At 40.8% G+C, this 144,179-nt stretch overlaps 1 protein-coding gene across 1 annotated transcript; it reads left to right on the forward strand.

The window, feature by feature from the left end:
* The first annotated feature begins 1,601 nt into the window (after positions 1 to 1,601).
* On the forward strand, positions 1,602 to 109,600 carry CPLX1 (complexin 1). Its single transcript, XM_033084974.1, has 4 exons — positions 1,602 to 1,878; positions 2,678 to 2,780; positions 66,063 to 66,238; positions 104,831 to 109,600. The coding sequence occupies exons 2-4, from the start codon at positions 2,750 to 2,752 to the stop codon at positions 105,026 to 105,028; spliced, it is 405 nt and encodes a 134-aa protein (XP_032940865.1). The 5' UTR covers positions 1,602 to 1,878; positions 2,678 to 2,749; the 3' UTR covers positions 105,029 to 109,600.
* The last annotated feature ends 34,579 nt before the right edge of the window (positions 109,601 to 144,179 follow it).

The following is a 144,179-nucleotide window of genomic DNA, read 5'->3' on the forward strand; positions in this document are numbered from 1 at the left end:
ACCCAAACTGTAAACCTTGCTCCAAGTCATATAGGCACTTGGGGAGTCTCAACATAGATCTAGAAATACTGTGTTGATAGCACAGAGGCCTGGGCACACAGCTCTAGCAGGCTCCTAGGTTCATTGCTTGAGCACAGCTAACACACTCCTAAGTTATGTATAAAAAAGCATAAAAAATATCTTATGAATGGTAATTTCTGGGGGTGAGTTAAGGTTTAAAACAAGAGGGTTTTCCACCCCATCATGGAATTTTTTTTTCCTTTCTGAAACTTGTTAGCAAAAATCAGCACATGCTTACCCAGGTGAGTTTCTTAGACTAACATTAGTGTCGACTGCAAAAGTGGTTTTCTAGGAGCCTGTAGAATAGAACTGAGAGGAAGAGGGATCTAAAAAGTCGGATCATTTCAGGATGATAGGAAATTAAAACATGTCATAAAGGGCACTATCCAAATGCCTTTGAAACACTGACAGGCATGGAGTGCCGAAGCAGACCCGGATGGCAGACACTGCCCCGACTGCAGAAACACGCACTCCCGCATCTGCAGCTGGCGTCTTTGCAGACTGCGGAGCCCCCATGGTCGGCATCGCTGCCCCGGGAGGAACTTGCCGGTCATGCCTGCTGGATCTGCCTGCCTTACCGCCGGTGCCAGGTGCGGCCCGGGCGTCCTTCCTGACCTTCAGACGACGTCGCCCACAGGCCGTGCCAGCATCTCCCCGGGAAGCGCCGCAGCTCCCCATCCCCGGGCTCCCACTGTTGCCGGCAGCATTCCGCTCTAGCCCCCTCCTTCCTCTGAGACCCATATAGGTTACTTTGGGGGTTGCTGTCCCACCTCTCCCGTTGGCGACAAAAGGGCGGATCAGCAGAACTCGTCTCCTCCCCACCCAGCCCTAAGCCGGCTGTCGGCATCCTAAAGGTGGGCGCCGGTGCTCTGGAGTGGATATCGCTCTGCTTTGCCGCGTGGCGCTCGCACCGTACACATCTCCTTCCTTCTCACCTTCAGATGCCGTCCCGAGTCCGGGCTGGACAGCGGATCGCTGCGCTCGCGTCCTTCAGCGGCAATCGCAGGGAGACGACTTTTTCCTTTTCCCCCATCCCGCCCCCCACCCCCCGCCCCCCACCTGGACAGCGAGAGCGCAGAGACGAGCAGCCGGCGATTCTTCTCCGGCCGCAGTTAATCCGAGGCGAAGCAAGAGGGAGGAGAAGACTCTGCTCCCTCCTTATCTTCTTCCTTGCCTCTCCAACTCATTCCAGGACCTAGGGAATGAGAGGGGATCTCCGGGAAGGACTCAGAGCAGAGGATGCAGAACGCTCTCCCACACCCTCCCCGTTTTGCAGGAAGCCGTGGTTGCAGAGATTTCCCCTGGCACACACATTGACTCCCGAGGAGAGGCAAGGAAGCGATTGCAAAATGCAACGGCGGGCTGAGAGCCGCCTCTCCTTGCCCCCACGGCAGAGCACAAGGACACCTGGCTGCCGGAGACAGCTGGGGCTGGGCTGGGGGACACGCATGCAGGGACTCGCACCCCTCGGGGGGCTCGGGGAGAGCTGCCGGCCTGCTCGGCGAGAACCGAGGGGCGAGGGCGGCGCAGGGAAGGGGCGGGGGAGCCGGAGGCAGGGGGAGGGAGAGAGTCCAGCTCCCGCAACGAGGGGAGGAGGAAGGAGGGACCGTGTCGGTGGGATGGTCCGGAAATGCTGTGATAAAAAGAGGGGCGCGGGGGAAAAGTAGGGAGAAGCTCTGGACTCGTTCCTTCTCCCCCACTCCGCACCCGCAACTTCCCCGGCAACCCTCGGGCACTCGAGAGAGGAGAGGAGCCAGCACCTGCCTCGGGCACCTGCCCGGCCCGGCCCGGCTCGCACAGCGCCCGCCGCCCAGCGAGGTACCGGCACCGGGGCGGGCGGGCCGGGCCGAGCCGGGAAGGGCAGCGAGGAGAGGCGGGCTGCGGGCACACAGGGACGGGGACAGCTCTGTCCCTCCAGGTGCTGGCCCGGCTGTGACCCGGTGCCGAAGCGGGGCGGAGGGTGGGATGCAGTAGCCGGAGCTGTGCTGCACCTGGGGCCGGCCGGTCTCAACCTTGAGCCGTCCCGGCTTACCCTGAGGAGGTGCAGCCCTCGCTGGTATTGCGCTGGGGGCTTCCCGAGGGGTTCTAGTGGGGGACTTTCCATCCCGCCACCCGGACCGCATCCGCATCCTGATCGCCCAGCATCCCTCGCTTGTTCTCCCGTGCGCTCGCAGAGCGCTTCACCTTCAAATGCCCCCTCGGCGGTCCCGGGCGGAGCTGTCACCTCGGAGCAAACCCTCTGAAAACGGAGAGGGCGAGAAGCAGGCGGGGAAACGAGAAAGTTCAAAGGTTTAACCCCTTCCTACCCGTCTGCAGAAGACAAGCCGAGAAAGGGCACCGCATTGCTCCTCCGCACTTGCTCCGGGGCACTTACCCGGTGTGGGAGAGCCACCGTGGACCCCCGACTCCTCCCAGCCGCTGACCGCTCGCCTGCATGCAGCTCTGCTCCTCGGGTGCCTTGTCGTGAAAAGCAGGGTCTGAGGGGATGGAGGGCTGGAAACTTGTCTGCACTCAGAAAAGGGGAGCAAGGCTGTGGGGAGAGAGCTGAGAAAGACCAAGCATTAGCCTTTTCTTCTCTTAGAGACACTATCCCTCTTTTGATTGTGCCTCTTTGCAGGCTGCCTTCCAAGGATTCCCGGTCTCTGTGCATGTGAGGTGTGAAGGTGGGCAGGACCCCAAAGAACAAATCATGGATTTTGTTATGAAACAAGCTCTAGGAGGTAAGTGTGATTGTCAAACAAGGGGCCTTGAATCCCTTCTCCCCTTTGCACCCAGAAAGAGAGGGGACGATCTACCATGGTAGGGTCTGCACCTCTAACAGCTTATTGAGGACTTGGAAGAGCATGCCTGTCACTGATTCATGATTACTCCAGAGTGGAGTGTTTGAAGAGTCTGAGCAGGAGAGGGCAGCAACAAGCAGAGACCAAACCCCTGTGTCAGGGAACAGACCTCCACACACAAGGTGTGCTGGCCCTGGATTATACCTAATAGACACCCTACCAACTGGATGTATATCCTGCTGTGCAGTGTGCGGGTCTTGATCTGCTTTATGCCATGCCACTAAGACAGGTATGATAGAGGACAACAACTGGTTTAGGAAGAGTGGCATTTTGTCTATGTGTGTAAGCCCTCTTTTGTCTTTGCCCCAGAGATTGGCCAAATCCTGAGCAAAAAATGACCAGTGCATAAATTCTTGTCCCTGCTATTTTGAGAGTTATTTTTAGTAAGAACACTGCCACAATAAGGATGGAAATGATAATAAAGTATTCCTACACACTTTACCTGGATTTGAGTCCAATCTTCTATCTTATATTAGCTTATGTGTGTGAGGAATTCCTTCAACCTAATGGTGTGAAATAGAAAAAGTAGGGATATGTGTAGGAGAAATTGAAAACATTGAACAAATATTTGGGAATAACTTCTGGCACAGTTATTTTGTAGGCTGCTTGACCTGCCCATTTGTCTAAGCAATGGTCTATGCATCCCTGAGGTGATGTTGGATGCTGTTGGGAACTGAAATACTGGCCTCAGAGGAAGTTGATCGTTCTCTCTTGTACTCTATCTCTCTTGTACTCTATCTCATTTTTTCTTTGAAGAAACTATAGAATCATGGGGCTGTATAAATGTTTAATGTGTGGTGATATTGATGTCATATACAACTCCAACATTTACTGCAGGACTCTATCCCATGGCAAGGAAACAACGTTTTCATCTCTGAAAGTGGTGTGTGTTTTTCACCAGAGGAACAAAACTACCACAGTTATGAATGGAGAAAGCAACCCAAGTTTTAGTTAGGGTATTTTGAATAGTGAGATCAAACTGGAGAAGAAAGGGACTAATTTGGTTGCATGAAATAGCAAGGTATGAAAGCATCTACGTGAGAAAGTAATGGTTTGTGTGGTAGCAGTGCAATGTTTCATTGCACTCTTCAGTGCCTGTTTAGAAGGAGAATTAGTGTTAAGATGTGCAGGCTTTGCATTGTTTGCTGTAGTGCAAGGTTGCTTTCATAGAAATGGACTAATGTACCTGCAAACTGGTGATACAGCCACTACAGCTGGAGATCCGTGAATCCAGTGAAGGAAATAACTGCTTAGAGACTGCAGTTGAAGGCGGGGGGAGCAGGGCTGCAGCAAAGGAATAACATCTATGATGCCTGCTTTTTTCCTGCAGCTTGGTGACTTAACATGAGTTGGAAGCAGTGTCTGCCTGTACTTAACAACATCCACCCTGGGCAAACCTTCATTCTAACATGGTGTTGCATGCCAAGGTCAGGATTTGTAGGATAATAGGACTTTTTGAGAAAGTAAATTCAAAAAGCATCTTTTTGTGAAGTCTGAGGTCCTGATGTCTGTCAAGATGCTGTCCAGGGCACCAGCTCTTCTGCCAGATGACTTAATGTGTCTGGAACTTACTCACTCAATAAAGCAGAAGTCTCTGCAGAGTGGTAAAATCCAGGAAATGCTAACTCATTAAGCAGAGTCCTATTTTTAAATTACAAATAGTTTCAACAAGATAAAACAAGACTTCCCTGTGCAAATACAATGTGGAAAATAAAGGTGGTTTTGAACACTGGTTTCTCCCTGGAGTTAAAGCCCAAGCTGATGCAAATCATACAAACCGGCCAGACTGGCACAGCAAACCAAGGTTATAGTTTGCTTCCTTAGTTTTGGGACCAGAACACTTTCTGTCTGCCAGTTCTGATATCCAAGGAAGATTTACTTAAGAGTTGGACTCAATGGTCCTTTTGGGTTCCTTCCAACCCAGAGTAATCTGTGAATTGTGTCCACAAGGATGGTCAAACTGAGAAAAGCATCAAACCTCTAGTGACTGATGGGCTTGCTTTGGGTAGGGTGGATTTCATGGCTTTTTGATTTTAGTTTTGATGCCTTAATTTTTAGCTTTCATATTTTTGAGATTCTGTACTGCATTAGCATATAACTCTGAACTTCATATAAAGTGTTAGCAAGTCCTCTTCACAGTTTAGTTGGACAAAATAACCCTTTTCCAGCCTGGAAATCATGAACATCATTGCAGCTTCAGGGCCAAAAAGTATAAACAGCAGTGGATTGAGGAGAACAAACAGGGAGGATGGGGCTTCATAACCTGAAACTGTAATTGGACAATTAACCCCAATATGTAAATGGACCAAAACTTATAAAAGTGTGAAAACTCGTGACTGGTCATCCATTTTGGGCCACGGCTGGGCTTTTGCACTGCCCAAGGTGTATAATTTGAAGACCTTTTAATAAATATCTGCTTTATTCCTTTAACACTGTCTAGCCTCTGTTCCAGGAAGCCTCTTTAGGCATCAGCTTAATATGGCTTTTTCCACAACACCTCTGAATTAATTTTTCTGTTTGATAGGATTTTTTGAATGGTGCAAAAGTTCTTATTCCATTCTCATAATCTCTTATGACACTCCTGGCAAAAAAGAAAAAAAGACTGCAATTTCGTCATTGAGGTCCCCTCTAATTTACACAGAATCAGACCTGCTATAGATTCTGCTTGCAGAGCACCTCCAGCTAAGGTAGCTTAACCCTTCAACTATCTCAGATAGTGAAAATTCACAAAGGCTGAGGGCCAGTTGGGTGTCCTTGACAGAGCATAATGGGTATGTCATTTTCATAATGGGTATGTCATTTTCTCTTCCCAGCATACAGCTGCAAAATGGAGCTTAGGCCAGAGCTTATGATAGCTAAGAGCCTGGATTTGAAAACTGTTTGCAGGTGATTGATTTTGACCTTTCCCTACCAGAAAGGAAGTATGTGAAGCATGTTTGGAACCAGGTTTTGTCATGGACAGTGGCTAAATAAGGTACTGATAGAAAAACATCATCTTCCTACTCCTCACTCACCTTACTGAGAAAGAAAAGGTCTCACTCTCTGCTAATTAGCAGTAACACCAACCTCAGCAGAGTACTTCTGTGGGAGTTTTGCCGTTGCTTTTGAAACAAACTTTGAAAATATCAGCCTTGTCTCTAATGGCACAGAATGATCAGATTTGCTTTTCATTGGAGTTTTGCCTATAGGGGAAGAAGGCAACGAGGTGTTTTGAAGGTAGGTGAGCTAAGTTAGCAAGTTAGCAACTGAGGAAAGGCAATTATGTGATTTCAAGTTGCTTTGTTTGAAGGTCTGACAAGGGTATTTAGGTTTTGTGAAATCAGTTTGATAGGTTATTGTATTGCTGAAGTAGAATGTGTCCTTTCCCTGGCTTGTTGTTAAAGAGGGTATGCAGAAGTCTGCTGTTTCTGTGCAGTGGAAGGTCATCCTCTGCTGTCCTGCCAGCCCTGGGATTTTGTTGCTGTGTTGGCAGATGAATTTCTGCCTGGAGGTTCACCAGCTTGAAATGTGTCTTTTTAAATCCTTGGCCTCTTCAAAATCCTTGACCCTTTCATTAGCAATGGGTACTGTGGTCCAGGAAAAACAGAAAAACGAGACAGTAGGTTATTTGGTTGAAGCTTTTTTTTTTTTTTTTTGTGCTTCTCAGACCTTTCAGCACCCTATATGGAAGTAACACTATTTATTGTCTTACAGTGACAGAAGGCATGGAGAATCATGATACTTATTAGCTGTGTAAAACAAGGATGATGTAGCAAGCACCTACAGGCTTGAAATTGCTGTTTCTTCTTGCACAGTAGTAACAGCAAGGGATTATTTTGTACCTCTGACCCTGCTACATCACAGATGTAGGCAGAGGTGTATATATCCAGAGTGATTGGTCACTTTGCTGTTCCTGTGACAGTTCTTTAAATAAAGACAATCAGAGTAATTTCATGACTATGTTGTACATTAGAAGTGCTCTTTTCCAAGCCAGGTCAGAGCTAGGCTACTGTTATCATGACCAGTGTGTGATTCCCCAGGAGGTAGCAGGAACTGGAGGATCTGGAATGGGTTTTGAAGGAGTTTAGCTGTATTGCTTTCTTCACTGTGCCTTGCTTATTTCTTCCTAAGTTTGTATGAAAGCAAATTGTGCATGAGCGTCTGACTCCCATGTTATACTATACTGTATCACTTCCTTTGTCACTGCTTGCTTGGACAAATAGGGAAACTGGTTTGAAATAGAAGACAATGAATTTAATGAAGCTCTTCTGGGTGTCATTCTATAATTGGGTGATTGAGGGCCAAGGTCTGAGACATTTTCTTATGAAAAAGAAATGAGGAAACCTGTCAAAGTGAGGAGAATTTACTGGAATGTTGCATCATGATGTGTTTGAAGAGAGAGATTTCCTACTGCAGAAAGCAACATTCTACAGAGAGAATATTGTGAAATTGTGGTATACAGAACACACAGTAACTCTAAATATGCTACACAAAGCCCTTTTAATATGTCACTTTTATTGCCATGAATAGGAGAAATGGAGAAAACTGGGTGGTAAAAGATTGGGATGTCTACCTTAAATATTGACTTCTTTTAATGTCAGTCTGTGGATAAATTATGCAAATCCTTTCACATGTAACATTGCACATGAATGCTACTGTCTAAATTACTACTTCATGCATCCACCACCCCTTGAATTCATAGTGAAGTGCAACCCCACTAGGAGGAAGAGTACATCTGAGTTTCTGGATAGATATTCACTATGATTTACTGATTTATTAGCAACAGTTTAGAGTGAGGACTGCTGCTTCCCGTCTTCTGTCAAGAGTCAGTGGATACTCGTTTTGGTTCAGAAGGATTCTTAAAATACCACAGAGACAAGAAATGCAACCTGATTGCCATCTGGAACATGCCAGCAGGAGGGCACTTCTTACTTCATGTCCCTTACTAGCAACTTTGATTCAGCTGGGTATATCACAAAACACAGTCCAGAGGGAGTCCCCTTGTTCTTGAAGGAAGACAGAGATCCAAACTCTCACGAAGATAATGGGATTTAAGTCACTGTGTGACTTAAGCTCTGAAAGAGCAGCTCCTGTACTAAGCTTACATTTGGGAAGCTGTGAGGGTGTGTGAATGCCAGATAAGCTTGAATGAAAACCACACTAGTGTTTAATTTCTTAGCAGTGACCTTCCATATGTTGAACTACTTCATTTGCCCCAATTTAGTAACTTTGAAGTGAAGATTAAGTCCTTGATTTTTCCTGCAGAAGTTAGCAAGATTAAGTCAAAGGCAATGCAGACCTGTTCAGGGTGGAGTACGCTGTGAAATACACACGGGAGTTTCTGTTTTCTCCTTCTCCAACTCCCTGTCCTCTTTCTCACATTTCCAGTTCTCTGCTGAGCCTCTGTGCTGCACTGGTATCTCATTCATCAACTAGGCTGTGCTCCACTGCTTATGTTAATGTATGAAGAGCTGGAGCAGGACAGAAACTGTAATGCAGAACTGCAAGTTGTACTGCCAACAGATAGGGCTGGTATTGACTTCTGGGTGATCCTTGAAACATTTAATACATGAGGTCTTTCATTTTGCAGTCAGGTGCATCCAAATCACAAAGACTGGAGAATCTGGCAAGAGACATGAGATCTCAAGCCCACTGTAGCATGTGATAGGTGTTGGGGTGCCACTTACTTTTATTCTCAGATAGCTTCCACCTATGTTGTGTATAATTCTGGGCCCCACAAATTCAAAATGTTTTTAAGGGTGTTGAATGCATTCAGGAGGGCAAAAGAGCTGGTGAAAGAGCTGGTAGGAATGTCTTCTAAGGAGTGGCTAAGGACCTGTTTCTTCTGTTTTGGAGAAAAGGAGGCAGAGGGGTCAACTTGTTGCTCTCTACAGCTTTTTGAAGAGGGGAAGTGGATATGGAGGTGTTGGTCCCTTCTTCCTGGGATCCAGTGGCAGGAGACAGAGGTAGGTGGCATGTCTGTTGCATACATTTTTCATGATGAGTGGTATTAAAAGTGGGGTTTTTTTCCCCCTAATGTATACTGGTGGCAAAGAGATTGTCTTCAAGAAATTAAGTTGCAAGATGTCTTCCAAGGAAGCAAATGGTTGCTGTTGAGATGATACCAGTGAAACAACTACAGCTGATTTATTGCATCCATGATGCAAACCAGGAGATGAAAAACTGACCAAGTCTGTTTTCCCTGTGCCTTTCTGGAGAAAACTTCCTTTTTAGTTTGCTTGACTCTTTTGTCTTGTTGCTGTTAAATCACAAAAGCTCTCCCTTGTGTCTGCTGGGATCTTACTTATGTTTATATCTTACTTGCAAGCAGGCACTGCGAGCAGTGTGCTCACTGAAGTATCCTTGGAGGAAATGTGCAACCTTCAGCTGATTTTAGAGGTAGGCCACAAAGAGCTGAACTAAGATTTGTGCTGCAGCCATCTGCTTGCCAAAGGCCTGCTTGGAGTGGAGTGACATGGATAAGCAGGAAGTTTTCTCTCCCAGAGAGTGAGAAATAACAATATTTCACATGTATTAAGTAGTCTAGGATTGATTCACGGCAGGAAAAAAAGATTATTTTCCTTGGGTTTTCTGTCCACTTTTCATTTTAATATCTGTTGCTGCATACCTGAATCTTTCTGACTTTTTTTTTTTTTTAATCTTTCATAATTGAAGTAAACTAGTGGGTTCTTGCCAGCTGCATGGTTTTGGCACAAATAGGATTTGTCGGTACTGAAATTTTAGCTTGTGTTGCATAGGAAATGCTATCTGCAGCAGTGGATTTGGAGCTGGGCAGGAGCCTAATGGATGATGTATTACAGTTATTGAGATCTTCCTGGTGAAATGGAATACTCTAAATATAAGCTGCTGGCTTGCCTTTGTGTTGGCTGGTAAGGAGAGGGGAGTTCAGGATGCAGTTCAGCTGTTAGCACGGAGACCTCACTTGCTCATATGCTGCCAAAAGCACAGACGTTGGAGACGACTGATGTATATAATGGCTGATGTAGGTGGGAAGGCTTTCTTCTCTGCCTAGAAGGGTAAGGTTTGAATTCATAAAGCTATGAAATCAAATCTGTGAAGGCTACCTGGGTTTAGAAGTCTTGCTGAGTTAAGTCAAGGCTATATGGTCTCTATTTGTCAGCACTGCAGTAAGTGTAGAGCTCCAGAAGCTCTAAGTAACCTCTGCAAACACTTTCCACTAAGAGAAGACAGGTATCCTGCCTTTACAGAAGGGGGAATGTCTCTTTCGTCCTGGGGCTCCCCTCAAAGGAAACAGCACAAAAATCCACCCTAGCAACAAGATGGCATCACAGGAAATTTCATGTGGCTACTACATGCAAATGAGAAGTCTTCCAGCAGTGTTTGAAGTCTGCCAAATTGTTGAGGAGGCCTGGAAGAGGAATGACAATAAACAGGGCAGGCTGGCAGAAAGAAAGGGACAGATCTCTCGGGTGTTGCTATTGGCTTGTCTCATGTCAGAGGGCTGCATGCAAAAGGCTTGTATGGTCCTCTATTTGATGGCCAAGGTCCCTTCTCTGAACTTTATCTGATAGTGTTCAAACAAGAGAGGGAATAGACACTGATTCAGAGACTCAGAGACAGGTACAAATTCTCCAGGGTGAGAATTCATAGTTTTTCAGGCCATTGGAGAGTGGATATGTTGAATGAAGTGGTAGCTATGATGTTAGTCCCTCAAAGCTGCAGAGTTCCTATGCCCACTTCAAATAACTGTAAAGACCTGCAGCAACTTCTGAGGCTCTTCCAATTTTTCTGTCTCTCCTCTTTCAGTAGCGGAGCAGAAAGTGCTCTTCCTTAGCCTTGGATGCTCTTCTTTGAAGTGAGCCTGCACCTCTGCACTTCCTTTGTATTTTCATTCCTGAAATCAAGGCAACACAGAACCTTAAACATTTGCTAACGTACTGCTTTGACCGCTTTGCTGGTTGCCATCATACTTTCTCACGTACAGTCTGATTGTGAGAGCTTGGATAGTCAGTTATGTTTCTCTCAGGTTAGTTTTTGGGACTGGAGCACATGTGTCAGGATGTAGAACATTGCTGAGAAGGCTGAAACTTTCAGCTGATTGCTGAGCAGATGCTCATGTGGTTTGCTAAAGGGTAACAGCTGCAGTTACAGGCATGGCAAAGGCGACTTGTGATCCATCACTGGTACAAATCAAAGTGCATGTTAGAAACAAAATACTTCAAACAAATTGTGTCTCTCTACTATGGACAAACTGGTGACCACCCTGTGCAATTTGAGGATTGTTTGCTTTTTTTCCCCCTCTCGCCTGTATTTTCAAACAAGATGCTTTTGAGTTGGGTGGATGCTGTCACTGCAGAAGTACATTAATACAAACAAAAATTTTAAACTGCTGACTTCGTGCATCTTTTTGCAATTTGAATTTGTCATTACCTACAAGAATGAATCTGTTTAGTAGCTACTTACATTTTTGCATCACGATTTGTCTCGTGGCTTATTTGCAGTGCTACTGACCTTGAAGAGATGTCAAACATACAACAACATCAACATAAATTTGGGATTCAAATGGCTGAGAATTACCTTCTATGGAAAATAACAAAATAAATAAATAAAAAAAGTGGGGAATGGTGGAGCTGTTTTCATAACTTCAGCCTCCTGAGAGAATTAGAGCAATGAAGTGAAAGGCAGACAATAATTAAAGGGAAAAGGATAGGAAAGAAACGAGTGTCAATGCCTACATTGACAAGTAATTGAGTTGCCATGTCTCTGTATCCCTGGATCTATCTCATTTTTTTGTTTTTGCTGGCAAATTCAGATTTGACCACCAGGAAAGAAGTTTGAACCTTTTGTTGAAGGAACTGAGTGAAAGATGGTTGTTTCATTTGCTGGCCTTGTTGGTGGGAGAACCCTGGGTGTCCCTGCGAAGGTCACTTCATCTCTATGTTAAATGGGGTCCTTCTCAATCTCCTTGCATAGAAAGCATTACAGGACACCATTATCCCAAGAGAGGCAGACTCAACTAGACTAAAATCCTGACTTCATTAGAAACAGATGAGTATTTCAATTTTGATTTGTGGGGTTTTGTTTGTTTGTTTGTTTGTTTGTTTGATTTCTGTATACTTCAATCACTTTTCCTGGCAACTGCAACTTTTTCCTGTGTATTTTCCTTTAAATATCAGCAGTTTCTGTTCCGTGTCACCCAGGCTGCAAAATGACAAGATTAAAAGGTGCATGAAAAGAAATTTATAATTACATGGAAATAGATTAAAATGCTGAGAAAAAAGGTTAAGCAGGGACACCACTACTCTCTCTAAATACATGAGAGAGGTGAACACTGCAGTGAAGGAAGAGCTACTTAAAAGTGAGGGACAATATTGGTAAAAGAATAATGTGAATAAATTGACCATGAGCATCCTTGAGTCAGTAATTATTGTCGCTTGACTTGTGGTAGAGGAGAGAGGTGCTCTCTCTGGGGAATCCTGCTGCTGCTGCAGCAAGCAGGAAAAAATGGAAACTGAGTCTTGGGTGCATTTGAAATAATTGTATATTAATAATGCTCAGAGAGGTAGGGCCAGTGAAGCAGGAATTAATTATTGGTCCTGAGTACCTCAAGAGAGAGTTTGTCTCTGAGTCTTCACTTGTAAGAGTGTCCATAATAACAGAATTTCCCTAAGAAGTGGTTTCGTTTGTACACTAAATTTTGATTTTTTTTCCAATATGTGATAACGTCTGGTGGTGTCCAGAACGCAAACCTAGCTTAATGGGAACCAGCATTGTGTTCCTCTGGGCAAGTTGGTTACAGAGCTGTGGCAAATTTTCCCTTTTCTGAAAACATTTTAGCTCCTTTGTATTTGTATGACAGAAGAGGTTTGCCAGCTATATTATGTCCATGCTCATGGATGGTTTAAAATCAACTTTTGGATTCAGATTAAAAGTGATTTTATTTCAAAGGACTTGGTGTATTTACCAGGTAATTTCTAGAATAGATGGGTATACTAGATATCTTTTCAGCTGTGCTGTTTTGGCCCAGGTAAGGAATTTGAGTTTCGTGTAACAAGCATAGCTTGAAATTCCCTCCATGGTGACTTTTACCTGCAATTTACATGGAAACAGCTGTTTTCAATGCATTTGGTAACTTTGTGGTTTTCAGCTTCAGTTGAAACAAAAGTAATTTAAGCAGTAGGTGTTTCTCTGGGACCTCTTCCTGATTTTGAGCAATTGTCTGAAAAGAAGATGCTCCATCTTCCTCAGAACCAATATTTACTATTTTCTTTATTGTTAAACTCAGATGCACTCCACAGTTTATGCGCCTGCTGTTTTCCATCTCAATACTCTGGATTCAGGCCCACACTACAGTATGACTTGGATCATAAGTCATTCCTATCTAGGCAGTGATTTCTAGGCCCAGCACTCAGAGAAAGACTCGTGTTTTATATACAGGACTGAATCTCTTGGGCTCAAATGTCTCTTGTAGCCTTGCGAGGCTCCTTCCCCTGATAAAAGCTATCCCCAGCTGATAACTTTTCAAGTCTCTTTAAAACTGCCTGACTAATTCAGGACTGCCTACCCAAACAAAACCTTCAGCAAGGGCACACAGGTTGAGTGGTAGAACACCAGATCACTGCTATGGCAAGATGCTGGCACCTGAAAGAGGATGAATGTGCTGTCCTTTCTTCTGATTGTGCATCTTATTACATCTCCAATGAACGCTGCGCAAAGCAGAGATCCCACTGCAATTCACATCTCTCTGAACACCATGTCAAGGTGTTTAACACCTTTTTTGGTCATGTGGCCTGAGAGCCCCTGTTGAGGACACAATGACTTGCCTCATGGCCGAGATGCTTGATTGGGACTTCTGGTTTTGTGTTTTGAATGTCATCTGGTAGACCTTTTCAGGTAGTACTCCTTTTGCCTGGCACTCAGCACCTCTCCTCCAAAACAGTGGCACGTGCTCCTGCTATGCTGGCAGATGCAATAACAATTGCTTAAAACTGGTGGGCAAAATGCATCCTCTTGACCACTACACAAACAAAAGTGTTCTGTTTCCACACAGGAAAGTAAAGTCAAAGTGCAAAGTTTTGGCTTTGCTTCACATAGTGAATCCTCTCCCTGGGTTAAATGTAGATTGTGTCAGTTTCAATGCTGTTTTTATTCACTATTGTGAAATGGCTTCCCTGAGTTAACAACACACATTAATTTTTTCTCTGTTATAGGCATTCTGTCTAACTGTTGGTTCGTATGTAGTTTTTTGTCTATTTTTTATTTAGGGATCACTTTAGTGTACATATTGGTTTGTAATGTACAAGATCCTTCTATACTAAGGTCTTTTTTATGTGCTCAAAAAACTAGTTCTAACTAAAAGCCAGTAGAAGTAATCTAGCACAACAGGGATGATCTCTCTTTTCCAGGGTGACCAGGGAAACTCAGCACTCTATTCTGCCAAACAAGGTCCTGAACACTCACAGGCAATTCTTTGATACAGCATAATGTAATTTAGAAATTTCAGCCTTTCTTGACAGAGATCTGTCAGCAGCTGGAGACCAGCAATTTTATTAATTTCTTGCAGATGCAAATAAAATAATCAAAGGAGGTTTCTTCCTCTTCTTAAAAACTCACAAAAATCCCCTCAAAATCTCATTGCTTGGAATATTCCTTGTTTTCACGGAGTCTGAAAAGGAAAAGTCAGCTCTATCACCATGTGCATGACAGAGGTATTTATGGCCTATTATTGGGAATGATCTGGCTAACCTAGGGATGGTATTAGTTACATAAGATCTCAAACATACCTCAAGTTCAGCATGGATGCTGTGGAGTGAAGCAATTATCTATTTTGCTGTCTTCAGAACAGAGTGACCTAGATTCTCTCATCTTTTTTTTTCCCTTTTTCTTTTTTTTTCCCCTCCGTTTTTCCTCACAGGGTGGCCCACTTAGTTGATTAAACTGCAACTCAATTATAACTGGTTATGTTACAGTTGGGAATAAGGCAGATGTAAAGAGAGTGGAGCTGATAAAGTAATTTATTTTTTGCCTTACTGGTTAACTGGAAATTATGAGTAGGATTAAGTGACAAACATTTGGTTTAGTAGTTTTTGGGTGACAGATATTTCACAGTAGCTTTGACTGGCAGTACGGAATGCAAAACTGATTCAATTAAAAGGTGTGCATTTCACGGCAGAAAAAAAAGGTAATAGTCTAGTATATTAATTATTTGAAATAAACTTTAAATATAAAAGAAGCCAAAAGTCAGCAAATGTAAGGGCAGCATAGTTCATATTTTGTCTGAAATGAATACATAAAACACATTGACACTTGTGCATTATATATAACTTCTATGTAGCGCAAATTCTCTGATAAGTCATTAGAGGCATTAGGAGGGTAAATAAGTCATCCAGGTAGCAGGAGGTGACCAAACTCTCATTCTGCAATCTTTGGTAACAAAATTGCCCTTTAGGTTAATGACAGCCAGGTAGCATGTGGTCCATGCTAAAAACACTATAGTTAATGAAAATTAACATTAGTTTAGTGTTGTATAAACTTCCTCATCTATTCTGTCCCCTCACTTAAGGGCCAGGGAACAAACCAAAACCAAATCTGTTCAGTTCAGGACAACCTGGAAAGCAAAATTGCTCTTCCCATGAAGTTTAAAGAGTGAAAGGATCCAATAAGAACCCATAAGCCCTGAAGACATGTGCAATCTATTGCATTTCTAGGCAGATATCTCTGGGGAGATATGTGCCACAGGGATGAAGTTGTGGTTGGAACCTGGCATCACATTTGTGTTGGGACTCCAAGTGCCAGGAAGACTGCCTTCTGTCTCTTTGGGCTGGATGCTGAGCATGGCTTGTTGCTGTGTTACGGCATCACTGCTGCCACCCGTACATTCAAGCATGATGACTTAACCAGGTGAAAAAAAAAGCAATGGGAATTCTGTGCTTACTTCTGTCTCTGACAGTGGGGAATGCTGATTCTGTAAATACATTTCTTGATGGCACAGCAGGGGAAGCCAACCCGTTCCTCTTCTGAAAATCCCATTACCCAATTTCAGCTGCTGCTGCTCACTTACCACTTCAGTTTTTGAAAGCTGACTCAGAGCTGGAAAGTCTGTTCTCTGCAGTGTGAGGTGGCTGCTTTCCTTACCTGCCTTGATTCCCATTTGGCTCCAGCAAAACAGGAAAGAAATCTATGACAAAAATCTTCTTTTCATATCTTGGACCAGAAGAATTTTCTCAGGGATCAGAGAAGAGCTAGACAACTACCTTTGGAAATCCTCCTCCTTGCATTTGTGCTGAACTTCCCTATCAGGAAGGAATGGGCTGGTAAGGAAGCAGTAAGCAGATATTCTGGGAGACAGTGTGCAAGGCAGATGACCAAGTTCATTGGTCATGACAAGGGCCAGATCTGCTCCAAGTACAGCTCACTTAGAGCAAAAGAGAAAGATCGCACTTCTCCACCTTCAAATATTTTATAAGAATGAAGTGCTGTTCATTTCTGTAAGGAAATTTTTGTCCGTTGAGAATGATTAATCAGAGATACCAGAGAATATAATACATAGTCGTGTAATTTGAAGACCTTGAAGGTTCTAGAAGGCCTTGATTTAAAGATGACTGACATCATGAGGAAGGCGACACCTAATTTTAAATGGTCTGAGTGCCAATTGAAATTTAAAAGTATCTGAGACGCATTATTTCAGATTCTTTTCTGTGCCTCTTCCTGCTTGTGTTTTTATAGTGACTTCAGTGGTTAATTTTCTTTCTTCTCAATAGCTGACAGGCACAGTCAAGGACCTTGGCTTGTCTTTCAGTCTCCTTCTTTTCTTCATGCCAAGAACTCTCTTGTCAGAATGTTACCTCTCTGATTTACTTTCGTGCTAAGATAGCACTACAACCACTTAACAGGAGAGCTTAGGAACTGAACCTTGAGATGTATCCACCGGGACCAGACTATCCTCATCTAAAATGTGGTGCCTAACAGAAGGATCTAATTGGCATTACTTGTCTCAGCTGCTTCAGGACTGCTGCAGTGTCCTGAGAAAGCATAGAGGAGATTTGTTTATTTAATCATGCCCAGGATCAAGGATGCCTTACATATTCCATATAAGAAAGATGGGCAGGCCTTAGACCTGAGCAGGCTTTCTTTCCTGTTTTCCCCAGCACACAATCTCCAATCTAGCTTCTCTCTGAAGGCACTGGGTGATTCATGCCCATGTTTTCACCCTTCACAGAGCTGTAAATCACCCTTGTCTACCTCCATGGCACTGTTGGGCATCCCTTTCTCATGTACTCCATAGGAGCAGACACCCTTTAATGGTGCAGCTGGTGGGTGGTAACAGCATGAATCTACTGACATTTTGCTAATGCTATTTGTTACAGCTACAGTTTCTGTCTGTGCTTCATAGAAATTCTGGGGACTGTTCTTACCAGTGATCTATCAGGACTGTCACAATGATGGAAGGAGCGAAGTAGAACCATAACTCTTGTTTGAGGGCTCAGCTCTCCACTTATCCACCAATAAACCTGTTAACTTTTATTGGACTGCTGCAACATTTTTCCTGCAACCACGTGTCTAAGTTCTGATGCTTGCCACTATTTAGAGCCAGGTTTTTGCTGAGCCCAGCAGTGGGGACAAAGGCAGAGAAATTATAGCCATGAATTTGCACAGCTCACCAGTTTGGATTACAGGGCTAATATTCACATGGTGCTGCTGAAAGAGCTGTTGCAAGCGCCAATGGAGCATATGTATAGGGGTTAATGTGCCATGATTATATCACTGACAGTCTCTGAGTAGTTAAATTCAGTTCAGGGGCTCAAGCGGAGAGACCTAAGGTTCCCTATGTTCTGTAAAATGCTCCCTGTTCATGTTTGCTAACCTTTTAATTAGACAACCAAATAGACTAAGTCATAAGAGGTAACTGTCTTGAAATGCAAAATGCTCAGTAGAGCTTTATTTTAACAAGGTTCCTATTCCCAGTCTCTTTAACTACAAAGCCCTTAAAAGGGAGTCAGCTCATGAATCAGTCTTCATTAAGACATGTATTAAAACTGGCAGTAATTGCCCACTAAAAAATAAGAAATTAGTTGTGAACAGGATTTGTTGGGAATTTTTTCTTCTCATTTAAATCCAGTCCCATGCCCTCAAAAACAAAACAAGCAGTGCACCTGGGAAAGTGAAAGGAGAGATGAGTACTGTCACAGTTTGTCTGCTCCTTGAAGAAGCTGGCCTGACCTTGCAGCCTTGTTGCTTAAGGATAGAGAACAAAATGCTACTCAGAAACCTGGCTGACTTTGGCTGACTCTGGTCAGAAACACATACCAGTATGGTAAATGGGACGGATTTTCTCTTATTTTCTGGCCCATAGGATAATTTTTCACAGGTGATATGGGAAGTCCTGTCTGTTTTCCAGAGTATTCTGGGCCTCCGAAGGACATTGGGGAAGAGAAGGCATGAAGGAGAGCTTTCTTCTCTGTGCCCACCATCACCTCAGCCTACTATCAGAAGCAGCTCTCATTCCTGACATTTTGTAGACCTCTGGTCTTAGATGGCAGTCAACTGTTAGACATTTTTTCAGTGCTGCCAGTGTATTGTCAACAGGCCTCTAGATTACGAGAAGCTCAATCTGGTTTATACCAGAGGACAGAACGTGTGCATGAACCCAACCTTAGTTTCTTCTGAAATTGTGCCTGTAGCAACAGATGTGTGAGAGGAAAGCAGCTGGACTGGCAGTGGTGCTGTCACTGCTTTTTGGGGCAAGGCCTTCAGTGTTCCAGTTCAGTGTCATGGCACAAGTAGGCTGGACTACAGCTGTCGTGGTCTGTGTGAAAAAATGGTTCCACTGCTGTGTGATCTATGCAGGTAAGCATAAGCACAGATACATGGGTCTACTAAAAACCAGTTAGCCACACAATATCAAGGATGCAGAGACTTGGAGTCATTTTGGTGAAAGGATGTATTTGTCATGAACAGCTATTTGTTATCTCAATTTCAGTTTGATTAACTTGTCCATTTAGCATTCCAGCTGAAGATCTTGACCAAGCTCATGACAGAACTCAAATGGATAGACCAGTTTGATATTGGTAACAAGTATAATTTTAAATAGAGACTAGTGTTTCATCATTTAACATCCAAAAAATGTGTCTTCTCCAAGCAGCTCTCTGGGGAACATTTACAGCTTCTTCCTGTAAGTAAGCATGTGTTCCTTCTCTGGCCCAAAATGTGATAATGAAGTGATTAAAAGGACCTATGATAGTTCTTTGCTAGGATAGGATGAAATACAGCATTGGCATATATTCTGGCCACTAATGAAAACAGCAGGTGAAAGGTTATAAGGTCATTTAAACATTTCCAGCAGAACATAATAGCTCAGAAATGGAAGGATTTTCTGCATGATATACTCACACTATGTCAGGATGAGGAAGAGCTGTATTTAGTAGCTCTTTAAACTCCAGTATAAGCTATTTTCTGGCACACTGCATTGATTTTCCTCTCATCATGATCTCATAATAATTGTAGGGGCAGGGCAAAATGTAATCTCATGTATTCCATGACAGTAATTTAGATATCTGTCCTCATCTTTTCAGTGAAATTGCCACTGAGTTCCTTGCAGGAAGTGCTCATGTGCTTCTGCACTTGAATACTCCTCTTTTAGTTGGTAGTAGGTTTTGAACTTTGTCTGCTTCATTCCATTATTTGAGAAGACTTATAATGCTAATTTTGCTCTGTGTGGCAGCCCTTTTTTGCTTGCCTTCATCCAGATACAGACCTGTGGAAAGGCCACTGTGCTTGAAAGCTGCTCTGGTTTTTTCCATGGTAATGCAAAGTATTCTGTCTCCTAAGAAGCCTTGCATCTGTTGCTTTCTTACATCATCTTGTTTTCACTCTACAGTGGGATAAGCGTCCATGTTGTCATTCAAACCATTAATTAAAATGAAGGACAGACCTAGCAGAATATTCTACCAGCAGCACATTCTTCCAACCTGACAGCAAATCAATTGTGCATCAGCTTCCATACAAACGTTTTCCAGAATCCTTGTTGTGGTAGTTTCTACAAACATACTGATGGCTACAGCTACCACTGTTAACTGGGGAATTTTGAGGTTCCCTCAAAGAAGCAATATTTACTGACCTTTTAAGGAACCTATGAGAGTAAGGCTTCCCTTCAGGTGATAGGAGAGAACATCAGCAATGTTTCTGTATGCCTGCTGGATGCCGACATTGGCTGAGATTGCTCCTATCAGGATTATCTTCTTGGCAGAAGGTCACAACTACAGACCTAATTTACCTTGACATGGAATGTTTGCAAAAAGAAAAGGATCTGTAGTTGCTTTCAAATCTGCTAAACAGCAGCCACAACTTCAATGGTTCATTGAAATGCTTTACTCTTTTCATTCCTTTGCTTGCTCCTGTGGAAGCTTGGTAGGGTTGTGGAATTAGGAGAGGTAACTGTGGAACTAAGGAAGGTCTTGAGTAGTGTGAGGACATATCCTAACAACAGAATATGGTGTCTGAGACGTCTTGTGTTGTTCTTTGCCTCAGAGCTGTTGGTATCCTTGAACTGAGGCATGCCCCAAATCTTCTAGAATTTAGATAGGAATTCATCTATGAGTTTTGGGATTGGTGTTTCCCTCTAACCAGGAGACCAAGTTGTTATTGGTGTTATGTCTTCTAAAGTATTGGATTCTTTATAAGTGCAAGGAACAACTAATTTCTTATTAGCAGTGTGCTATTACCTCTCTCCATATGCTTTTCAGTATGCTTTGTGATTTGGTGGATATTGGTCTTTTTGTAACAAACTAAAACCTATGAGTATGGGAGTCCTCTCAAAGGAGTACTCTGTTCATATCAGAGCAGGAAGTATCTGAGCCTTAATTCAATATGCAAGAAGCAGTTTGCATGTTGGTACGTATTTCAGGGATGTTGCTTTGTATTCTGATTGAAAGAAAGACATAACTAGCATGAGCCATTTTTGTGTGCTGTGGCTCCCTTGTCAGGAACAACAAGAGGCTGATCTTAAAACAGGACCAATATAGTGAGGATGAGAGGTGAGGATACAGGGGAAAATAGCTGAGATTTCCATGTTCATAAGAAAAGAAGTAGGATTCACAGGAACTGAAAAAAAGAGTACAGTGGCATATGCTAGGAGTAGGTCCCTTGAGTAATTGCCTGAAGCTACTGTGAATAAGATCTGTCCGTCTTTCTGGCTATCCATGGCTGTTGCATTTCTCTTGAACAGGAGTAACTGGAGTAAACTTACTAGTGACACATGAATTTTGAATACCAGTCAAACAACACTTCAAGTTTTCAGCCTGAAGAGGCAGACAGTGCTTCTTAATTCTGTCTTCCATTCTGTAAGGGAAGAAATCTAAACCCATGGTGATCTTCAGGTGTGCTAATTTAGGACCATGTTTGAGATTTCTTCTAGCAGCACTGACATTTAATAATTTTTCCATGCCAGCTATTAGGAGGAGGTGTGATTTCCCAGTGATTGTGGCCGCTTGTGTGTAGGTTGCCTGCAAGGTGGTGGGATGAGTTCTTTCTGCACTAGGAAACAGTGTGCTGATTTCACAAAAGCAGATAACCTGGCCTGTTCTTTTTAAATTTCCTAACTGGAAATTTCTTGGTGGTGTTTGCAAAAGGAAGAAACAGAATGGAAGTGACTCAAGGATTAAATCAGATTGTCCCGTTTGTGGTTGAGGGATGACACTCAACAGAAAAGTTTACCTCAAGAGAATTCAGATGTTTCTCTCTTTTTCATTATGTTTGAAACCAGGACTTTGTTTTAGTATTTAAGCAAAAACCATGTATTAAAAAAAGTGCATTAAAAAAGTGCTTAAAAATATATTCCTCATCTCTTGATCTCTTTAAATCACTAGCTGTTCACCTTGCCATAGACATAAAAGGGGTGAAAAAATCATCAGCTTTTAACTGTTGCATTGGTTCCTGCTTTAACAGTATAAGGTTTCACCCAATGTTAAAGCATGACTTTCTTACAGCTGAAAAATTGGGATGTTTAGCATAAGAAGATGTAGATAAATGGGATTGCTCTGATCCCAGCTAATGATTTGTGGCTTTAATCTTGAAAAAAATAAATATATATATCTATAAATAATGGCCAGTAAAGTAAAAAGAATGAGCTAAATTAAGTATATGTGTTACTTCTTTGCTAGTTTGGGGCTCTGTTGTTTTCTGTACATTGTGAGGAAAGCAAAACTTGTCAAATCTATATTTTCTCCTTCTTTGTTCTCTTGGCCTAGACTGTGATCTCTGCATGGCAGGAAACTGAAAAAGTGTGCAGAGCTATTGACAGCTGGCCAGAACGCTGGTGAGAACCGTGAAGTGTTGACACTTCTGAGGTGATCCAGGCTACAGTTATCAGTTGCTAGCTCACTTTATAAGACAGTCCCTAGGCCTTGTTTCATGCAGCCACTGGAATTTATTCTTGGCAGCAGAAAACTTTGTTCACCCCTCATTTTAAACACTTGGTGTTTGGCCCATTTGAAGGGTGTGAAGTCACACATTTTTCCAGCCATGCTTCTGGGTCATGTCCCATCTTTCTTTGCATCAGTTCTCTGTCTCCAGTATTGCTTCAGATGCAGCTGTAATTCTGGACTCTTTTGCATAGCAGATTTTAAATTGTGATAAGCAGCTGCAAGTTGGAATTGAGGCTTAGGGGCTCATTAGCTCACAGAGACACTTATGTTTTCATTTGCATTTTGAGGGAGCTCATGGTACCCTATAATTACAATGTCTGAAGGCTGCCCATCCTCCTGGGACTGAGTAGCCACTGCTTTTCTGCTCATTTGATAAGTAGCAGCAGAACGAACCATTGGTTAGAAAGAAGCTAGATTTCTTACACTGGAGATGTCATGTAGAGAAGCTCCCACAGAGAAGAAACTTGTCTTGGGCAGCCGTTCATTTTGGTATGGTTTTAGCGTAGGCACACAGGTGAGCATAGGACACAGTTCCCAGCTATGAAGTTGAGAGAAGGCCCAACTCTCATGTGGAAACTTAGAGTACTGAAGAAGAAAATAGGTGTGTCAGCAGGCAGCCTCCACAATCTAGTTGGAAAGGATTGAAAGTAATAAAGCGGAGGGTATTTAAAAATATACCAATATTTTTACTGATAACAAATGATCAGGAAGGCAATCCCAGGAAGGACATATACTTGATCAAACTCTGATTATTATAGTCTGAACCAGTCCTAAGTTTTATGCAACAAGGACACATGTCTAAAAACAGTTTTTTTCTGAGGATGAGCTACAATTTTGACTTTCTCTGTGCATGTAGGTTACCCATCCCGCACTTCTTCTGACATGTACCAAAATAGATTGCAGGTCTCTAATCACCAGGGCATATTCTCCATTGATATGACTTCACAGAGATGTGGTTAGTTCACAAAAGGTAAGAACTCAGCTTTTACATATATCTCTCAAAAGCAGCAGCTTCTGTGTCTCCCTTATACGTACTTACTTATTGGTGATGCAAGCTGACTAATCTATGTGGGAGAGGAGTACTGCAGTATACACATATCTGAAAATGATGAAAGGTTGCAAATGGTTTGAATCTGCACTGTACTCTAGGTTATAAATGTAAAGACAGAATAAATTACACAGGAATAGAATTTCTGCCTTGCAGTGAGTGGGAGCAATTTTTGGTATTTGGCATAGCAGGCCTATAGGAAAGCATTTGTTATAAATAGATGCAGGATGAACACAGAGGGGATCCTGATAGAAAGTGAAAAAGTGCTGAGCAAGAAAGATACCACCTTGTGGCACTCAGTGCTGCTCAATATGCAGCGGGATTGGACTGGCTCATTGAAAGCAGCACAGTTCCAATCATGTAGCCTGAAATTCTTCACTTCAAATCCAGTTAGGATAAGCACTGGTCAGACAAATATTAATACAGAAAATTCTGTTTCTGTGCGCTAGCTCCTATTAGTTCCTAGGAGTTGCTTTGCACCTATGATCCCAGAAATTCCCTCAAGATTTATTTCCTATTGTACTCCCTCATGCTGTAAGTTTAATCTTTCCTTTTGAACAGTGGGCACACCAGAAGAACTGTGTGCAATCTGTTTCACTATGGTCAGTTCAAAGGCACATTAGAAGGCAGGGCTCTGTCAAATCAAATGTAAGGACTGTCTAGCCCAGTGTTGCCTCCAGCAGTGGATGTCTTGGAAAGACAGCAACTGTGTGAGTTTTGAGCAGGGTGCTGTTCAGCCAGCAGTAGCTGTGGCTTTTGTGTGTGTTACCTCCCTACACACCTGATAGTCATAAGGCTTCTTTATTTGGGTGCAAGGGAGTGTTTATGTAAAAAATTAATTAGATATGATATTTGAAGAAGGGCAGAAATTTCATGTTCATCAATTTTCTAAAACTGGATGTCCACCCCCAAACCCGCAGTTTGTATTGAACTGTATTTGTCATCCAAAACTATGTTCTGTGGTTTTATAAGCTGTCCAAAGTAAGAGTAGAGCTTAAAAGGCTGTAAATGTCATTGTGTGCAGCACTCTGTGCCTTCCACTTTTGTAGGTCCCAATCAGATACTTTGAATAGGAAGCCTGGCTGATGTGTGATTTAGGATGAATAAAGAATTTTGACATATATTCTCTCTTGTGATAATGATGGGTGAGAGCTATTAGCATAAAATTGCTATAAATCATGCTCATTGTAAAGATAAGGGTCTTGATTGCAGTCAGCACTGAAATCTCTAGCTCATTTCCTGTAAATCATTCACTTCAAAGGTAGAATTGAAAGATCTTGTGCTAGGCAGGCGTTATTGGGGAATTTGCAACTCATTGGCTGTCCATTTGTGCAATTAGGATACATAATATTTAGAAAATCTTACCAAAAAGCTGTTGCCTAGCTGTCATTTAGATGCTAGCTTTGGCTGTCCTTTTCTGCAAAGAGGTAGGCAGATTTCTGCCTACGTCCTGCACCACTGAGGTTAATGTGTAGGTTTTTTAAAGTTCTGAAAAGGCTGAGCAGAGAAACATAGACCTTTATGATCCTATGTGTGGTGTGGGCAGCTCACACTGTTTGTTTCACCAGTCTCACATCATCTGCTCACTGTAGGGCCTTTTTACTGTTCTGGGATCCAATACTCCAGAAACTGTATCAAACCAATGGTCTGCTATATTTCAGCATCCTGTGTCCAGTACTGGCCAAAGGAATGCTTTTTATGAAAATGGAAGTACAAGGCAAAATAATAGCTTCCCCTAGTATTTTCCCATCCCTCTCTTTCTCTACTTTTAGCCAAGTGGCTTTCTGAATATAGGTAGTTTCTCTGTATTCAATGATCCTCAGCGGAATTATCTGCCATGAATTTTTCCAGCCTATCCTTAAAACTTTGGAACTTTCTTCTAGTGTCCTCAACACTACATGCAGGTCTTCCATCAGGCTGCTGGATGGTGACTGAAGATCCATTACTGCCTGAGGCCTCCTCATCCCTTCACTTGATCTTTCAGCTGATTTTCTGGAATTTAGATTGAAATGGGTAATTGCAGTGAGATCTGCTGCAACCCCACACCTAAAGGAATTCTTCTGAGGTGTGTGATTCCCAGGGCCCATTTCAAGTGTTCAAGAAGTTTTTATTGGAGATGGTTGCATAATCAAAAGTGGAAATCGCATTCTCAATGGTGAAATTCCCGATGTCTCCTGGTACTTTAAGAGGACTTGTGAAAGGCAGAGGGTACACCACTGTGCCATTGAAGCAGACTCACAAAGACTCTTGAAAACCACTTGTAGGAAATGGGAGTCTTGAAAGCAGTAGCTTTGATCCTGAGCAGTAATTTAATCTGATCAATCAAGAGCACACCCTCTGTACTGTCTTATTGCTATACAACACTTGCTTAGCCTTCATAAATTAATGGAATTTGTCTACTTGCCATAAACCTTCCTATTTCTGCAAAGCTGTCTCTAAATGTTCACTGGATCAGTTAAAGAGCCATAGGAAATGCTCTCTTGCTTAAATAAATAGTTATTTTTATGATGTAAGAAAAAAGAAGCAGGATGAGTTCTGAACGCTCCATCTGCATTTATCTGCTGGCAATGTGAAGAATGAACAACAGCAACCCAGGTATTAAAGTGATACTACTAAAAAAACAGTGATACTGCTATTTTTGCAGCAAAATAACAATGTATTTGGAATAATTATGTTGTGGCTCACTTGTTTGTTTTTTCCCCAATTTACTCAGGTATGATGACTTGATTTTGTACAAATTGATGAGATAGGAACCCAGGTCACTGTCCCACATATTTGATTAGAAGAAAAGTTCTTACAGAAAAGCAACAAAGAAAACAGATTAGCCTTCTCTATCTTTCTTGCTTTCAGATGTATGAGACAGCTCCCTCTTGGTAATTTCAAAATATTATTGCTATTGTTATTATTATTGTTGTTTTTACTTAATTTTTAAGCTACTCTGAAAAAAAATATTTATAGAAGAGCAGAAACTGGGCAGTTGCACCTTTCCTCTTACTGTTTCTGTGAGAGCCACCTGTTTGAAATAAATTTAAATTAACAAATCTAAAGATAGATGCTTAGAAATATCTGAACCTCTGCTCTTAGAAAAATGGGATGGTATAAAACAACTGCCCATCTTTTCCGGCATAGTTTTTCCATAACTGTCTCTGCCATTTGTAAAAACCAGACAGATGACTATACATAAATACCATGTTGGTGGCCATGAGACCTAAGAACTTCCAAGAGAATTTCCAGTTGGTTAAATCATGACTTAAGCCCTTTAACACTTTCATGGGCTGGGAATTCAGACCTCCTCTATTATCCAGAATATTATGTCAGAATAAAGATCATCTTTGGAATATGTCAAGTCTTGGTTCTTTTTTTGCCTGAGATGGCAGTAAGAATTCTTCCGAGATTAAATTGAAAATTGTCTACAAGTATAATGCACAAATGCTTTTGTTGCTGTTTTTAATTTTTGTTTTGTGGGGATTTTTGTCTTTGTTTTGTTTTATTTTTTTTCCCCAAGAGTCTTGTATTTTTTGCAGGTTGCAGAACTGGTTTGCTTGTCTTGCATTCCTTCAGCAAAAGTAATTTTGCCTTGCAACAATTTTGCCTTATACCTAGTCATGGTATATTGGAAAGGGTTTACCAGGATGGTAGTCACCCAACTAGTGAAAAACAAATATTTCAGTGCAAATTGATTTCAAGGAGTTAAAATTGCCAGTTGATTCCATGGAATTAAATTTGCCATTTCCTCATGTTCCATGAAGAATTTGCACAGCAAAACTTAGTTCAAGATATTAGCATGCTTCTGTGGTGTAAGAATTGATGTTTTTTGCCTGCAAAACAGCCACAGTCTGTAGTCCACAATTGTCTTTGTCAAACTGTTGGAGGTAAACTCTGGTGGCTGTGCCTTTCAATTTGGTATTCTCCTCCAAAGAAAATCCCACTAGTGACACAATGTTCTGCGGGCCACAATGTCCTGTGTCACAGTGAAAAATTAATTTCTGTGGGAAAAACATACAGATGTGGCTTCTGGTTCTTTAGAAGCAGAGAAGTTCCTGATTTTTCCTTGATATTTTGCCTGTGGATACAAGTTCTAGCAGATGAAATTACTGGCAGCATTATTTTACCTATTACCCTTGTCTGAATAGTTTCGTACGAGAACTGTGAGTTTCTTTTTCTGAACATGGTGCTGATCACATCTGATACAATGCCTTGATTGGATAAAAGGAGTCAGTTTACAGTTCAATTACCAGAGTGCAAGGGAAAGAAAACACCATTTAGATTTGATATTCAGCAGGAGTGAGCATGATCATGAGGAGGATAAGGAATTTTGGGAAACATAAGTATCCAGCTTTTAATGGCTTCCTTGTATACCAGTTATTCTCATCTACAGCTTTTCATGTGTCATCCTGAAGAAAATTTTGCACGTGCAGATAATTGATATTTAGACATTCAGCTTGCTCATAATTCACTGTGCTGAGAGAAAAATATACTGCAGGAAATATTGCTGTTTGTTGTGCTTTTTACTTTTTCATGGTAACTGATCTAAGTCCTAAAGTGCACCTGAAACTGGGAAAACAACTTAAAGAATGGATGCCTTGGAAGCTTTTTTTGTTATTGCAGGCACAAACTGTTGAACAAAGCAAACAGCAAACTGTTATTTGTGGTTCAACCAACAACCTAGAATTTCCTTAGCACTCAGAAAAAAGCTTTATGAATCTTTCTTTGTCCTTCATTTGCTCTTGCCTTTTCAGCTGTGAGCACAGTTGTCATCTGGGCCATGTGCTGTGTTCGTTTTGTGAGCTGAGGTGTCGCAGCAGTGACAGCAGACTCCCTTGCTGCACCAAGCAGACAAGGAGAAGATGATTGCATTTTAGAGCTCAGTTTTTTTCTCCATACCATCACAATATCTTGTAGTGAGGCAGATTCCTGAATGAGCTGTCTATAATACATAGAGGCAGATCTGTATGACAAAATTTGTTATGACTGCCAGAGAATGTGAATTAATGAAGTCTTCAAGCAGTTCTTTCCATCTAAGAAAAGCAGGCTGGTCTGTCTTGGACCAAACTCTGACAGATAGTGGATGCTGGTTTGGATCTGTCCTATCCTTTTATCACAGAAGCACGGAATATCAGGAACTGAAAGAGACCTCTTGAGATCTTCAACCTCCTTGCTTAAGCAGGGTCAGATTATACTACCCATGACTTACACAGACAGGCTTGAAACATCTCCATATTTATTACTGAAGGGAGAGATGACTGTTCTCCATGTACCATCTCCATGTGATGGCAAATTTTATACTGATTAAGGAGGGGGAGGGGAGAAGTGGGCAGAATTCAGACACCTGGTAGAAAAAAATCTCTGTGTCTTCTTGGGGGTGGGCTGGGATAGATTTTCTTCCTCTGGAGAAATTAAGGTTTTTAAAAAATCCATCACACAAAATGATGCAGAAACAGCTTCCTAGTCATGGTAGGAAAATGAAATTTTTTGTTTATTTGGGATTTTTCCAGCCCTATTTCCCAAGGTTGTTTTTTCCTGATAAAATTCTACTGAGTTATTGCTTTAATGAGGAGCAAAGATTTCTCATTTTACGTTGCGATAAATTATTACAGTATTAATTAGAACTTGCACAGCCAATTTCTTTTTTTCAGAGGTTTTAAAAAAAATGTTAATTACTTCATTAGTAATAATTAACTTGTTCTTTGGGAACTGACAATTTTTTTTCCAGTTGTTTGTTTGTCATTGATTTTTTTTCCCCTTCAGGTACATTTATTTTTCTCACTGTACAGTTTGGATAATGCATTTTCACCTGGTCTGTTCAAGTTATACCTAATTTCCCCCCCACCAGCCCCTTTGTTTCTGATAAGATGGGTTATGATGCAAAAAGGACCATGAATCTATGATGAGATCCCTGTTAAAATGAGGAATGACTTCCAAATATGTCATTAAGAGCCTTGTGAGTAGGAATTCTCTCACTCTGATTGTAAAGCTAGCCTGATGCATTGGGTGTTGCATGGTTTTTGCCATCTTTAAACATGTTTAAGAAGTGTTTTAGGGCTTTCATTTTTTTTCCTCTGGTAGACAGCTGTTCTTCTGGAATGGCCGCAGCATTCTGTAGTTTGATTTTGCATGTCATCCACAAGATTTTTGAGGGCCCAGTATTCAGGTCCTTTTCCAGGGTTAATCAGTAAAGTTTGGGAAGTCATCATGATATGAAATCAAGAATCCAGCTTGGCTCCTTACTACAGTTGTTTCTGTGGCAATGAGTGAGGTCAGCACCAGGTGCGTGGCTGGCTGATTCTGAGGAGAGTGAGAATATTTCCTGGCTCCATTTCTGGGTAGATTTCACATTGTCTTACTCCTAGACAGGAAGGTAATAATTCCTTAATAAGGTAGCATAGTTCCTTGATGTTCTGAGGAAGTATGTGCTGGGGGAAGTAAAACTGTTCAAAACAAGGCCTCTGTGTATCACAGAAATACTGTTCAGTGATGTCATGGTAAGTTTGGAAGATACTTGTTACCTAAACAGCAGAAGATAAGGAAAGATTGATGAACTGAAATGAGCACCCACCAGGACAGAGATGATGACCTTTACTATCCCAAGAGGCTTTGATCAGAAGAGTGCTCTGCATTTCTTTAGCCACCAATGCTGACCATACAGTTGGGCAGTATAGGAAAGAACAAAGAAAATGAGGAGTGGGAACAAAGAGGGTCTGAAAACTAGCTGTGATACTGTTAGACAGCTGGTGCTCATGGCCTGCTCCATTTTATCTGTGCATAACTGGAAAACAGGGCTGAAATTGTTCTTATCTCTCTGACAGTGGGAAAGCAGGAAGAAGAATGGTGTGGCATAGTTTATGCCACAGGGTGGTGTCATATTAATAATCTTCCAAGGAAGCAAGTTAAATGTCAGGGAAGATCCAAACCTAATCAAACAAATCAAAACATCATACCAAAAGATGTAAAAGGTAATATAATTGTTGTTTTTTTCTGAGGAGGTAAAAATGTCCTTCCTATCCAGCCTTGGCAAGAGAGGTCTTTCAGAGAAAGACAAAGCTACAACTATTCCAGATATTTTTAGTGAATATAAACTGGGTTTTGACTGCTTCAGGATTCCTCTGGAAAGTAATGCTTTTACAGTAAGTAATCACTTAAAGACGTAGAAAAAAGCCTGTAGATAAATTAACCATCTGGTTTATGAATATCTTGCTAAGAAACTGATTGAAATATTATTATTTTTGCAGGGATTTGCTGTATTTTGGTAACTAGGACCCTTGCCACAGGGGTGTTCTTTAAACATCTGGATATACAGAAATCTTATTATTAGATTGCAAAGTTTTCCTTGCTAGTCTTACTGCTCTCTTTCTCATTTAAAGTGGAAAAGGGGGAAAATCTGCTAGTTTGAATTAAGTCAGGTTTTTCCATAGTGGTAAAGACTGAAATCAAAGTAGGAGGATAATGAGAAAAGCACTTCAACGGTTCACAGCCTAACCAGGGAATTAACTGGTCTTGATCAAATCTTCAGGCTTGGTCATTAGGTTTACTGAATCATAGCCTTCATGCCCCAGATAAATTTAAGGAGTATGCCAGACTATAATTTCTTTTTCCAAACTTGAAAGAGAAGCTAGGTTTCATCCAAAACTCAGGTTCCCAGCCTGCATGATCAGGGAAATAATAATTTTACCAGTCATAAAACTTGCAGAGTTCATCTTCCTCGTGGCTGATATATTTTGTCACAAAACCTAAGAGACAACTGACTGGCAAAATAACAGGACTGGATTTGCCATTGTGCCTAATGCTGTGCTCCTTTCTTCCTGGTCACTTTCAGAGGCACAGAATACAGCTTGGGAGGATAAATTTTTCAACTGCTACAAAATAGGTTTTACTCACAAATCCTCTGAAGACCTGGGCTGAAGCTGCCTGTTGGTGGGAAACAGAAGATCTGACTAATATGTGCTTGTTTGCTGGTGAAGATCAACACAAGCCAATAGAAAGATGACCACTTGAGAACACTGTTGTGCTTGAGTGTAGGAGGTTCTGGGGAAGAGAAATGCCTCATTTGAGAGGGTTGTGTGACCTCTGTTACATGGAGGCAGATAAAGTGTCACGTATGTTGCCCAGATAATAAGCTAGAGAGAGGCCTGGCAGCCACTTGCACGTTAGAACAGTGCTGGAATCTCTTGTTGTCTGCACTAATGAACAAATGAGTTTCTACAACATTGTTATCCTGCCTTCCACTTGTGTGTGTTTCTTTATATACATATATATATATCTGTCCTTCTTTAGGTCAAATCTGGGAGGAAACCTCCAAATGGGGTCCGAAAAATATTTCCTTTAGGAAAAGTGGAAAAACCTGTTTATTTGACAAAGTATTCACAAGCATAAAAATGAATAATATTAAACTGCAAAACCTCTTGCTGTTCTGAGGAGATGGTAAATTCATAAAGTCCTTACTGAGGAGTGTAACTCAGTTCACTCAGTCCCTTATCAGTCCCTCCAGCACTAGAAAAATGCCATGTCTTGGGCCCTGGTGGGCTATAGGTGTGAGCCCCCGGTGTTTCTGGGTTTTCAGTCCAGAGCAGGGCCGATCAGTTCCAAGAAAAAGAAAAGCCAGTCTGGGTAACTTCTCTGCCTCAGCTAGATAAAAAAAACTAACTAAAAAGCAAACAAGAGCTCTCTCCCACTGTCCATGCTGCAGACAACACAGTCAGTGAGAAGGAACAGTGAGTGCAGTTTCTGCAGACAAACCATGCGATTCTTTTCTCCCCCTTCACTCTCAGAACCTGTCTTAGAGGTGCAGAACTTAATATCCAGCATAAATAGAATAGATGGTTGGGGATCAAGCATCATAAAGGCATCCTAGGGCAATAGAGCAGCAATTTACAAGTCCCTATCAATCTCCTGTGCTGGGAAACTTGCAGAAAGCGCTGGTTGCAACTTCCAGTGATGGTGCTGGCTCACCTCTTGGTTTCTGCAATGAGCCACAAGAGCATAAAGTCAAATAGAGTATGTGTCATAACTGGGTCACTTTATCCTTTTTTGAGCAGTTTTTTGCGGGGTAGAAGTGTACCTGTATTCATTTATGCTCATAGTGGTATGGGCACTGCTCTGCTCACCCCCTTGTCCAGTCTAGCTGCAGTCTAGAGTCCAGATGACCTCTGCCAATGCTGAGGGCTGAAATTACTAATACATTCCCACAATTTTCTACCCTTTTGGAAAATACAAGAAATCTTTCTGATTTTGAAAGGAGATGTGCTGAGTGAGAACAGAGCTATTATGGATCTACTTGTTTGGCAACTGAGGGAACACCCATGATCATGCTACAAAACTCTAGTGCAAAGCTCAGCTCTTAACAACTTTTCAATCAGCACATTCTAAAGACATGCATTTTCTGAAAAGCTTTATTGTTTTCCTCTGGATCAAACATCCCATCTACTATTGATAGTTTTATACAGCTTTATCTCCATTCTGGCCCTGCATCTATCTAGAGTTTCAAAGCTAGGATGTAAATCCCAGGTGTTTAGAAGACTAAGTGGTGCAAGAATGGGTAAGGCCATTGTGCTGACTGACACCTTAAGCCTTGTATAGGATCACAAGAGTGGTCCACTCATCTTACTGGGTGTATAAGTTTATGAGGCATTGACATAAGCCCAGCTGGAAGACTGGATGCTGTAACTTGGACCTCAGACAGTCTCTTTGTTAAACCTTTGTTTTAACCTTTGCGTTCTCCTCTGCTTGTTGTGGCAGAATGAGAGTTTCAGACAAAGCTGGTTAGAGAAGCCCTCCCACTGAGTTACAAGGTGCAGGAAGGACTGCCTTGCTTTTTAAACTCCTTCTCAGGGAGGAGTCTACGTATGGCTGGATCCATTCTTAGCCCCAGATTTTGTGTATGCTTTATGTCTAATTTTATGGGTGTAATTGAATCTTTATACAACTTTGTCTTGCACGTTTAAGGGTGGCAAATCAGGCATATTGATATAAATATAAGTCATTTATTATGGTACGGATTAAATAAAGAGATCTTAATCAGAGTTACTTAATACACAGCATAGGTAGCTGTAACTACTAGTATAGTATAGTGCACTATTTTTGAAACAATATTGAAACAATTATATAAAAGCAATTATATTGAAGCAACTATGTTAAAATTAGCAAAATTTTGTGTACACAAAATGTTTTGGGTATGTTAAAAAACTCTACCAGAAAGTGGGACTGGGATGATTGACTGTCAGTCAGATGTCTCCAGGCCAACTGTGTCAGCTCAGCTTTAGGTAAGTCATCAGAAGTATCACTTGTTTGTTGCTTTGTCAGGTCCTTTGCCTGCTCTGCCACAGCTTCACCTCACTATCAGGATGTTTAACTTTGGGATTGATGACACATGGACTTCACTATTATTCAACACCAAAAGCAGTATGACACCCCCTTCTTCACTCACCAGTGCTGAAGGCTGTTCTGTCATTATTTATGTGGCAAAGTCTGTATAGCCTTCTGTCATACCCTTGGAAGGTGCAAATAAAGGAGAAATGAGACTAGCAGTAGGAAAATATGTGGACATGAATGACTTGAGATAAAAAGCTGCTCTGCTTAGGCAGGACTCCCTCCACTCTGTGAACCCTGATTGCTGGTGACTGAATTCAAGAAGCCAGAGCGTTGCTTTGGCCACATCCCTTGTCAGCAGACCTCCTGTACTGCACGACCTGAGATGAAACTTTGCCTGGGTTATACCTGGCTGCAAAGAAGACTTTGCAGAAGACTGAATGCCATAAGGATGGGAGTTGGGGCTGGCTTGATCAATTCTTCCCACGTCCTTTGCAGAGTTTCCGGATGGCTCCTTATACAGAGCCCAAATCCTCATATAAAGTTTGACCATATCTGTGTTGGAAATGATTTGCTTACCTCTACAAAAGCTTGTCCTGCTTTGTGGCAGAAAGAAGACACACATGAGGGGTGGAAGGTAGGAAATTTGTCTGTTACTGCCTCCCTAGAACTTTTAAAGCTTAGTACTTTCTTGGACTCCCACCTAAGCAGTGGAAGAAATAGCTTCAATATGATGGAAGACCTGAAGTGAATTATAAGAGTTTTCTTCTTCATAATCACTCTGAAGCAATGTGGGATTGACTTCTTGTTCAGACATTCTTCCTTGGAAACCATGGAAGAAAATGTAGTATTTCTACTCAGTAAAGTTCCAGGGAATGAGATTTTGGTAATGAGCAGAATCATTCTTTTGTGGACCATGAAATGATGAGAGCTTTTGATAACCCACAGAGACACAGACCATATTTTCATGAAGTAAACCTTCAGTAAATTTCAGACAAAGACATGTGTAAGAGTTTTCTGGGTTTTTTAAGGTTAGTTCTTCAGTTTCTGGTATGATATTTGGTTTTTGAGCTCATGCCTAGTAGGTTTATGCTACAACAGGAAAAAACCCCTAAAAAACAATTGCAAGGCATGCTGCTATTTGCTAAGGATTTCTTCTTTTTATTTAAACTGAATGAAGTCAGATAAATAAATTTTCCTTTCCCTTCCAGGGTGCACTGAATCTTAAAATGGGAAGAAAATATGACTATTCTGCTAATATTTAAACATAAAATTGAAGTCAGGTAGACTTCATATTATTGGACTAGTACTACTTAATGCAAAGATAGAAAAAAAAGGCTGCAAAAAAGCCAGGATCTTAGAGAACATGTGGGAAGTTTTCTTGCAGGGCTGAGCCATTTTATCAGTTCCCAAGCCAGTCTTATCTCTGAGGCATTAAGTAGTTAAGTGGTTAACTGAATCGATGAGCCACATGATGCAGTTCATCATGTGTTGCTATTTATTATGTTTCAGGGAAGGCAGAATGTCTTATGTCACCATGAAACCAGGTCTGACAGAAATAGGAGGGAAAGCTGAAAAGAAAGACTCTTTCTCAGAGCTTCTCTTTGAAGTCCTTACTTTATCTACAAAGCATAAAGCGAATAAAAGGACAGAGGCAGAGCTGGGGAGTGCACTGGATGATAGCAGTTTCTTGAATATGACAGACAGCTGTCTGGGATAAAAACAAGTAACGTCACTAAATTTTGGGGGGGGGAACAAGGGTGGGACACAACAGTAGCAACACAGTGCTGCAAAGGAAAGGTGATGAGCTTGGAAATAAACCAAGATGAAGAGTCAACCATTCTGTTGAAATTTCAAAACGGAACTTCATAGTGCTTTTCTAAAGGGAGTCAAAGATGTGTCAGTGCCAATAAGCATGATAGAAAGTGGTCAGATAAAAACATCTCTAGGCATTATTGAGGATTTTGCTATGATTCTAAATTTTAGTCAGAGATGTTAGGGGTGTGGATACTGGAGAATACCAGACATCTGGATGAGGAAGAGGTTTTGCCCTCCAGTTATTTTGGGTGAGCAAGCATTGTCTCTAAGCTTTTATGATTCTTGTGCTTTCACTTAGAGAATAATTTTGAAATGAGAGATTGTGGTATTCCTTTGCTTGGAGATTTCCAAAACATGAATGGGCAAGACTCTGGACAGCCTGATTTAAGCTAGCCTTGCTTTGAGAAGGCTTTTGTTAAAGGTCCCCAGAAATCCCTTCCAGCTTGAAGTGTTCTGTGATTTAGCCAGTCACAGGAGAGTGTTCTGGACTTTTTACTGTGTATTTTGTGCTAGATGTCATACTAGTAAGGCCCTGGTTTTCCCCAAGAATATCTTCCTCGATTAAAAAAAAAAGAAAAAAAGAAAGAATCACAGGGATTGCAGAGGTTATGAAACTGCCGAATTGCAGTAGGGGAACACCCAAAGGCAGGCATCTTGTCTCACATTGCCACTGAATAGGAATATTTAACACAGAAAAAAGAGACAGGGTACAGGGCAGTTCACTGTACAAGCTGTACCTTTGTCCTTGGTGGAAAGCTGATCTTAACAGGTAAGGCAGGCAGAGAAATAGAATATAGATCTGGATTTATGTTTTCAGAAGCATCCATTTCTCAAAAGACAGCAGAAAGTCAAGGGACTGCAGAGGTTTATCAGTATCAAACTGAAAAATTTTGATGGTCTTATATATCAGAGCTGTATGCTTGACTTAGAAACTGGAGGTATCAGTCATTAACTGAGCTTTTCAAAAGCCCCAGTGTCATTAAAAAGTTCTGGGCATGATGAGATTTTCTGCTAATGTCTTCTGTACTGAGCGTGAAATCTCAGGCTCTGTTCTTGAGATGTGTGAAGTAAAACAAGTGAGCTGGGACATGGATGAGAAATAGTGCAATTAAAATCAGTTTTGGGAGCTCATCAAGACCTTTTTGCTGCCTGTATGACTCTGCCTGTGCATGCTGCATAGTCTCTAGAGCTTCCAAATGTTCAACATGATGGTCTGTATCCACAGCCGAAAGATGCTACACTAATGCCTGAAGTGCTTCAGACCTTAATCTTTCAGCTTGTGATCCAGACCTGAATTTACCAGCCCATCCCGTGCACTATGGGGATAAGAATTGAAGGACAGATCAGAAATGACAATCAGAAATGAGCAGATGCATGTGAGGCGTGGTCCTAGGATTCTGTCCAAACCCTTGTTACCAAAATCCTGCTTTGGTGTCAGATGTGTTTCAGTAGCCCACTTCCCTATAGTTTCTTGTCAATAATTGAAAGAAAAAGGAGGAGAGGAAGAGAAGGAAGGTAAAAGTTGATAGACCAAGCCAAAAAGGTCTGGCACAGCCTCAATTTATATTTGTAGTTGTTTAGGAATGGTATCCCCCAATTTAATCCCCGCCTCCCTGAGACTCCAAACTCACATGCTGCTTGCTCACTTCCCCTCCCTTTCTCTTCTGCCCAAGGATTTGGAGGCCCAAAAGCCAAAGATTAGGGCTGAGCTAAGGGCAATTTACTGGGAAAGCAATGAGATAAAAAATCAAACAGAAATATCAGCAACAATACTAATAATGAAAGTGTACAAAGAGAGGGTGCAAAATGCTCACTAAACCCGGGACAACGGTGGACAGACCCTATGCCAATCACAATTTATTTCCTGTCAAGAAAGAGACATCTTTCTTCTTGGAAGAGAGTCTCTTTTCTGTGCACCTGGCAGTGGTGAAAGGTATTACCAAATAGTGTTTGTGTCTTGGCCATGCCACACAGCTCCAGGTTGCATTCCCTCACAGGTACTTTGAAAAATTAATCCTGTATTTTGCTGAAACCAGGACAACATTTTGCGTCAGTTCTGCATCCTTTATTTTCATCTGTCCCTGTGGTCATTCTTCATTCAGTGTTAAATCTTGTTCTTCTGTTGTTCAGTGTAATATGATGGCCCTTATCTACTGCTTAAGATCACCCAAAAAAACTTTTGTTGATTTATTGTCAAAGATCAGATTGTAGAACCAGGGTCTGGAAAGGTCTTAGTCTTTCCTCTCTTGGGGGCAATCTTTTAATTTTTGATTCAATCAGATGAATTTATGATAAAGCATTTCTGTAGAACAGATTTGGCAGTCTTTTGTTTCCAGGTGATCATAGGCTTGCGTTCATAAGAACAGAGACCTACAGATTCTTTTTCTTCTAGCATCTGCTGTAGTTTAGAATTGTTTTACTTTCTCTTCTGGACATTTAGACCTGGGTTTGGCAGCTCCTCTGATACTTCCAGTATATCTTAGCATTCAGTTGACTCTGTCTGTAAGCAAATTCTTCAAATTACTAAAAAGAAATGCAATTAAAGGCATCTTTTCTTACGATATAGTTGAACATTCTTTTTTCAAACACAATTTATCTGCAATATTTGTGTGTCTGAACATTCCTGTTCCAGAATCAGTTGGAGTTCAGGATATCTTAATTTATTTTTAAAGATTTTCTGCTTGACACTTTCTCTTTATGTGCAAGAAGATTTGGGTGCAATATACCATGTGGCAAGTTGCATTTTGTTGACCATACTAGCAAATAATTCTTACCAGTGGTTACAGGAAGAACTGTTTGTGGCTGCTATCAGAATTAGTTGCATGAAAACATGATTCAGTAAAAGATTTTGACACTGCAGGGCTTTTTTGTGTGTATGTTTTGTTTTCTTTGATAAAAGCGTCTCTTCTTAGCAGTGGAAATGAGATAATATGTGTGCATTTTAGAGTGATGCCTAGGCAAACAACTATTTACATGCTAGTAAAATGGTAAAAACAGTAATTCAAAACAGTTCAGCAAATACTTTATCTTGGAAGAGATAAAATACTTCACTTGGTGTCAGATTCACATTTCTTTCCTGATCACTGTTCACCCTTACTTTTTAAAATGGTATGTATGTGCTCTAAATATTGAGCAAAAGCTTCCGATGGAACAATATTTTTCTGGCAATAAATTAGAGGGAATTATGTGGATATATAAGAAAAATGAAGCAAGCTAGCACAGAAAGGAAAACTCAACTCAGACACAAAGGGAGGCATGAAGAATTACCAAGTGGGCACATAGTTACACCTAGTTTCTTCAATGACACCTAAGCTTGGAGTGTTCTGCACAAGAAGGGATATATTTGGAGGTACTTTTACTAGAGCAAATGGTACAATCGCAATGCATAAAACTGATGAAACATTTCCCTCCTAAGATGAAGAGTGCTTTTGCAATATCTCAAGATTGCTGCCCAGGGAAATCTGAAAAAGTAAGATTGTGTTTTCATGTTATGTTATTTGAATAATATGGGAAGTCCAGAACAAAACAGGTATTACTTCCACAGTGAAATGTTGAAAGGGAAAGAGGATGACCCAACTTCATCTGTATGTTGGAAAGATCAAGAAAATGTCTGACAAAAGGAAGGTAAGTGCATACTTCAGCACGTGTGATTTAATCAATGCCAGTCAACATACATTTTCTTAAAATTGCATCATGTCATACTAAGCCATATCCATCTGGAATGGAATGGCATGCAAGACAGAGTTGCAATATTGTTGCAAACCAGTTACCTTAGGTTCTTGAACACAAAAAGGTAGGCACTGCATGCTATTACTCAATATATTATGATATAAAATATTATTGCATACACTAGGATATATTCTGAAAGTGTAAAGCTGAAACCTTGGTCTGTCTCAGAATGTCCTTTCAGACAGAAGGCATGAGTTTGCCTACTGTTAGGTGACTGGCAAGGGAAGGGCTGGTGAGACTATGCTGAATAGACAAAAGTAGATGCAAATCCCCGTGCTGCTGTTTGTTCAGCTGGTCTCATGACCCCGTGAAGTGCCACAAAAAATCTGCATTATTTGGATGGCACACTGATGCCAGGTACTAAGTAATGGCATAATGGCTTTCAGTGAGAATTAAGGCTGCTGGTATACAGATTTGCCAAGTCTGCCCATATTATCTGCAATATTCTTTCCAGGTGTATGATGCCCAAGTGCTTTTCAGCCAGTGTTTTCAATAAGTGAATTAGCCAGGAAAGGTTTTGTGGTTTTCTAGGATGCTGCAAGTGCAAAGATAGGTAATCTGGGAGAGGTGCACAGTGAGGTTTGTAACAGAAGGTTTAGATTCCATGTTCCATATCGACATGTTCATCTTGTTGTTGGTGAAGTGAACTGATTGCCCAGCCTGTGAAAGAAGGGGAACTTGGACTTTACCTCCCAATGGCTCCTTGGAGATTTGGGAGAAGCAGCAAAATTATCCCTTTCTAGTGATGGGGTAGGATTGGCTGTGTACTCTTACAACTTAAACAGCCCAAACTGTCAAGCGTTCTTCCCAAGGGTAGAATGTATTCAAGGGCCTGCCTGTGTTTTGTGGTGGAAACAACTGAGTTCTATATTCAAGTTTAAGCTGTGAAAACACAAGCCTCATTTAAAGTGAAACTACTTTCAGCATGGTCAGAATAGAACAGCAGATAAGCATTCCTCAACCTCTCTTAGCTTCTTATTCACCTCTGTGCAACATTAGAATGAAAATGTGTTCTTGACCAGTATGACAGTAAATATTAGCAGCTTTCTGTGCTTCGGGCTAGCAGTAAGATGGGAAAGTCCATGAAAATGTGTAAGGAGAGGTCTTCTTTCCTTGCTTGTCCTTTATCCTCCATGACAGTCTGATGTTAGACTCAGACGAGACATTTTCAAGGCAGTGAAAGAAGTACTCAAGAAAGGCTAGAAATATTGATAGCAGCAAGGGGCTCTGTGAAAGAGGCTTTGCTTTACATATTGTAAGCTACAGTCCAGTTAGTGGTAGATTAGGCTGTACCAGCCCTCTACAGTTTGTTGACTGATGCCTTGGATTCAGCCTGAAACCCAGAAACAGGATTGTATTTAGAGTTATGGTAACAGTTAGTTTAGAGTTATAAATGTTGGCAAGTTCATTGCATGGATTTTTGAGCTTAATATGTAAGCTGCTGTACCAATATATTGTTTTTAGAAATATCAGATTAATAGTCAGAGTAGATTTCTCCAATGGCTGCATACAAATCTTACATTACCTAGGCTGTAAATAAAACTCTTGTCAAGTCTCTCTTAGACCTTGCTCGTGTTTTATATTACAGACAAGAAAAATGACAGAGGGAGAAAAAGCAAGCTGACATTGCAGGGAGATCAGCAGAAAACCTGATGGAGCTTGTCAGCTAAATGTAATGTTTTAGAACTGATGATTACTTAAAAAAAAAACAAACAAAAAACAAAAAACCCCCAAACAAACAAACAAACAAACAAACACCCCCCCCCCCCCAAAAAAAAAAAAAAAACAAAAACAACAACCAAACGAAAAAACCCAAAAAATAAACCAAAGAAACACCCCAAAACCAACCTGGGCAAATCAGATAAAATCCCTTCATTTCACAGCTTCAGTGAGAAGGAAGTTTGTGATTGTTCCTGAATTTGTTAAGAACAGCTATGTGACAAATAGAGTCTGTATGTCAAGCCCAGAAGATGTTCAAGGCTTTGTGTGTGTTGCCAGCAGCAAATGTGAGGGAACATAAGAACACTGCTGATCTGCTTGAAAGTAGGAAGACATTGTAGAGAGTTCTGGGCAGTACTGAGGCCATTTGTATGAGCATCCTGCGCTTGGGTCACAACAACCCCAGGGAGCAACACAGGCTGGGGCTGAAATGTGACCCAGCTGAAAAGGACGTGGGGTTGCTGATTGACAGCTGGCTAAACATGAGCGATCTAATGCCCAGGTGGCCATAAAGGGCCAATGGCATCCTGGCCTCTATCAGCAATAGTGTGGCCAGCAGGACCAGGGCAGGGATTGTTCCCCTGTACTTGGCACTGGTGAGGCCACACCTTGAGTTCTGTGTCCAGTTGTGAGACTCTCTCTACAGAAGGACATTGAGGTGCTGGAGCCTGTCCAGAGAAGAGTCATGGAGCTGATGAAGGGTCTGGAGCACAAGTCTGATCGGGAGTGGCTGAGGGAGCTGGGATCATTTAGCCTGGAGAAGAGGAGGCTCAGAGGTGACCTTGTCTCTCTACAGGTGCTGGAAAGGAGGTTTTAGCCGGCTGGGTGTTGGTCTCTTCTCCCAGGCAACAAGGGACAGGAATAAAGGAAATGGCCTCAAGTTGTTCCAGAGAAGGTTTAGCTTGGACATGAGGAAAACTTTTCCAAGCAGAAGGGTTTTCAAGCATTGCATTAGACCAGTGAAATGATGAAGTCAACATCCCTAGAGGTACTTGAAAGACATGTGTATGTGGCATTCAGGGACATGGCTGGTGGTGGACTTCACAGTGTTAGGTTAGTAGTTGGAGTTGTTGATCTTAAAGGTCTTTTCCAACCTAAATTATTCTATGATTCTAAGAAAAAATTTATGAATGTACTGGAGAGGGTCCAGAGAAGGATAACAAAGAGGACCAAAGGACAGAGGAACCTGTTATATGAGGAGCAGCTGAGAGGGCCAGGTTTGTTAATTCTTGAGAAAAGAAGGTTTAGGGAAGACCTTAACACCACATTCCAGCATTTAAAGCATGGCTACAAAGACGATGAAGACTCCCTTTCTACAATGAATCACGTGGAAAAGATAATGAAGGGTACAAGATACTGGTGAAATTCCAATTGGCCATGGGAAGAAAATTTTTCAGAATGAGAGAAAGCAACAATTGCAGTAATTTCCCCAGGACAGTGGTGCATACTCTAGCATTGGTGACTTTTAAGAGTCATCTGGATGGGCTGTTGGCCTATCTTGTCTAGCCTATGCTTATGTCAAGAAAGTTTTGGACCAAATGATATTTGAAGTTACTTTCAACCCGGTGTTCTATGTTCTGTGAAAAGCAAAACACAGAAGAGTACAGGGTATGTATGCTGTGGTAACCTAGACACAAGTTAAAAGAAATTCTTTCTCTAAGTTCTGCGTTATGTGCTAATTTGAAGGTTATCTTCTCCTCTCATGAGTAGTCAGGGGACCTGTGTAGGGATAATTGCTCCCAAGGCAGGAGGCACTGAGGTCTCCAAAGGATTAAAGGAGAAGTTCAATACTAGCAAATACCAAACTCAAAAATTGTGTCAGGAGTTACCATTTTTGTTTCATCTCAGAATCTATTCAGCTGATAAAACTTGTAAGCACTAGGCTTCCTGTTATAAAGAAATCTGTGATTTTATTAGTGCTCACAGATGCAATGGGTTCCACTGTGTGCTGAAGTCATTAAATATCCCTTCACTGTTTTTATTACAACTTTTGCTTCAGCATGAGTCAGGCTTTCTTGAGCCTGAATACTCACTCTGGCCTGAATAGGTTAACAAGCTGCACTACTTCTTCTAGAGATTGTCCCAGTACATCCCATGAATCTAGGTCTTTCTGATGTCTGTTTCCTTAAACAAAGGCCCTCTGTGAGAGACTGTCTCTAGAAACCCTAGCACTGTACCGAAAGATTTAAATGTTTTGTTTGTGATATTTCTACTCTGGAGCACACTACATGTTTTCTCCTTGATTAGGCTGACAGGGAGAAGAACAAAGCTAGTTGTGAAAACTCTTTGCTTGATAGTCCTTAATGATCTAGGTGGTGCTGGAAAAGATATACTGCCAGGAATGGTCTGTGGTGCTACCGACACTGAGACTGGAAGCTCCATTGTGGAGCAGTCTTATGGAGTAATTTGACATCCTTTTGTGGCTGTTAGTGGTGTTTGTGGTACTTGGGTCAGCAGGAAGTCGCTATCTCTAGCAACAGTAACTGCTTTTGAGAATAGTCACTTAATACTAAGCTGGAGTCTCTCATTATTGTAGCCCAGACTATACAATGGGTAACTCAGAGTCTATTATTAGGCAACTGTAATTTGTATAGTCCTAGTACTCTTGTACTAGGCAGTGTGGTCTCAAATAAAAATTGCTAGATGAATATGAAAATATACCAGTGTAATTACCTAATTATATATTGACATGCTGATATTGTGACTGCATTCAAAGACACAGTCAGACTTTGTATCAAAGTGCCTTATACTGTTTTAACCTGGTCTTTTCCTGGCCTGGAATAAATTAACAGTAGATTGGAAGCACCTTTATATTAGCGTGTACTTCATAGCAAAACTTCTTGTACAGCTGAATGTGTTGAAGGGTCAGAGAAGTGTAATTCATCTTCTTCATTGACTCTGGAGGCCCCACAGACCAATCAAATTGGCCAGTTCAGTTTCATAGTCACCCTGGATCACAGCCACATGGTGGGAATTGAAGACTTTAGGAAGATAATTTCTGGTAGGACTAAGAAGTGACAGGAATTAATGCCTGAAAATAATGAATTCTAGCAATATGTATATGGTCTGTACATAGCAAAGTGGATTGCTTTTTGAAAAGAGCTTAATTGCTACAGGATTCTTGGAGTTTTTGAAAAATGGTCTGGTTTTATGCTTAGCCTCATCTGCTATGAAGCAAATAGTGCAAAAAGTGCTTCCAAGGATGTTGGCGTCCCAGTACACTAATTCCTTCTGCCCCAAGTTACTATCCACAGAATCACAGAATGTTTAAGTTTGGAAGGTACCTTAAAGATCCTCTAGTTCCAGCTCCCTGCCATGTGCACGGACACCATTCACTAAGTCAAGGTGTTTAGGACCCCATTCAACCTGAACTGGAACATGGCCAGAGGTGGAGCATTCACATCTTCTCACTGGTAACCTGTTCCAGTGCTTTACTGCCCCCCAGTAAAGAATTTCTTCCTAGCATCTAGTCTAAAGCTGTCCTATGTCAGTTTAAAATTTTCAGTTTAATTGCCCCTTATCTGCCCATATAAAATGTTCCTCTCCCTACTTTTTTATGAGCCCCCTAAAGGTACTGAAAGGCTGTAATGAGGTCTCTTTGGCCTCAGCTTCTTCTCTAGGTCTCTTGGTCTGTCTTCATAGGAGATGTGCTCCATCCCTCTGATCATCTTTGTGACCTTTCTCTGGACACACTTCAACAGGTCCATGTCTTGTGTTGAAGAGCTCAGACTTAGACACAGTACTCCAGGTGGGTCTTCATGAGGGAAAAGTAGAGAGGGAAAATCATCTCCCTTGACCATCTAGTCACACTACTTTTGATGCATCCCAGGATGCAGATGGCTTTTTGAGCTATGCGGGCACACTAGTATCTCATGTCCAGCTTCTCATGCATGAGAAACCCCAGGGGTTCTCCAACAGGGCTGCTCTCGGTGAGTGAGTTCATCTCCCAGTCTGCATTTACATCTGGGATTGCTGATGCAGCTGCAGCACCTGGCAGTTGGACTTGTTGAACTTCATGAAGTTCGTAGGCCCAATTCTCAAGTTTGTCCAGGTCCCTCTGGATGGCATCCCATCATTCTGTTGTGTCAGCTGCACTGCTCAGATTTGTGCCATCTCCAGACCTGCTGGGGATGCACTCAGTCCCACTGTCTGTGTCATTGATGAGGGTACTGAAGAGCATTGGTCCCAACAGAGAGCCCTGACAAACATCACTTGTCACCAGCTTCCACCTGGATATAGAGCCACAACTGTCTGGTTACACCCATCCAGCCAATTCCTTATCCACTGAATAGTCCATCTATTAAATTGATGTCTGTCCAGTTTGGAGATAAGGATGTGATGTGGACTGTACCGATGTCCTTACAGAAGTCTAAGTAGGTGACATCTGTCAGACTTGTCTTCTAGACCATTGCCATCACTCCGTCATAGAAGGCCACCAGATTGGTCAGGCACAATTTGCCTACAGTAGAGGTATGTCAGCTGTCTCAGGTTACTTTTGTGTCTTTTATATGTCTTAGTATATGTGCAAGGAGGATCTGCTCTATGATCTTCTCTGGCACAGAGATGATGCTCACCCATCTGTAGTTCCCTGGATTTTCCTGTCTCCCCTTTTCAAAAATGGGAGATGTATTCCTTTTTCCAGTAGTCAGGGACTTAACCTGACCAACATGACTTGTCAGATTTGAGGTATAATGGCCTGGCACCATCAACCAGTTTCCTCTTGTATGCCATCAAGTTCTATAGACTTGTGGCTATATGTTTTCATCAAGTGATCCTGAACCTGCTCTTCACTTACAGTGGGAGGGGCTTCCCTCCCCCCACTCACTCTGAGGATCAGGGATCTGAGAGAAGGGGGCAGCCTGACTACATATGAAGACTGAGGGAACCCATTGATTACCTCAGACTTCTCCTTATCAGCTGTCACCAGTTCACCCTTCTTGTGTATCAGTGGCAGTACACTCTCCTTGGCCTTTCTTTTCTGACCTGTATACTTATCCCTTATCAAGTTCTCTTCCAGTATTGCCTTGGCTTTCCTGAACCCATTTCTACACATTCAAACAGTATCCATTTACTCTCCTCATGTCATCTGTCCCTTCTTCCACCATTTGTACATTTCCTTCCTACTCCTCAGTTTGAGGAGAAAGTCCTTGCTCAGCCATGCCAGCTTCCAGCCTGCCATGCTCAGTTTCCTGCACACAGAAATAAAGAACTCTTGTGCTCTAAGAAAAGTGCCTTTAAAAAATTGCCAGCTCTAATCAACTCCTCTGTCCTGAAGGAGTTTCCCAGGCAATCTCACCCACTAACCCTTTAAACACCTGGAAGTTCACTCTTCTGAATTTTAGGGTCCGGAGTTCCTTGAGATCCTGAACTCAACCAGGGTGTGCCTGCTGGCTGGTTCCAGCCATGACTCTTTAATGAGCCCCTCTGCAGTGCTGAGCACCAGGCCCAGGAATGCCACACCTCTGGCTGGCTTGTCTGGCACCTGGAAGTTGTTCTCTACCTACTCCAGGAGTCTCCTGACTTCCTTGCAGCCAGCTGAACTGCTTTTGCAGCAGAGGTCCAGGTGGTTGAAATCTTCCATCAGGATGAGAGCTTGCAAGCATGATGCTTTCTGTATCTAAAGAAAGAAGGCATTTTTGGGATGCTCCCACTAATCAGGTGGCCTGTAGTAGATCCCAGTCTTAAGGAGAGCCCTGGAGAGATTTACACAGGGATATTTGGGATTACAGTGCAAAAATGGAATAAGAAGAATGAATTGGAAATTCATCCATTTTTGTGACTAAAGACAAAAAATTAATCACTATGTATAATTAAAAAAAAAAATTTGGGCACCAGATGACTTTTTCATGGCAAATTTTCCTGCACCCACATATTTCAGCTACACTCTAGAGCAGCACTTAGCACGACAGTATGGTCACAGACAAACATCACACAAATGCATGAAGTAAGACTGTAGAATGTAAGGAAATGCCTAAATAAAATACAGAATAGAAAAATCCTGAGTATATACATTTTCCTTCTCCCCTCTTCAGAGAACAGTCCACTAACTGTAAATGGCTCTTTGAGGAGAGTTTGTAGTAGATAAATAGCTCCAGAAAATTTGCAATTCAAATCAGAAATACTTGTGTCAGTGTTTGACAAAGCATGACCAGTGGGGTGCCCTGTAATTCTGTCACTGAGCAGATGGGGAGATGAAGGATTCTTACTTGTTGTATTCCATATGGACAGCACACTGTACATCACAATGAACCCTTACAGCTGAAGTTTGACAACTGCTGGTGGAAAACTACTGATGAGGTAAAATGCAGCCTATTGAAATGGTAGGCTTACATTATGGTGCTTTTTTTTTAATAGAACTGTTTTCAAACTTCTGGACTTTGCAGGATTAAAGAACATATATCTATATTTTTGCAAAAGAAGGAAGTTGTAATGAATAATAAGCGACTTATCTTTTTTCTGTTCAATTATAAAATCTCTTTTTATGGATAAATAAAGTGTTTGATGATGGGCTTGGAATGGTAGCCTTGTCCTGCTGCAAAATCTGATGGTGTTCTTAACTTCATTTTAATTTCTGTTGTGACCTTCAGTTTTACATTGAAGGGCAGTGTTACTCTACACATTCCAAAACCTGAAGTATTCTTGGGTATCTCATTAATCTGGTTATTTCAAAGCTTCTTATTTGATAGAAGAACATTCCACATGTAACAGAGAAAGTGTTAACTCTCAAGGCAAAACAGCTCTATTTGGTTTTGGGGATGCTATCTTCCAGACACTTCTCCTGAGTAACTAAGTTGCTTGTACACTTAAATTACTAGCAGAAATAAATATCCAAATGCTTAATTTGAATGTCTGTAACCAAAGAGCTGATGGCCTTAAACAGTGTGTTTATCTTCTTAAACTCATAAGCCAATATGTAGCATGCTCCACATGCTGAAGGAAAATATTCTCTACAGTCTAGCTCTATTTTGTTGCCTTCACTAACAGTTATTTGACTATTACATAGTTTAGACCTAATTTATCTTCTTAGTCATCCACAAATGCAGTTCATGTATGTGAAACAGAAAAAAGAACTCTAGGTTATTCTTAATTGCCCTAAAGAGATGAGGTCCATTTTAGCTATGTAATGTCAGGCTGTCATTGCATCTTCCTCACATTTACCTCCTAAGTGTTGGATACAGTTTCTTCCTGAACAAGAAGGACAAAATAATTCCATTGGAAGTGGGTGTATTTGAGGGACAGAAAGCACTATTTCAATTTAAAGCAAAAGACTTTTGTTGCAGCGCTCAGTTCATCTGTGAAAGTGATGTCAGTATGATCTTATCCTTGACAGAGTCCATTCCTGTGGCCTGGAGGAATCTTTCCCCATCGGGGAAAGAAATAGAAGCAAGCAGTTTACTTACTGAAGGATCTTTCTGCTAGAACAGATTTAGTATGTCGAAGTCTTCTGATGGTAACAGCCCTTTTGAAACTTCCAAACACCAAAAAAGTTATCCATGTCATGTAGCAACATTGTAAAATACTCACACAAGTACCCACAGACTGCTTTTGGAAATAAATGGCAACAAAAAAAATCATGTCTTGCTGGGACACTGGGAAATATGATGTGCTTCAGCTTTCATAAATTGTAATAGAATTTGTAAATTGGTAGCATCTTTTTTTTGTTCTTTATTTTTAATTTCTGTTTTAATTTTTTTCCTGAAGAATTCTAACACAAATGTTTTAATTCCCGTTCATTCTCCCATGCCCAGCTGAGTGCTGAAACCTAATAACCTCTGGATATAATTACCAATTATGCATTAATTTCTAATGTAGGCTTGACATTATGTGTGGTCAAAGCACAGGTCATTTAACTCCTCATGTTACTGTTGTTCATGGCTGCTTGTGGCTGCTCATAGTGAAGCTATAAGAACAGAGGAAGCTTAAATGCTGTTTTCCAAGACATTTTCCCAGTTTCCAGCCATGCTGGTTCAGGACCTTGTTATACAGGAAGCAGTTTCTCTCTATTTAGCAATGCTCTTTTTTGCTTCTGGAGCTTCCATGTTCTCCTCTCCATGCCATGACATTTTATTGAATTTGCAATGTCCTGTGGCAAGCACTTTCACAGGCCAGTTACTTGCTGTAAGAACAACCACATTCTTCTGCTTCTTCAGAGTTTTCCTCAGACTGCTTGAAACTGTTTGAAACTTTCTCTCTCCTTAGGTCTTGCATAGGTCTTTTGTTTAAAGAGACAGTGAGAAGTCATTCCTTCTCCCAGTTCTGAGGAGCTCCAGCAAGGTGTCTATTTCCCTGACTAGAAAGTTCCATCTATTAATAGTTTCTTGTAGCCAAGCTGTCACATTTCTATCATTCTTAATGACCTACTTCCATGGCATCTCACCTTGACAAGCTGCACAGATCTTTTGCATAGTGCAAAAGGAGTCTAATTTACACATTTATGTGAATGTGCACCTATTCATGACAGATGCTGTCTGCATACACACCCCACAAATTCCACTGTTTTTCACTGTTTCTCCTTCAGACTATGGGTGTTAGTGTATGCATAAATTTTATTCCACTGCTAGAAGATCTTTCCAAGATCTTTTTTGATTAGGATGCATTTTTTTGTTTAAAATGTGTTCACTTCCTATAGCTAAGGATATATTACCTATATCATGTTTTTTTATTCACTTTTTTCCCCCAATGGCAAGCTCTTGGCTTTTCACATGAAAAATGGGTGGCTTTTCAGTATTGCAGCTCAACTATCTGCAAAAATGAGGCTGAATCCAATTGCTGTTGTGATCACAAACAGATTTAAAATGACAGTCCCTCCTCCTGATTCTTCTGGAGGGTATTTATTATATATCTCAATGCTGAAATTGTCCCTTTGATATCCCTCCTTATGCCTACAGTTCTTGGTTGTAACTGAGGATCCTAAATATATTTAATTAACTATTGCACTGACCGGTATTTGTTTCTCTATGCAAAGCTTTTAATTGTGCTTTTCCCTCCTTTCCTCTGCACATGGGACTATGGCTACAGCATTACGTGTCAGCTAGTACAGCAGGCTACATGTTGGATTATGTTTCAAACAGCAAACAAGCTATAGCCTTGAAAGGATTCTGATTGTGCTGTCATGTCAGCCTTGCTCCAGTGACCTTTGATTCCAGAGCAAGTACTAAGGGTACAAAAAAAAACTTAACCCTGAACAAATCTCTTCATAACAAGCAATGCATAGTGTTTGTCAGCACTGTGTTTCACTGTGGAAGCATGGGTTTACTGCACTGCCAACAGTGGAGTTCATACCAGTCTCTCCCAGTTGAGACATAAGGGCCTGGGTCTCAGGTGTTTCACCTTCCCTTGTTTGGTAGTGAAAGCTTTATATTTCTTCCTTATGCTTCCTTGGGTCTCAAGGTTTGTGGACTTGGAGAACAGCAAGGTAGTGTAATAGCTGTAGACCATACAGGGGTTTTTATGAGATGTGTAATTGTGTAATATGTGTACAGTAATTTCACGATTACAAGCTGCATCGATTATAAGCCGCACTTCCAAGGTGTCAGCAATGTTTCGTTTTTCCTCCATAAATAAGCCGCACCGGATTGTAAGCCGCACTTTCGTTCGCAGCGAGGACCTGCATGCAACTTTCACAAAGTTACCAATTAGTAATTGGAGAATCGCGTAGTTTACTGGCTCAGCCCTGCTTGGGGCGGCCGCCAGGGAGCGGCCCCGGCCCCACTCGCCGCAGCTGCCAGGAAGTGGGAGAGCAGCGTGCCCGGCGGTCACTGCTGCCGTGCTTGTGGGGGGTGGGCAGTGCCGCCACGCTTGTCAGGGGCAGGCAGCGCTACTGTGCTTGCAGGCTCTCACTTCTGGTTTTGGAAATTTTCTAAATTTGTTCTTATATTGGCTGCTCCTGAGTGTACACTGCACTTCCTGGTTGGGAGCTAAATTTTAGTCAAAATGGTGCAGCTTATAAGCGTGAAATTACTGTAATTCCGCACTTTGTCATAGTAAGTAGGTATTAAAAATCAAGGTTTTTTTTTTTTCCTGGCCTGGTATAGGGGAGGACATCACTAGTGTTGTGCAGTGAACACTCTGGTTCTGGATGCTAATGACTCTGTAGATAAACCAGATGTGTTGAAATGTTTGGATATTTCCCTGCTCTCTCTTGGAAGTCTTGGCTGGCCAGTGGGCTGGGTTGAGCACTACTGCTAACAAAGCTTGGAAAGGAATGTGTTGGAGGACCTGCCTTGAATATGTTTCATCTGAGTTATTTCAAGTTCATCAGCTACTATGGTGAGCATACACCTAGGGCAGATACAGGAGAAGCTCTACAGCCGCCAGAAACACTGCACTGACATTTGTTGACAGTGATACTGCAGTAGTCAGAATAACAGCAAGGAGAATATACAGTATAACCAATGGTTGTGTGTATGGATTATTCCTGAGTCTAGAGGACAGCTGACAGAAACATCAAACAAGACCAAACTCAGAGCTGCAGAATTTTCTATTCAGGGTAAACTGTTGCCAAAGTCTCATGTTGTCTTCCAGTTAGTCCGTTCTAAAGTCTGAATTAATCTATTTCTGGTTCCTGTTTGACAATAATGACATATGAACTCATATTTACATTCAATATAGTCTGTAGAGGATACACTGTGAAAAAAATGGAAAAATGATAATTTCTTAGACATCTTTCCTCTAGATTAGAGACTCTGCTGTGATGCTTCCTCAGTTAAGCTACTTGAAAAACCACTGAATATACTGTAAAACAATTGTTTTGGTAGTAATTCAATTATGAATCTATGAATACAAAGGACCAATGTGACTAGAATATGTATTTGCTGCAAGAAAAAACTGCAGCTTTTTAGCATGGTGTGGGAACCAGTCATTTTATACCACAAATGAATATGGCTGTTCTTTCTTCATGGCTTTGAGGGATTCTGCTACCTCTACCTTAAAATGCTTAGAGACGAGCAGGATATAATCCCTTCTGATTATGCTGGATTTGATGGCTGGGTGTTTAAGACTATACATGATACTGCAGTGCAGTATCAAGTGTTTGGGTGTGGCTGCCCCCTCAGAGGCCCTTTCAAACCCTGAGATTTCTGTTGCTCAGATAAGAGCACAGCTGTGACTGTGGCTTGTAAAGAGAGCCTTGTGGAGGGCTGCTTTTTATGCTCCTGCTGTACCTTCCATTCAGGAAACAAGAGGGACAGAGTGTGTCTGGAGAGCAGGTTTAGTAGATTTACAACAATAGACAACATTCCCCAAAGGAAAAATAAATACTTGCTTGAGCTGTAGCTGTCTGAGCAGCCCTGACCATCATTTGCAATACTTCCTTTGGAGCAAAGGAGAAGGTGATATTCATAAAAGTAATGAATGTAGGCTGAATGGAGCTGTGTTGCTTACACAGTAAGGTTTCTCCATGTAAATCTAGATGAATTCAAGGAGTCAGACCAACAGTCTTGCACAACTCTTCCCTTTCCTTTTCACTAGATAGGCATACATAAAAATATTTTTTGCTTTAGTACGTGTTGTTACCTTTTCATTTATGTAATATTACTCTGAGTTGAGGTTAATATAGAGTTGCGAGCTCTTAAAATCTTGTTTTTGTCATCTTTTATGCCTAAATGAGGATGATAATCTCAAATTATGCAATAGTTTAAAGTCTTTCATAGAAAAGTTTTCAAAAACCATTTTCTCCTGGTCCAAAAGTGTTTCATGCCCTTCAATTTTCTTTTGACTCTCCTAATATAAAAAGTAGAAAGTACAGAAATTACATCAATTATTTTTCTTGCTCAATTATCTCCTGATCCCTTGAGCTTTTCTGAACAATTCTATAGACTGAGGTAACTCCATAGGATGCTGAAAATGCATGGATCAATAGCAGGCATGGCCTATATATTAAAAAGGGTGAAAGAAAGACCTACTGATGGAAGACTGAAAATAGAACAAGCACATCTTATTCAACCAAGCTACAAGGTGACTTACAAGAGGTTTTTGCTTCCTGAATGTTCATCATCACTGTGGGGTTTTTGTTTCTTGAAGCAAATTGCTATAAAGCTCGGCAAGAATATTTGCCTACCTGCTTTTAGGTACATTTGTCCTGAGATCTGCATACTCAAAATGGGTTGTGCAGTTCCCACTGTGGTGGAGACTGAACAAGATACCAGGATATGAAGGAGGCACCAAGAGCAAACCTGAAAGTACAGACTTCAGTAATGTTAGGTAGTTGGAGTGGCCTTGGGCTTGTCAACAAATGATAAAGCTTGCCTGGAGAACTGTCTCATAAATCTGTTTCTGTCCATGTAAAAAGAAAGAACAGCCTTTGTTTTGAGGGTTGGACCCATAGGGGTCTTCAGGACTCAATCACAAACATTGGAGTGAAAGTGTGGGCTTACCTACAAGGCAGGAACACATGCAACAGAAATTATACATGCCTCAGCTTGGGAATAGATGTTTCTTTCTTTTTCCACATATTTTAAGGAAATAGATTTTCTTAGTCCTTAGAGATGGTTTTTCTGGATGTTGAATTAGATTTACTGCTCACAGTCTAGGAGGCAGGCTTTTTTTTGTAGTGTTCAAAGTTGCATTAGTTCATTAGTTGCGAACTGTATAACAAGATCCTTGAAGAGCATTTGCAGGCAGTGAAAAAAGTGTGAAGTCACCTTCATAGAGGGAAAGATAAGGATGTGGACTTCGGGTTGTGTTAATCAACACTGAAGGCTAAACCAGAGGGTGGTGTACATGAAAAAAGGCAATAGCTACAGGGCAAATACGGGAGCTGTGTTTCCTGAATCCAGAGGCATAGGGATTCACATTCTGACACTCTTCTGCCACATGCTTCTGAAGGCAAGTTATTTATGGAAGTTTATACAGAGCAAAGATTTTATTCTGAATCTGCATCTTGCCAAGCAAGGATTTTTGGGTTTGCAGGTGAGAGACCATGACCACAGAAAAACCAAACAATGACAACTTTGAAAAAAATCTCACACATCTTACCTAATTATCATACTTGAAGCATGAAAAACAGCTCAGCATACCTTTCCTATTTCTCTTGTATCCTCTGTTTTTAAAAATGTACTTTCAACGTTGCATCTTTAGTCTGTTAGAATATGAAACAACGTAATTATTAATGACTACCTTGGAATTGATTTTTTTTTATTACTTAATTTCAAATAAACCCCTAAGTCTTAGACTGAAATCGACTTCAGTTATTTTCTTCCCCTGTCAGTTTTGGCATTTCAGATCTCTTGAAAGCTTTGAACTAACAAGGGACCAAGTACTGTAGCAGTGCTTCTTCTCCTATTTTTGGGTACTTTTATTCATCTTTGCAGCTTTCTGAAAATAGTCTACTAAATGGCATTGACAAAGAATCCTCAATGATGTCATGCGATGTCAAATCTGTTAAAAAGCCTGTGGTGGTTGCAACATGAATGATTTGAGAAGTCATATCTTTGAAGTTTTGTTTGTTTGTTTGATTGGTTAGTTTTTATTTTGTTTTGTTTATTTTTTAACTCAGGGAAGGCTATGGCTTTTTGAGAGCTTCTGTTCTTAAAGTCCTAGAGATACACCTAGACATTTAGTCTCTAATTTTTTCTTCCAGATAGTTTGGTCAGTTCCATCAGTGCTGCATCCTAGATTCTCCCACACGAAATGAAATAACCCAAGCTGCAGGGAGAGGAGAGAGAGCTACTCTGGCTAGCAGATACAATGCTCGTGTGTGTGTGTGAGTGTGTATGTTATGTTTCTGTCTGTGGGTGTATGAAGAAACCTCTGAGAGCAATCCAAATTTGAAGAGTTCTTCCTAGCCACAATGTGTCTGCAATCGCTGGTATTGCTTCACTGTGGAAGTTCCACACTTCTTATGAGAACCCTGTCTTCTCCTACTCACAGCATGCCTACTGGCCCTGAGGCTTGAGAAAAAGAGACAGATCACTGACGGAAACTATGTTAACATTTCTTCGAAGAAAATTTGACTCTATTCAATAAGATGGGACTTACAAGCTCCTAACTTGAGTAAAAGCACATTCCAAAGGATGTTTTTCTCTAGTATGCTATCATCCCACTGGAATCACTGTAGCTACCTAGAAGAACCACAGCACCAGTGTATTGCTATGTTGCTGTTACCAAACATCCACATTTTTTGAAGCATATTTAGAAAACAAGTGAAGGTGAAGTAATTATTTCTAAGTATTGCAAGTATTTACAATATTTGTAGGTATTTTTACTAGCTAAGCTCTATTACAGCTGTTTAAACTTCTCTTGCTGCTATGTAGAAGTTCCCAATGACATGTCATTGTAAGAACTCAACTGCATGGAAAAAGCTCATAAAGATTCTTGAAGATTTGACTGAGTTTCTTTAGAACTTTCCTGTCTGAGGATGTTGTGTTTCAGTTACAGTTTAGCTAGCCAGTCCCAGTGCCCTTATGCAGTGTCATTTCTTCTTGACAATACATTAGTTGATTTCAAGGAGACATGCCTTCTTAGAAAATCTCTGGTGGGCCAGAGGAACAGTTTGCAATCTCCCACCCAAGTCCCTGAGGAAGCAACTGAGGCAGACATAATATTTGGTCTTGTGGTTTATTTTGTATTATTAATTAGTTTGTTTGCTTTTGTGGTGGTTTGTTTTTGTTTTTTTGTTTTTTTAAGTTTTTTCTTGCTCTTAGTACTACTTAATACTGCTACTAACCTCTGGCTTTAGTGCTAACATATTGAGAAAAATTCTTTGCATATATACTAAACATGTGACCAAATTTACTGTTGTATGGTGTTGCTCCAGTCTCTGTTAGCCTTTTTTTAAAGCAACAAGAAGATTCTAGTCAGCAGGATTATCTCACAGACTGATGTTTCTGGACTTTCTGAATAGACTCATCCTTGTCAGTCAGATACCATGGAGAAGACCATCATTTTCCAAGGCAACAGAGAAGGTCTGGAATCTATCACCAGGATGAATTTAGGAAATCTGTTAGAGCAGCAGAGATTTACGCAGTTAGCAATTTTTTTTTTAATTCAGCTGTTCTTTCTATGATGAAGTGAATAATTTCTCTGAAGCAGGAAAGCAGGACTGGAGCAATCATAAATCATGGGCAAATAAATATTGTGGCACACAATTCTTTTTTTTTTCTGCTGGAAGTACAAGCTGCATGTGACTAATGCCAGAATACTGCAGTGCAGGTGGCTCCTGTGAACAAGATGCCTATGTTCATTTCTCCATCAGTAGATACCAGGCAAGCAAGTCCAGAGGAGAATTGTCCTCCTAAAGCAGATACTTCCACTTAGCCTGAAGAATCTCATCCCAAGATCCATGACTAGGTGGAGTAGACCTCCATGGACTAGAAAGGGAACCTGTTCAGGGATTATTTACAGCTACATCCTACCTGGGTCATAGCAGACAGGAGGACAAGACAAGCATTTGCCAGGAATTATTGAACAAAACTGGAAGAGAAGCCGTGAATTTATGTTATACAGGCAGCTGTTCCTGCTTTATAGTTGTGAGGTTGTGTGGAGTGTTCCCCTGAAAAGGGGACTGCACCCTTCTAGGTGTAGATCTGGCTCAAAATTTTCTGTTTTACAGAGGCTTTACAATGCAAACAATGAAGATGAGCAAAATTCCAGAGAAGGAGAAATGGGACTACCTCCCAAAGGTGCATGCAGCAGCTCTGGAACAGAGGCAGTAACAGAAACTTACATTATCTTAATTGCTGTAAATCTTCTTAATCTTAAAATGTCTCTTAATCCCTCACCAAGTAATAAAAGGCTTCACCTTGCCTTTTAGGGAAAAGATTTGTGTAGTAGTTCAAAAGAACAGTTTGTGGATTGCTATTTTTGTGTAGTGCATCTGGAAATGTATTTATACAATGTGACTGAAAGCAAGGCAGACTGCATTTTAACTAGGGTTGCACACACTTTGCAGCATAAGTAGAAGACTGTGGTGCTCCAGGTATCTTGGAGTAGTAATGATCCCTCAGAAAAAAGAGTCAGATTTGCACTCTTCAGCTGGCAGCTCAGTTTGGTACCCCAGAATCACACCCCATTATTTCTGCATCATTTTCATTTCTCTTCCTGCGCAAGCTGCATGTAGCCAGTGGGGACACACTGGTTGAATATTTTCTTAGTGCTGGATGCTACAGACTGATGATTGCTTTTGTTTCCAGCTCTTTGCTTTTCCCTCTTGCTGCCTTGTTGCAGGATTTAACCGGTATGAGGCAGGTAAAAGGAGTGTCAGGAACCTGCCGGCTGTGTGTGTTGGTTTCAGGAACAAAGACACCTTCTCCAGGCCCCTCTTTGCACAGTGCAGGATCTTGAAGACATACAACCTTGTGCTCTTCTGCAGTGGACACAGGCATCAGCGTGGAATGGGCAAGGGAGAGTGGTCCTTCATGGTAGCTGTTTATTAAAATATGTGTATGAAGTATGTGTGAGCAAAAGCCTAAGTTCTATCTGTGGAGGGATCTGAGCCAGCAGTGTGATGAGTTGCACTTTTTTGATGGTGTGGCCCCAGCCCAAGGCACATTTTTGGGTCAGGCTGGCCCAGACACACTGACACTGCTAACACTGACCTTTGCATGTGCATCATCAGGTGTTTCCTTGTATGACAAGTTTGTAGTTACGGGTGTTCTACATATCCACACTGAAGTAAAACCTTGTATAACAAAACTGGAATATAAATTATTCTAATTATTTAAAATTCTATTCTTTGATCCAATTGTCTTATTTTCTTCCTCAATAGGACTTGCTTATGTGAACTCTCTACATTCCCAGACAATCTGTTTCCAATCAAGGCAATTATTACTTTTATGAGTGACTTAAGCAATAGCTTATCCTGGCCTGTGTGTCTTCAAAGAGAGTGGCAGAAGTGCTTCACCATGGTTTCAGTTGCAGAATGATGCAGTCAGATGAAAATGAAACCCATGCAGAATGTGAAATGGGTTTACGTATGGAACTGAAACCGAGTTTCTTTCTTCTGCAAAGTCTTACCCTTCCCAGGCCAGAGGTAGCTGATAACTTTCCCGCAGCTTCTGTCTTTGCACGTTTGTCTCAATCATCTCATTGTGTACCACCATCTCATAGTTCTCAGCATGAAATTGTCGTCTTATGATATTTATAGTATTTGGCATACACTCGTGTATCAGAAAATAATTTTTCATGCTGCCTTGTAGGCTTCATGAAAGGTCATAGAGCAGGAAGAGAATGAATGAGTCCATCAGAGAATATTAGGAGAATATATTTCAACTATGAAGTGTGAAATTTTTTTTTTCAGCAGCAGAGGAGTTTTGCAAGCTAATGAATGAACTGAAGTGAATATCTCACTCCTCAGAGATATTAACTATACCAAATTGAAAGTGCACAGTATGAGATAAGAATAATGCTAAGTCTGATGCATACAAATGAGATACAAGTGACAGGCCATCAAGACTGTTTGGCATCTTTCAGAAACTGATTATAAAATGCAGTAACTGCTTCAACCTGGAAAAACACCTATAGGATCATTTTCAATAACAGATGTGTATCAGCCCAGTGATGGTTTCTAGTTCGTCATGAAATGGAAATTGTTGTCGGCAATTAAAAACCTCTCAATAACAAATGACAAGCAAAGTCCTGCTACTGGGTCACAACAACCCCATGCAGTGCTACAGGCTGGGGCAGAGTGTCTGGAAAGCTGCCCAGCAGAGAAGGAGCAGGGACTGCTGATTGATTGCAGCTGAACATGAGTCAGGACCATGCCCAGGTGGCCAGGAAGGCTAATAGCACCTGGCCTGTGTGGGCAGCAGGGCCAGGGCAGGGATTGTCCCCCTGTGCTTGGCACTGGTGAGGCTGCACTTCGAGTGCTGTGTCCAGTTCTGGGCCCCTCACTACAGGAAGGACATTGAGGTGCTGGAGCATATCCAAAGAATGGCAAGGGAGCTGGAAAAAATTTGCCAGCAGAAGGGCTCTCAAACATTGGAACAGACTGTAACAATGAAGTGGTAGAGCCACTTTGAATACATGTAGGCATGGCACTTAGGCACATGGTTGGTGGTGGACTGTGCAGTGTTAGGTAGTAGTTGGATCTGATGATCTCAAAAGTCTTTTCTAACCTATATGATCCTATGATTCCATGATAAATAAGAGAGCCCCAAAGGTTCAGGATATTGGACTGCAGGTCTAATATCCGATCAAATGAATGTCACCTGAAAATGACATCTCCACATAAATTACGTCGGGAACTTTACTCTTTTAGTTAAAGTTGTATTAAAAGGATGTGACACCAGTGCAAAGAAATAAATAGTAACCTAAGTTCACTAACAAACATGTATTGCTAGTTGTAAGATAGAAGTAGACAATAGGAAAGGGATTTGTCCACCTGTTGCACAAATGTGCAGGTACCAGGAGATTGATGTTTGTGTGCAAGTACTGTAGTATGCAGCTAGAAAGTAACTGCCACTGTGCAGAAATAAAAACATGGAGACTAAGATTTTAGCTAAAAAATTATTTTAATTAGGCTGGCAAGGTCTTGCTGTAAAAACATATTTTCTATTATCCACCAAAGAAGACTATTCAGCAGCTTGTAAGGTAAGAAAAACATTTTTCTGTTAAAGTGACTATCTACCTCATTCATTTTTTCGCTTCAATACCCATCTGCAGAGTGAAACATAGGTCTTGCACATGTTACAACCTATTAGCACCTCAAATGATGTGAGAAAAATAATTTCTAGAAAATTCAAAGTGCCTCCATTTGGCTTTGTACCAAGCTGGCAAAAGGCTCTTCAACATCAGCCTTTAAAGTCTGCCTTGGTGTCTGCAGGGGAAATGACACATTACCATAATTGTGATGTTTCAAAATAGTTGGTGTTCTAAATACCTCCAAATAGCCTTAAATCACTCATGTACCTTTAGAGAGGATTTGCTCAGCTTACCAGTTTGTTTCCCTGCAAGAAAAAAGTTTTGTTTGGCAGTACAGTTTGTATGGGTTGGATACAGAGGGAGACCAAAGTAAAATATCAGAGACAGAGAAAGTTGAGTCTGGGGAAGGGGAATGGCTGAAGCAAAGATCCCCTGTAGCAAACCATTTTTCAGTAGCATTAATTTATGAACAAAGTGAACTGGAGCTTTGAGTGCTCCTTTTCTACTCCTTCCTCTTACCCATTTGTGCTCTGCCACTACATAACTTGCACAGGACCCATGACCTGTGGCTCATCATTTGATATATCTAAATGAACCTCACAGAATCCTTCCAGTATCTTTCCCATGATATCACAGGAAAGTTAATGCTGAAGAAGATAGGCTTCTCACTGACCTGGAAATAAGCATAAACTCATGGATTTCCCCAGGAAGCACAAATGCATACAAATAAATCCTACCTCAGTTCTGTAAGATCTGTGATGAGTGGATCAGGAAAAGTAAGCAGAGAAAGATACTCATGTCTGCTCTGAACTTTGAATTTCATTGAGAATTTCTTTATTTAATAAAATGTTAATGATCCATTTCAGTAGGTGCATTAGTTTTAGTTAATTGATAAATTGTGATGGCTCCTTTAGAGCTATTCAGTAGTAATATATAAAAACCAAGTTTTTGTTCATTGAAGTACCACTTTGGAATGTTACACGACACCTTCCTGAAGGGCTGCTTCAGTTTTATTGAAACTGTAGCAGGAGGAAGTCAGATGTTTTGGTTGTTTTTTCAGATACAAGCTTTGTATCATAGCCTTGATGATCTTTACTGATGTCAATAAAACATACTTAGTTCTGGTTCTGAAGTGATTCTGCAAAATATGAGTGACCCATTCCTGCTCTAGAACACTACTCTGTGATTAGCTCCTTATGCTAGGATGATGTGATAAAGAGACATGCTGTAATTTAGAGACTCTGAGGAATCTGTTGTCATGTCTGTTCAATCTAAATATGGCTCAGCCACAAATAGTACTTCCAAAAAAACCCCTGTAAAATTCCCTCATCGCATGCCTGTTTCAGGTAAACCTCTTGCTGTTTCCTCTGAAGTCTGTGGTTGAGAGGGACAACTTCTGCGCTATTCTCTGATCTAAGCATACACACCTGTACTATTTTTATAAGACAAGTTTGGGTATTACTCGTCTACAATATGAAATGAGATTTGTGCAAAGGAAAAACTTTTGATTTCACGTAATTATCTTACCTGAAACAATGGTGTGTGCAAATTTTCATCATTCTTTAATTAATTAAGAAGGCCTAAGATGTTCCTATTTCTCTGTAAGTCATCCTTAGTAATCTTAGTCCTGTAGCTTTCCGAGCACATAGTTTTGCCTGCCATATTTAGGACATTTTTAAAATCAAGTAGCAAATTCAACGGTGCCCCTGCAAGTTGATTTGCAAGTTTACATTTTCTATGTGAAAGCTGGATGGATGTCAGTCAGCTATTGGGGTGTTAGCTCATGGCTGGTGGTGCTTCTGTAACAGAGGTCTGGCAGTTAAGAATTTACGTTTCTTCAGATGCAGGGCATGTACTCTTCACCATTTTCCTTGCAAAATTAACTCCAGTCACTTTCAAACGTAATTCAAAACACTTGTAAGGTCTCACAGAATCACACAATATCTGAGGTTGCTGCTCATCTACAAGGGTTGTTTAGTCCAACCTTATTCTCAGACAGGGTTACCTACAGCAGGTTGCTCAAGGTTGCAGCTCATGAATTTTTTAATATCTCCACAGATGGAGACTCCACAGTGACTTTCTGCAAGTCTATCCTTTTCTAATATTCAAACTGTATTCCCTGTACTTGAGTTTATACACATTACCTCTTCTCCTGTCACTGGTACTCATCGGACTCCCTTGTATTCATTCTGTTTTATTGGGTGTTTACACACACTACTGGATCCCCTCCTCTTCTCCAGGCTAAGCAGTTCCTGCTCTCTCAGGCTCTTCCTGTATCAAAGATCCTTCAGTATCCTAAACGTCTTCATGGCTGTCTCACTTCTTTGCTGTCTCACTCCAGTATTTCTATCTCTCTTTAGTATCCTGAAGCCTAGAACTGGGCACATCACCTCAAATTTGGTCACAACAGGGCTGAGTAGATGGGAAGGATCCTTCAACACCTTGACAGCAGTGTTTCTAATGATCTCAGAAAGCTATTAATTCTCTCTGCTACAAGGACATATTGTGAGCTCAGGGTCAGCTTGTTGCCCGTCACAGCCCCAAAGCCTTTACTGTAAAACTGCTTTTCAGACAAATGATTTGCTTTTCTGCTGTTTCACTGGGGAATGTCTCCCACATGCACCTGAACAACCATATTACTCTTTCTCAGATGCATAATGACAATTTAACCCAGCAAAACTCACATGAATGCATATTTCATGCTTTAACCCCAGCCAGCAGCCAAGCCCCTTGCAACTGCTCACTTACCCCCCCACCAGCTAGAAAACTTTCGGGTTCGAGATAAAGACAGTTTAACAGGGAAAGCAAAAGCCATACATGCAAGCAATGCAAAACAAGGGTTTAATTCACTGGTTCCCATGAGCAGGCAGGTATTTTTCATCTTCATGACAGCAGGACCCCCTCAGCCTCACAGTGACTTGGCCTGACAAATGCCATCACTCAAATACTCCTTCCTTCTTCCTTCTTGTGCCCAGCTTGAAATACTGTTCTGGAATATCCCGTCGGTCATTTTGGGTCATCTGTCCTGCCCATAGCCCCTCCCAATTTTCCATTCAATTCCAGCTTACCTCATCAGCATGGCAGCGCAAAGAGTGGAAAAGGCCTTGTCTCTGTGTAAGTCCTGCCTGGCAATAACAAAATCATATCTATCATCACTGAATTCAGCACAAATCCAAAATGCAACTTATAAATGGTTCTCTGTGAAGAAAATCTACTCCAACTTTGCCAAAACCAGCACATCGTATCTGAGTGGACCCATAGTATTTGGCTTAACACCTGATTGTTTAGCTATTTAGCCTATATGGATTAAGGGAATACCTATTGCTTTGAAATAACTGCCATGCCACTTCTTTTCGCACCACTTCTGGGATGCTTTTCCATGTGGAAGCATTTTGTCCTTTGAAGGCAGGATTGTTGGTGGCCAGAAAGGTAACACTTGGCACATGTTGTCCTGGAGCTTTAGCCATTTCTGCTTCCTTTCTGTAGCCTTGTCTAAAGATGTTAGAAATAATATTGATTGAATTTCTTTACCAATTGGTGAAATAGTGTGGCAGTCTCTGACTTCTTGTTGTGTCAAGGTATATGTCACTCCATATGAAAGACAAAAATTAAAAATATAGACAAACACCCCCAGGTTTATCAACAGAATAGATTCAGTAAATGCATCCTTCCCCTGTTTCCTTGGAAGCTTCAAAACTGGGCTTAAGGAACAGAACAATTCCTCTTTCCTTCTGCTTGTGCCCATAACTGAGGCACCTCTGTTGCACATAGATGAATTCTCTGGAATCTTTGCCACTGAACTGTTAAAACCAGAAGCTGTTATCCAGGAAATGTTCACAACAGTCTATAGTTTAGGATGAAGAACAAACAAGATAGAAAAAAGCTTTTCAGAAAGTAACACAAGAGTCCTTAGTTAAAATGTAGCATAAAATTTTGGTACTCATAATAAATTTCCTTCCACTTAGTTAACGTAATACAATTGTAGCATTTTGAACACTTAGAAGCTGACTTTGAAATCAAAGATGAGTTAAGACAATCTATGAGGATCCTGAACTATTCTTGTTTTTCTATGTGTACTGTTTGCTGAATGGCTGCAGAGGAGAATACCTTATGTATTTGAAACTTGGTCTTGCCTAAGAAACAAAAGAAAGTTATTTAATTTTCCTTCTTATATGATGAGCTGAGCTGACATTATAGCTTAATGATAGCCTGGAAGTAGTGCTTAGAGGGGGAAAAAGAGTCTCTCTCTGCTGCTGAATTCTGTTTCCTAAGTAACTAGAGTATTATGCTGTCTGGGTAGCTCTAACTGCAGAGAAGCTAAAAAGATATAAACTTGATGGATTACTGAACCCAGATTAGTTTGATCATCAGTGGAGAAATCTTTTGAGGGGCACCCAGAAATTAAAGGTGTTAGTGAGATTTGTGATCACTGATGTTTGCACAATAAAACTACTTAGAGAGGTTCCTGCAGTAGGGATGTGTGACACAACTAGGCTTTATTTCCTTTTTGCTTGCTATGAAATTTTAGCTTACTTACAATTTCAGGTAGCCTTCCTTGCACTATAGGAAGGAAATCACCAGATGGTCTGGGTAAATTTTCCATCAATATGCAAGAGTTTCTGTACTACTGTGATCCTGCAATGACAAATTCAAAATCCTAGTAGAGGAAGGCTGACAGTAGACAGGGACAATGAATATTCCAGGTGGGGTTTTTCTGGGGCCCCTAGATGTCTTTTTGATTTACGCCACAAATTTCCTCACAATGGAAGTGTCAAGAGGTTTGTGGTTATGCAGTGAATAGAGGCAGTCTTGTTTACTGTTGTTTTTTCCCACCTGGCAAATCCCCCTCCCTGTGTATTACAACCAGATCTTGTAAAACTTAAAATAACCAGTTTCCCTATGCTTCTCTATGAGATGCAAAGGGGGCATTTCTCTGTCACATTTGCGGGGATTGGAGGGTTGTTTTTGCTGCAGGGTTGCTTTCAACTTAGGGTTCTGGGAAAACATGTAACCTGGAAATGTGGGGAGAAAAGGGATCTGCTTACCTCTTCACAAATTCCTTGGTGGTTATTAGAAGCAATAGTTGATCTGATAAGTGCCATCACTACTGCAGTTCAGGAGGAATCATTCTAACAGGTTGCAGATGTTCCTTCCCATAAGGATCAAGGTTTCACAATCATTGTCCCAAGAACTGATGTGGGAAGCAAGAGCAACCACAGTCCTCCAGCATTTGACACACTGACAAGTAATTTATATGGGGATGTGAGAATCTCTTTCTTTCACTTCACCTTTGATAAAGCCAACAATTACTTGGCAGGTCTTTGATAGTGTCTCCTTCCAACCCAAGCCTTTGTAAAGGCCAGAAATCTTTGCTTTATGCAAGACAGAAGATGTTGAATATGTACACTTGTGACTAGGTGTAAGAACAAGGCTGTCTCAGTTTAATTCAGTTAAATCACAGAAATGAGCCAATGTGGAGGCGTCCTGACTCAGCATTTAAGGACCTGCAGGGTTTTTCCAGGACAAGGGAACCTCTTTTAGTAAAAGACACAGAGTGTTTTCCTGCTGCAGGTGACGTCCAACACTGCTTCCGTAGGGTATATGTCTTCTCTTCATCCATGTAACCAGGCTTGACCCTGCTACTGCTCTTCAGTGCACTGATGGTGCTGCATCACAGTACATGCTCTTCTCCTTTCCTCAGTAACTGTTTTTCTCTCTGGGTAGATGATTAACAGTCATTTGCTAATAAAAATGTCTCTGAAATGCAGGATAAATGGATTTATGCAGCACTTTGGGGATAAAGAGGCATGCAGGAAACCTCCTCCTCATTTGCATGATTGTGTAGGGGCTTTGCAGAACAACAAAAAAACTGCCTCAGCAGCACACAGGGACTGAAAATTTGGGAACAATTTGTATTCAGCAGTGGAACAAGACAAAGCCATGATCCCACCTAGGTACTAAGCATTGCAGGCTGTGGTGTCCAAGAGCTGATAAGAGACATGCAGAGGCGCTGCTTTTTTCTGATCCATGGTAGGGGCCTAGAATTCATCAACTCAAACTGTTTGCTAATGCCATGTAGTCCTACCTGTCATGGGAAGTGTAATTTCTGACAACAATTAAGACTGTGATTACTTATCCCTGCAATCAAGATTTCAAATTCCTTTCCCAGCCCTGGTGTCATTTTGTTTGGATGTATTACCTACCTTGTGCATTAAAGACCCTTCAAAATCAATCTTCAGTCACCTGGCTGAGCTGATAAAGTGAAAATATGGTGTGGATGGCAGCTTGTCCTTTCCAGGATTGCAAAAAACTGTGCTGCCATCATGCACAATTCTACAAATATGGTCTCTTCCTTTTGCTGCTGTACTTCTGCTGCCAGTGCCAGGTAACTTGCCTGATCAGGTTAAGTGCTTTGCCCACCTCCTGCCTGGGGGGACAGTGTGCTGCCTCCTCAGTGAATGAAGAAACCTTTTCAGATGTCTAGGGAATGACAGAAGGCCCTGAGCCAGGGGAAGGAGAGAGCTGTCATCCTGGGGGTTGTCACCACATTCTGACAGAGCTGATTTTCTCCTGTGCTTTCTCTAGGGGCTACCAAAGACATGGGGAAGATGCTGGGTGGGGATGAGGAGAAAGACCCAGATGCTGCTAAGAAAGAAGAGGAACGACAGGAAGCCCTTCGGCAGCAAGAGGAGGAGAGGAAAGCCAAATATGCCAAGATGGAGGCTGAAAGAGAAGTTATGAGACAAGGGATTAGAGACAAGGTAGGTAACTGGCTTTCAACACACACTGGTCAACTTGTAATGCCCAGTGAGGAGCACCTGTTTTCTGCTTATTTGTGACTAGTTGCCTAGACGCCTGGATAGAACCAGGTAACTACTCTGCCTCACAGAACTTTCTAATTTTTTGCACTCCTCCTCAAGGTGTTTAAAAACACCTCCCACAGATCAAAGCTCTGCAAAGTTGAAATAGAGAGTGAAGGTCAGGGGAGAAAGCTATCTATTTCTCTCATCATCTATTAAGCACTCACATTATATTAAGTGTTAGAGGCTTCCTTGTCCCTTTGAGGATGCTTTCCAAGCTTGCATTTGTGGTTTGTGAGAAGTGTCATAATTCAGTGAGTTTCTGAGAGATATGTTGCAGCTATCTTCTGTATTGATTCCAAAGCTTTTTGTATTGACCAGTGATATGGAAAAAATCTACTCTACTGTTAGTGTTTAGGCTTCTACCACTCACATGGGATTAATCTGAAATAAAGTTTTTATACATTAACTGTTAGGGATTAATGTATGGAGGGAGAAACAGTTTTGATGCCTCACCCTCAAAGCCAGGTCAAAACCGCCTCTTTAGAATAAGTTACATTTGTAAGAAGAAGTCCTGGTGTTTGGATATCTTGGAAAGAAATGTGGGCAATGTTTGGATAAGAGGTTTCTAATGATGAAGGTCTGTCAGGTGACTTACATCATGTGCCAAAGAAAATACGTGTAGATAAAATGAGAAAGTCTTACTTATACTATAAGAGATGTTCCTCTGTGCAGTTCCTACCTCTGTACTCTAAGAACATGTCTTGGAAAAGACATAAACAAAACTATATCTGCATGGGCCAGACTTATGATTCATGATGGAAGCATGAATAAAGGTAAATTTCTCTGGTGGCACAGTGCAGTTTACAAAGAGTTACTGAGAATTCCTCTGCAAATAAGGAAATTTGGGGTTATGCTTCTAAGAACAGAAAGGACTTAGAAGGAATTGTCTACCTTTGACACTGCCAGAGAAAGGTATCCATATGATCATTAAATAATGATCTGACAGAAATGCAGAACCTCTACCTGGTCAAAAATTGTTGTTTGATAGTCATAGAATCTTAGAATTGTCAAATGGTTTGGGTTGGAAGGACCTTAAAGATCATCTGGTTCCAACCCCTCTGCCATGGGCAGGGACATTTTTCACTAGATCAGGATGCCCAGAGCCCCATCCAACCTGGCCTTTCACTCTTCCAGGGATGGGGCAGCCACAGCTTCTCTGGGCAAGCTGTGCCAGGACTTCACCACATCTGAGGAAAGAGTTTCTTCCTAATATCTAACCTAAACTCATCCTCTTTTGGTTTAAAAATATTGTCCTTGTCCTGTCACTACGTGCCTGTATAAAAAAATTCCTCTTCTTCTTTTTAAAAAGCCCTCTTAAGGTGTGGAAGTTTGCAATAAAGTCCCCCTGGAGTGTTCTCTTTTCCTGGCTGAACAACCCCAGCAATAATGCATTTAATGAATATATATGTAGATATTAATATAAGCATATCAATGTGTGCATAGTGTGCTTAATGTATGTTTACAGGTAGAACTGTTTTTAAGCAATGACAGAAGTCATGAGTGAAAAAAAAAAAGAGTAGTAAATTTCTGAGTCGCAAGCAAATGAGCTAGTGCCTAGTTTTTACTGGTGAATGCCTCTTCTGGACCATTGAATTGTTCCCAGATCTAGATAGGGGTTGGCTTTTTCTTGCTGTTGGGAAAACTGGTGTAAAAACATTACAAATGTATGAGATATCCTCTGTTATAATTCCAAGGTGGTCTCATTCATGAGTAGGATAAATATGGGCTGAGCCAAGGAGGATTTTCCTTTGATTCTAGCAACTATCTGGACTTTGCTGAGCTGGCTGGATGCTGAGTGCAAAGTCCCTTAGAAATGTACTGAATCTTTGAGTAATTTGGCAAGGCGTTGGGTCTGCTGAAAAGGAGAACAAGAATATTTGGAGGAACATTATTTGGCCCCAGTCAAGGCTCTGGATTGGTGTGGTGGAGTACCTTTGAGATTAGCATGGGGAAGTCCTGCTTTGAGCTGGCCATCTGGATTGTGAGCTCATTTTCCTGTGGTCTTCTTTTTCTTGGTAGCATGCACTTGAAAGATGATGGTGTTTTCTGCAGAATCAGAAAATATGGATAAAGTTTTAGAAAGGAGATGTATCCCTTCCCTTTCTTTCTCTTCCCTTTCCTTCCCTTCAAGAGATTACCTTGTCCTGACAAAGAAATGGATTTGATGATATACAAGACTGTTTTCTAGTAGAGATGACTGGTAGTTGGAAATATGAAAACAATGATGAAAGAATTAAAAAAGAGCTGGATTATTTCTTTCATTACTTGATTATTTAGAAGTTAGCTTCATTTATTCCCTAACTCTAGTAAAAGCAAAATTACAGGAAGGAAGAAAACTGAAATAGATGTTCTGTCTGGTATGTATACAAGCACAGGTTGCTGTTAGCAGGTATGAATAAAATGAAAGATATTCTAAGTTTTAGAAAACACCTTTATGATATTTGCTCATTTCTTATGTGAGAGAGTGAAAAATGAGCAATTAGTTCGAGTGACTGAATAGGATGATTTATGCAGAATAAAAGTTTGAAAGTGTGTGTCCTAGGTTATGAACCCACAGTCACAATTATTCCTTAGTGCACTGCAGAATGTTCGGGAAGCAATCAAGCAGGGAATCACAGCTTCACCAGGGAGTTCATATGGCTCTAGCTGAGGCTGATAGAAAGGATGGACTCATCATGTTTGTTGTTTTTGACTTTTTTGCCATGGCTTTCCAGCAATTGTTATGGATGCATTCTCTTGTCTAGGGCTTCAGGAAATGTGGGAGCTATGATAGAGCTTAGAAGGAATGATGACAGATGCCACAGGTACATTCCAGACTGTGTTAACTTTTAAATCCAATCTGCTAAATTGAGACGCGTATGTCCTCAACCCAGCAGGATACAGAAATTAGCTAGGGAGAGGGTACACAGAAATGAGGGGGTTTTTTTCAGTGTTTTTGTTGTTATTGTAGTTTTTTTGTTTTTTTAGTTTGGTTTGGTTTTTTGGGTTGGGTTTGGTTTGGTTTGATTTGGGGTTTTTTTGGTTGGTTTTATTTTTTGGTTTTTAAATTATTTGGAGGAGTTGTTTTGTTTTGTTGTTTTCTTTTTGTTTTGGCTTTTTTTGTGTTTTTTTTTTTATTATTTGTTTGTTTGTTTTTGGTTTTGTCTTTTTCCCATTAAAAATATGCTGCATTTTCATTTGGAAATGAATTTTTAGGAATGACATTTGAACATGACGCTTTGAAATAACTGGAGACCACCAGTTGTCTGAGCTGGTATCCAATATCAAAGTCCAGCATCTGGTAGTGAAAATGGATTGAAAGAATGTAACAGCATAAATGGGGTATACTTTAGCTTCTTCCTACCTCAGGAGGTGTGCATGCAGCCAGTTTTGGTCTTGACACTAATGCCTCACAGATCTTCTGGGCCCTTTCCCAGCTGTCCCTGGGGAGAGTTGCCACACCTGACCAACACAGGCAGGACTACCGAGGGGCTCCAGTGCCCCTTTGCTTGGCAGGTGAGGCTGTGGGTAGCTGATATCCCTGCTACCTCGCTAATAGCAAGTACTGTCAGCTTGGCATGCTGCAGCAGCTTTCTTGTTTCCAGTGCTCTTGGGTGGAATACTGCCTTCTATAAACAAATTGTTTGTGCATGTGCACACTGAGCAGTGAAAGCAAATTACTTTCTTTGTGTAATAATCCATAATTAATTATGTACATAATTAATCATTTCTACCACAGTAGTAGAGCCCAATCCTGAGCAACTAGTCCATACACAGTAGTTAACACTCTACCTGTCCTAGTGAGACAATCTCTACAGTTCAGCTTCCTGAATCCCTGTTGAAAAGTAGCAGAAGCTCAGGAATATCCTTACAACAGTGGGTTTAAACCAAAAAGGAATGAAGCATAGTCCAAATGGCTTGACTTCAAGACAGAATTTAAGTCTAGGTTCATACTTACGGCGGAGCATGAGCTGCTTCAGTGTTTTTTTATACTCAGTTCTCTGAGTGAAAAGGGGAAGAGTCTGTGACCCAGCTTGTCTTTAACTAGCCTTACCTGCTGGTCATATGCTATATAATACATGTTTTATAGTACATGAATTGTGTACTATAAAGCAGAAAATCAGCTGCATTAATAAGGATTCCTGTGCTTACATTATTAAGGATTCATATCCTACAGAGCACATGCTTTATGTTCAATAAAGCAGAAGTTTAATTTTGTTAATAAGGATTTCTGCCCTTCTAATGGAACATGAAATCTGCATGAAAAGCATCACATTGAAAGTTTTGGAAGAATTAAAGTTTTCTCTACGATTGTAATTGTCCTTGTTGGATGCTGTGTGAAGGTATGACACAGTGCATGATCATGTGTTCATACTTCTAGGAACCTCAACTCTCCCATTGCATAGGACAAAGTGAATTGTTTTCTTAATAAAGAGATGTTCAGTATTTCATCCCTGAAAGTGTCTTACAATGTGTGTTTTCAACCTTATTTACTATGTAATATAAAAATTCTGATGGCAGTGTAATGAATTTCCTCATCTGAGGGTTTAATTCTCTATCGCTATTATTATTATTGCACTTCCACTAATCTAGCTGAGCTCATCTGAAGCATGGTTTCTTCTGATATCTATCAGGGTGGGGGACAGAGATTTGTTTAGTTTTTTCTGTTTGTGAGGTGTGAATGCAGAAGGGTCATTATGTGAATAGTGCTTTGGTGGCAGAAGAATGTAACTTGTTCCATCCATGAACCTCAAAGGCACAGCAAGAAATGCTCAGAACTGCTTGTGCCTTTGCAGGCAATAGAGGAATGGCAAAATCCGGGTTTGAGGTTTGTTCTACCATATCACACAGCAAGAGAATGTACAGTCCTTGCTTTGTTTGAGTCCCTTCTGTCTCTGGGTGTGTGCCACTGATTCTTCCCATATTTCTTATTGGGCCATTTAATGCTGTCAGTGATTAGGCAGTAAGACACTCTGCAGTATTTGGAACTGTTGAAAGAATCACAGAAAGGCTTGAGTTGGAAAGTAGCTTAAAGATCATCAAGTTCCAGCCCCTCCCTCTTGTAGGACACCTGCTGCCAGGCCAGGTTGCTCAAAGCCCCATCTAACCTTGGCATTGAACACTGCCAAGCATGGGGCACAAGGATGGGATCCACAGCTTCTCTGGACAGCCTGTGTCAGTGCCTCATCAGCAGCTGGAAAATTCCAGCTCTACAGAGATGGGGCAACTGAGAGGCATTTGAAAAGATTTTATTCCATTACCAGTCTCATTGAAGGGTGAAACATGAGAGATGTAAAACTCAAAGCCATTCTATCAGAAGCCAAATTATTTCCTGGTTACAATACCTTATTAATGTTTTTCAGCCTACTAGCTTTTGCCATATAATGCTGCTAATACTTCTAACACCAATCACCTATTATTTTAACCCATGTGGTCTTGCTACAATGCATCTTTCACAGTTATAATTTTTCAAAATATTTGGTCTTTTTGCAAGGCCATTGTTTGAAACTTGTTTCTAGTTCAGTCTCTCTCTTGACATCTTCTCTATTCCATGGCCTTTCTAAGTCAGCACACTTTATCTCAGAGTTTGCATACAGATGTACTAAACTGTGTGAGCTTTTAGTAAGGCTTTGAGAATCCTTTATAAATCCATTTCTCACAACCACCCTGACAGTACAGAATTTTGACCTGTTCTGTATTATAAACTCGGCCTCTTTCCATTTAAAGCCATTCCCCCTTGTCCTGTCATTCCAAGGCCTTGTATATGTCCCTTTCCAGCCTTCTTGTAGCCCCCTTTCAGCGCTGGATGCTCTGTGTCCCTGTAGCCTTCTTTTTTCCAGGCTGAAGAGCCCTAGCCATCTCAGCCTGTCTTCAGAGGAGAGGTTCTTTAGCCCTTGTTTCTCCTCTTTGTGACTCTTCTCTGGACTTGCTTCAGCAAATGTGTTGGAGGCCCCAGAGCTGGACACAGCACCTTATGTTCCAGGAAAACAGTGGAAACTATTCAGCTCCTTGTGGATACATGAGATGTGTAATTTCCTGGTCTTCCATGGCTCAAGGTAAATAATATTGGAATTTTCTTTTTTCAGGAATGTAGGAACATTTGGATTACTGGAAATAGGAATACAGCCCTAAGTTAATGTCTTCAGTTTTTCCAGTGGGAAGGTGTTCTCATAATAAACCCTCTTTTTTTCTCTCTCTCTTTTTTTTTTTTTTAATTTTTTAAATCTGATTGCTTAACTCACTTTTGGCACTAAATCACTCAGACAAAAAGGCAATCAGGACTTATAGCTGCAACCCTAGATTTTTATGTCAGATAATCAAGATGCAACATCATATAATTACTTAATTTTAGTATTTCATTAGCATATTTCCTTATGTAACTGGTGCATAACTCCTAAAATCCCGTTTTCAGGCAGGAAAAACTGCAGGATGTGAATTGGGTCTATTCTTCAGCAATATCAGAGCTTTGAAACTAAACTCCCACCTCAGGAATGCAAACTTGAATTTGATAAAACTTTGTTGATCTAAAATAGCTTCACACTCTTAGCTAAACTCTTCAATGTTATGTGATGTTTTGTTCTTGTATAACTTCAGATGCAGATATTGCCAAGGGCTTTAAAAATCCCTGTACAAAGGATTGAAATTTCACTGCCTGAAAATGCAATTTTGATAGTGCAGTTTTGCCTTGTGAGCAAGAAATATATAGTACATCTGTCATTGAAGACTACTGGCAACTGAAAAAAGTGTAGAAGTTGTATTATTTGCATGCCAAAATATGAAAGATCTCAAAGAAAATATTTTCCTCAGCAATGAAACACATTCTGTAATTCCAAAGATAAAAATCTTACTATGAACACGAAGATTCTGTCTAGTCTCTTCCCTTTTAAATCATTGATCATAAACCGATTATGTAAACTTTTATCCAACCCTTGTGATCTAATGCAGATGAGTTTACTGTTCAGTATTGGGATCTTATCATAGATTTTCAGAGATCTATATGCATTGTGCAGGTGGAGAGGTACAGTGGATTTTCATAATTAGGGATTAAAAAAACCCCCAAAAATATCTTGCTTAGTTTAGTTCAGTGCAGATTCTCTTTGTGGTATAGACAGAAGTGTTTACAACTGGGTTACGGCTTCTTTGGCTATGAGAAAGCAAAAGACTTGACTGTGACACTCCTGGTGTGATGCTTTGCAAGGCAGGGATTGTACTGTGCCTTCCATGAAGTGAGGTGGATAAGTGGGATGGGTGGGAACAGCCGTAACAGCACTAAAGGTGAAAACTGATAACAATTGCACTCTTTGCAGCATTAAGTTGCAGGCTGTCCTGGAAGAAGAGCATTGCAAGGACAACATCCTTTGGTGTTCTGTCCACATTTGGTATGCTGGGTATTGAGGACAGGCTGTAGAAGTCCAGGCAGTCTGGAAGAGGCACATTTGCATTTTGATTCAAGAGCATTATTACCCTGCAGATCATTTTCATATTGGTGCTCAGAGGCTTCCAAGGGGAAACAGTGATTTGACCTGGACTAGACTTTTGACTTCATGCCAGATCTTTTGCCCCCAACCAGCAGCAGGATAAGGTGTTCTGACAGGCCTATGCTGCCTCTTAGTCAGATTCTGGAGTTTCTGCTATCAGTTTTTTCCATAGATTTGAGTACAGATTTTTACCATCAAGCTTGTTTCCAAACTGCAGCCCTTTGTAATTTTACTAAATCACCTACTTCTCTAGCACTTTCTACCTTTGGAAATACCAGACAAATTTAATTTTCTGGTTTGTATCTCCAAAAGCATCCCTTTGTTGGTAAGGCAGTAACTGTTTTTTGTGAAAGGGTGAACCAACTGGCCTACTCCAGTAAGAGGAAATACAATCACAAAATGAAAAAAATTGATGAAGTTATCTGGCTATGCCCAAGTTTAGCAGTCTCTCTTGACAATTGAAAGAGAAATGGTGCCTTCCCAGTTGTGCTTTTCAGCACAGAACAGCAATTGATGTTCCTGCCAAGGACGTCCAAGTCTGTTATTTAACAAATTCATCTTCAAGGGGATTTTAGAGAATCTGTTCCTACCTAAGTTGAGAGGTTTCATCTTTATATTTCCTTAGAAGTCTCAGGATATGCACCATGCCTTGCTCTCAGTGAATCCAACAAGGTAGATCTATAGAACTCCATAGGTGGTCTGAATAAAAACCAGGCGTGTTCCAGGCCGTATCTCTTGGCATTAAACTAACAGAACTTCCCTTATGGAAAAAAACTGAATACATTCCTTCTTGTGCTGTAGCTGTAGGCCATTTCTTAAAAATTTGTGGTGGGAAGGCATCTTTAGCAAACCACTGGAGCTCAGCAGAAAACTGGCATCATTTTCATCTGCTTCCATGATAGTTAGAGGTTCAATTATCCAGCAGAACCCATCAGGTGCTGTCTACCCCACTAGTACATTTGGGGCTCATTAGTCTGCTTCTTTGTGCAGCTCTGCCTTGCTCTAACTTGATTTCTGTGTTTTGCGCTAGTCCAGATCTGCACCAGCAGATGTCACTTTGGATACTTGCTAATGAAATCCCACTGGTGATGCTTCTGACGTTACTGAAATGTCTCCTGAAATGCAGCCTGTTTTACTGTTACTCACTGACTAGGGTGTCCTGTACAGTGATTCAGCTGCAATCCTCACTTAAGCAACTTTTGTCTTGTTGGCTGACACAACCTGTGCACATTGCTGACATGGTACTGAGAAGTTTAGTCACTCAGGACTGGGTGCAAAATAAATCCAAACACTTGACATACACTTATAAGTGCTGTGATTTAACTAGGATGGGTATCTGAATCGTGTGTCAAACCTTCCTGGGTGTGACTCATTGAAACTCCAGGCATTTGGTTCATGTACTTGGAAAGACACAAAATATGTACCTCAACAAATGGTCATTTGCAAGTTCTTTTCAAGTACCAGTGCAACTCTGCATTCACCTCTGAAATATCATTAAGCTCCATTTCTGGCTTTTTGATGCCTCTTTGTGGTTTTAAATGTGGCTGAATCTTACTACATCAGCCAGTAAGACCAGAGGCACAGAGGAAGGGCTTTTTCCCAAGTCATATCCAAAATCCAATTTAAAAATCATTATTAGTTAGTTTAATTATTTTTATTCTATATATGTAAGTTATAGAGACTATATAATGTATAATATAATACAGACCATAATGAATAGTAATTATTAATTTAATTAATGATGTGATTAATATTAATTTTTACTTAGCATTATTGTGTGCGATTTACAGATGAAGAAATTGGGCAGTTTGCCCAAAATCATGCAGTGGTTGAGTAAGAAATCACATTTCTGTATTGAAGGCCCAGGGATATGGTCTTATCCATGTATAGAGTTTCTTCTTCTGAAAACAAGGACACCTCCACAGGGAGCAAACAGAAGTACTTAAAAATGAAGGCCATCCCAGAGTCTGTAGACTATGTTCCCATTGCCACTGGTCTCTAGAATTGGTTGCCATGCCCACTCCTGTCCATTTGGAATTCATTTAGCCAGTAGAACAAAGACTATATGGAATCTTTTCTTGGTTAAAACCCAACAAAGGAAAACATCAAAAAGCAGAGGAGCTTATTTGCTGTCTGCTGCTTTGGGGAATAAAATGTTTCCTTGATGGAAAAAAAAAAACCAAACTTAGTATGATATAAAATTTGACTAAGTGGCTGGACAAGCTCTGATTTTTTTCAAACACAGCCATTTCAAATCTTTTCTTCATCTTATCTTTCAAAGTGTACAGCTCTGTCCTTTGGATCCTTCTGGATCATACTACTTGTGCCAGCCTCAAAATGCAGACAATTACAAGAGAGTAATTTGATCAGTACCATTGCCTCTAAAAAGTACAGCTGCACCATTTTTGTCATGTAACTTTTATTTTCCTAGCTTACAAATCAGATGCAAGGGGAAGGGTTTGTACATTTGTTGATTCTTTTTTATGACAAGCTAATTCAAGGACTACGAAGGTCAGTCACCAAACAAGATTAAAAGGTCTGTTCCATTTTTGCTGCAGCCAAAGAACTCCCATTAGTGCTTCAAATCAGGCAATAGCCACATTATGTCTCTTCTTTAGGCAGTTTGTTATGTGAGTCCTGAACGATCAGATAACTCACTAGGAATTAATGAGACCGGTAGAGTTATGCCTGCTTGAGAATGCAGCCTGGCACCTTCATGGCTCAGCTAATGGAAGCATCATTCTTTTCTGATGCAAGTCATCAGAGCCAGGCTCAGCTTTTGAAATGCTGCTGCTTCCTTAGAGCAAGATGTGACTTTGTCCTGGCATCAGCATGAAGTTCTGCATCTGTTCTGACAGCACTCTCAGTTGCACAGCTTGGGACTTAAAGACTGTCAGAGGGGATTAGTCAGCCCATGCCTGAAAGAAGGAGGGCTAATCCAAGGCAAGGTCTGAGTTCATGCATGGGACAGGGTGATAAAGTTTGAACCACACTTTCCTTGTCACAGTTGTGTAGCCTTGCCTGCTGTGTGTCTTCATTCCCCATAGTTGATTGTTGGGAAAGGGAAAGGGAAAGGGAAAGGGAAAGGGAAAGGGAAAGGGAAAGGGAAAGGGAAAGGGAAAGGGAAAGGGAAAGGGAAAGGGAAAGGGAAAGGGAAAGGGAAAGGGAAAGGGAAAGGGAAAGGTTTCCTGTTGGGAAACACACAATCAGGTTATTCATTTGAGAGGAAGGCTGCATGGAGGAATTTCTTTTCCTTGGTTAGGATGGAGAGAGGAAGATTGCAGCCTTTCAGCTTCAGGCCACCGTGTTCAATTTTCCCATAATTTCCTGAAACTGTTGACATGATCTTCACAAGGGTATCAGCCTAAACCAAGTACTGTGGAATATTTATAGTGCTTTTATGCTCTTGGTCCCAGCCAGACCTCACAGCAACCCCATTGGATTTTAGAGTCATAACAGGCCTGAGCTTACTCTTGAAACTGACACCACAGAATTCTGCAGGATCTTGCTATTAATTTTACAGCTGCTGGATTATTTTTGTCATGCTCAGTTATAGGGATGTAAATACTGTCTCCTTGTTTAATGGCTGACTGTAATTTAGGGGAAGGATTCTTCAATCAGAGATAGAAATAGTCCAAGGCCTGATGTGAGAGAAGCATCTGATGAACTGCCCCTTGGATAACACAGAATGCACAGTGGGGTTCCTAGGTTTTTTAATCAGAACTTGCTTGCCTGATTGTTTGCGCTTGAAAGCTGAAACTTTATTCCAGCTGCTGCCAAGTTGTTTTGGGGATAGAGGCATCCTAGCGTACCCTTCTTGAAAATCTCTCAACTGTTCTCTCAAATTCTGAGGTTTCTGAAGAATTCCTGGATCTTGACTAGTGGATGGTCCTGAAAGCACTTTTTTCTTTTATTTAATGAATGACTAAGATGTTTTAGGCAGAACCTACCAATTTGAACTATAAACTTGACCTGCAAAGGCAAAAGTGGAGAGAAGCAGAGAATCAGCTTCAATGTATCTGTGTGCTTGATACAGCTCCATATCTGGCTAGAAAATTTTCACTTCCTACCTTCTGGTGCTGTAACCACAGTTTTCCATACACTGTAATTTGTAGGGATGATTAGGTTTGTTCAGAAGGGAAGGATCTAGTAAGCTGCCTTCAATGAAGTAAGGGCAGCGCATCCAATTCTGCAGACAATCTCTGTTTGAATGACAAGGAAGACATTTCTGCCCCTGTCCATTTATTTTCCAATAACATGGGGATTTAGCTCAAGTTGGGAATTCAAATCTGTGGCTTCAATTTAGGTAATTTTAATCCAGAAGTGAGGCTGCACGTTTTAGGCAACAAGGTCTTGTGAGACAACCTCTATCCACATGTCATTGCTAATACTAAACTCTTCTCTGCAGTGTTTTTTCTTCTGGTCAGATCTGATACGAGAGACGAATGGAAAGTTGTAAAGAATAGAGAAAGATATTTTTGAGGCATTCTGAATCTTAGCAAAGCCTTGCACATGATACAGAGCCTTCTGGAAATATGAATGAACACGGCCCTGAATTCACAAAGGGCCCTATCAGTCTGATGCTGTTTAGCAAAAGCATTTTAGTTAACTCCTGAAAGTTTGATGGTGCTTTGTAAATTAGGAAGTACATCACCACTGTCTCTTATCCATGTGCCATCTGGTCTTCAAATCAGCCTCTTCAAATCTGCCCTTCCTATTACAGAGAGTTGGTTTTCATCCTTTTTTTAAGAAGGCAATAACCTGTATGTGGTCCTGAAGGAGACTCAGTCTTGATGTGTGCTATTGTTTTTCATTTGCCTTTCTCCCTTGTCTTAAGAAAGAAGATGGATTCTAGAGGAGGAATTGAGGAGCCCAGATTGAGCTGAGAGCTGCAAAGGGGCCTTATGTTAAGCTCTTCCTAAAGAAGTATAATTTGGACAGTGAGAATGCTGTACATCTCTATACAGATGTTTGAAAAGTGTTCAAACAATCTCAAAACAATTGTTTGAAATATAGGAATAGCATAAAAATATGTGCTATATTTTTTACAGGCTGTTGCAAAAGAAAACAATGTGCTGCTGTCAAATTTCAGTGCATGGTGAAAGCATTCCTTCCTTTTCCAAGATGGGTAATCTGCAAACAGAAACAAATGGAAAAGCACTGATCTACCTTTGGATGAAAGTCCACTCTTTTGTCTTTCAGATTGGGTGACTGGTTAGTAGTTTGAGGCAACTTTGTGGTGCCACATGCTTTAGGTGTAGTGGAGAGAGATAGGAGGTGTTTCAGGGCTTTCCTTTGAAGCTAGTGCAAAAATGTCAGATAAGAAGCTGGCAGGCTATGCCCAGAGATAGGGAAATCCCTGTTCCTGCAGGGCATCTGACACTGTGAAGGAAGGAATAGGAATCTAACTGGTTCAGGACTACTCTGAAGGCTCTTTCGCCTGCCAGGTGTGTGCTTTCCCTTGTTTAAGCTTCAATTTTCTCAGAGATTTAGCACTCGACCTTGTTTGACAGGCTCAGTGAGTGGCAAGGAGAAAGGCCTGTCATGCTACTCATAATCTGCCTCTCGCTCTGACATGTCACACTGGAGCCTGTGTAAAAGGCATTTTGAATCCTCTGGGCCCTTCCAGAAACTGGAGTCACAGGTCTGATCAGCAATATTCTTTACAAGAATCTGTGAGTGGATTTGGTTGGCAGAAGCCATTACAGTGATAGGGCAAAAGAAATCACAGATTATGAGAGAGCTCAACAGACCAACATTTGTATTGATTTTTCTCTTCTGCCTTCTGGCCATTCACTTGTGCTGTTCAAATAAAACTCTCAGTTTCTGTTTCCAGCTCTGCTTCTGATCTCTTCTTGGCTCACTAATGCAAAATCAGATTTCAAAACAAACAAGATTGTGTTCCTTTCCTTCTACTGGCTAGTTCTGGATTTCCAACAGACAGCTTCTCTCTGCAAAATGCAGCTATTTCTCAAGGGCAAACCCGGGACTTTTGAATACTGGGAGCATATACAGAGGCATCAGGAAAGGAACAAAGGCAGGCCTCAGATTCTGCACTCCCACACTGTGTAACTGAGAACTGACCAGTCTAAACTCTTTGTTTAATGATCCATGCATGCATGCATGTATGTTAGAGGTGCCACATAACAGATAATAAGAGCAAATTCCCAACAGTAACACTTTGAACTCACTAAAATAAATTTAATCTGCCTAAGACAGAATTATGAAAATATGAATTAGTTATGAAACCATACCTTTGATAAAACTTCTTCAATGGAAGGCTTTAAGCTCAGTGACATTATGTTTTTTAAGAAAACCACTTGGGCAGTTTTGAGACAACTTGTTTTCCAGTCCTGGTGCTTTGAGTACCCCTTGTGTTTTTCGTATATTATTAAGGCAGACAAAACCAGTATTTGAAATCCTGGTAGGAGATGATAGTGTGAAGCTCCTTGTCTAATTTTGCTACATGTATCTTGGCAGGTGTCTTAACCACAGAGCAGTGTAAATAAGACCACTAGCATAACTACAATAGCTGTTTGAAAGACTGTCTTTGATTTGTCATCTGCTTTCGGAAGGGCTGACCAGAAAAGAAAAACGTATACTTCAAGTGTAGTAAAGTTATTGATTCGGCAGACATGGACTGGTTGCCTCTAGTTATGGAAAGTAGTTCAGAAATAAATTTGAATTTTTAGTTCAAAATCTAAATGTAACAATTCAATTGCACCCAAATCTGATGTGATACAGAGCTGAAGAATTAGCTGTTGATTTACAGAGGATGGAGGTAGTTGAGATGCAGAGAAACCACTGTAGGTGCTTTGTCTGTCCTGATAGGACCAAACAGGATGAAATCTATTCTGTTACCTCATCCATACACCCTGCAAGCTTTTACAAAAAATTTAGCTCTACCTTTTTTAGGAGAATTTCTTGACATTTGCTCAGTGATGACTCAGAAGCGACGTGGTAAGCTCTGCACTGTTGTGCACATATAACTTAGTACATTGTTCTGAAAAAGAAATCCAAAATAAAAAGTTCAAAGCTTTGGAGGAGTTTGGTAAAAGCCTCATAGGACAAAACTGTGGCTCTTTCTACTGCAGTTATCTTACAACAGCATTGCACAGTGCCTGTTTGCTGAGTCTTCTGTAATCAGAACATCATGATTGTGCAGTAAGGAGGTTGCTTAAAAGATACTAAAAATGTCACAGCTCCTCTAATTAAAATCAAACCTGAAAGCTCTGAAGTGTTGGCTAAGTGGAATAAAAGTTATTAAAGCACCTGGGTCTCGCTAGGAGATGCCAGGTCTCCCTGACTTCACTGTTCTCAAGGGCACAGTGAACAACATCACAATATGAATGAAAAATCGAACTGGAAGTTGTGCAATACAATGCCTGTGAAATAGATTCATTTAAAATTGGTGCAGAACTAACAAAAGGCTATGTTGGACTGTTTTATCATGACTTTGAAAACAGAACATAAAACTGTTATCACAAGTCTAATTAAAAGGGTAATCTATGCACTTTCTAGCAATTATGCTATTTAATGCAGCTCAGCTCCTTTACAAACCTCCAGTCTTGCATGCAATATGATCCTAGTCACAGTGGCCAAAATTTCTGATAGTTTCTGGTTTACAAAAATAGAAATTTAAAGACAAGAACCTCATTTGCAGTTATAGGTAGTGCTTGTGAAAATTCAGGACTTACAGCATCTTTATAATGTGGGAGTTGCCTCTACCAGCCTCAGGCTTTCCAAAACAGAAGTTGCTTTGACAGGGTGAAAGGTGAAGTAACATTTATGTCGCATTCACCTCCATTATAGCCTGCAGAAGAGGATCCCTGGAAGTGTTAAACAAATGTGTGGAATGTTTAGAAGTGAACACAGTGGTGCTAGGTAAATGGTTGAACTGTTGATCTGGAAGGTCTGTTTCTTAATGACTCCGTGACTCTGTGGTCTCAGACTGGCTTTGGTTTCCATCTCTTGTCTGTGATAAGGCTCTAAGATGGTTGGGGTGGTCTCCACAGCCCTCCAGAGGAAGGACAGCATATGTTTCATGTCAAGGTTCCGACTGCCTTGTAGGCACTGCAAGAGACCTGGGAAAAGTGACAGAAAAAGCAGATGCAGAGACAGGATGTGGTGTGGTCTAGGTAAATTGATAGGGCTTTTACTAGAGATTAGTGATTTCTTCCATCCTTCTTGAACCACAGTTTTTTGATGCTAAAGGTCCTTCTCTGCCTCCTTTATTCAGCTGGTTGCCTTGAGCTGAGGGGCAGAACATTTCAGGAGGATGATACCACAGCTAAGAGAAGAATACTGTGATAGAGAGATGTTAATCATTCTACTATAGATCGTTATTCTAATAATGACAGCAGAACTTAAATCTGTCACGCTTCCTATCCCTTGTGCTACACCATCCATTTAAGAAGACATCTCACTGTGGAGACCATCACAGAGCTTTGCAAGAACAGGTACAAGCTGCTTTTGAGTCTATGACCCTTATCACATTTGGATTCCACACCACCCCCTGAGCAGGAAAAAAAATAAAGAACGCAAATTAATTCCAAGTCACAGTAGGTTGCTGATTATAAGCTTAAACAGGATAATAAATGCATGGATATTTTTCCACTTAGAAAAAACAGCCCAAAATGTTGTCTACAATTCAAAGTAACTCATAATTTTATTTATCATTTTATTTAGAAACTGCGGAGAAATGTATGGTATTTAACTTGTTTAAAGGCAAATTTATAGATTAATAGATGATTTATACATTTATATCTTTATGCTAATCCCAATATTTTTTTGTATTTTCCCCTTGAAAGCTTTTTTTTTCCTGTCTGTTGAAACTATAAGAACTGCTTGTGCTCTGATTCTCTTTTCTGAACCAGCATATTCTTTGGGAAAAAGTGCAGGGTTGTTTTGCCACATACACTGCACACTGTGCAAAGCTTTGCAATGTTTTCTGTATGGAGAGTTAAACATGTTTTGTTGGTGTATGTGTTCATAGGATGGCTTTTCATGGTTTATCTGACACAAGGTATCAGTCTTTCTGCTCCATGATTGCTTTTCACACAGCCTGTAGGTGATTTTACTTTTTTGAAACAATAAATGCCAACTGATAATGAAATGTCATAACCTGACACGATATGTAATATCTTCTTACATGATTTGAGATGTTCTCTATATATTAAAAAGAGTTGCCAATATTTTGTCTGTCCTTTAACTCTTGAATTTTGCTTTACTTTTGTCAATAACTCATGCAAGAAACTTCAATGTGTGCGCAAATGGTGGTAAATCTCTGCCACTTATTCTCTGCCACTTGGGCAGAGAATAAGTGGCAGAGAAGCCAATTGGGCAGCTGCCAGCCACAGGGAAATTCTATCCGAAGGCCTCATCTTGACAGAAAAGTAGGAAACCATCTCAATACTTAAGGGTGGATTAGTCTCAAATTCAACTCATTATGGCCTGAATATGCTTGCAAGGCAAAGTTCTAACATTCTGGTGGGTGGCTTTAGAATGTTCAAAACAATAATGATTTAAATGAGCTACAACATCATATTTAACTAGGAAAACATAGTTAATAAGTTGAAACTGTTGAAGATTTTTTTTCATGTGGATACCCAGATTATACAAAAACCCTGGCAGTCTTGGAGGGGAAAAAGATCAGTATTTAAAGTAGAAAATACACTGGAATGTAGAAAATATGAATGAATATTACCATCAAGATTATTATTAAAATGTACCAGAATTTGTAAAGGAAGAATAAGAGCACAAGCAGAACTCTAGAAGTGGCAGAATTAAAGACAATAAGATATTTATTTAAAAAAAAAAGAAAACAAACAAAAACCAAAACCAACCAACCAACCCAAAAAAAAACCCCAACCCCCCCCCCCCGCCAAAGTCTAAAAAAATTAGCTCCAATTAATATTAATTGTCAATTAAATAAACTTCTGCACAACTGCCAATAATGCAGCAATAATGCTGGAAGTTTTTTTTCCAGCACAGAAGATACAAACAATGCATGTGAGATGAAAATTTTAAAAAGTCATTTACAGCCAAAGATGAGGCAAGATAACAGCACTGAAGTGAAAAGAGGAAACTTGGATGACTAAGACTGTAGATACTAGATATCAGACCGACAGGTTGGGTACATCAGGACCAGAAATAAAAATACACAGAGCCAGCAAACCTGCATTTGATGATATGAGGCTGGAAGAATTGATTTCTGTGTGAGGTTAGAAGTTTGGTTCACACTATAATAGGACATTCTTTGGCTTGGTGTATTATCTCTTCTGAATTGTTAGCCTGAAATACTTACTAAAGGAATAAAGGTTTTGCCACCAGAATCCTTGTCAAATAGGTAGCTTTTAAGTCTTGAGGATGATTAATCCTTGGCCCTAGACCTAATGAATGTTTTTGTTAAGGAAACAGTTGTGTATAGAAAGAACAGAAAATCTGTTTTCTCTTCTGCAGGAGAGATTAACAGCTATTATGTCCCATGAAAAATTCATCTGAATCATCATGTGACATAACAATGACTGTGGATTTCATTTCAGCCATCAAACCTGTGGTTCAATGATGGAAATAAAGGCAGATCCAATTCTTTGAAAAGTTGCAGCTTTACTGAGAACCATTATTGTATCTCATTTAAATTATATATTATTTTTAAAAGAAAGAAAAAAGGGGGAAAGGCACTTAATGACAAAAATGTTTCCTACAGTTGGAAATTGCTTTGCATTCTCTCAGAAAAATAAAGGAAAGAATGAAAAACTTAATTATGTTTGGGATGATGTTAGGATAGGAGACCAGCTCTGCTTACTAATAGCTTCACTTAGCTACCCCTAAGCCATTGATGCCTTCAAGCAGAATTGAATCACCAACCTTTCTGAAATATGAATGGGTTTCAGGTTGCTTTTCTCCTTTCCTGATATGAGTACTTGCAACCTCATTGGACAAAATTCTTTGCCTCTCCTAGGGGAACAGAAAGGTCCAGGATGAATTTTAGACAAATTTAAACGGACTGCCTAAAGCGTATCTCTGCTCTGGTCAAAGGAGCATTGGAGAGCTAAAGCAAAATCACTGTTCAGCAAAAAGAATGTATGCAGTGGGTAGCTCTGGAAGTTCCATCAACCCCTTGCCAGAAAAGAAAATTTTGCTGAAAACACTGATGTTGAAGACCCTTGAAGAAAATACATCAGTTTGAAAGAGATTTGATCTAGCAAGAGAAGAACCAAATGCTTGTGGCCTGATGATGCATCCCTGTCTCAGGAAACAGTTTTCTGTAACACTGAAGTAGCTCTTCAAATAAGGACTTGTTGACAGCAAGTAAAAAGATCAGTGAAAGTGGAATGTCTTGATTTTACTTAAACAGACCATTTCAGGCTCTGAGGAAGGAAAAAAATCAAACACAGAAAGTTGTTTTATAAAACAGCAAAAGTTTGACCTTTTTTTAAAGCCAAAGGTAAAGCAAAAGTACAGTTGACTTCTGTAGTGTTAGGGAATGTCAAAAAAATTGTTCATAAGGAGCTCAGGATAGCTGAGAAAAGACAAAAAGCATGGAGGCAAAATGAGTCAAGTGATATCATCAGGATGATGCAGCAATTTAGTGGCAAAGCTGGAAAAGCTCCATGTTCTTTGAACACCTGTGCCTGCTTAACTGTATGGCTTTACAGAATGAGTTGGTAATCCCACTGATTTCCAATACTGTAAGAAGAGAAGGAATCTGATTGAGACACTATTGGTGGGGTGTGGAGAAAAGCAAAGCACTCATGTACGTTAGATCTTGGCAGACTAGGCAAAACAGACTGCCTTGTGCAAGTACTCTGAAGAGATTAGCAGAGTAATATTTGTAAAAATTATTCAACTGAACAGAGATGGGAAGAAGAAACAGGAGAGTCCCAAGACTGATCTCTGCTCAGAAAAATCACTGAGAGACTTTAATTAATGTTAATTGGGCTGAATTGATCTTTTTTTGAACATTAAGTTAGCTTGAAACCACAGTTGAAAATGCAATCTTATATTAAGAAATGAAAGTTTGTATGAAGATCAGAAGACACAAAGTAATAAATAAAATATAGTCCCAGTGTCTTTAATATTTATAAAATGTAAATTGGTAAAGGATATGGATGGGGTTACCTCAGAAAAGAGTAAGCATAGCCATTAGAAATAAATACATCTGGAAAATTAGAAAGTCATTTCTGATCTGTCTCTGTTTTCAGACCAGTATTAACTAAGTTCAGTAAAGTCTTACTATGACAACACTTAATTATGAAGAACAGCATGGTAAATGTATAGGATAGGTTTTTATGATTATTTGGTATGTATATAGTGAAATGTCAAAAGCTTTTTTTTCTACCTTATTACACACTAACAAAGAGCTGATGGGTTTCTGAGCCTTTTTTTGCCAGTTGTAAGTTACCAGTATTTGTGATATGCACACACTGGAAAACTATTTCAGTTTTGCCTAGAAAAGAGACAGGGAAGAAAAATGAGGAATTGGAAAGAACTTATTTCACTAGATATTTAAGAGTCACTTGATTTTTAAAAAGCTTTTAAAATGAAAAATGCACAGAATGGGAAGACTGTGCACCGAAGTGTTTCTCTAAGCATGTGTCCCAACTCTGCACTAAAGCTTTGAGTGAGAGAAACCAGTTAGAAGGCATGTCCTCCAGGACACAATGTTTGCTAGAACCCAGATTTCCATGTGGCTGTAGAGTTAGCCCTGTGCATATATCTTTGAATAAATATAATGAACTATTAACAGGCCATCTAACTGTGCTGCATTTAGTTGAATAATAACTTTTTTAGTGAACAAGTGCTCCTTCAGATTAGAGTGCTCACATCCATCCACAACATTCACTCTCTTTCCTGCTCGCTGAAATTTGATCTTGATGCGGTAGTTCAGTCCCTAGCTATTGTTGAAAGAGCACCTGAGGGGTGATGCTGCAAAATGAAAGCTCAGAACAATGTATGACAATCATATCCATCTCAGCCAATTCTCAGAGATGCCCAGTAAGAGTGGGATTTGGCAAGTCACCCTAGCAGTTCATCAGAGGAGGAGGAATGTAAAGCTTTGCAGATCTTATGAAATCCTTGTCACAATTTTAGGTGTGTTGCAGTGGTTCTGTGTGCAGTTTGCATCTGTTTCCAAGCATCATTTCTGAAATTTTTAAATAGAATTGAAAATGAGGAATATAACAGGATTAAAAAAAAATAAAAACTTATATCCATTCATTGAGAAGAGATAAATATGACAACACAAATGCAAGCTTGGTTTCATGATATTCCTAAACTGCTGATGGTTGAATGCAGTTGCTGCCAGAGGCAGAATCATGTAATATTATCCTAATTCTTGTAATCCTCCTCAGAGCAGCAACTTCTGGCTATCTAACAGGGCCCTTGTTGTAACACAGTATTTACAGTTTTCTTATGCCACTGCATTCCTGCTACACATTTTCAGCTGTGGTGGGTTTTTTTGTCTTTCTTTTCCTTCTAAGTCTAGACAGTGATTTATCTCAACTGCATATAGAGAAGCAAGTAAATCTGGGCTGTTAACACTGGTGACTGTGTCTCTCCTCCCCTCCTTCTCCACTTTTGTTTGGCACAGAAATGACTGTACCACAAATCTGTATTTTCTAAATCAAATTTCCTCCTTATTCATCCTGAATCTCAGTAATATATCTGGGTCTCATGTCATACCATAAGGTAGAAAGGAACGAACCTGAATGGGGTCCCTTGCTCAAACCACAGCACGACTACTCTGCTCAAAGCCCAGCAGAAGCCCCTGCTATGATTTTAATCTTCTGCCGTGAAGGAAACAGTTGCTAGGAGAATGCCAAGACTGGAAGCTACTTGGGATGCTGAGACAGGGCTATAAAATTTTAATGCAATGGCTGGAAGACAAAGTCACTGGACTCTTCTAGATAGTACATACCAGAAAAATACTAAAGGGTTAATATTTTTACACAACATTATGGTTTATCTTTCTTCATTTGACTCTGAGAGCTATGGACCTTCACATACTCTGCGCAAGATTCCTTTCTCTTTCAGTCTTATCCCCCCTCTGCTGCAAGAAACATACATGGTGTTTAGTTTTGCAGATTGTCCCAACACACAGCTACTGGCATAATTTCTTCAGATTGCCATAAAGGGGTACCTGATGAAACCTCAGTTCTTGGAGCATTAGCTTAATTCTCATCAGAAACAGAAACTCCAAAACTTTGACTGGCAGACATAAAAACTTAAGACCCACTATCTTTTTTAAAGGCGACAGTGTGCAAGGGCCTCACATTGTTGGACAGCAGTGGTGGCAGGCCAGAACCCGAAGAAAAGAGCTGCTGGAGGATGCCTCTTACTTCATTGTGGCTCAGGATGTTCAGAGAAAAACATTCCAGGCTTATTCCTTGACTTTTCCTGGAAGGAATTATCCAGGTTAGCAGCATCACTGAAAAAAATCCACAGATTACAGAGGGATAGTTAGTGAGATGGGACATCAAGCTTTGACATTGCTAGAGCGCATCTGCTCGTACTGTACATTCCCCTGCTGAAATTATCATTTTAGGGACTGACTGGAAACCTATTACAGTAATTTCATGACTATAAGGTTCACCCTTTTGACTAAAATTTTGGCCCGAAGCCAGAAGGGTGCCTTATGGTCCGGTGCGCCTTATATAACGTACAAAGTCGCGAAATTTGCCAACCCGGAAGTGAGAGCCATGAGAGGGGGTGGCGCCGCAGGAGCGCTGAGTAGTGATGGGGGGGCAGCCGCGGGCAGCCCCAGGTGTCGAGAGCAGCACTGGCAGGGAGGCGGGGGGCGGGAGCAGCACTGGCAGAGAGGCAGGGAGCTGGAGCAGAGCTGGCAGAGATGCAGGGGGCAGGAGCAGTGCGGGCAGGGAGGTGGGGAGTGGGAGCAGCACTGGCAGGGAGGCAGGGGGCAGCCCGGGTGGTCCCAGGCACCAGCAGTAGCGCAGGCAGGGAGGCATTACTACTTTGTTACTTCGTTGTGCGCGGCACGGATCCTTGCTGCAAAAAAAAAGTGCGCCTTATAGTCCGGTGCGCCTTATATGATCTACAAAATTGCAAAATTTGTCGGCTCCTGGGGGGTGCGCCTTATAGTCCGGTGCGCCTTATGGTCGTGAAATTACTGTAACTCTGTGCAAGATCTTTTGTCTTGGTCATCAGAGCTAGCTAGTGACTGATCTTTGATCTGTGCAAAGTGATAGGCATTACTTTTAAAAAGAGCTAAGTGTCTGCTATTCAACAAAAACGTCTTGTAGGGAAATGAGAATTGTGGGAAGTCTATCTCACTGCTATTGCTTTCTTTCGTTAGCTGAGCCCAAATTTATGGTTGTTTCCATTTCTCTTGAAGGAACGGATTATGCCTAAGAGGGGGTGGGGTGGGAAGGGGTGGGGTGGAAGGGAGAGAGGGAGGGAGGGAGAAAATGGAAGAAGAATCTCAATTCTTTCCAGTTTTAGTGAATCAGTAGGAATGAGAATGAGTAATTAAGTATCTATTAAAAATAAATAAATAAATAAAGGACTTTACAATGGGCACCTACAGAGATCAGAGGGAGGAGGAGATGAAGTCAGGTGAGGAGGAAGGTTTGGGAATAGATGGGATCAATATAGGGATAACCAGGTTCACCACTGAGTTTGCTTTACCAACCTTTTGCTGTCAAACTGTTCATTGTCTCCACTTGAGCTGGCAGTCCTTTCTTCCTTGCTACTGGTTGGGAGAAATGCATACCTAAGAGCATGATGTCCCAGGTGCACACCTTAGAATGGAATGCATTGCTGCCAACAGTGTATGCCTCTCCCCACTGGCTATAAAGTCTTAGAACAGATGCTAAACTTGTAGCTATCAAACTATTGAGCAAGTGCTCACTCCTCCTCTTCTATGGCCAGGTTCATTGCAAAGCCCTTGTGTGGAGGAGTGCCCAAAATGAGAGAATGTTATGCTAAATTGGCAGTTTAGTTAATCTTAGTTAACCATGACCTTAAACCAGTTTGCAGTCTGATTCTGTCTCTGGAGCTGGAGATGGCTGTGTCTGGCAAAGGGCAGCCTCTGAATTCTTGTGATAGAGGCAACCCCTGAAAGATCCTTGCTGTCAGCATCTGGACTTATGAACCTTGTGATATGGGTGTAAGCGCTCCCAGACTTTGTCTCTTCTGCTGTAGAAATGCCCTGCATTTCTAAGCTAAGGTTCAGAGGGTAATTGTTCTAGTGTCTGGAATTTTGCTTTTTGTTTTAAATATATTTTTCAGATTATATCGAAACAGGAAAAGCCACAGGGCTTCATGTGTCCTAATTTAATCCATTGAAACAAATCGTCTTTCTGCTTCCTTTGTTCTTCATTGTCTGTGGTGTTTCTGTCTCTTCTCCATCCTGAGCTGGCACCTTCTTCTGGGAGCCACACACTTGCTCTGATAAAGGCTGATAAAGTTAGTGCCCCAGAAAAGTAACTTTCCAAGCACAAGCTGAATAAACAAACAAATAATATTTTGACACAGCATTACTGAATAATAACAGAGTCCTCATGCTTGCAGTGGCTGCACTGGGAATCTGGTGAGAGATGGAATATTGATGGGCAGTCTAGAGAGCAAACAGGCGCTATAAGAGCCAGCTATGATCATGCTATGTCATTGACCTGTGCTTGTTTTCAGACAATTGGAGACTGTGTCTCTCTAAGACTTAAGCTTTTTTTCTCCTGACACATAAGTGGGAGGGGCTAGTTTCTTTCTGTGGTGAGAATGAAGTCAAACAAGAGCAGGAACTGGGGCTGAGGAACCTGCCACATTGGGAAAGTGACAGGCAAGCTGTTACCAGTAAAGATGCCGTGAATGCATGAATACATAAATAAAAGGGAGATTTTCTATCAGCAGAGATGCACACCATGTTTCCCACTCTTCCTGAAAGTACTCCAGAATTAGAAGCTTGTGCCCAACTTAAAAATCTGCACACTAGTTTTTTTGCCAATGTGCAAACTTCCTACCCTCCCACACTCCACATATCTCTTTGATAAAAATCCCGTAGATGATGGATTTCCACCCTTGAAAGACACAAGGTCAAGAACAATAAGATACCCAAACTCACACACCTCAGCATCTGCTAATCAAGATCTGAAAGGCAATCACAGGGTATATACTTGCTTGACCTGTTTTCATGGTGCCAGGACCTGTCCATCAGCGGCCATGAAACAACATCTCTTTTCACTCCTGCAACCCAGCCAGCTCAGACACAGAGAAGTGTTTCTACTTTTTCTATTTGTTCTGCCTAGGCTCTAGTCTGGGCTGAGCTTATTGGTGGCTTCTCTGTTCTGCACACACAGAGCCCTTTCTTTCAAGGGCGTCTCAAAAGCCACAGTGCTCCTTCTCTCAGTATCAGAGTTCCTAGGTTTGACACTGAGTTTCTGCTAGCTCTTCTGAGATTGGTAGTAGTTTTTAAAGAGCTCTACTGTTAATAAAATGCATGCTTCCACTAACACAGGACTTCTCTTGTGGCAGCACTGAAATTTGAAAGGGCTTTTCTCCCAGCTTCTCAACAAAAACTGTTGAGAACTGTTGTGAAGATGAAAAGATTCCAGGTTTTAGCAGCAATTTGGATACCTAGGGCTATTACCAAAAAGGCTGAGGCTTTGGCCAAGAACCCCAACCAGCTGATCTGAAAAAACTCATGTGATCCCAAAAAAGCTAGTCGAGAGTATTCTTACTTGATCTTTTTAATTACTCCTTTTTTACATTTGAAGAATTGTTCATTAATGCCTGGAAGCAATGTAATTTTCTTAAGTAATAGGATTCCGAATGGCTCTTGGCTTTGCTAGGCATGTACAGGTATTTTATGATGAGAAGGTGCTAAGCAGTGGTTGGGATACAGAACAGCATAATCAGCAGAGCATGTTGGTGATGTGCATGGTCACAATTATTTGCATGCTCAGCTACTCATGGTTCCCTTCCAACACTCCTTGCCCCCTGAGGTCATACAAGGTGTGCTTTAAGATCTCTCTGCCCTCTTCCCCTGCCTCCCACACCCCATACCAGCTACTGGCAGATTCATTAATGACATAAAAGTGCTCAGACAATACAAAAATAAAATATAGAGCCAGTTTCCCTTTGCCTGGCTTGAGGAGGATAAGATGAACATGGCTGAGTATCGACTACTCCATAAGTAAGTTCTTTGAACTGCTGCTTGTTGACATGGGCACAACAAAAATCCAACATGCTGCATGAATACCATCCACTACTGTGACAGAAAATCCTCACCCAATTAGATCAAGAAAGAGAAAATGGGCCTGTTAGTCTTTTCTTGACTCACTGTCTGGAAGATGAATGCTTCTATGCTTTAAGAGGTTAACATTTCAGCTGCTCCATACAATTCTGTCTGAATTGCTATGAGGTCTTGCATATATGGAGAGAGCAAGAGAAACTGGAGACCCCAATCAAGACCTTGAGAAATTTTGAAATTTTGAAATTTATTAAAATTATTAAAGAGACTTAGAAAAGACTCCTTTTGGTACTTTAGTGAATGGATGCTGGTAGGAGATTAAATGCCTTCATCTTGGTGCCATAGAACAAAGGTATGCCTGTGAGAAATGTGCAGTAGAGACAGCAAGCTCCTCTACCTATGGCTCATCTGCCCCTTCTGCAGTACAGCTCTTAGCCTGATGTGGGCTGTGAGCTCCATGGGCTCATTTGTTCTCTGACTATGGCCAGCCGAGAGAAATGTTGTGCAAAGCTCAACAGCTGATTTCACATGGAGGAAATGAGAAATACGCACTTCATCTCTAAAATGGGTTTTGAGCTATCAGCCCGAGCTAGTTTCTTTCTTTTGCAATGGTCTGAGGTTTTTTTATGCCATGGCTGTTTACAGTTGGAAACAGCTCTTCAGGTTTGTGATAGCAACCCAACCTTGCAACACTATACAGACTGAGTGGGTCTCTCACTTCAACACCATTATTGCTGTTTGGTTGGATTGTTAAGATGAACAAGACATTTTCCCTTACCAGCTTTCACTACAAACATGTCTTCTCTAGTCTCTTGGGAAGGAAGAAAACTACCTTGAATTACGTAAGGAAGAGGCTGGTGTGCCAGTTCAAAAAGGGCTAGAGAAAAAAAAGTGACTTGCCCTTCATTTTTTCATGTCCTTCTGAAAAGCTGCAGAATATGAATTAACACTCATGATTTCCTACTTGTTCTTTTGGATGTCAAAAGCTTTCTTCCTATTTTTAAAGCATTTTGATGTCAGAGTTCTCACTTCTGTTGCCAGTTAATGGGATTGAGAAATACTCTTTGTACTTCAGAGGGAAGAGTGTGTCAAAGGTTTGAAACTAATTGATTAACTACGTTTGATTTTACTGAGTTTGTGACAGAGTTTGTGACAATGCCTTGGTCTCCACAAATGTACTGGCAGGGTGGCTGTGCTAATTAGATCCTAGCTGCAATGCCAGGATTTATTCCACAGAGAAGAATCCCCAAGGAATTGATGAGAACAATGAAATGGTCTCAAAGCAAGGACTAAAGATAATCACCTAACTAATCTTTCTTGATCTCTTACTATTGTGAATTACATTATCTGGTGCTGTCAACAAAGTCAGCATTTACAATTTTGGTATAGGCTACTTAAAAAAAAATCTTACTGGAAAGAGGTAGGTTATTGTCCTGTCAAATTCATCCTATCAACCCAGGGAAGTGACTGAGGACAGCATAACTTCTTATATTTCAGGCATCATTGTAAGCAGTGACTCTGTTTCAGAACAGACTCAGTGTAGCCACTTTAGAAGAGTAAATCACACTTAAATTTTCTCTTCACCAAGAAGAAATTAATTGTCTCCCATATGGTCACACAGAAAGCTGAGAAAAATTGCAGATACATACCTAAGTGTTGGTCTAAGTGCCCCTTTTCCTCCCAGGTTAGTTCTCAGAATTCTCAGCAGTAGTGATATGAGTACTACTTTTATACCTGCTAGTTGGCCCTATTCTAATTTTTTAATGTTTTTTTTTTTTGGTGCAATAATCTATGTTTAAGATCTGTTGAATTATTTTAGAAAATTATCTTTTTCATTTACCTCAAACCTACTAATAGCTTTATATTACAACCTGTCTAGCAGAAGACTACAATTAAATGCAACTCTCCCTCACAGTTCTGAACTACACGAGGGAACACAAATTTACCTGGAGCATACTTTCAGTCATGTACAAGGATACCACTTCCAGAACCTTTTCTAAGTTCCTTCTTGCTCTGCTGTGATGAGCTCTGTTAACCTATCACTTTGCTGATAACACCATCCTGCATGCTCATGAGCACTTTATATTGTACTACAAAATGCCAAGGAGTATGTAAAGTTTCATAATAGCTATAGCTGATATGTGCACAGAGAAATGTTCTAGCAATATGTTAGAAACAAAACTGACAGTAAGAAACTGTTTTTAAAAAATCTGCCTTTCATGGATTTGCAAGGATTTGCAGAGGTGAGATGCTGAGAGCTCACACAGTTTACGTACTGAAAGCTGAACTTAAAATTAATCAGCCATTTAGGGCTCAACCTCTGAATTTTCAGCTTCAAGATCCAATCTGCAAAAGTGCTTGTGATCACAAATGTAATGAAATACTGAATCTCACCAAGAACGAACCTAGAAAGGCAGAATAATAATAAATGTTTAAGCGTCATGAGCTAACAAGGAATTCCCTACTCCCCTGGAGAGCACAAACTGTATCTCTTTTGGCAGTTATCTGGATCTTCATCATACTTTGCACTCCAACAAAAAATATTACTAGTCATCCTGTGGTGAACCACTCCTTATCCTCTGGAGCACTTGTATTAGGTTCTTGTAAAAACACACTGTCTGGATTAGATCTTTCAAAATAAGATTTAGTAATGCAAAAATAAAAACAAACCTAAAAAGGCTAAACCAAACAAGAACCAAAACAAAAAAGAGCTGTCACATGTCGTAAACACAGGCTATGGAAAAGAAATAGTTTTGTCAAATCTAAATTGCCTCAGTATCCTGGGGAAATACTTTTACCAGCCTTGTACCAAAATAAAGGTTTTCATTTGGCAAAGGAAATAAATGCAGGCTGGAAGAAGGATGAGCAACTTATAGCACATGTTCTGATCTTACATAGTGCACACGTAAAGAAAGATATAGCCTATGGATTTATTTATGCACTCAGATATCTTGCTATAACATAAATTCTTCTAAAGTCATACAAGCAACTGCATTTATCCATTTTCAGGACACTGCCATTGGCTTCTGGGAAGTTTTTCTTGTGGAAAACTAAATGTAGACTTTGGAAAAGCAAGAAATCATAACCTGTTTTGGCTAGGAGCACACCTGCTCTGCATCCCTGGAAAATGCCTCTGTTCTCAAGGGAGCCTTCTGCAGCTTGACCCCATCTAGGTGATAATGCAGCAAATCTAAACTTTCACTGTAACCTATGAGCAATTAAACTGCAGTTGTTACTGTGGAATATGTAAATTTTCTTTCTTCTTATCCTGCTTTAATACTTTGAAGAGTAGAATTGACCCAGATTTTCTTAATTGAAACTGCAAGTTGGATTCTGGGGGAGAGATTTTTCCACAGGACCCAACAGATTTAGGATTATAGCATATCCTGTACTAATCTTGGGCCCTGTGGTCATGATTCAGTGCACTGATTTTGGTCCACCCTCCAGGTACCTAAAATGAGTATTTTGGAGCCTCTGATCCTATGCTCTTCATGAGTCAGATATTCTCTGCTTACTCTGGAGATTTCTTCTCTGATTACTAGATGGAAGAACTTTGCTAGTCAGCAGTAATTTAATTATTTCCATTCCTGAAGCTTTCAAGATCTCATTCCCTCTCACTGAGGCTGACCATATTGCAGGAATGCATTGTTTTGATATGGATGCTGCACACACAAAAGGAAAAAAAATAATCATATTTGCAAACACAGAGAAATGAAAACATGTTTTCTGCCGAGTATTCTGAAAAATCCATGGTATGTGATACCTATGCCTGTAGTTTCTCAGAGTCTTGGTTTCCAAACAGTAGTAAATTTGTTTACAAATTTTGGTTCACACTGCCTGAATGTAGTAATTGGAAAAAATGGCATTTGACTGGGAAAGCTTAGAGTAGTCCAGCGACTTGAACAGTGAGCAGAATGGCCACTTTGCTTCGGCAAAGTCAGCCCACACAGCAGATTAAGCCAAAATGTGTTTCCATTCTGCCTCTATGCAAACACACCCAGCATGGGGACAAAACAAGAGGAGCTAGAGACCCCTGCATGCATGCAGGGCCAGGATCTTACTGGCACCAGAGGGGTGTGGTAACTTCTGTAACTGGGCATCAGGAGAGCAGACTTTAGGCTCTTCAGAGATCTGCTTGGTAGAATACTATGGGATAAAGTCCTGGAGTGAATAGGATCCAAAAAAGATGTTCAATATACATGATTCTCCACCTCCAAACTCAGGAGCAATGAATCCCAACAGAGATGCCCAGCAACCTCATGGAGCAGATCCTCTAAACTGGAGGAACACAGATTTGATGACTGGACCATTTGGTGGTTAAGGAATTGGTTGGATGGACACAGAGGGCTGTGGGGTAACATCATATCCTTAAGGGAAAGGGAGCAAAAATGCTTGTGGTCAAAAGCAACAACAAAAGTCAGCAGGTCCACAAAAACTCACAACATTTTATTAGCAAATTACATTCCTGGCATGGAAATTGGCATTAGTTAGTCCCTGGCCTACCATATAAGCACACGGCAGTGGATTTTGGGTAAAGGATTAAGATGAAAAGGAAGAGACAAGGGAAGAGATGAATTAGAGAAGAAGTGAGAAGAGGAAGGAAGGAAGGAAAGAAGGAAGGCAGGAAGGAAGGCAGGAAGGCAGGAAGGAAGGCAGGAAAGAAGGAAGGAAGGAAGGAAGGAAGGAAGGAAGGAAGGAAGGAAGGAAGGAAGGAAGGAAGGAAGGAAGGAAGGAAGGAAGGAAGGAAGGAAGGAAGGAAGGAAGGAAGGAAGGAAGGAAGGAAGGAAGGAAGGAAGGAAGGAAGGAAGGAAGGAAGGAAGGAAGGAAGGAAGGAAGGAAGGAAGGAAGGAAGGAAGGAAGGAAGGAAGGAAGGAAGGAAGGAAGGAAGGAAGGAAGGAAGGAAGGAAGGAAGGAAGGAAGGAAGGAATCACCAAGGACAGACTCCCCCCTTACAGTTCATGCCCACTTCTTTACCTCATTCCTGTGCTTGTATCGTGCTATGTTAGGCTTATCTACAGGAGCCAGAACAAAGATATTTGTCCTGGAAAAGTTCTTCACTTGTCTCTGCATGGTCTCCATCTCCAGCCAGTCTTATTCTTTGCCATGGCATGTTACTACCAACAATTCTTGCCTGTTTATTACCAACATGGTTGGCTCCACAGCTATAGGGCTATCAGGGTCTGAGACATATAAATTTAGTCTTTTCTTCTAGGATTCTACATGTGGTTTAAGGCTCAATGTCCAAGCAGACACCAGAGATGAGTGGTCTCATCAGGGGTCAGTGTTGAACTGACACTGTTCAGCATCTTTGTCAGTGACACATACAGTGGAGTCAAGGGCACCCTCAGCAACTTTGGCACCAACACCAATCTCTGTGGAGCAGTCAACACGCTGGAAAGAAGGGATGTCATCCAGAGGGACCTGGACAGGCTGGCGAGGTGGGGCTGTGCAAACCCCATGAAAGTCAAAAAGGCCAAGAGCCTTTACCTGGGTCAGGGGAGTCCCAAGCACAGATACAGACTGGGCAGTGGATGGATTGAGAGCAGCCCTGAGGAGAAGGACTTGAGGGTGGATGAGAACTCTGACATGGCCTGATAATGTGCACTTGCAGTCTAGAAAATGACTCTGTCCTGGTCTGCATTAAAAGCAGCTTGGACAGCAGATCTAGTGAAGTGATTCTATCCTTCTATCATGCTTTCATGAGACCTAAATGTGCACTTTGTCCAGCTCTGGGATCCCCAACATAAGAAGGACATGGACCTGTTGGAGCAAGTCCAGAGGAGTGTCACAGAGATGATCAGAGGGCTGGTGCACCTCTCCTCTCTCCCATGCTGGATGGGACTCTAAGCAAACTAGGCTAGTGGAAGGTGTCCCTGTCTATAGGGAGTTTGGAGTGATAAGGAGATATTTGTAAGATGCCTTCCTATATTCTATAATCCTATGATCCCTTTCTTTTAACTATGTTTGTCTGGGGTGGTGTCCACTGAAACCAATAAAAATATTGCTCTTGATCTGAGTTTGCATAAAATTCAGAGATGACTTCTGCAATGAGGAACCTGATGCAGTTCTTTTTTTTACTTAAACAGCAGTCGTAGACAGATATTATGCTGTTTTCAATCAAAGTAAACTAACAAGGCTTGTTGAGTACAGATCTGCTCCCCTCCAGAGAGCAGTGCTTTATCTTTCACTCCATCTGTTGTGGAGCAGCAGAAAAGCAAATTTCACATCTATTGTTTAGGGTAGCAGTACTTTTGGGTGCTTGGGGCACTGAGTATTCCCATAGGATTGTTCTGCACTTCCACAGTTAATTGGAATGGAAACCAGGGGTGTGGTTCTCAGGCAGCAGTATTGCCATGGGGGAGAAAGGAAGACTGCTAGATTCACCCAGTGTCTCCAGAAGAGGATGCTGATATGAGGCAGATGAAGGTCAGACGAGCTGTTTGAAATCTGCATCTGATCTGTGTTTGTGGTGCAAGAGAAAACCTGTAGGCCTCTGTGTTTGCTGTGGGAGCCTCCTGAGAGAAACAGGGGGATAAGACTGAAAAGCATATTGGAAGACCTGAAACAAGATGGAATACAAGAAGAATTGCTGTCATTTTGACAGAACTGAAAACCTGAGCTAGCGCAGAGTAGCAAGGCATGTGTAGCCACAGGGAACTTATGGGGAGAGGGAACCTTGGATGAGGTAAAGGCTCCAAAGGACGTGAGCCAGGTTTACAGATCACTGCTGCTGGAAAACTGCCTGAAAAACTCTGACAGGCCCCAAGGAGATGGTTTAGCAACATCTTTTCCAGGAGAGGTGAGTCCCTGCCTTTGCATCTTGGGTGTCTCCTGCCTGAAGTTTAATTGTCCTCCTTCCTTTCTCTCTGCCTCCTCTCTCCTGAGCTGTGCTCCTGTTTGACTCACACAATTGAACAATGTAGTTTAGGACTGTGGTTGCCAGACTTTGCCTTGTTCTTTTCCATTATTAATCAGCTGTCTTCCACTAACACATTGACAGGGTCAGCAGAGCTGTGCAGCAGCATGTGGAGACAAGAAAATGCCCACACCTACACTCACTCCACACAGAGCCTCCATGCACACCCCCCACACACCCTGCTGGCATGTCGTGGACCCAGCATTCTCTCTCATACCTTTCATTCCTTGCCACAGCTCGAAATTTGCCTGATTGTTCATGTGGCAGGTTGTGATTCTTTGTTCTCTACTCCTCTGAAAGCACAGAGATTATCTAGGGTCGGTGTTTCTGAGTTGCCTACAACAGTCTGTGTAATTCTAACACTGCATGGCATACCTTGCACTTAAATGGGTTATTTGAGAGACAAAGAGTGTCCTCCTTTCCTATGTGTTAAAAGGCTCCCCCACAAGTTTTCTGGGTGATCCTCTCTATCAAGCTCAGGATAAATGAACTGATTAGAAAGACAAGTAGACCAACAAAAACAAACAAGGAAAAGAGCCAAATTTAACACAAAATGAAATCAGCAGATTTAGGATGAAAGAAAAGCCAGGGCACATTTTTGGACAGATCGACATCAAAGTAGGCTCTTTGCTTTAAACATTGGTGAGAGGAGTGTACTTGGGGCTCTGGGTTTCAGCACCTCACCTCCTGTATTTGACAGCATGTTCACTCAGAGAGAGACCAACGAAGTCATGTAGAAAAACTTTCAAGTTTGTATAAATGGAAAAAAAAGGGAGTCTTTTTCCGTACCCTAGACTGTCACAGTTGTGGAACTCTGCCTATTGCTCTAGATTTGTTTCAGTCCTATATATATATTCCTAGCATAAAATTCCTTGCATTAATGATGGAGAGATCTAAATTGGACAGATGTTCTCTTTGGTAGTGAAAGACAAAAATAAGAACTTTGAACAATTGATAAATAATGTCCAAAAAGAAAGATGAAAGATAATTTTTTTCTGCAGTAGCTGCATGTTTTCCAGATTTTTTTAAAGGCATTTCATGACAAATCACATTAGACATGAGGAGAAATATTTTAATTGCAAAGGATAGTTAAGTTCCAGAACAGGTGAGAGGTTTTGAGTAGTTGAAGTGTCTAAGAAAAAGACTTCTTCAGCTCAAGTTAACTCTTGAGATAAAATGGTGTGCATGTTGCCCTTCCAGTGTCTTTTCCAACCATGTGCTTTCAAGTCTGGCTTAATTTTTTTTTCCTTCTTTTTATTGAGGTTCAGAATATGAATGAAATTTAACTGACAGAGCTGTTAGTATAGGCTTCCATAACTTTTATGGGAAGCAAGATAAGGAAAAAGCATTTAAATCTCTCAGTAGCTTTTCAAACCTTAGCTAGTAAATAAAATAGTTGTTCCAAAGACGGCTATATCTGCCACAGCTGGTTAGACATAGTTTCAGTACTACCTGCAGCTATGCAAAACCATTGCAAAGTAAAATTCCCTGAAGAGAGATGTAACCACTATAATTCATGTTCCAAACTTTCCCCAGAAGATAAAGCTCAGTGTTATGTGATATGCAGTATTATTTCATATGCAGTAATATTTGGACTGAGGTCCTGTTTCGAGCTCTCAGAGCACCTTGGGAGAAAGACTTGTTTTGTGGCTTCTCTGATCCCACCATAAAGTCTTTGAGTTGTCTTTGTATCCCCCACAAATCTTTTTTAGTTCTTTAGCTTTTTCAGATAAATTACTTGTTTCTAAGTAGGCAGCTCCAAATCTGATCCAAGGAAAACCACTCCCTTGCATGATGATTGCAGCTGTCTTCCTGCAGAGTCAGTTCCACTCCTGACCCAAAGATACGCTGTTACTTCTGCAAGTGTCTTAACTATGATATTACTGTTTATTCATTCTGTGGCCTAGATATTTGCTAGATAAACATGTTCATTTTTAGCAGCAACTGTTGGCTTATCTTAAGAAATTGTAACTATATTTATGGTAGGTTCGCATTTTAGGCTGCAGATCCCATTGGCTCAGCAGTCCTCTCTCTACTCCCTGACACTCTTATTGTCTTTAGATTAAATTTCCAGAATGTTTCTAGTTCATGCACCTACTTTGCTTTGTGAAAAACTGGAAGAATAGGGAAGAAAAGAGACAGGGAGGAAGTTGATGTTGTATGTTTGCATGTTAGTCTGGTCTTTTCCTGACATGCAGTCAATGAGTGTGGGTAAAGCCAAGACCCGGGTAATTTTTCCCTACTCTTCCCACCTGATGACTGAGGACTCCAGGCTGACAGTATTTCTCTAATATGACCTGGTGATAACAATCCCTGTGTGGCCACAGAGTAAGAACTCTAGGAGTGGCAAGCGGATACACATACTAAAAATGTTTCAGTATTTTCCTGGATTAGGTCCATAATTCTGCATATAGTAGAAGACATGAATATGTGGCTGAAGGCCAACCAGGTAATGGTACAACATCTGATATTACAGTAAATTCACGAATACAAGCTGCACTGAGTATAAGCCGCATCGCCAGGTGTTGGCAAACATTTTGTTTTTTGTCCATAAATAAGCCGCACCTGAGTATAAGCCACTCTGTCGTTCGCAGCGAGGACCCGTGTGCAACAAAGTTGCCAAATAATAAAAGAACCGTGGCAGGGCGAGGTTTACTGGCTCGGCTCGGGCCATGAGGGCTCGGGGCTGCCGACAGGGCTGGGCGGCCCAGCTCAGCGCTGCCACTCGGCGGGGCCACTCGGGGCCGGCCGCCACCGCTGGGGTCGGTCACCCCGGCCCGGCACTGCCCCGCAGTGGCAGACGGGGCACAGAGCCCGCCGGCACCTGCGGCGGCCATGGGAGCTGGGGATGGAGCCTGCCTGCTCCTGCGGCCGCGGCACGTGGGGATGGGAGCCCCCCGAGCCGTGGTGCCAAGCAGGAGAGAGCCCCTGCTTCCCCCAAGCTGTGGGGCTAAGCAGGAGAGAGCTGCCTCACCTTCCCCCAAGCCACGGGACCAGCAGGAGGGAGGTGCCCCGCCTTCCCCACCCCCTGTGCTGCCTGCCTGGAGCAGCTCCACCCGCCGCGCAACAGAGTAACCAATTTGTAACAACTGTGTAAATGCAGGGTCTTACTGGCAGGAGCTTGACTTTGAAGTTTGCACTGACTTGGTTTGCACTCCCAGGGTTGAAAATGTCAGAAAATTATTCACATATTGGTCGCTCCTGAGTATTAGCCACATTTCCGGTATGGGAGCAAAATTTTGGTCAAAACGGTGCAGCTTGTATTCGTGAAATTACTGCAAATTTTGTGGAGTTGAATCTTGAATAAAAAACGAAGCTATTCTTATCCTTCAAATTTTTTGGAAGTAAGGAAATATTTCCCAACCTCAGGAAAACAAGATCACCAGGAAGATTCTTTTTAGTTATATTTTAAAAAATTATTTGTTGACTTCACCCAAATGATTTCATGTGAAGACACTGTTTAAAATTTTTGTTTATATTAAGACTTACCTTTCTATAATTTTATTTCCTCTAAAACAATTTCAAACCTAAAGTATGCCATTTTATTCACCTATTACCTTCACAGATTACAATTCTGTTAATGCAAAGTGTTACAAAATACCATCAAATTTAAATTATAATCCTGAATTATCTTTACTTGCTGGTTTCCTTTCACTCTTTCCTGTAAGCTGGATGTTTGTTCAGCAAGTTCCTGAGCTAGAGGATCAACACATCTTGAGCTGATACTTGTTTTGAGATGGAGAATTTGAAAGCATGCAGGGTACCTATGTGTTACTGTGATTTATACTGTCTCCACTACTGTTGTCCTCTAGCTGGCAAAGGAAGGCACAACCTGCATATGAATTACACTGGGAATCACCTAGAGACATTTACCTGTGCCTGAGAGGGAGAATGGGGTCCATACAGCTGTGAGACTGACTACAGTCCAGCATTGCTTGTCATTCCAACTGCATGGTAGCTGGTCCTGTGTTGAAGCTCCTTTGTGGTGTACAGCCCTGTAACTACAAGCTGGTCAAATTCTATCTTTGTCTCCCATGTGAATGGAGATATCATTTGTCTTTAATATCTTTCCCATGAAATCAGGTGTGACCAGCATCCAGTAGGTATAAAAATTGTAAGACAAATGTCCTTAATGAACATTTTGGCATGAGAAAATTGATTTAGAGAACTAGAGTGTTTCAAAGCCACTGCTTTCAACTTTGCAGGCTGTCATCTTAACTATAAATGATGATGGAGAAAGGAATCAAAAATAATGCCTTTACTCAGAAATGTTTAAGAGGAAAAGTCATACCCTACAGCCCTCTGAAATCTCAAAGTCATGAAAACAGATGTGCACTTTTGGTTTTACTGGTTAACAATTTGTACTTAGAAGTAGAAAAAATGAAAAGAAAAAATAATGAAAATAACATTCTAATTCATGTCTATTCAGCAGTAGGATTTTTATTGGTACTTAAATATGGAATACATGTACCAACTTAATTCTTTGGTGGTTTTGAAATAATATTTAATTTTCTTTACAATGTTCTTTTCAAATCTATTAATACAAAATTAATTGTAAGGAATGGTGCAGATGCTTGTGAGGTGACTGGTAGCTGATAAGCTGATAGTGAGCAGCCATGAATGTGTCTTTTTAAAAGGTAAAAAGGATAAGCAAAAGAATATTGCTGCCAGAAAGGGAGCTGTAAGTCTGGGGACCACAAGCATCCTTTAAATGTACAGCTGACCTCTTTGAAGCACAGCTGGGCACTGAGAAATGGGACAATTCCTGAGTTTGCATCACGATCACAGTACCAAAGAAGTTTAACCTCCATTTATCATCAGAGAAAGTGGAAGCAGTCTGGGAAAATTGAGTTGATATGAATAAACAGAGCAGGTCTCTGAACAACCTGACCTAGCTGAAAATGTTCCTAGTCACTGCTTGGACTAGATGGCCTTGAAATGCACCTTCCAGCTCAACCCATCCTATGATTTGATAATACAGAGGATAGATTGCAAACATACTTTTTGCTGTAGGTATGCATGTGACAGTTTAAGTTGATTTGTTTTTCAGATTGTGAATCACCTGTCTGAAGCAGTGCAAACACTTAGGAAAAGGGCAGCATATGCATATGTTTAGTCCTGTATTAGATGTAGCATCTTGAATGTCATAAAATAAGATTCTGGTTACTCATGCAATGTCTTAGTGGCATGCTACTAATTCTTAGTGGAAGTAGCAAATTTCAAGTACCCATTCTACTCACAGGGTTCAGAGTGTTTCTCTTCAAATAGTACAAGTCAGCTGATTTTCTCATGAGGGTTTATTTTTACAGGCGTTTTCTGTCCCACTTATACAAAGAGAATATGGATGAATGGTATAGGATATGTCCCACATGAGAATATCCAAATTTATTGTCTTCACTGCTGTGCTGTCTGTCCTGACCCGTTTGCTTTCTTTTGTGGAAAACTAATTTTTCCGTGAAGTTTTGCCACAGCTATAAACTATAAAATGCTGCAGATGGACTATCAAAATCATTGTGGATGATGGACTTGAGCATCAGACTTGTTAACAGAAAAGGGGAGGATCAACATCAGTAGAATGCCAACCTAACAGTTTACTAACACAGAGCTTTCATTCTCTTTACCAGAGACCCATGGCTGCATAGTCCCAGTTTCTCCCCTGTGCTTGCTTCTGAGTGATTTCAGTATCTTGTCTTGCAAAGTCTACCCTTCCACTGGGCTAGACTTAGTGGAGGGTTCTTAGTGTGGATACTTTCAGTGTCTGTGTAAAAGAGCAAAATGAGAATATGTGATGTTCTTACTGCAGAATATGAGGCACCACATGCAATGGCTGGCTTTATCAGCCATCCTGTTCAGCAGATGTGTTATTTCTCATATTATGATTAAGACAATGTGTTATCTCTCTCCTGCAGTATGGGATAAAGAAGAAGGAAGAAAAGGAAGCAGAGGCCCAGGCTGCACTGGAAGCTAATGCTGAAGGGAGCCTGACACGCCCAAAGAAGGCCATCCCTCCTGGCTGTGGGGATGAGGAGGAGGAAGAAGAAGAGAGCATCCTAGACACAGTCATCAAATACTTACCAGGGCCCCTGCAGGACATGTTCAAGAAGTAATAGCTGCAGACTGTTAGATGGGCATAAACAGTACTGCAAAGGATTTCTCTTTTGCCCAATGGGGATTTACAATCTTGCCATTCATCCCGCATCCTCCCCACCTCTTCCCTCTACTGCTCACTAGGAGTCCCTTCGCTTCCCATTTCCTTCCAACTGCCTCTTCCCCTTTCCTCCACCCCAAGACTCATCCATTCCTTAATTTTGTACATAGTCACATCCAGTAGATGCCTCTGAATGGATATAAAGATTAAAAAGCTGCAGACTACACAAATTTTATTATAAGCCATAGTACTATGTATGTTAAATAAGGCAACTGCACATCAAGCATAGAAAAGGAACAATCTCATTTCCATCCAATGCAAGAAGGAGTGTTCACTAAGTATGAACAGTGGCCTCTTTAATTTTTTTAAATTTTCTTTTTTAAAATTGATAATAATTAGTCATTATTATAATGTTCCTATTGATTGAGTCACATTAGCCATTTTTTGTTGAGCACATCTGCTCTCAGAAGGGACATCTCAGCTCTCCCATGGAAGCAGAGCTTTTCTGTTTTAATTCTATCCGTGACATAAATAAAAATCTTTTAGAAAGTAAATCATGCATGACTTACACAGCTGACATCACTCAGAATTGTGGAAGAAGTGAGTCATCTGCCCTCAGATGCTGTAGAAGTTAAATGCCTCAGAATCTAAGCAAGAGTCATGTTACTTTGGGAATTAGCCATACATTTACCTTGAATGAACAAATTGGTCAGGCACTTGCCACACAGACGGCTGAAACCATAGAAGAGTGCACAGTGCTCTGGTAGAGGACCTCCCCAAACCCTCTGAAGCCAATGATGAGTGTATTTTCTGCTCTGTTTAACCAATCCTCCTCTTCCTGCCATATTCAACCATCCCATTTCCAGCGGTGCTTGTGGGTTGCGTTCCACCATATCATCAGGGCTGTGTCCTGCCCACCCTTTCCTGCAGTATGTAGGAGTGTGTGGTGGCCTGAGTGTAAGTCATGACAGATCCACAAGTATCCATGATGTTTATTGTGCTAAATTACTGCATTGCCTTGGGGAGGTCACTTATTTTCTGCCCCACTGAGATTCTGCACCTGTAAAATGTAGATTTCAGATTCTATCTACTATAAAAGCATATAAGAGGATGCTTCTCTAGTACTGTGCAGGAGCTAATTTATATTACAGAAATGTGTGCTATCCCTTGATGCTAGTAGGGTGTGAGAAGATGTTGTTCCCACCATTATTTTTGCAGCTTTTTGCAGACACAGGTACAGAGGTCTCCTCAATGAAACACTGTAGATATCACATAATTGCATAATGAATTCCAAATTCTATGGGAGATGTTGACTTGCTAATACCTACATAGATTCAATACATAGATGTATTTTGAGTACAGGTCCTCATGATCTGGTATCTGTCTTGTCATCTGAAGAGCTAATCCTGAAATTTTGCATCTGGCTAGGTCTCTATAGTGGATGCTGTAAGAGTGTCATGCCATCTCAGTCTCACAATCTTGTCAGGAGAATCAGGGTTTGTCTGGCAGAACTAGAATTGCTTGTCCCTGTCCTGGGAACAACAAAAATTTCCTAATTTCCTAATTTCTGCTGGCAACGAAAAGGAGCATAATATCAGACACTTCTTTATGCACCTAAATTAAGCATTTTACTTCAATGGATCTTCTTTACACTGTTTTAGTGTAATTGAGTTTAGGCAAACATCTATGTATTTCCCTAAATAAGATATTTTAGGAAACATCTATCACCTTTCCAGGTAAGCAGAAGAAATCTGTATCATGGTTAAGGAATTGAGCATGAGAGCTTTGTACTGGCCAGTAGCATCTGTTGTAATAGGAAAAGAGTGTTTTGAAAGAGAACAAATAGAGTATGCCCTCCTCGCACAGTTTTTATTCAGGTGTTATAGTCCTCTTTTCTTCTCAAATAATTTCAAACATAACTTTCTGTTGAATCCATGGCAGAGACTGAAGAGGTTTGACTGATACAAAGTCAGAACAAGTTGATAAATACGCAACTTGTTTCAGGCTGCATCTGTGAACAAGACTGCCAAATGCTATCCAGAGGAAAGAGAAGGCAGGTTTTACTCATTTGGATAATGTCAGTGGGACATTTTCCCCCCTAACTTTCATTTAAAGCAAGATTAATGCTTCCCTCTTGACACTTTTAATGACCCAGAACACTCTATGAATCAGTGCTTGGGTACAGCATCATAGTGTTAAACAATTTACCATTTTCTAGGAAGAGTGTCCTACTCACCCCATGCAAATTCAGTAACTAGTAATTTGAGGCTGTTTAAGTAAATCCCACAGAACTGAAAACTCTCTTTCTGTCACAAGGGCAGCAGCTCATTCTGATGGTCTGCTGCAGAGTATCCAACATCCCTGAAAGCTAAAAGGCAGAGCCTGGCTCTTTGCTTCAGCCACTCCTTGCTTGCTAGATCTCCTTACCCAGATCACTGACACAGACATCAATACTTTTGAAATGCTTTGATTAATCTCTGTGGCACACATCCTCTGATACATAGCTAGAACCAGCAGAAATGTGCCTGTGCTAAAATGAACATGTTCATTCATATATTTCCCTGGCCTTGTGCTGGAGAACTCTCCAAACAAACAAATAAATGAGAAGATAAGCTTATTCCACTTTACTTTGGCTTTTCTCTACCACTTGCTTGCTGACCTTTCCCTAATCCTCATTACTGATTCCCTTCCTCATCCAACCAAATACTGTTCTGATGTAAGATCAGAATTTTCTGCCTTACATTCTCCTTGCAGAATGTTAGCGCTGATTGTTTTCACAGTCTCTGGCAGCTTGGTGTGCATGTTTGTGCACACATCTGTGGAAGGTGAGGAAATCAGAGAAGGAGAGGAGAAGAGAGAGAAAGGAAAGCTGTTTGGTACCATTTTAGATAATTGTGCTTCAGCAGCTGTGGCATTGAATGGTCTAAGTGGTCTAAGTCAGAACCTTGTGTAGATTATAATCAAATTTCTTAAGCAGGTAGCGCTATTGCTGGGCTCAGAACATACAAAATACTGCCCTTGTGAGCTGAGCTCCTGAGCTGTGTGAACATCTGGATTGAATCCCTGAAGAGGGCCATAGGATCCCTACTGTGAGTTTGATAGGCCTCATTCCAGGCTCACAAAGCAGGAGGGAAAGGTGGTTTATTAAATAGTGTTTACTGAATCTTTGTCATGGTGGGAGCTTCCCAGCTCAGTCATTTCATCACTACTGTATCTCAACTGGCTCCACCTGCAGCAGCCCTTCTTTCATTGACAGCAGAGAGTTCATCCAGGTGTGAGCTGGTAGTTCGCATTTTCCTTTTCTTACCATAAGAAACATGACAGAAGATCTACCACTGGATAGTTTTCGCTTAGTTTTGCCTCGCATAACTTTTGGCACGTTGCATGAGAGTGGACCTTTCCTCAAGTCATTCCATGGTCCCAAAGTGCCTAAGCCATGCTGAACAGACTCGAGAGCAAGACACTCTCCCTTCTCTTCTGCCCATCTATTTCCCTTCCCACTCAGAACTGGTAACAAGGGACACAGACACTTTGGCTCATGTATGGTAGTCAGAAGTGCTGTCTCACACACATTTCCCCTTGGCACTCAAGCAGGTGATGAAGCACTTAAACAAGAGACCAAAGAGAAGCATGGTTCATTGTTTGGATTCTGAATATATTTTTGTCTTTCATTACATTGTTTTATTTGCATCACTGGTCTGTTCAATCTCAGGTAAATGAGGTATTTTAATTTTATAACTAGTTTTTATTTACACAGAAAGGTTGTTGGCTAGACACTGCAGTCATTTTCCCTCACAGCTCCAAGACCTTACTAGTTAGTAAAAAAAATAGTCAAAGGGCCTTCTCATTTGGAGGGTAAATGATTTAGTTTGCCATTGAACCTTGTGAACTCACATTTATATGTAGAGAAAGCCATATGAAATCAGACTGCAATATTAATTATCAATGCTACTCTTGTGTTTAAAATTAATAAAACAAAATATAAGATCACATGCTTAATCACTTTGGAGTTCCTCTGTCTGTTTCTAGTATCATTCATTGGCTTAGATCCCTCCCAGCCTCTCTCCTTCATCAAGAAAGACCGTGCCAGTGCTGCTGAATACATCTTTTTGCCAAGCTTTTTGTGCTAGAACAAGCATTGTTAGAAATTAGCTGTTGTGGTCTAAATGTAATGTCTTCTGTATCTGAAAGTTGTCTGTATTTGTTCTGAATATATGTTATCAAGATAACTGTTTCTTCATGCACTGAGTTAGTAAAATGTTTCAGTACTGTCATTTAAAAAAATTGCCTGTTTCTCTCTTTCTCTTTCCCACACACAGAGCAAAATTTAACTTAGTCATGCATTTTCTAGTAGAAATGCTCCCGCTTTCTTTCAGATGCATGCAGTATTTGAGGATGATTTAGAGACATTGTGAATGTGATTTTAATTTGTTATTTTCCTGGTATTTTTTCCTGCATGATGTGGGTAAATGGTATGATGTTCTTTTAAAATGGAATCACAGCCAATAAAAAACCCCAGTGATTTCATAAATTGTTTGCAATGCTTTCCTGTGAAATTCCTACTAGGCTACATTTGGAAATCAAAGCATGGTGGCTCATATACAAATTCAATGGTAACAGAATATTTTTTTTGTCTGTCAAAAACACTGATGATGTTTGATGTGTACAGGTGATTAACAAATTTTAAATAAGTTTTGTAATTAGGGATTAGTTTTCCTTAGGAAGAGCAGAATAACACTCCTTTGAAAGAAACACAGACATTTAGCTATGGTTTAGTGAGAATATGTTTGGATCCTAAAACAAAAAATGTAAAACACTGATTTGCAATGACACGGAAATGTATCTCAGGTTTCAGAATTTGTGATTTGTACAAAACTCTTTGAATGACAAGTTCCACACAGCTAAGCTCATTTTACTTGCTCAGGCACAAATCATTAGTTATATTCAGCATGAACATGTTGCATATCATATTAGGGAAAGATATTACCATATATCTTATAGGAAAACCTGATACCCTTTTACCTGCACTTCCTTAGGACCGTTGTTTGATAATTTAATTTTTTTTGGGAGTGTTTTACTAACAGAAGCAGCCACAGGACTGTCACGGAGAATCAACCCATATTGTTTACATTCCAGAACACCTACTCAGAATCAGAGCCCAACACTACTGAAACAAGCACATGCTGATGGTGCTGCAGACTCTGAGTTCAAGGGCAGGCTCTCCATGTACCTCAAATTCCAGGAGAGGGTCTGTGTTTGAGGAAGATTATAGTGCAAGGAAATACTTTTCACTGATTTCCCCAAGAAACAGACAACTTAAGGGAACCAAAACTATCATATCAGACTAGTGTTGGGGACAAGATCCAGATACTGAAGAAGGAAAGCAGGTGATTTTGACATTTTGCAATGGAGTAAATTATTCTCTTTAAAGAGCTTCTGCTTTCTTAAAAAAAAAAAGGATACATTTCAGTGGTTAGGCAGGCACAATTGCACAATCTAACTTTTCCCATTTTAAAAGTATGCTTTGTTAAATAAAATCCTCTCCAGAGGAGAAGAAGAAAAAGAAATCCACAGGCACATCACAAGGCCTTCCATTGTGAAAAATTACTCCAGTTATGAAGATGCATTAGTGATTTATTTCTCAGACACAGATCCTGGGATGAAATTATTAGCCCTACTGCAAGCTTCCTTTTTTCATTGACAGAAGTGGTGGCATAGACTAAATTCCAACTGAATTCCAAACTTCCAACTGAAAATCTGGGTGCAAAGATATTCATCCTGGTCCTGATTAAGTCCATCTTAGTGTCTTAATTTCATTTTCTTCCTGAAGGGCCGTGGGATTATCTAGGGTCCATAAAGGTTTCTCTGAAAATGTGATTTTAATAAAGGCTACTGAACAATGCTAGCATGATGCTGATCTGTGTATTCATGTCCCAGGAGATTTGTGGCAACCTTAAACATCCACAGTTAAAAAATCCTAACTGAGATTTTTATTTCTTCTGTAATTGATCCACCACTTTTCAGTAGAAAAAACAAATAAACACTACCACCACCCCCTAAAATCCCACATCAAGAATGTAACTGCATTGGGGTATTCCTTGCTGAAGAAAACACTGCTACAGCCTGTCACCTGTGATTTAACAGACAGTTTGAGATAGGTGGCAAAAATATATCTGAAAAAGACAAATGGCTGGAACATGTGATGTCAAACACCCATGCTTTTCTGAGCCTTTGGTATTGAAGAGCTGAATTCTGCTAGTGCGGTGAGATGGAAACAATTTTTTCATCTGAGATTTGCTTTTCTCAGAAAATCTATTTTTGTATGAGAGGGTCAGATGTAACATTGTATTTGAGAACCTCGAGCTGCAGCAGCTGAGTGTATTTTGAATCAGAAAAGGACTTATTTAAAATCTGTGTGGGGAACATTTCAGCTGGGCTATGAGAGGTTTAGACTATCACAAACAACAACTGTCTGACTGAAAGTAAAGTTCATTTCTATTACATTTTTAATAAAAAACATACTTTTAAATTTACACAAAATAGAACATATCTTTCCAATTTGCCAGCTTTGGTCAAAAAAGTCAAGCCCAAGAAAAAACAGTCTGCACGAAAAGGGAGAATGTGTATTGAAATGGAATTAAGGTATTCATACTTCATATTCTGTTTCAATTTTCACTTTACTTTTGCTGAAAATAGCCCAGGTATGTGTACAATCACTTCAAATTTATTTATGTGTGTCATCAACCCGAAGCTGGTGCATGGCTGACATGGGACTATCAGTTTCATAGCTGGGTTAGCTGTGAATTTTCTGCATATACAAACCCAATATCTAGCAGCTTTTAAATTATTGAAATTGAGACACATTTTCAGGTTTCCATATCTTACCAAGACCTGAGCAGATGCTCATCAGATATTCACCCTTCAGCCACAAAGAAACCACATTTTTGTGAAGATCGAGCATGGCAAATCATACAATCATAGAAGCAAAAGACTTTTAATACCATCAAGCTGAGCCTTCAATGTGTCTCCACCACTATGTTTACCATTAAACCATGTCCTCAAGGGCCATATTCAGGTGTTTTTAGAACACTTCCAGGAATGGTGACTCCACCCACTACTTCCCTGTTTCAGTCTGTTCCAATATTCTACAATTCTTTCAGGGAAAAAAAAATAAAACCAAATCCTAATCCCCAGTCTAGACCTTCCATGGGACAACTAAAGACTATTTCTTCTCACCCTGTAACTTGCTACCTGGGAAAGAAACCCACCCCTACCTGGGTACACCCTCCTTTCTCTAGAGGGTCATAGGGTCTCCCCTGAGCCTTCTTTTCTCCAGGCTAAAAAGCCCTCAGCCATTCCTGACAGGACCTGTGCTCCAGACCCTTCACAGCTCCATTGCCCTTCTCTGGACCTGCTCATTCGGATATCAGTGAGGAGGAGCAGCCCGAAAACTGAACCCTGAGGAGCCCCATTCGCGCGTGGTCCCCAGCTGGATGTAACTCCATCCACCACCACTCTCTGGGCCTGGCCATCCTGACGAGTTTTTGCCAAGTAAACTGCACCATGGAAACACGATTTCACCAGGAGAATCTCAGACAAAATCTGAACATTTTAAGGTGAATGCATTTAGCAATAAACACATTAATAATGATTTATTCTCTGAAAAAATATCTTGCTACTGAAACTCATCTGGGACACCTGGGGAGAAAACCCATTATTATCTCTTTCAAAGTAATATTTGAAGAAATTCCAACACATGTATTGCCAACTGACAATCAAGTTCCAGACTGAAAGCTTGTCTTATTTAGATGAATAAAAAAGAATTTGGTTTCACAGTGCTAAATGGAAATGAGATGCAAGGCATTTGGGAATTTTTCACATTTTGGTATAGTATAGTGTTAGGAAACTCTTAATGATCTCATATTTTTACCTAAAAAATAATATCATTTAAATTTTTGTGGTATTGCAGTCTTATGTGGACATAAACCAGACTAGCTTAATAGGCTATGACAAAGAGAGGAAAAATAAAATTCCCACAACACATCTAAAATAATGTGCAAGCAGATGGTAATTGCTCATGGGTTTGGGGTTTTTTTTGGTCAACTCAACAGAGCTCAGCACTGCATTTGGAGGACAAAAATGAGAGTAGAATATTTTAGTGGAAATTTCCTAGGCAGACAATACAAGTTCTCTGATTTGCTGTAATTATGAAGGCTATCTCAGCATGAACACTAAAGTAATGCACAAAAACAGGTTGTGGAGATCCCTGCCTTGTGCAAAGCAAAAAGAGAGAACACTCCACCTTGTCTAGTTCACTTGCCTGAGTAGGGGAAGCTAGAGCAACAGAGCAAATAATTTTCACCTGCTAGTGAAGTGAGAATAATGATACTGAACCATCTTTGAGCAGTTCCAGCAACACACATTGTTCTTTATATAAGCAACCTTCTCTGAGGACTCTTGAAACAGATGTCAACAATATCCAAGGAACATATGTCAGAAAAATTCCTGGGAATGATGAGATGAAACAGATTAAAAATCATATCACTTACCTAATGTTGCTGCAGGTTATAGCAACAAGAATATTATTTAGAGCAACCTAGCTGATGGCCAGATATTTAAATACATATATTTTTAGATGGAAATTGATGTACCTGCTGTAAATTCTACTCCATACTTACATAGTGGAGCACATGGAGTGCTCCCTTAGAGAAGTTTAGCAAACAGGGGAGACACAGTTCAATACAATTAAGTGTTCATTGATGGTAAAACTTACCTGTTGGTGACTTTTTTCCCCTTCGCATGAGCTGATCTAAGCCTCCTTAAAGAAGACCAGAGAAAGACCATCTTTCACTTAGAAGTTTCTTATTGCTCGGGAATTACAAGCGTTTTCCACTCAAAAAATTTCTTTCAGTCCTCAATTCCTCTTTCTAATGGTGAGAGAAGGCAGTCCTGCATCACTCAAGAAATTCAGCGGATGTTGGTGGTTGTTAAATGGTTGCTAAGTTAAGTCTCAGCAGAAGTAGAATATCAAGTGCTTCTACATGAGTTCTTCCATGTCAGGGCCAAGGATCTTCCAGGAAGAGCAAAAAGACAAAATTCTTGGCTTTTAAAAATTATTTTCTTAGTCAAAGGAGATAAAGAATAAAACTCTAAAAGCTTTACATATTAGTAAATAACATAAGAGACAACAAAGAGCAAAACTTTTGCAAGATGCCTTCCTGCCTCTTTCCCATTTGTAGCTCTGAGTGAGGGTGCAAGAGAGGCTACAGTCAGCATGAAAAGCAATGCTTAGTACAGAACAAAAGCCAAGTTCATTGTAAGTGATGTTCCACAGTCCGTAACTGCCATGATCACTGTCAGACAGGTGACAGGAAGTCTTCAGTGAAGAACAGTTCCTCATGGAAGCACCTGGGCTGCATCCAAGGTTTCAGATACCAGGTACCAGCTGCAGTTGGGACAGAGGCACAGGCCTGTCAGAAGCTCACTGCCCAGCAGATCTTCTGTGCCAGAGCAAGATTGTCTGGTCAAGACAGTGGAAATGAATGAGAGGGAAAGAGACAGCATTGCATGGAGAAAGTGGCTTACTGTGCCAACACACATTTCTCAGTTGATGACCATAAAAGACCTCTTAAGCCCTGACTGCCCTAGCTTGTAAATTCCTGGCTCGCTGCTCTCCAGGGTACACAGATTTTATGACTAAATAAAAAGGTGTGAGGAAGGGCACAAACACATACTAATAGTGATGTGGCATGTTATGGAACAGGCAATGGCTGCTCAGCAAGGCTGAGGGACGCTTGAAATTTACACCTCTCCTTTCTGCAGTTTGTGAGTCTCTACACAGTCACTCTTGGCAGTGCTCCTACTTGCTGACAGTGAACGACTTGCAGTTGCCAGGGGAATGGCTTCACAAACCTAGGAAGATCAGGGCTTGGCTATGGAAATATTGGAAGAGCTTCCTAGAGCTGCAGCATTGTCTGCTGATCTCTCATGTCAACCAATCTCTGCCAGAAAACATGTTTGCCTTACTTGCCTAGCAAAGAAAGATGTTTCCTGCTCTGCCTAATGATCACAAAGAAACACATTGCTGACTCCAAATCTCATAATAGGCTTTCCAAAACTCTCTCCTTTTTACCTAGAAAGGATGAGACATTTCCAGGTGAAAGCATTTTCAGCCAGCTCCACCCTTGCATTAAGTGACTCATAGCTCCATTGCCATGTTTACAGGATTCATTCCTTCTGTGTCTGTCTGTTGGCATGGAGCTAGGACCTCTGCTCTCTCTACCACCAATTCACAAGATTAGTAGCTTCTTTGTTTCCTTATCACTTGTGCCAGCCATGTCAGGCATGCTAGAAACTTTTCCCAGGCAGAAAAGAAGCTGGTGATGATTAAGTTTCAGGCAGTGGAGCACATCGTACACCTTGGCCTTCAGTGGCAGCTTGGCAGGCTGATGTCCACATTTTGTTCTGGGAGACAAGCCCAGCAGGTGCCAGCAGGTTCCCCAAGGTTAACTGGAGCACAGGAGGTCAGTGACAGCATGCAACATCATCATACTTTGCTTTCTGCCTCCATACTTCTTTCCTTCTGCCTAATTGCATACTGAGTATTTTGTTATCAATGTGTTTGTTGAGAACCTGGGGACTTCTCCAACTTCTGGGTATTAGTGGGCCAAAAAGGGAAATTTGAAACAGATCCTTTTCCTCAAACCTGAGCTCTCACTGAGCTTTGCTTTTGGGGTAAAAATGCCAGGACACTAATTTTGCTTAGAAGCCTAGAATTTGTTCATTGTGAGTGGTAGGCTTAAGAAACATATTTCACTTTCAGGCTTGCTCCATTTCTTTTCCAAATGAGAGCTTCACCCAGGCTCATGCAACATTTTTAAGTGCAGTCACCTTGGAATGTTTAAATAAGAAAAAAATTAGCCATATCTGTAAGCTTGTATTTGAGGGTAATGCACATCCCTTTTTCCCCAGTGTGTTGCTGTTTAGCAGAGAATATCTGGCTCTGGTCCACCCTACGTCTCTGCAGGCATTTAACAGTGCTCTGGTTCATTAATTGGTGGAGACTTAAGCTTACATCTTTCACAGACTGCCTTGCTATTGCCAATAGACTTTGGCACTTGACAGTGAAGAAACCCTATTTATGCTTCTCCAAGGAAGACCTTCATGTTCTAGGGAGGAAAAAAAAGCAACAACTCTCATCTTCAAGAGGATTAACTATACTAAGCTTTCCATGCTCTTGGGATGGTATTAACATGATGGAAAATGACAGTTTCACAAGAAATTTACCCATATTAATAAGCCAAAAGATGTCTTGGCTGTGGGGAAATTAATTTTAATTGATTCATCAAACAATGCACACTTCCTACCATTTCCCAGTGGGATCAGAGATACTTATCTGACAAAACCCTCCAATGCCTAAAACTTTGAATGGTCTTAACAAAAATTGCACTGCATCCAAAGCCAGGTCTTTAGGTTCAAACTGATTCTGAGTGGCACTGAGGTCACAGGAGCAGGCATCACCTCATCACTATGTTACTCTCTCACCCTCTGCCATGAGACTTTATAGAGAAACACATTCCAGCAGGACCATGGGTGCCATGTGACTGTAGCATACCCTTGTGCCAAATAGAAGGTGTAATGTTAGTGTGGGCAGAATGTGGTACAAATAACATTGAGATTAATGGAAGGAAGACCCAGACATCACTGGGAAACTACCAGCTTTTGCAGTCTAACTGGTAAAGACAAATTGCTTCCAAGGACATGCTGCTAGTGAACATATTCCAACTGTGTCGTGAGCTCTTGTGAAAGGTTAAGGCAGAAGATGAATGGCTATGGTTGCATGGCCATGGTACACCACCAAGACTTGATTCCACAGAATAGGTGCTCCCTCCATAGCTCCCTCCTTCTAATCTCCCCTTGTGGTCAGGAATGCTGTGGAAATGTCTTTTTAAGAAGAAAATACACTCTTGTATTGTGAGTCATCAGATACAGCTTGGCTCTTCTTTGGCAAGGACACCTTGAAAAAACAGAGCAACCAAATATGTGAAGTAGCAGATGTCTTCCAAAAGAATATAGAATGAGGAGCACAGGACAAGGAAATTCAAAATAACAAGGTTACACCTTCCTTGATGTCCTGCACATTTTCTGTGAAATCATGCTCTAAAGCTAAGAAAAAGTGACAAATTGAAGCCCCACTTAGCAATGTTTTCCCTGTCATTTCCACAAAACCACACCTATCAATTTACTTGGCAAATACTCACCAATTTTCTCTTAAATTCAAAATCAGTTATAAAGCATTGGATGATTTTGTAGAACATTGCATGTAAAATGGCAAAAATTAAATTAATATATTTTTCTTTTCAGCCTCTGCCTTAGACCTCTTTCATGTGCTGAGAGATTTTTGGGTAAAACACTAACCAAACCATGTCCACTCTGCATGAAAATAACTTCTAAATACAGTAGTCACTACCAAACACTGATATTTTAGTAGCAATCACTGCAGAAAAGGGTCCAGTGGGGCCACAACATTCAAGCTAGGCATTACTTTGATTTGTAGCATTGCAGCTTTCCAATACTTTAAAAGAACCCCGGTTACTTTTGTGGCTGGACGATAGTTAAACTGTTCAAGACAAAGAGGGGAAAATCAGGCAGAACAGACCGACAAATGAGGTCTGGATTTAATTGCAGTCACAGTTTTGAGGATGAAAACCTGTAGGCAAGTGTAGATTTGTCACGGTTAAGGAACTCCGTGAAAATAACAATTACAACTGATGGGAGCAGTGGAGGAACTAATCCCACAGCAATAAACACAGCCTTGAAAATCTCCCTCCCATACTAAGGACAAGAACTGAATAAACACTGCAGAGCTAATAGGAAGCTGCAGATTAAAGCACTTGTCAGAGCTGGCTATGAGTGAGCCAGCTCAAATTACCTACTTGGACATACTCAAATTGCCCAAAAAGTCCACAAGCCATGTGAAGTTCCTGGGAGAAAAGGCTGCTATCGAGCATGTAATCAGTCAAACATACTCGGATACACATATATGCCAGAAAAAATATCCCAGTCCACTACAAAAGCTGCTAAAGTTATGTCACAAACACTGAGCTCTTGCTAGCAAAATTCTCCTCCCTCATTGACAAACATGACATGAGTGCTTATTTTTCCTTGAATGTTTTTCTTGGCTTTGAGACCTGGCTAGCAAAAGGTATCACTAAAGTAAGATGAAGATTCAGTATCTGGTATCTCATGCTGCTCCTAGGATATTCTGTGGCTGAGACAAAATCAGACTGAATGAGTACAGGGTGACAGAGGAGCAATGCTCGCTTCTTTGTGCCCTGAGGAAAAACTGGCTTGTTCCAGTGGTGGTGAATTGCATCACAGAGGAAAAATGCTGGAGTGTCACTAGCTTGGAGAAAACCAAGTGCACTAGGAGCTAGGTCATCAGACCAGGCTTTTCTCTGCCTCTTCTTTTTGTTTGCTTTCACCTTGAATCTAGAAATTTTGCATTGATGTTTTTTTCAGGTGCTGTGTGCCACTGTGGCTTCAGGTGTCTGAGACTATGAGAACACTCCTAGAATATAAATCATAATATAGTAAATATTTATTTACACTGAAGAAGAAAACTGCCAAGGCAGAGCTGAACCTGCCTTAGAAAAATAAGACAAATTGAAATCCATAGAGACTGGGTGTTTATATCCTATGCTATACATTGATTATTAGATTCCTCTTGCAAGAAAAAAGCAACCATCTGAGACTCCAAGGAGATTTCCTCCTGTGGAAACTACCAGAAAGGAGCTGTTTCACACTGAAATCTGTATGAATTATAAATGTAAAATATATGAGAGTATCAAATTTTTAAAGCTATCAAAATGCTCAGGAGGATGCTTGCACATCTAGAGAAATGTTCTCTCATCTTTGCATTACATGTTGGAAGATGGGACTTGTACAAAAGAATAACCTTAAAATTTAGATCTATAATCAATAGCCATCAAGATTTTTTAAGAAAAGAGAGATCCATAGATAGTAAAAAGTTTCTCTGACAAAACTTGGGCAATACTAGATTTTAACCACATGCTTATTGTGCATTTCAATGTGCTGCATGTTAAGAAATTACAGTGCTATTTTAAATTGATGAATATCAGAATAGAGTCACACAGCTTAACTGCAGCAAAGCAATGAGAGGACCTTTAGTTAATGAGCTAAAGAATATGAGGTGAGAAAACAGAAATAGAAAACCTCTTGCATTTCTAATGATACAGAGACACAGCAACATACTGAAATTTTCCTCTTACTAATCAATATGTATTTAATTTTTGTGTCAAATGTTATTTTGGGGGCTGGTACAATTTATAAACTTATGCATAAGTTTAAGTAGCAAGTTAAATTACTTAAAACTGAAACCATCTCCAGACTTCGTAAACCTTGGATAAATTTCCTTCTACAGCTTTTCCAAGTGTTGCTTATGATGTTAACAGATTCCATGGAGGAGTTTAGTAGAAGAGTAGTTTTCCATGTCCTTGTGCATTAACTGAATTAAAAATGTGAACAAGTTTACAGGTGTTAAGAATATTGTTAATCCCTGTTGCTGCTAAGTCCTTGCTCTAATCTTCTAATCAATTAGTTGTTCATTGTTTTTCAGAGCTGCCTCTCTGCTGAACAAAATTGGTGGAGGATTGATACTGATCTTACGTCCCTTACCTTGTCTGTACAGCTCTGAAATCCTGCTTCAACAGCTGCTGTCTTCAGGTCTGCTATGTGCTCTTTCTGAATCCCTTTTCAGTCCTCCTTCCAATGGAAAAAGCCTGATGGATACTAAAAAAACAGTTTCTGTGGTTTTCTTTTCTCTCCTTCCTCTGGTCCTGGTTCTCATGGGATTTCACATTGCTTTGTTAAACGTGCTGGGCTGAGTTGTGGGGACTATACCAATTCTGTCTCAAACAGTGCTCGGTTCTCATCCCACAACAGAAGGAAGTTCTTGTAAAGCAAACTAGGATGGCATGCTGTCAAACTCAGACCAGCATCATTCCCAAACTAATCTCACCTATCTGAGACAACTTGCTGAGGACTCAATGAATCACTGCACTCCTAGCATGTGCAAAGTAATTCCAGATGATCGTTTGCTTTCTAGAATGAATGGATTTCAGCAGTGGCAGTCCTGCAAAGATGCAAGTACACTTAGAACAGTTTAAAAGAACAAGAAATTTCTAAGAACAATTTAAAACAAGTTTAAAATTAGAGTTTAAAGACTGTTGTTTTGGCACACATAAGAACTTTTTTACAGGTTCTCAGCTATCATTTTAGGGGCCTTTATTCTAATTGTACTTCTCAAGAAAATGGTTAGCTAAAGCTGACATCATTTAATTGGCTGAAAGTAACTTCATATCATTTGGGAAAGACATTGGTTTAATCTGCCTTTTTTTCTTTCTTAATTAAATTTGTCACGGTGATATATTTGCACTATTAAATCTTCTTGAAATTGCAAGGAGATTTAAAAAACAATGTATTTTTAGAATGACTCATTTTCAATCAATCATTTGAATGGGCCTGCCAGGAGAAAGCAGGCTATGGAAGGCACAGCAGGGACAGTGCTCTCCCAGGAGAGAATATATATAGTTTTATGAAATGTGCACCGTGTTAATCCTCCAGTTCAGCTACAGTAAGGCAAAATTTAGAGCTGTAAAGTAACTTAAAGTGTTTTAAGACCATCAAAGAGAAGGATATTTTCATTGTCTGATAAAGGGTTGGTGTTTTTTTTAAACCTACATAATTCTTTGCTTTCCAGGTCTTTTATCCAAAATATGAAAGATAGTCCAGTATCAGTTTTTTCAGTAGTTCAGGAGTCAGTACTGAGTGGGTTGTCCAACAACTCTGAAATACTATTACCTGTCATTAGTCACTTGTCTTAGGGAAATTGGAGACCAGAGAATACAGTAAATTCACGAATACAAGCTGCACTGAGTATAAGCCGCATCTCTGGGTGTTGGCAAATATTTCGTTTTTTGTCCATAAATAAGCCACACCTGAATATAAGCCGCTCTGTCGTTCGCAGCGAGGACCCGTGTGCAACAAAGTTGCCAAATAGTAACAGAATGGCGGCAGGGCGGGGTTTACTGGCTCAGCTAAGGCTGTGCAGGCTCAGCCCACTAGGGGCTGCCGACGGGGCCAGGTAGCCCAGCCTGGCGCTGCCGCTCAGCGGGGCCACTGGGGGCCAGCCGCCGCTGCCACTGGGCTCAGTCACCACAGCCCGGCGCTGCCCTGTGGTGGCAGGCAGGGACGGAACTCCCCTGCTCCTGCAGCGGCGGTGGTGGGTGGGGATGGAGCCCCCTGCCACCTCCCCAAGCCTTGGCAGTGGTGGCCCGGGTCCCCCGCCGCCTCCCAGAGCCGCGGCAGTGGCGGCCCGGGTCCCCCCCCTCCTCCCCGGGCCGCAGCAATGGCGGCGCGGGGCCCCCCCGTCTCTTCCCCTGACTGCGGTAGAGGAGGGAAGGAAAGACCTCTCCCTCCTCTCTCCCCGCCCCTCGTGCTGCCTCCAGGCAGCCAGGCTCCACCCGCGGTGCAACAGAGTAGCAATTTGTAACAATCGCAAATGCCGCCTTTGCAACTGCTTGGGTCAGCACTCTGGCTGGCACTTCTGAGGTTGTAAATGTCAGAAAATTATTCACATATTAGCCACTCCTGAGTATTAGCCGCATTTCCAGTCTAGGAGCAAAATCTTAGTCAAATTGGTGCGGCTTGTATTCGTGAAATTACTGTACTTTATTTCTGTTAACTTGTTTTCTATGGACTTCATGAAAAAAACTAGCTATTTCTTTGTGAAAAATATTTTTTTACCTTGGATTTCCTTGTTCTGCTTTCTTCCCTTAACCAGAAAAAATTTTTATTTGCTCTTTCACACTTTTACTGACACCTTACTTCTTGCTTGCAGATGTGGAGAGAGAGTGAAAATACACCATTTTACAGTAGTGTTTAGCTTAATTTCTGTCTTGTTTTACACTTTTTCTCTGAGTGGTAGCACTGAGATTTTGAATGAAAGCTTAACAGATTTTTCAGACAAGGTAATCAAGAAAAAAGTTTCAGCATTTCTTAGATAGCTTTGAAAATTACAGCCATGAAATGCTATTCAGAATGGGCTGTACTGCCTCCAGGGATTTTTATAGATGACAACATGAAGTTGCCATTTAACATTAGTGCTTTCTTTATAATTTGCATTTGTCTGTGGCCTTTATAGGTAAAGTGAAACAATGAATAAAATGTTTCCACCAAAGTGAATGCATTTTCCTTGAAGACATGAAGTATTCAAAGGACCAGTGGGAAGAAAATTCAACTTTGAGCCTTTTGTTACTCTTCTGTATTAAAACCTCAACTGTAGAATTCCTTGATTCTTTCCTTTTTTGAATGCTTTTCAATAACTCCTTTTGCAACAGCCGTCATGATGACCGCAGTGCATTTCTATGTTGTCTATGGATTGTTTCTCTTCCTGCTAATGTGGGTTCCTGTAAGATTGGGAGTTTCTTAGGAGAGACAGATGTTTTTGACCCATCATCTTAGGAAGTTAAACAACAAACAGGTAGGCTGTACAAAAATTGAGACCAAAAGTTGACTGTATTGCACAGTGATCGAAGGTAAATTCTCTTCCTGGGTTTCTTCTCATAGCAGCCCCAGAGACTAAAGGAAAAAAAAGACACCCACGTAATCCCTAAGCCACCACTCTGGCCACAGTATTATCTATGTGGATGGTAAAATAAAAATACTTGTGGTAAGGAGATGTAGATCTAGATAAAGAGAAGGGCTCTTGGTGTTGTGTCCTGAAAATCAAGGTATTTCTTGTCATTTGTATGAGCTTTGCACAGTTCCTTCTGACAACATTTTCAAAGTACGTATTTTTACAGTGCAGCTGCTAACCAAGGATTACCTTGTATTCAGGCCACACAGAATAATGCTGTGAGCTGGATTACAGAGCATGGACCCTCCTACCTGGCAGCTGTGGAAAAATCTTCAACCTAAGTTTAGCACATACTAATAACTTGGCCTGCCTCTTCAGGCAGGTGAAGTTACTTCCTGGTCCTTCTTTATTCCCATTCATTAATTTGGTATCCTTTTGACTAACAAGGATGAATAATATCACAACCAAAACCTGATGCAAGAGTGACAGTTTTGTACGTGATTTTAATAGTGGTACAGAGCAAGCAGATTCATCACTACCTAGGAGATAAAATTGCAAAAATAACTTTGAGATACCAACTTTTATAAAAATTGGCACTTAAAAAGCACTCATGGAAAATTGATTGCCTAGTTCACCTTGTACAGAGCACAGCTAGTTCTTTGCACCTTACAGCATTTCATGCAGAGGCAGTAAAGTGTAAGTCTGAAATAAGTAGTGAGGTCAGCAGCTGACATTAATATCATTGTGGCTTGCTCTGATCTTTCAGTACAGAGAAGCACAGCTGCAGCAGAAGTCTGATCCCTTCCTTGAGCAAATATTAATAGCTTTGTTTCCTGGAAATCATAAGTTGGAGCCCCTGATAAACTAAGCTTTTAGAGGCTTTAGGGCCTTAATCATTTTTGTGCCAGTTTGGGAAATCTGACCCTTTTCTGTTTGTAATACTATTGTTTCCAATGGTATGTACACGTCAGTCTGTCACCACTCACTAAGGTTGTAACAATAATCTAAAAGATTTTTTTTTTTTTGCTCTTCAAATACAAGCAATTTCATGATTATAAGCCGCACCTGATTATAAGTTGCACATCCGGGTGTCAGCAACTTTTCATTCTTTGTCCGTACATAAGCTGCACCTGATTATAAGCCACACATTACAATACAGGGTGTGATAAAAGGTATCTACTCTATCACCATCTGTTGAGGGTGGGGGCAGTGATCCTTATCTCAACGGCAGATACTCTGCTAATGGGCCATCCATTGAAACCAGGCAGGGCATTGTTCTTTATCTTTTCACAACCCATCCTTCCTCCAGCCAGTCATTGTCTGCTAATGGTCCATTGAGTCCCACTGTGTGACTGATAAAATTACTTCATCCCATTGGAAGTTGCTCCAGCCAGGGGGAAGAGCCCAACATTTCTTACCAAGATAAAAACAGAGGTTTTGGGACACTAAGGGAGCCCCTTTCTCCACTGGACTCCAGAGGGAAGCTGGATTTCTTCACATCACCACTGGACCTCTGGAGGGAAACTGCACCTTCTACAGGAGCACTGCTCCAACTGAATCACATCTGTCACTGCAGGAGGGCTGCAACCTCCATTTAAGGTGACTGCTACCAACATCCTGCCTGATGGGGTGTCAGGTTGTACTCTGACTTTGTCAGGGTTTGGAGTTTGTTTCTTTGTAGTACTGTATTTCTATTTTAATTTCCCTAGAAAAGAACTATTATTCCTAATTCCCATATTTTTGCCTGAAAACTGCTTGATTTCAAAATTATAATAATTTGGAGGGAGGAAGTTTACATTCCCCATTTCAAAGAGAAGCTCCTGCCTTTCTCAGCAGACACCTGTCCTCCAAATTAAAACAGCAACTTTTCGTTCTTTGTCCATATATAAGCCGCACCTGATTATAAGCCGCACTTCAGGTTCACATCAAAATTTTAGTCAAAATGGTGTGGCTTATAATCATGAAATTGCTGTACTTTCTTCAGTACTAATCTGGAACAGCTCGGGCTCAGACTTTTGAGAATACTCATCAGGATCAACATATTTTTTTAAATTAATATGCAGGAAACCCTAACCTGCTACATCTAAGTAATATTAAGCACAAACATTTTGGGACCATGGATGAAGAATCTGCTGCTGACACCTGTTCCTTCTAGGTTCCCTAATGACTTACCATCACAGAATTTCACAGGAAAAGGTTCTCAAAGATGTTGTTCTCAGAGGGCATGTGCCAAGCTTTATAGGGAACCAAATGAATTAATCATATTAGCTCACACTAAAAGGCTCCATCAGATATTTATTCCTGTAAATCCCAGTTGTACTGGATAATGAATTATCTTAGAGATGCTACTATGCTCAATGGAGCCATTGCAGCCCAAGTGGGACATCTGCTCCCCAATTCAAGGTTATGATACATTGCCTATTGCTTCAGTTCATGATTATTGCTAACATTAGCTTCTGCTTAAAGCAGATCTGTGGGCAAGAAGAGGTATTTTGGAGAAAAGAAGAATTCCTTCTTTCCTGGGTAGCCTGTTTACATTTTCCAATTCCATAGTGGAAGAAGATGGGCTTGGTGAGCCCATGTTGAGTGACTTTAGTCTAGGCACTCATTTTCATGCAGGCAAGAAGAAGCAAGGGGAAATTATCCCCTGATTCCTGCATGGGAAACCATGGACCTTACAAACCTGAAACATCAAAGGCATCTGGAAAAGCTACCTTCCAAAATCCAGTAAAAGGGTATGTACTATGGGCAATTCTGAGCAAAAGAAACAAGGAGCTGGAGGTTTATCTCAAGGCATGAAGCGCAGAAGAGTGCCTTCCTAAGTGAAGCTTGAACTTGGGGAAAAGAGGAGCCATCTTGTAGCAAAAGCATGCTGATCTAAGCACCTTTTAGGCCCCCTTCAACTGGTGTCTATGAAGATGGAGCAAGTCAAAGAACTAACACGAGAAGCTGAAGGTGCCCAGAGATTTTTTGCTAAACTCTCCTGTGGCATTTTTTCAGCAGAACTCATTCTGCCGAAATAAACTGGGACCTGCACTCTTCCAAAAATTCAGATGGAAGACTGTTGAGTGCATATATTATTGTTTGGTTTAGTACCATAGGTGGTTTGGTTAGCTCAATAAAGTAAACTCCAGGGAAGGTCCTTTCACTTTGGCAGATTTATCACAGAGACATCAATGTCTTTGGAATGCTCTGGACTCATTAAAACTGTTCACTTTAGTATGAAAGAATCTTCATACTACAGAATTTTAAAGTAAGTAGAAAGAATCTTATTAGAGGTAGTAGAATTTACCCACAATACTTATTCTCTTCTGAGTTTTTGGACAAGATGAAAGAACAAGAAAAGGGAATGTGCTTGTTGCAGCTTTTCAGTAGCAGCATCAAAAGTGTTCTTGTTCTTTTGGTAAATATTTTAGCTTTATTTTGGTAAATATTTCATGCCATTTGAGGGTTTACTGTGTCCTTTTTAGTAAGGAAACTTGCCAGTCAAAAGTTTCTTTTTCCCATAAATTTGAGCAAAATTAAATTCCCCTCTGGAAATGTAACAGTGAAAGAAAATGCTAATTTCATCAAGACATTATACAAAATACCCAAACAACTTAATACTTGATTTTTTACTGTTGAGAAGAAAATAGTCTTTTTTCTTCCAGGCAGCTCCATTAAGAGGGAAAGCTAAGAGCAAACACCAAAACCAAAATAGAAATAACTCCCAGAACATCTGTTAATTGTACCGAGGCTGGGACCTGCCTTCTCCCCTTTGAGAGAAGTAGAGAAATGAGAAAAGGGAAAATAAAATGTAGTTTTTCTACAGATCTGTTTCACTGCACAATACAACAACTGGTACAGTGTTCCACAGCCCATCTGACGGATACACTTGACTAGCCTGGTCCATGTTCATTTTCATTTATCCACTTCTAGGAAGTAAGATACTGCTTGCACAGACATGATCAGTTATTTCCTGCTGTTTCCACCAACATCTAGCCTCAAATGGGTGATTTATGGCTGTCTAATTGGCCCAACTTTTAACACTTTTTGTCACAATCAGATATCAAGTCTCAACTGCACAGTCAATATATCCCAGCCTCTCTATATAACTTGAAATGTTCATTGCTCCTGGATAAAAGGTATGTGAACTCTTCTCAGGCTTGAACCAATTCTTTTTGGCAGGAAAGCAGGCTTGTTTTCTATCTAGATGTGATTATACTTAACACAATGTCTGGTTGACCTCTCATTTTCGCTGTTCTGTGCCTTCAAAAGACATGGAAATCCTGGTGATTTATGCTGTTAGCAGAAGCACGGTGTTCAAAAGACACAGTTACATGAAAAGCATTTTGTTTTAATAGTATGGAAGAGAGGAAGAAATCAATCTCACTGTTTTTTAGCTACTCCTGGTCAGGAATTTTCTGATTGCATGTTTCTTCCCCTAGCAAAGGCATAAAAAGTTTCTGAAGCTGTTAACAGAAAATATTTTCCATAAATGGAAATCTCTTTTCCATTCATTAGGAAATATAACCACTTCTGTTGCAAAACTGAATTCTTAACATGTTTGAAGTTTTCAAATTCTTCCATCTCAAAAATGTTTATGCTTCATCCCGTTTCATCAGAGCTGTGATGCCATTTTTTTCCTCCACATTAGTCAAAATTCAGCATTGAGTTAGAGATGCTTTAATTACCTTCTTGTTCATATCCTCCTATGCATATCCCTAAACTTTCTTTTAACTTTATATACTTATGACTACATTCCATTAGTGCTAAAAACTGAACGGCTGTAGAATTAATGAAGTTTTTATGGCCAGGTCAACACATTCTGCAGCAAATACTGCTTCTTCTACCCTGTCCTCTTCAGAATTTGGAATTTCAAGACATTCCTCAGCTCTTTATCCCTGTGAATTCTTTTATCTCTGTCCAAAGCTGTCTCTAGAGTCCTGCCACTTTGCCTTCTTTCTCAGAAAACTGCAACTTTACCTTACTTCTGCATCTACTTACTGTGCATTATTAGCACTGCCTACCACACGAGTGCTCTGATGTGCTTTCCCAGAGCTAAACATAAATAGCCCAGTAAAATCTGCATTCTGTTCCAAACGGTGTAAACCTGTTTGTTGTGAAAGGTCATACACAACCAGGAAGTGCTGGACACCTGTAAATGTTGGTATAATGCTCTCAACCAGAGAAGTGCAAACCTCCCTTTATACATGAGCACTGGGTCCACATTCAGTCGCAGAAGCAAACCATGTAGAACTCAAGGACTATTTTCCTCTCCCTTAATTCTTATACCTTTTATGACCAAAGGTGCCTGGGTTTTTGATGTGTTGAGCCTGACAAACAAATAAATGACTTTAATACTCTCTTTGATTGTGAAATCTTTTGATATTAAAGTCAAACTTCAAAGAAACCTCTTAACTTAAAAACAATGTTTCAAATCTTATATGTACCGTTTCTCTTGACTTTTATTTTTTCTTTTCTAAGCAGTGGTATTTGTCAATTAAGCATGAAGATGGTTTTATTCCTTGGAAACTGCACTTTTCTTACAGTAAGTCTTTTTGTTCACCAGTAATAAACAGAACACCTCACATCCAGTTTTATGCTAAAGATAGTCTGATAGTCCCACATGGATCTAATCTGCAAGGCAGGACTCTCCATAACTCCAAAATTTACTTCTCAATTTCCTCCCTTCCTTGAAGCGTACTTAATAAATCTGTCCTCGGGGAACCTGGAATGAAGCTTGTCCACAGATGTTATGAAGAAATACGATAAAGGGGAACATTTCCAGAATAGCCTCTTTTTTCTGCTATTATGATATTGTCATCATGAATTATTTTTCGCTCTTGACACATTCCTATCCAGTTGCTTTGGAATGAATGGGACTGAATGCATAAATTCTTGGCAATAACCAAGGGCTTCATGGGAGAAAAGGAAAAGAAACAGAATAAAAAGAAAGAAGAAGAAAGGGAAAACATGAAGCCTTCAGGGCTGTAGACTGGAAGAAGAGGAGAGTCCTATAGGCAGCAAGAATGAAAAATAAGTGTTTTCCTTAGTCTTGCTTCATCTGTCCTTGGTCTCACCCTGAAAAACTGCAGGAAAATTAAGACTGCCTAAGACCAGAGACTCAGGTTCTTTTGTTGTTGATGTTTCTGTTGTTGTAGTGTTATCTTTTGTTCATTTAGTTTTTGTTTGGTTTTTTCTGACAGAAGACAGGAAAGGAAGTGTCTATTGGTTGAGCAGGAAGAGCCAGAATTTACAGTTTATAATTTTTCATCGTACTCTCCAGATTAAAAGCAAATAATCTGGAACCTGGTAAAAGCAGAGGCACTGCCATCAGTGGTTAGGCATGCTGAAGTAAATAAAGGGACGCCCTAGGACTGAAGAATGCCTATTCCAGTGGACACTAATTCTAGGAGAGGAGACACGATGCTTTGTACAGAAAATTGAGGCAAAGTTGAATAGGTTAGATTCATAGAATCATGGAATGTTAAGAGTTGGAAGGGACCTTAAAGATCATCTAGTCCCAACCCCTGCTGCCTCGGGTAGAGACATCTCCCACTCTATCAGGTGGCTCAAACCCCTATCCAACCTGGGCTTCAACACTGACAGGACTGGGACTTCCAAAACCTCCCTGGGAAATCTATATTCAGAGTAAAGAATTTCTTCCCAATACATAACCTAAATTTCCCCTCTTTCAGTTTGTACCCGTTACTCCTTGTCCCATCACGACAATTCCTGATGCAGAGTCCCTCTCTGGCATCCCTGTAGCATTCTTCAGATAATGCAAGGTTGCTTGGAGGCCTCCACACAACTTTTTCTTCTCCACATGAGCAGACTCAACTTCCTCAGTCTGTCTTTATGAGCAAGATGCTCCAGCCCTCTTAGCAGATTCATGGCCCTCCTCCAGACTTGCTCCAACAGTTCCATGTCCTTCGTATGCTGCTGGCAGCAGAGGAAGATGCAGTATCCTAGGTGGGGTCTCACAAAAGCCAAGCAGAGGGACAGAGTCCCCTCCCTCCTGCAGCTCTGTCTGGGGTTGCTCTGATCCAGGTACAGGACCTTGGCCTTGACCTTCATGGGTTTACAAAGCCCCACCTCTCCAGCCTTTCCAGGTCCCTCTGGATGACATCCCTTCTCTCCAGTGTGTTGACTGTTCCACAGAACTTGGTGTTGGTGCAAAACTTGCTGAGGGTGCCCTTGATCCCACTGTCCATGATGTTGCCCGCCGACAAGATGTTGAATGGTGTGAGCCCCAGTACTGATCCCTGAGGAACACCACTGATCACATATCAAAACTGAGCTGTTGACCACAACCCTTTGTGTGCAGCCATCCAGTCAGCTCTTTATCCACCAAGTGCTCTATCCTTCAAATCCATGTCTCTCTTGTTTGGATACAAGGATGTTGTGTCAAATACTTCTTATGCTGTCTCTGTCTTCCTGTGTGCACTAGCCAGATCCCATTTAACAAGTACCGATTGGCTTCATATTTCTACACAATGATGGAAAGTGGTCACAGAGCTTTCTCAATTCAGACTTAAGAAGTTTTTTTCCAATCAGGCATGCTGTATTACGACTGACAATTTTCCATGATGGTAAAAGAAATCCTATACTTAATACTGCTTCACTGAAAGTAGTATTGTAGGAGAATGATCTCTGTCAAAACGTAGATCAGTTACACTTACATGTAAACTACATGTACACTCCATTTCTTGAATGTCAGTTATGGCACAATTCTTGTTTTGTCCACAAAAAAAAATTAATTCTACAGAGAAGTAGCTTCCAAATTAAACACACGTAATATCTCCAAATTTGCTTAAACCAAATAGGCCACACAAATCAGTCATCTAAGTATATACACATACCTGCTCTCTATTACCTACTCAGCTGTCTGGAGTTACAATACAGGGTGTGATAAAAGGTGTTTATTCCATCACCATCTGTGGAAGGTGGCGGCAGTGATCCTTATCTCAACGGCAGATATTCTGCTAATGGGCCATCTATTGAAACCAGGTGGGACATTGTTCTTTATCTTTTCACAAGCCATCCTTTCTCCAGCGAGTCATTTTCTGGTAATGGCCCATTGAGTCCCAATGTGTGACTAACAAAATTACTTCATCCCATTGGAAGTTGCTCCAGCCAGGGGAAGAGCCCAACATTTCTTACCAAGATAAAAACAGAGGTTTTGGGACACTAAGGGAGCCCCTTTCTCCACTGGACTCCAGAGGGAAGCTAGATTTTCTCCACATCCCCACTGGGCCTCTTGAAAGAAACTGCACCTTCTACAGGAGCACTGCTCCAACTGAATCACATCTGTCACTGCAGGAGGGCTGCAGCCACCATTTAATGAGACTGCTACCAACACCCTGCCTGACGGAGTGTCAGGTTGTACTCTGTCAGGGTTTGGGGTTTGTTTCTTTGTAACATTGTATTTCTATTTTAATTTCCCTAGAAAAGAACTGTTATTCCTAATTCCCATATCTTTGCCTGAAAGCCCCTTGATTTCAAAATTATAATAATTTGGAGGGAGGGGGTTTACATTCTCCATTTCAAAGAAGCTCCTGCCTTTCTTAGCAGACACCTGTCCTCCAAACTAGGACATCAACACATGTCTGATGATCAGAATCTTAATGAAAATCCTCAAGGGGGCCATCTGGATGAATCCCCATATTTATTCCAAAGAAATTTAAAAAGCAGCTTACCAGCTCCTTAGACAAGCATCTGTGAGCCTGCTGGGTATAACCCCACTGTCTCTGTATTCTTATTCCATGAGCAGAAGCTGACCTGAGAGAAGAAGTCTTCTCACATGCAGTCATTCCTGAGTCATAAGTATGGTTTATGGTGATCAGACACATTAGGTCAGAATTCCTAAACAGGGAAGCACATGGCACAAGAAGCTGTGACAGTCACCTTCACTAAGAAAAAAAAATGGTTTTCTGTTGTTTCATAAACCTGTATCATCTACAGAGCTGGTGGCCGGGAATGAGGAATTGTAGTGGTCAGTACTGATGCTCATACCTCTACCCATTAGGTACCAAGCCAGTGGAAATTTATTTCATATCCAGCTTGATATGTAATGACTAGTCTTGTAGTAAGAAAACCCTATTAAACAGTAGGAATCTGATGCTGTTCTTCAGCTCAGCCTAGCAATTAATGCCAATTCTCTCATACAAGATTTGCAAGCCATCTGTGCTGTCACTTTGTGGGCGTTTACTTTTTAAGATTGGGCCAACAACAAGATTGGTCTTTAATTTTCTTACATTAGTCTGAAATACTGCAAATATTACTTCTCCATCAATGTCACACTCCTAAACTGCTTCCAGTTAGTCTGATTAACAATTTATACTTGAAATTCCATAGTTTGCAATATGCATTAGCCTGAAACATCACATTGAGAGGGACATATAAAATGATTATACCACCAAACCATTTAAGATATTCAGTTGTCTTTAGAGAGGAACTACATGTGATTATTCCTAGTGAACTGACTGGAGCTGAGTGTGTGGCCTAGAAACATGATACCAAAAGACCAAAAACATCAGTAAAATAAGTGTACCATTCAAATTCCCTAGGTTCTCTTATTTTCCCATCTATTTCTTGATTATATCAGCCCACATCCTAATAAGGGGAAATTAGGTAATAAAGCAACACAAAGGGAATGCAAAATCATGAGGGTATGTTGTTGTCTTACCTCTCAAAGGTCTGTTCAATGAGTCTGTTATGACCTTACCAACTACACTTAATGTTTGCCCCATCAGCTCCTCACATTTTGCATTTTTATAGCATCACATCTGCATTTTTATTGGTAATCTCCTCTTCAGGAGAATTTCCTTTCCACTGATGGAAGTCTTCACAGCTGTTACTACCAATGTTACCCTAGAGGCTCAAAAGCTACAGTGCCATGACTATAAACAGGGAGGAATATGTATGAGACACGTGAGAAAGCAATTAAAAATTCTTCTTTAAGAACAACAGAATATTTGAAAGCAAAGTATAGATCTGTTGCTACTTGAGACAAAAGAGCAAACAATGAGTGACAGGAACAAATATTGTGCTTCTTTTTATCTCTCATTAATCTTCACAAAACTGTCATCAGACAACACTATAGCACAAAAAACCGCTGGCTACAGTAAGGAAAAAACTGGATAAAAATATTGTGAAACCTGACCAAGTTTGGAGAAAGGTGAAGGAAACAGCTGAAGTAATCAAAAAGGTTACCGTTTTTGAGAAGTAGTATGGGAAATGTGAAGCCCTGTGAAAATGCAGGGCAAACATACATCTACTTTTGTGAAAAGGAAATCTGATCCTTTGAGAGCTCTGTGGTAATCACTAACTTGAGCCACAGAAACCACAGAATTTGGGACTAAATAGAGGTTGCTGTAGAGGAAAGGAAGACAAAGACAGGACTAAGTTGTTTGTCAAGGACGGAGTAGCTGGCCTCACCTGGCCTCACCACTCAGTGGATGTAATATATATCAGCTTCAGTAAACCTACACATCACTTCCTTGTTAGCACACAATGAACCAATGGCTCTAGGGAGCTATCTCTGGAACCAAGTCCTGGCTGGGTGGTGGTCTACTTGTTTCTTAGAAGACAGTCAGAATAGTTATTGAAGATTCACTGTAATTTGTGGGAAGAGATGTAAATTGGTTCCCATGGGGGTCTGTGTGAGCGTTGTGTTATTCAATTGTTTCATTAATGACTAGGAAGATGAAGAGTAAGTGCCTGTACAGCATTTGCAGATGGCACAAACTGAAAGATGCACACAGAACTGGAACAGAATTCAAAATTATCTCTACAAATTGGACAGATGACCTGGGGTCAACGAGATGAAATGCCACAGGGACAAGTGATATATTTTGAGGGGAAAAAAAGAAATGTCATGTGTGAGAAAGGCAACCTGGTGGCTAGTGTAATTTTAGGGATTTGAGGGTGAAACTAAGTGACGAAGAACAGCAAGATTCTGCTGCACTTCTTTTGTGATGTGTTACTAGGAATATTGAATTGACACTCCAAAGGAGGAAAAGTTTAGTCTGTAGTACTGTGTCCAGAATGGGAAAAATGAATGATTGTCTGGATTAGTTCTTGTCTGTAAATGTGACTTTAAAAGATACTACATGACTTTCCAGTCCCCAGTCAGCCTCCAGCTGAAATCATATAACAATCCACAGAAATACGACTTGGCAAAATACAAGATTTCTGCTTCCCTAGATTGTACCTCTTCAGACATATTTTTTATATTATTGATAATTTTAGCCTTGCAGCTGGCATAAGGATGTCTTTAGGTTCCAGGCTTCAGTAAACACTACATTTTTCTGAAACCTGGAAGGCCTCTGCACCCCTCTGTCTCTCCTTCCCTCTGAGTCTTACCTTAAAGAAGTCTGCAAAACATTACTTTTTGCTTACCACATGATCAGCAATATGCATTTTGTGTCTGCCTAAGACAAGTACACTTCAAGTAAATTCAAGTGGCTTAGCCCTTCTTCCCTCCAATGTGTTTTTTATGACCTTTTTTTTTAGCAAACAATTCTACTTCTTCACTTTCATTTCACTTCCAATAGAGGGTTGTGTTTCTGTAGAAGCAAGAACTTCAATGGCATTTCAAAACCACTCAACCTGTTGGTCAGGGACACTGTCTTCTTTCATTCTTGTTAGACAATTAATCTTTCTGGGATTTGTTTTCCTTTGAATAACACATCATAATTTTATTTTTTTGTTATTTTCCTGGAGCTGTGCATGATCACAGAACAAAGAGTATCTCTGAAGAAGAGCTGCATACTCAGAAAATCTCTATGTTTTTTGGCTGTTCAGTTTTTGTTTATTTGGAGTTTTGTGTGGGTTTGTTTTATCATGTGTTTTTAAAATTCTTTCCCCAGCCTATACCCAATCATGAAAAAAACAACTCTGAAGGCTTTGCCAGAGCAAAAAAAGGGGACTTTTGCACCAAGACCAGTTGCCCTTCTTATAGACTTCAGTATTTGTGCATCTGTTTTCTATCATCCTTTATTATCAGAAATCTAATTACAGTAATTTCACAATTATAAGCCACACCATTTTGACTAAAATTTTGGTCCGAACCCGAAGCGCGGCTTATAATCAGGTGTGGCTTATGTACGGACAAAGAACGAAAAGTTGCTGGTACCCAGAAGCGCAGCTTATACTCAGTGCGGCTTATAATCGTGAAATTACTGTAATCAACAACGTCATGCAGCATATATGCAGTTACAGTGAATACTAGAGACACACTAAGTGCCAGATGTAACTAGTCTTTTCTGAAGATGAGTGCAAGCATGGGAAATTACTGTCAGCAGCTGAATCTTAGTTTGGTTTTTCAAAAACATAGAAATTGCTGATAATGGGGCACCTTCCCATTCAGAAGTTATTACAGTAAGCCTGTAAAATTTTCACATCACTTACATCTTTCTATTCTTTTAACATAGAATACTTTAGTTCTGTGGAACTTTTTTGTGTCTGAAGAAAAGTTTGTCCTATCTATTCAAAATCATACATTCTATTTGAGTCTTGATGACTTGGCAAAAAGTACAGGAATGTCTGGAATTCAGGAATGTCTGGAATTCAGATCCATGTGTATTATAATTTCTTGCTTCCATGATTTCTAGTTAAATCTTCATAAGACTCGTAGAAAACACTTTGCATGTTAGGCTCAGTTTGATTCTCATGTGACATGCTGCATTAAAGCACAGTGTCGGTTTTGGTATTGTAGCATCTTTCATAGATACACAGCTGGAACTGAAATACAATATTTGGATAAAGATAGTAAAATAATTTTTTTTGTTGCACAGAAAGAAAAAATAGCACAATGACAAATTTTACCAACTCTGAACTTCAAAAGAATTTCAGGACTTGCTATCAATAATATCACCTCTTCTGCAAGAAGGTTGATCATTCACCCATTCTTGGAGAAAAAGGGTGCTTTGTATGAAATTCATCCTGGTCCATGGTGCTGAGCAAATTGTGCCTGTTGATTCCTGCTCCAGCTTCTTTGGGATAGTTTTGTATGGTGGAGTAATGCCACCACAAGAAGGGCGTCACATGCCTCATTCATATCCATCAACATGAAAGATAGATATGCCTCTCAACTTCCAGGTGAGGTCCACAACCTGAGGTAAATAGTTCAGTAAATGACCTTCAGTGTCTCATTCTCTACAGTCTTCATTCCAAATATGTGTGTATTGGAGTAATGTTCCCAAGTTCTTTTCATTCATTTCTCTTCCCAGGTGGAATTGTGATACATCCTGGTATGTCTCTTCTTAATAATCTTTAACAACTCTGAGTGATCTTTAGAAGATACGTGCTCCTTCCAAAGACAATTAGAAAACAGCTTGGGAGAACCTTTCAAACAGCTTGAGACCACAAGTTATTCCTGTCTGATTTGCCTGGACTGAATCAGAGATGGATCTGAAGATATTGTGTCATGTTGCTGTCATCATGTTGGGGTGTTTTGTATCCTCCCTCGAGAAATGACCCCTCAGTGGAGTCTTCTCAGCAGTTCTTTCAGACCTTGGGAGCACTGTGCATTGCCCGTCTCATTTGACTACACTTTCTACACTGTATAGAGAACTCCAGATCTGGCTGGAGAACTGCTTTACTGCATGTAGGAAGGGAAGCACTCAGTGTTCTCCATCAGAGGCACAAGAATAACTGTCTCACTCCTGTAAATATATGAAAAATTGAGGGGGAAAAGAATACTGCATAGGATAGATGTTGGAAATTCACCTTCATCTGAGTAATGAATATTTTGGGAATCTGCATGTGTCAGCAGAAAGATACCAAAGTAAATAGAGGACAGAATGTAACTAGAACTTGGCAAAGCACAAGGAATGAACAGAGAATGCATTTAGATTTAAAGGAAAAAAAGCAAGTAATGTCAACAAATACTTTTGTTAAAACATTTTTTTTTATAAATATATCACAGGCTCACAGAATGGGTAAGATTGGAAGAGACCACAGTGGGCCATCTGGTCCAACCTGCCTGCTCAAGTTTCAAGCAGACTCATCCTAGAGCATTGCACAGGATTTCACCCAGATTTTTCTTGAATATCTTCTGTGAGGGAGACAACCTCTCTGGGCAACCTGTTCTAGTGGGTGGTCACCAGTAAAGAAATTCTTCTGCATGTTCAAATGGAACTTCCTGTGCATCAGTTTCTGCCCATTGTCTCTTGTTCAGCACCTCTGAGAAAAGCCGGGCTCCCTCCTCTGACACCCTCCCTTCAGATATTGATAGACATGGATGGAGGCCCCTCTAAGTTGTGTCTTCACACAGGTCGAGCTCCCTCAGCCTTTCCTTGTAAGAGAGATGCTCCTATCCCTCAAACATCTTTGTAACCTTCTTCTGGACTCACTCCAGGAGCTCCCTGTCTCTCTTATACTGAGGAGCCCAGAATTGGACATAGCACTCCAGATGTTCCTTACTAAGACTCAGTATAGGGGCAGGATCACCTCTTACGTTTTCTAAGCTAACCTCTGTTTTCAGTCAATAAAAATGTTTTTCTGTGTGTTTTTTGTGCAAGTAAAAGATATTTCTTTATTTACATGTGGTGCTTTTTACCTATCCTCAATTAATAGGACAAATAATGCTTTATAGAAAGGGTTACATAATTCAAATTCTTATGAAACATCAAAAATCTATACAAGACAGGCTGAAGTCACAAGGATCTGTGTTCCCATTTAGGAGATAAAATGCTTGTTCCATTAGATTCCCTGGATTTTTCCTCCATTTAATTGAATCAGCCAGAGAATCATAACCTTTGAGACCAAAAAGCTAATAAGTATCCCAAGGCAATATAAAAAAGTTTCCTCTCATTAGGAAGAAACTGAACAATAAAAGCCAAATGAAAAAAGATTGTCATTTGCATAAAGGAAACCCCAAAGGATGCTTGAAATGGTCACAAGTAGAGGGCACAGCGACACCAGGTCCTACTATTTTCATTAATTCATTAAAAATATAAGGCAGAACAACTGTGATGACTAGAGAATGAATAAGCTGTGAAAAGAAATCTAAGCATCATTCAAAATGTACAAATAAAACATGTTCTAGACAAACCGGTACCAGACAGATACCACATGTAGCTTCAATTTGGCATGATTGGGGAATCTAAATACACTTCTCAATGTCCATGCATTTCAATAAAATCAGTTGTACAGCTGGCTGAATTGGCCTAGTTCCTATAAACTACTGGAAATCATAATGGTGACCCAGGATACACACACACTCTGAAGGTCAGTGATTGGAGGCAAAAAAGCTCATGGATTTGGGAGGTCCAAAACTTGATTTGGACAGAAGTTTCCACAGAAATAAAGACAGTGCTGCATCTAAATAATTGGGAGGGACAAAGAAAGAAAAAGAATAGGGACCACCTGAAGTGTGTCAGACATGCAGAGGATCAGATACATGGCGTTCCATATAAAGATTCCCATCTGTCAGTGTTCCTTCTGGTTTGAAAGCCCTATGAAAAATATAAACTATTTTCTTCAGTGAAATCCTTCAGATATTTCAATAAGATTTTGATTTGGAGCTTCAAAAAGCAGTCGCATTTTCCTTTTTCAGGAATTTTGTTGCTCTTTTCTACAGTTTTCATCTTGCTACTGTGAAGAGAGAGAAGGAAGGAAGGAAGGAAGGAAGGATTCCAGGAAGGAAGGAAGGATTCCAGGAAGGAAGGAAGGATTCCAGGAAGGAAGGAAGGAAGGATTCCAGGAAGGAAGGAAGGAAGGAAGGAAGGAAGGGAGGAAGGAAGGAAGGATTCCAGGAAGGATTCCAGGAAGGATTCCAGGAAGGAAGGATTCCAGGAAGGAAGGAAGGAAGGAAGGAAGGAAGGAAGGGAGGAAGGAAGGATTCCAGGAAGGGAGGAAGGATTCCAGGAAGGAAGGATTCCAGGAAGGATTCCAGGAAGGAAGGAAGGATTCCAGGAAGGAAGGAAGGATTCCAGGAAGGAAAGATTCCAGGAAGAAAGGATTCCAGGAAGGAAGGAAGGAAGGAAGGAAGGAAGGAAGGAAGGAAGGAAGGAAGGAAGGAAGGAAGGAAGGAGAAAAAAGAAAAAGAAAAAGAAAAAGAAAAAGAAAAAGAAAAAGAAAAAGAAAAAGAAAAAGAAAAAGAAAAAGAAAAAGAAAAAGAAAAAGAAAAAGAAAAAGAAAAAGAAATATTTTGGAAAGGGATGAGCCATTTTTTGATTGGTGAAAGGCTGTCCAGAACCAGTCTGAAGGTCTGCAGTGGGATAAACAGAGAGAGACAAATAAGAATACAGAGACCAAGAGGCAAAAATTTTATCACACTGGCCATTGTAATTATGCTTAAAGAAAACAAATCAAGATTAATGGATCTTTTGAAATACAGGTGTCTTGTACTGAAGAAAAGGCTCTGCTGACATTCATTTCAAAAATCCTTACTTTACACAAAATATTTACTAATCTGTGAATATCAGAAAGAAGTAGGTTGACTCTTTTAGTTTCTGAATGTTTAGAAGCTGCTTCTGCCGTAAGGCTTGGGTTCGTTCAAAGTGTTTGGATACAGAGCTGTTGCAATTTCCCAAACCAAAACCTTTCATTTGACTCCACATTATATTCTGTGGCTTCACATGGTAGCCATGCTCAATGAACAACTACACCTTCTCCTTTGCTGGCAGGAGAAGTCAGGCGCCCTACTTGCATCTCTGTATACAGAGATGGGATTGGAAGAGGGTAACATGGGGTCCTCTAAATATTGTCCCAAGACACCATGAAAAAATGCTGTGTAGGGAGCCAGGTGCAATCTTGAAATCTTAACTCCAACTGTCAGTCTAGTTTCACAGAATCTGGTAGTCAGAGGCAAGAGGTGCCCTTTGAGTCCATTGGAGTTCCTTTGGAAATGATCTACCATACACAAAGTATAAATGCTGTTACTGACAGAAGCTGTCCAGTGGGGGTCCCCGAATAAAAACTGTATAAATATTGCAATTATATATTAAGAGAAGGATGGTGAGGCTGGAGAAAGGAAAACTATGTATTGAGTGGCCATTAGTTAACCAAATTCTATGCAAGTTATGGGGTACCCACCACAAAAAAGTGGTCTTTGCCCCAGAGCTGCTACAGTATTATAATCTGCTGAATTCATGCAGAGCTTTTTGTGAAGAGAAAGATTAATATGTGTACCAGAAGGCCCCTGGCAATTTCTTCTGCTAAAAAGATCATTCCCACTATTCACAATGAGTTTCTGATCATTACCCTGACAGGTACTAAAGAATACAGAATAGATAGTTATTTTTCTGTGCTTAATATTTCACTGCATTAGGAATGTCATGATGCCTAACAATTAAGTATTTTTTCATCTAATTCAGTTCAATTTATTAAGGTGCTTAATTAGAATCCTAATTCTTCCCTCAACCATGAATCTGCCAGGTGTGACAATACACAGCTAGTTTCCTCTCCTTGACTGATATTTTCCTGAATATTTTTCTGTTGCATATTTTCAGTGAGATTGCACAGAAAACTCCAGGCATTTCTGATGGCAGAGAGATTTTTTCTGTTATAAAAATGCATACAATAAAATGTAAATAATTCCTTAGTATGTGACTATGCATACTGCAGTTAGCACTTTTCTGAGTTTCTGTGAAGGAGATCAAGGCCAAGAGAAGGCTAGAAAATGGACTTTTTAAACTCTCTGGAAAAAGCACCAAGTTTTCAAATATGAATGTATTCTATCCTAAACTGGAATGAAAACACAGATAAGCAATATTTGCAGCGAGATTGAATTTGTTTAATAATTTAATTTGTGGGAAGAAGCACAGATAGTTGTCAGACAGTTGGGAAGACTGGAAATACAGGAGCTGCACAAGCTAAGCAGCAATCTAACCCACCTGAATGACTGACCTGGCATGCCAGATGAATAACTGGAATACCTATTCCTGAATTTTTTCCATTTATTTTACAAGTCTGTTGAAAACAACTGCTACACAAGGCTGAAAGAATACAGGCAGTGTGAGAATCTTCATTCCCTGAAGATTTTCCAATATGGGACTTTGCAAAATTAGGAAGACAGGAAGGAGAGCAAATTGTTCTCTCACAGGACTTTCACTGCTGTGAACAAAGACAGTGTCCCAAAAGAAGTCTGCTCAGTGGTACTAATTGATAAAGAAGGAAGTGGAGCTGAGAATTTTAAGCCAGGAAAGCACTATAAGGGTGATGAGGCACTGAAACAGATTGCCTAGAGAATGCCTCATTCCTGGAATTGTCCGATCAGGCTGGATGGAACTTAGAGCAGCTTGCTGTAGTGAAAAGTGTCCTTGTCCACAGCAAAAGGCTAAGAGCTGATTGATCTTTATGATCCCTTCCAACCCAAGTTGTTGTTAGCCAGCTGTGGAAAGTGAGGATATAATTTGAGTTATACAGACACATAAGGGACATGCAGGTGAAAGGGGCAGAATACAGGGGTAGACAGAAAAATGTATATATTAGATGCTTTTGCATGGATATATGGAGTGTGAGAATGTTTATTTTCTCAGCTGTGGCAATAAATAAAGGAAAAGAGACAATCAGACTCAAATCTGGGCAATTATCTTTGCTGAAAACAATAGCCAGAAACAAACCTGGTCAGTGACATCAGCTGATGAGCTGTAAGAATCTGTAGGCAAACAGGAAATTTGCAAAGGGTAAGGGTGTAATGTTGAGGATCCAGGATGTTGGAGTGGGACTATGCCAGACTCGGAGAGAAGGTGCAGGGAAGAGGGAGCAGGGAGGAGCAGGGAGGTGGGCTGGGCACAGAACGGGACAGAAGGGCCCTGATGCCTGTGAGCTGTGGCTGCTCAGTGGATGTCCAGCAGAGCCCTGCACCTGATCAGCACGGAGTGTCCTGCCTGCTCTCACCCACCTCATCTCAGCCACCTCCTTCCCTGTCCCAGGCACCCGAGTGAGGCAAGGACCAGCTCTGGGGAGCAGCTGCTGCAGTCAGAGCGGGGCTGGGGGTGCCTCTGGCCGGGGGTGTTGGCTGCAGGGGGAATGAGGGGGTCTCGGTGCCAGCAGCTGGAGCGAGGGGGTCTTTCAGGAGCTGCTCTGTCCCCTGAACACTGCTCTGGGGTGACCGGTGTGAGTGTGTGAGTGCAGGTCCCAGCACTGTTAGCTGGAGGAGCACAGCTCACACACAGCTGCTGGAAGGGGTCGGCATTTGTGCTCTGTGTGTGTGTGTGTGCTCTGTGTGAGTGCTCTGTGTGTCTGTGCTCTGTGTGTGTGTGTGTGTGCTCTGTGTGTGTGTGCTCTGTGTGTGTGTGCTCTGTGTGTGTGTGTGCTCTGCCTGTGTGTGCTCTGTGTGTGTGTGTGTGCTCTGTGTGTGCTCTGTGTGTGTGTGTGTGTGCTCTGTGTGTGTGTGCTCTGTGTGTGCTCTGTGCTCTGTGTGTGTGCTCTGTGTGTGTGTGTGCTCTGTGTGTGCTCTGTGCTCTGTGTGTGTGCTCTGTGTGTGTGTACTCTGTGTGTGTGCTCTGTGTGTGTGTGTGCTCTGTGTGTGCTCTGTGCTCTGTGTGTGTGCTCTGTGTGTGTGTACTCTGTGTGTGTGCTCTGTGTGTGTGTGTGCTCTGTGTGTGCTCTGTGCTCTGTGTGTGTGTGTGCTCTGTGTGTGTGTGCTCTGTGTGTGTGCTGTGTGTGTGCTCTGTGTGTGTGCTCTGTGTGTGTGCTCTGTGTGTGTGTGCTCTGTGTGTGTGTGCTCTGTGTGTGTGTATTCACTGGCAATCTTCAGGCTGATGCAACTGATGAGCAGCAGAGACTCAATTCTGAGACAGGAGATCAGATGAGTGGACAGTCAATGCTGGGATTTGAGGTATGCCTGAGTATGGCACACTTGTGGGATGAGTGTGTGAGTTCTGTGTATCTGCAGTGAGCACCAGGCTGGACCAGCAGTGAGTCAGGGAAACAAGGGCAGGAAAGGGGCTCAGGACCGGCACAGGGACCATGATGGTACTTGTCATACCCACAAATGTGTATTCATGTGTGAACTGGGAGAGCCTCATATTAGCAAATCCAGCCAAGTTGCCGACAGGCTAATGATCTCTCGTTTGAGGCAGAAGCAGGTTTAGGATTATAGCTCTCTCACTGAAATTTGTACTAGCCAACAGACTGCTTGCTGCTGTGGATGTTTAATAAGTCTCTAGAAATGGGAGGCAATCTTTCTGCAAGAGGTTTGGCTTCAGAATTGTGAGATTTTAATTACATCTAGTAAGTCTTATTATATTGCACTGTATCATGCTGAAGAACACCTCAGGAGATATTAAAAATTGAATTTCACCAGGAGAGATAAAACCAGAATGAAAACCTCACATGAATGTGAATACTGAATACTGTTATTGAACTTCTTCTAGCTATGTTCCTCTTCTCTGCCACAGATTATTTGACTTTAATTTAGTGGAGTTAGCAAGATATCTTTGCAAAGAACCATCAGGATTACTGAAAAATTTTGGGATAGGCTATGAGAAAATATCATAGACAGAAAATAGATATAAAAATCAGAATTAATAGAGAGAAAGATTCCATCCCAATAAAAAAATAAATTACAGGAGATCAAATGATCTGTAGTTTCTGCAAAGCTTTGGCTGTTGTCACAAGTCTTTCTTTATTAAACTCATACTTGGTAGAATTTTAAATATGATGACCTTAGCTTGAAGTTGGAATGATTGCTACCAGCTGTGCTATCAGTATGATGGAAAAAATTACTCCTCCATTTATATGTGGCATTTAAAATATTTGTGATCCTACATGCATATATAGCCAAAAATACAGTCAAAGTTGATTATAAAAATAAAATGTTGTTACAGAGAACTGTATGCTTAGGGGGAAAAAAAAGGAAGACCTGTAAAAAAATCCCATAGCATTTAAAACATGTGTCAGTTTGAGAATAATTTTAAGTCTACAGCTTTTGGAAGCCAGGTCTAGCACCGAGACAGAGATCTGACCAAAACCTTTCCTGAGAAAACTGAAAATGGAGAGTGAATGGGTACACAGCCAGTCTCCCCTCACACAGGCTAAGAAAAATAAAAGAGGCTTCTTTGAGAATGAATCAATGGTTCTAGAGCTCTTCCTGGCTCTCCTGAGGTTCCCTCTCAACAGAAATCCTGCGATAACTTGTAATAAATAAATCCTGTGTCCTAATAATGGATCTGACATGAAGGAAATAGCCCACTAATCCATTCCTTAAGGAGAGCAATTAGGGATTGATATTTTATAAGTGATACACAGGTAAAGCTGAAAGGTTTAGGAATCTGAGGAACCTGACTGCTTAATAAATTTATAAAGCAGGAAACTGGGGCCCTGTGAGATGAAATGACTTGACTGAAATGAGTGGCAGGCTGAGAAATACCTCCGATATGACTATTGCTGTCTGATTACAAAAATAATTTCTTTCAGCATTTTTTGCATGTAGTGGAGAATGCAGTTTTGAGTTGTTTGAAAAGTCACAGAGAAATCTTACTTATGAATATACCCACTTGCAGAATAATTT

This window comes from Catharus ustulatus, chromosome Z (assembly GCF_009819885.2).
Source record: "Catharus ustulatus isolate bCatUst1 chromosome Z, bCatUst1.pri.v2, whole genome shotgun sequence".
Classification (NCBI taxonomy): Eukaryota; Metazoa; Chordata; class Aves; order Passeriformes; family Turdidae; genus Catharus; species Catharus ustulatus.

What these genes read in the sequence shown, in the direction of transcription:
- CPLX1 (XM_033084974.1), top strand. Translation starts at nt 2,750, where the DNA reads ATGGATTTTGTTATGAAACAAGCTCTAGGAG. An exon ending in TATGAAACAAGCTCTAGGAG is followed by an intron (nt 2,781 to 66,062) that starts GTAAGTGTGATT and finishes TGCTTTCTCTAG; the next exon opens with GGGCTACCAAAGACATGGGG. An exon ending in GACAAGGGATTAGAGACAAG is followed by an intron (nt 66,239 to 104,830) that starts GTAGGTAACTGG and finishes TCTCTCCTGCAG; the next exon opens with TATGGGATAAAGAAGAAGGA.